The 144,179-nt window shown below is 43.8% G+C and overlaps 1 protein-coding gene and 2 long non-coding RNA genes across 3 annotated transcripts; 1 reads left to right on the top strand and 2 right to left on the bottom strand.

The window, feature by feature from the left end:
• Window positions 1-41,288: 41,288 nt before the first annotated feature.
• Window positions 41,289-46,398, top strand: LOC123635601. The gene is made up of 3 exons (XR_006734175.1): window positions 41,289-41,319; window positions 42,848-43,059; window positions 46,099-46,398. It is a non-coding gene; the product is annotated as an uncharacterized LOC123635601 (long non-coding RNA).
• PLPP3 (phospholipid phosphatase 3) lies at window positions 43,760-122,827 on the bottom strand. Its single transcript, XM_045547927.1, has 6 exons — window positions 122,000-122,827; window positions 84,213-84,370; window positions 70,624-70,904; window positions 70,171-70,228; window positions 59,640-59,816; window positions 43,760-45,695 (listed from the first exon to the last, which is right to left on the bottom strand). Exons 1-6 carry the CDS (start codon window positions 122,136-122,138, stop codon window positions 45,570-45,572), a joined length of 939 nt encoding a protein of 312 aa, XP_045403883.1. The 5' UTR covers window positions 122,139-122,827; the 3' UTR covers window positions 43,760-45,569.
• LOC123635602 lies at window positions 101,233-114,700 on the bottom strand. The gene is made up of 2 exons (XR_006734176.1): window positions 114,481-114,700; window positions 101,233-101,641 (listed from the first exon to the last, which is right to left on the bottom strand). It is a non-coding gene; the product is annotated as an uncharacterized LOC123635602 (long non-coding RNA).
• Window positions 122,828-144,179: the final 21,352 nt, after the last annotated feature.

The raw sequence follows: 144,179 nt of genomic DNA, 5'->3' as shown, positions 1-144,179 counted from the left end.
CCAAGGTCACCCCTTCCTCTGGTAGATGGGGTGAAACAGAGCCCTGGCTCCCTGCTGCTGCCCCAAATGTGCTGCCACTGTTAGATGATTTGGGAAGACCCTTCTCTAGCCTGCAGCTATAGGCCCTGGGATCAAAGGGCAAAGCATCCTCAGGAAACACCCTGCTGGAGGACCAGGCTCCACCTGGACTTTGCTACTAAGGGACTGCTGCCTACAAAGTAGAAATAACAAGAAGTGATGCCTTACGATGTTGTGTTCATTCAAAAACCATGCATGTTTTGCAATGCACTTTTTCATAAATGGTCCCATTTCTTCTAAGAATAATGTCAAGCTCCAGGTTTTGGAGTCCATGAGACTGTGTTTTAATCAAGTCTTATTAACTGTGACCTTGGATGAGTCATTTCACCACTCGGAGCCTGAGTTTCCTAATTTGTCACTTGGGGCCAATACTCCCTGCTGGCAGTGCTATGGTTAGAGTGGTGTATTAGTTCTCTAGCGCTGCCACAGCAAAGTACTACAGACTGGGTGGCTTAAACAATAGAAATTGATTTCCTCACAGTCCTGGAAGCTAGAAGTCCAAGATCAAGGTGCTGGCAGGGTTGGTTCCCTCTGAGTCCTCCCTCCGTGGCTCGTGGATGGCCGACTCCTCCCTGTGTCCCAATTCCCCCTTTTGTAAGGACACCAGTCATATTGGATTAGAGCCGACCCCAGTGGCCTCATTTGAATTTAATTTCCTTTTTTAAAGATGCTGTCTCCAAATACAGTCACGTTCTGAGATACTAGGAGTTATAATTTCAACAAATATATTTGGGGAGAACACAATTCAGCCCATAAAAGATGGAATAACGCTTCTAAATTTCTGCCCAGCACCTGGCACACAGCAGACACTGGATGGACAGCAGGTGTCATTGGCACTGGCATCTCGGGGAGGGGGTGTGGAATACATGACCGCTGCTTCTCCCTCTTGTGCCGCGATGGACACCCGGGGGCCAGTGAGAAGCCTCAGTTCTAATCTGCCTCGCCGCCTGGATAATCTTGACGAGATGTTGGTGCCTTGTCTTCAGTAACAACAAAGCGGATGCACCCCATAATATCTATGTCCCTTTCCTTCTCACATGGTTCCATTGTAAGGCCCCAGCACTTGCCACTCTAAGAGCAGGGCAGGAAGGAGGCAGAGATCCTGCCGTTTTCGGTACCCTTTGCTCACAGAGGACTCAGCTTCCTGCTGCTGCTTCAGAACATGCGAGTGGAAGCAACTCCAGAAAACCTTTGCCTTTCCCCTACTGCCCTCGCCAGAAAGTGGGAGACGGCAGTTTTCCTAGCGGCAATCAGATTTGATAGTATCAGGCACAGAAGAAATAACTTAGGGAACCCATTGTCTCCAGGTCACCTGCTGTTATCTTAGACCGGGTTCATTCAGCTAACCCTCCAGGAGCCGGGGACAAGGCCAGGATATCACCTTTGAGGTAACTTTCTCATGGTGCTGCTTGCTCAGTGAGATGTTAAAAAGGTGGCTGGTTTTATTATTTTTTTAAAGACCATATCAGCACATCCTATTTGCTGCATGGGCCCAGGCAGTTCCTAAAGACTGGCTTTAGTCTATTGTATTTGCTTCCTCTTTGAACCCAGTCAAATCAAGATAGCGAAGCCAAAAGAGATGAGTGAGCAGAGGAGAGACGCTGAAATGGCACTTTGGCACTACAGAAAAACAACTGAGTTTTGAAAAGGCACTCATTGATCTTTAGACCAGCGAGGCCTTATTTGGGGGGAGCTCTTTGTGCTCCACTCTGAGCCTCATATTTGACATTGATTTTCAAAATGACCCCATGCTCATTGCAGAAAATTTGGAAAACAGAAAATTGGAAAGAAACATAATATATGCATGTATAACGACATATATATGCACACACACAATCCTTAAGTCTGTCATCTTAAGATAATTGTTGAGATAATTGCTATTAGTGTTAGGACATGTTTTACTTGTCTCACTTCTTGTGAAGTTGAGATCATACTAGAGATGAAGTTTTATATCTTTGTTGTTTTAATGAGCATTATATCACAGGCATTTTTTTTTCAAGAAAAACTTCAATGCCTGCATAATATTCCATTAAATTGATGTATCCCTGTGACTTAACCATTCTCCTGTCCTGGACATTTAGGTTGGTTCTGCTTCTTTTTTATTGGAGATGACTTTTATTTGACTTGTTGGCCCGTTATAATTAATGCTACCTTGGACATCCATCTACTTTATCTACCTTTGTCTAAGAAAGTATCACATCTGTAATTTCAGATGCTGTGTTCTTAAAACAACCCCGAGAATCAGGTAATGCTCACATGCAAATAGGTGAAGATCACAGAAGCCAAGTGGTGAAACCCAGCTTGCAAATCCGAAACTGAAACAGAGCCCCCTGCTTTCAGCCTCAAGCCCCGGGCTCTTTCTACCACCCTATGCTGCATGTTAAAAGGTTAACTATGGGAGAATGAACCACCTGAAGGGACGGGGTGACTGGAAATTCTATACCTGGAGGAAAAGAAACTTGTTAGGCAAAGATATTTTCCAGTATCTGCCAGGTGGACAAACTGGTTAAAAAAAAAAAAAAAAACAGGCTTGGGCTGTGCAGCCACAGAGGGCAGAACTATGACACATATATGGAAATTAGAGATGAGTTCCATTCACTATAAGGAGAAAGTGTGACGCCATGGGTGAATACAGGGAGTTTGACATAAGACAGACTTGCATTTGAATCCCTGCTCCATTCATTGCTGGTTGTGTGACCTTGGGCAAGTTACTTGCACTCTATACAACTCACTTTCTATACATTTAAACCATGTAAGTTTTAAATGTATGGCATGGATTAGCGGCAATGTGCATTTAGTATATAGGTTGCTGCATAATAGGGACTGAAAAAATAGTGACCATCATTTTTCGCACTAAATTATGGCGGTCCAACCCTGGAATGGGCCACGTTGAGTGTCCAAGCAGAGTTGGGAGACCCATCTGTCCCATATGTGGTGGAGACCGACAGAGGTTAAACTGGGTGATCTCTAATTCACATTATAGGAAAAAGGTGAGACACAGAAGTCAGGGGCAAAAGGCCTTACCCCGTTGCTTGGTAGTTGAGGCATAAGGAAAAATGACTTACCGTTTTTGTTTGTTTGTTTTGTTTTTGAGACAAAGTCTCGCTCTGTTGCCCTGGCTAGAGTGCCGTGGCATCAGCCTAGCTCACAGCAACCTCAAACTCCCGGGCCCAAGCAATCCTCCTGCCTCAGCCTCCCGAGTAGTTGGGACTACAGGCATGCACTACCACACCCGGCTAATTTTTTTCTATATATATTTTTAGCTGTCCAGATCCTCAGTGCTTAGTTTGTAAAATGGGGACAATAACAATGGACTCCTCATGGGGCTATTGGGAAGGAGAAAGGAGATTGTGGATACGTAAGCTCTCAATATAACTGCAAAACTTTCTCCTAGTGTCCATTAATTTCATGATTATCACTCCAACTCAGTGATGAGATCACTGTCCTGGGGTGATATGTAGAAGACACATTGAGTTCCTGGTAAAACTGCTGCCACCCAGCCTCCATGGCCCTTGATAGCAGCACTGTATTCTCCGGCATTGTTTAAAGGGAGAGCTGGCTGGGATGGCCAGTGCACGCCTGCAGTTTGGAAGGGCTTAGGATGCAGCCTGTGGAACTGCCTTTCATCTCCCAGGAATGTCTACAGTATTTATAGAGCAGACAGGGCCTCATCTCCAGGACTGGGTCAGGGGCTATGAGGACCCTTCCCCGGCCCCCTCACCTCTGGGTATGAGGCATACACAGGTATCAGACACAGCTGACCCTCTGGGCTGGAGTGCAGTGACCTGGGCCTGACACATCTTCCATCAATTTCCTTGGGAAAGAAAGATCCCAGAGAGGCAGCACGCCCTCATCCATCTGATCTCAGCCGTCCTGATGTCTTTAGGTTTTATCTCTTCATTGATCGCAGCGACTGACTGGTACCCTTCACTCAAATGCCCATTACGTGGGGCCGGACATTCCTGGTCCTCACTGCACAGGCTGCCATCAATCACTTAAGCATGGACAGGAATTGCATGCAGGGGAAGGGATGGCTTGTAGCAGCTTCACCCCATAAATTCTGATTAAGGCCTTCTTAGCCAACATTACCTTTCCTCCATGGGAGACTTGGGATTCAGTCTCCTTAAAAGCAGAACTGAGCAGTTGAAAGCTCTGAGGCCAGGTAGGCCTGATCATAGATATCAGTTCTGGCATTTGTTATGTGATGTAAAGCAAACTTCTGTGTGAATTAAATGAGATAGTATGTACTGGGGCCTTAGCCCACTGCCCAGTACATAACAAACACTCTGTTAAAGTTATCTGGTACTTAGCTGCATGATCTTAGGCAATTCACTTTGCTTTTCTCAGCCTCAGTCTCCTCATCTGGAAACCACCTCGTCTAGAAAAGGTAGCTAAGAAGGAAGCAAGAGGTTTCACACTCAGAGCAGGCTGGGTTCACTTTCTACTTTTTTTACTTAGTAAATTGTGTTTCCTTGATACATTGTTTAGTGGTTTAATGTCTTAGAGCTTCAAGATCTTTATCTGTAAAATGCAAATAGTAATACGCATTTCTCAGGGTTGCTGGAGGAATTACCTAGCATGAAGAGCAATGATGACATGATTTCTAATGGGCGACTGGGAGAGTGATCACCACCTTCATTTAGAATGGCAGCAATTTAAACTTGGTGTCTCGAGCCATTGCCTTCTTCAAGGGGTGGAATGGGACAGTCACCAGCCAATGCTGCAGCAAGTGAGCACCGAGGAAGATGCTGTGGACACAGCAGTGCACCACATAAATTATTAAATAAATCAGAACCAGGCTTAAATTACACAGACAGCCGCTAAGTGCTTTTGTGGGGGAGATGAACACTCTCCCATCTGTCCTTCCCAGCCACGGCCTGCCCTGGTTCAGGAGCGGAGTGTTCCTCTAGAACCGAATTCATGGAATCGCCAAAATAAAACAAACTCTCAGACTCTGGTTTCCAACCCCTTCTCCACCCCATTTACCCTGGCCATTCATCACCTAGCTGCAGCCACATCACATCACTCCTTGCTCAAAGAGCACAATGGATCTCTAATATCTCCCAAATAAAGTTCAAACCCAAAACATAAAGTTAAGGTCTTCTAGAATTTTCCACAACTCATCCTGAGGAGAGCTCATGGCATAGTGAGGGTAGGGCAGTCTGGACTAGGAGTCAGACACACCTAGCTCAAGCCTGGCCCGTGCCACGTAGTACCAAAGCTGTGTGGAGCAAATTCCCTGGAAGAAACAAGGGAATATTCTTCAGGCACTACAAGATAAGACATGGTGTGAGGCACTTCCCCATGTCATTTCAGTTAATTTTCACAACAGCCCCTCTGAGGCTGAGATTCTTGCTGTCTCTGCTTTGCAGCTGTAAAGATGGGACAAAGAGCAAGCAGCACAGAGTCTGTGAGCTCATTCCCTTGCGTGTCAAATGGGACCCTACAAACACCTCCCCACAGGAAGTATGAGGACCCCCAAACACTGAGAGGTCCAAGGCTTTGGCCAACATCAGCGTGGCTTGAGTTCTGGTACTGTTTCTGGCCTCATCCTCTTTTCTTCCAGATCTACAGCCCAGCTATAGAGACCAGCACGGTGCCTGAAATTAGTGTGGATTCAAGAAAAATTTGCAAATTTTTTTTCGAGCCTGGACTCATGACTGGGTACCCTTCCCAAAGTAAAAACCAGGCAAACCCTGCCCAGCCTCAACCTAGAGCCGCCCTCCCCATTATGCATTCTCCAGGTGCCACTGCATTTACCTTGGGGCCCTTACAATCACACACACTGGGAACTTGAAGGCTGTAGCATCCATGAGGGTAAGAATTATGTCTACTTTGCTCATCAGTATATCCTCAGTGTAGCTGATTTATCTCTATTGAACACACAGAAGAATTAGCAGGACTGTGTCACCTGGCAGCTGGGTGTGTGCGGCACGAACTGCGACAGGAAGGAGCAGTTGAGAGAAGTCAGCTGGGTACACATTGAGGGAAGCTGGAACCTGCTGGCCTGGGTTCGGCAAGTTGGCACAGCGATGAGAAGCAAAGGTAAGTAAGGCTAGTGACAAGCTCCCAGGAGAGCCAGGGACCCGGTTTAAGTTCCTCCTCTGCCCTGACTTGCATTGCATCACCTCGGAAGGTACCTTCTCCTTCCCGGATCACATCTTCCTCACCTGAGAGGTGCAGAGGCGGGATCAGCAGGGCTTGCAACACACTTCCAAATCCGACTCTGACATTTCTCCACTGCCTGATTCCTCTTGCTCCAACTTTTAAGGACATTTTGAAATAGCTGAAATATTGGAGGCAGCTACTGAGAGTATAACACATGTTGACCAACTGCTACCTTAGAATGGTGCAAGAGGGAGGAGAGGCCCCAGATATTAGAGTTAGGTGGTTTTTTAATGTGTTCAGAACGATTTTCAAGCGCTCTCTCTCTCACACACACACACTCGCACATGCTGAGCTAACTCTGCTACCCATCTGGACAAAAAAAAAAAAAAAACTAAAACAGACAACGGTTGAGAGAGGGATTTGCCATTTACTATTCTATCTCCTCCCTCCTCCCAGGTTTTTCTTTGTCCAAAGCCTTGATCCACTCAGCACTAAGCATCATCTCATCAAAATCACCTGGTGTGGTAATAACCAGTCTGCTAAAATGTAGATTTCAAGGCTCCCCAACAGATCTTCTAAATCAGATCGTTTTTACACACTCCTCACTGCCCCCACCCTTCTTAAGCCCACTAGGTTTTGAGACTCACTATTAAACGCTTAGCACAGTTCAGGGACTATTCAGATATGCCAGCACCTTATCTAGTAGCTGGAAGCATATGAAATTGCCAGTATTCTACCCTTTCTGGCCTTCAAAAATGGCAGTTTCATTTGGTCCAATAATCCATTGGCTTATTTGATTTAAACCTCACCCCTGCCTTCCAAGGAGGCATAGTCATTCCTACTTTACAGTAAAGAAGATGAGGCTCCAACACGGAGCCAGGAAAAGGCACAGGTGGGATTCGAATGCAGGTCTGTCGGATCCTCCTTCTGTTCCTGAACAATCCGCCGCTGCTCCTCAGACCACTGAAAACACTACACAGATGTGTGTCACTTCAGCCACGGTGTCCTGGATTGGGCACTACCTCTGGCTCGACAAGGAGCCATCAGTTTGTCCCTCGAGGCTTGGGCTGTGTGCGTAAGTTTTCAAAAAGCTGTGTTTATTGTCAAAAACTAAACTGATGTTTTCCCTGGAATGGCTTTTGGAAGGGAGCACGACTGCTGATTAAATATGAAGTGGTTTGAAACCTAAGTGTCTCTCTGAATAACGTAATGTTTACTCCCACCCAGGAAGGAGTGCCAAGGGGCTGTCTCATAGGGGTTATTTATGTGTCCAGGTCTCCAGCAGCCCCTTTGGAAACCGTTGCAGTGACCCTCTTTGGATTCGACACCCCCGAAGAGATCCATGTCCTGAAGTGGCCTGAGGGCTGGAAGGGAGTGTCCCTGTCCCCAGCACCGTCGTCTGTGCTGATGAGCCCTGAGCTGGCTGCCCTGCTGCTGCCCGGGGGAGGAGGCCAGAAACCTGCAGGCAAACATTCCGCCATCACCTTGGCTTGGGGTGGAAGGAGTCCCGGAGGACAGAGGAAGGGAGGAGGGCGGCCTTGTCTAAGAGAGCGTCCTGTCCTATGTGACGTCTGCTGTCTCTGATTCCTCAGAGACCCTCAACATGCTCGTTCTTGTTGCCATTCTATAAATGAGGAAACCAAGACCCAGAAAAGTGAAAACTTTTCCCAGTTTCACACAGGATCTGAATCCAGGCCTGTCCGATTCCAAAGCCCCTCCTCGTTTCGGGAAGGAAGGAGAGGCAGGAGGGAAAGGGGACTTATTTTAAGCCAAGCACTGTGCAGGTGACTTCCTCTTCATGACCTTTTTTATTCTTTCTACCATTCCCCTGAGGAAGGTATCATTAAGGCCCTTCCACAGGGGAGAAAGCTGAGGTCCAGGGTATTGGAGGGTCTGCCCAGGGTCACTCGGGCACTACGCAGCAGAACCAGGCCACAGCCCAGGCTGGCTCGCGTGTCCCACTCCCTTGTGCTGCCTCTCCGACGGTGAGTCCCAAAGTCTGGGCCTCTTCCTAATCCTGCCACATGACCTCAGTTTCCCCTTCTGTATCATGACAAGGCCTCAAGTGTCTCCCAAGTTTATAACCCTGATACAACAGAGGTCTATCCGGACAATCTCTCCACGTTGGAGAAACAACCTGGCTCTTGGTTGGATTATAAAATATTAAGTTGCTGGCCTGGGAGTTGTCTTTGCAGAAAGAACATAATCTCAAAAGACACCAAAAGAGTTAACATCATTCCCTAAAGAGAGGGTGGGAGAAGAAAAAGTTTCAAGAAAAGCAAGAAAAGTTTCAAGAAATCCTTGGAAAAGTCCCTGAAAGAGCTCACAGGGCCACCTCACTCAAGCAAAACAAGAGAAGTGTGGGCAATTTGGGGCTGGTGCCATATGACTCTGGGCTTGCTTAGAAGCAGAGTGATATTGTCTGCCTACCTGCCTGTAGCAAATGTCCTCCCAGGTCATCTCTCTCAATTTCTTCATCCTTTTCCACAACCCCTATATTTGCAAGAGTCAGGGCTTCATGAACCCCTTGCAGACCTTCAGCCCGGGAGCCACCAGCTCTAGTAGAGGCCATGTTAGACTAACTCCCAGAAAGAAAAGCAACTGATTGGTCACTGTCCTGCTATATGCCAGGCACATATTCCATGATAAAAGTAACTGATAGTGAAGTCTGGTTTTTACATAATAAGGAGAGAAAAATCACAATAAAAAGGAGAATAGGACAATAAGAATAGTGATAACAGTTACCAACATGTAAGGGGCTGTCTCTTTGTGCCAGTGTGCCAGTCTTTTTGCATGCATTATGGTGATCCTTGCAACAATCAGATAAAATAATTGCTATCGCTGTGCCCGTTTCAACATTACATCCCTGGAAGCTCAGAGAGGTTGAGTAACTCGTATCACACAGCAGGCAGCTGGCAGATTGGGAATGTGGACCCGGGTTTGTTTGGCCTGAAAACTTCGGCTCCTTTACAGTAAACCATGAGGCCTTCTGGAGGAACTGGATCCATGAGTGTCACCTTGGGCAAGGCATTTAACCTCTCTGAACCTCAGTTTCCTTATCTGTAAGATGGAGTTGTGTGGAGAACACTCAGCCAGTCGTTGCACAACCACTGAGCACCAAAGGGTCTGGGGGCTAAATGAGAATCTCCACTGACAAGGACATAGGCCCAGATGCACCTAACCCGAATGCAGCGTGCTGAGTGTTATCAGAGCACAGGTGCACACCCGGAAGCCCTGCATAGATGTTCGCAGGTACTGCAGCCCTTACGTAATTATTGTTACCATTCACTTGAAACACTAAAGGCAAATTCCCTTCTGAGTCTCACTTCCTGGGATTCTCCCTCTCGCTGCCACTTTTCTCAGACCATTGGTGGCCTGGGTCAACAGAACTCATGTGTGCAGCTGCTTTCAGAACTTGCGACACATTGGACATTTTTTCAACCCTCCAGGAACTCCAGGAGCTTACAGCCTGGAAAATCCCACAGGTGACTCACAGACATTCAGGGAAAGTGCCCAAAGCTGAGGCTGCTGAAGCCTCTGGATGCGACACCTGCAGCCTCCCCTATGGCAGAGCAGGAGAAAGGGCCACAGCTGAGTCACACTGGCCTCCCCATCCCGGGGCTGCCGAGGGGAGGCTGCCCAGCCACAGGGAGAGGGCACCCAGCTAGGGGTCCCATGGGCCCCTCACCTCTGTGCTAGTGTGGGTCTCTGGGCAAGTCCCCCCAAGCCTCAGTGTCCTCATCTGTAAAGTGGGGATAGAATTTCTACCCTCTCTCCTTCCTGAGGCTCCTGTAAAACTAACTGGGAAACAGTATTGTGCAATGCTATATCTATAAGGTAGAATTCATTCATTCCTTATTTATTGAGCACACACTATGTGTCACAAACCGACCATAATACCTAACATTTACTGCATACTAATTCCAGATGCAAAACTAAGTGTTTTACTTATGTTAACGAATTTAAACCTCACAGCAACACTCTAAGTAGGTATTACCTCTATCCGCATTATACAGATGGGGTAACTGTTAGTAAAGCGGCTAAGGAACTTGCTTCACAAGACGTTCATCAGACACAGCTGATGAACGACGACAGAGCAGAAAGGCGAGCTCCAGAGTCTGTGCTCGTAACCTCTCTGCTCTCCGAGGCCAAGATATGATTCCTGCCCTGCCCACAGGGGGTTACGGTCTGGTAGGGAGGCCAGAGGGTGAGCAGACAATAACAGTATGTAGGATGCATGTGGTAAGGAGAAGTCCAGGGGACCACAGGAGCCAGAAGAAGGGCTCTGACCCAGCCTGGGTGGAATCAAGGAAGCCTTCCTGGAGGAAGTGGGTGTGGAGAAACGAAGTCATCCTGGGCAAAGCACTAGCTGTGGGAAAGATCAGAGATGAGGAAGAGGCTGGTCCCTGTGAATTGCGGAGAGAAGCTGGAACATGGGGTGTGAGGGCAGAGAGACAGGGGCTGATCGTAAGCTCTATCAGTTAGGGTCCCAGCAGCAAAGAGATGCCATGCTTGCATGAGCAGTTTAAGAAAAATTTAGTCAAGGAACTGTACACAAAGTGTGGACAGGGAGGAGGAGAAGTGGCAGTGGATGCAGCTCTACTCCTGCACAAAGAGCCAGAACCACCCTGCAGCCTGAAGGGCCGAGAGGAGGGAGCCATATATGGAAGATGGTGGCCGCAGCTATGGCCTCCAGCAGAGGGAAGACCAAATGTGCAGGAAGCGGGAGGCAAACGCTCTGACCTCCTCCTCCTTCCCTCCATCTCCTGCTGGTCTTCGGTGCCTGAACCCAACTAAAAACTTGAGTGAGCCCAGGGACATGCCCATGTGTGGCAGGGACTTGGGGCACAGAGCAGCGTGAAGGAAGGATGGTGGGCCCACCCACGGGGACAATCAGAAGCTACCCTTGTTCAGGGGTTTGTTATTGATCTTGAGGACGCTGGGAGCCACTGCACAGAAGGGTGGCTCTGGGCGCAGTGAGAGAGAAGGCAGGGGACCAGGGAAGAGGCTGGTGCAGGTCTGGGTGGGAGGGGTGTGGGCTTTAACCACGACTTAGGTCATTAGATAAAGTCTTCCCAAACCTCAAGAAATTGCTAACATTTCCTCTTTCTACAGCCCCCACTGCCTCCACTGTAATACACCTTTGCGCACACACACACACACACACACACACACACACACACACACACACACATCTAGCACCAAGACCAACAACATCAATAACAGTCCTTAGGTTTGCCCTGGTGCTGTCACAGGCCACATCCTCCTGTCCTGTGATTGATACTCAACCCCGCTGTGGTTGCTGTGTGACCACCACTATGCCAGGTGGTCTCGCTCTGTTATTTCATTCATACTCTTCGCAGAGCTGTGGTCTTGTCTCACAGATGAGTGACACGGAGGTCAGATGAATCCAGAGCTCCCACAACAAATAAGTGACATAGCAGAGACTTGAACCCAAGTCTGACCCGAGTGCATCCTACTCTGGCTGTACGTAGAGACCCCCCCTCTCCTTCTCTCCTTTCCTTTACCTTCTCCTCTTCCCTGCCATGAGACTCTGACCCCAGAGAGGCTTCCCTGGCAAGAGGCAGCCTCCCTGTGGGGTCCTCAACAGACAGAGTTGGGCATAAAGTCCTCTTCCCTCTGCCACGGGGAGCCCAGTGTGCGGCTGGAGCCTCGCACGCCTGCCGTCGCCACGCAGCTCTGCTCCGCCCGTCCTCCTGCCATGGAGCGGGTGATCCTTTCCCGTGTGCTCTCACAAGAATGTTCTGTATTTGGCGGGCATTTATTTATGCCAGGCACTTATTTTAAGTGCTTTACATTTAATTGTCACAAAACCCCACATGGTGAGTGCTAGTAGTGTTCCCACTTCACAGATGAGAAAACTGAAGCCCGGAGGGTTTCAATAAATCACCTAAGGACACAAAGACAGCGAGCGGCAGGGCTGGGTCAGGGCTCAGGCAGAGTGGCTCCAGCATCTGGTGGCTTCACCTCCTCAAATGCTTTTTGTCCAAACTGGAAAGCACCAGAGCACGTTCAATACCACCTTCATTTTGAAAATAAAGAAAGCGAGCCCCAGGGAAAGGGAGGGACTTGCCCAGGTCAGTGACAGAGCCTGGACTACAGCCCCTGACCCCCAGGCCTGTGCACGTCCCACCTGCTGACACTGCACCTCCTCAAGCCCCGAACTCTACCTGCCCCTGCCTGGAAACAGGCTGAGTTTTTCGCTGACAGCTCAGTTATGCTGGGGTGAGCACTCCCCTCCAGGAAGCCAGTTTACGGGACATTAAAGTCTCTTACTAATGACCTATATTCCTCACATCCAAACTGGAGCTTGGCCACGTACTCCAAGCAACTCTTTGCAGGAGTCATGAGGCTTTTGGCTGGGGAACAGCCAAAGCCAAATACTTCCAGAGGCAGGAAAGCCCCTAGGGTCCCATCCCTCAGCTCCTCCTCAGCCCACGAGGAGGCCGTTCTGAAGCCAGTGGAAGATGTTTCTTTCTCAGGACCTCAGGGATGACAGCTGGTGAGCCCGGGGTTACTGTCACCTCCTAATCTCCATATTGATTCTACAGATGAAAAACTTGAGAGTGGAAATGTCTTTATCCAAACCCCTCATGGAGCCAATGGGGAAACTGAGGCCAGCACCGGGTCAGACTGGGCCACGCTCCAAGTCAAACAGTAGGGCCAGCCACAGCCAGAGGCAGGCTGGAACCCCGATCTGTCCACTCTCAGGATTGGTTCTTTCACCACACTTTGCAGGGGCCTCCCAGCACTTTGCCCAGAGTACACAGTTTTTTTTAAATGTTCGATATTATTTTTAAAATCCTGAAGAGTTGTAGATGTCCTTTGTGGGCACACAGAAAAATAGTCCCGGGAATAACTTTGTTTCCTTCTCCCCTTACTTAATCTGTTTACTTCGGGACGACCAGGCCAATGATCGAATCTATCCCCCTCCTTTCCCCCAGAGGCTTGAAGGAGGCAAATCTAGGACATATCAATGAGTTCAGTGAACTGATGTTTGTGACGTACGTCAGCGGATGCTGTTTTCATACCCTGTTACAACAGCCCTGTGCGGTAAGCACAGCCCATTGCTAGAGAGGCGGTGTGGTGCACCGTGTCGCCGCTGGACACCCGAGTGAGCTCAGCCTGGGGCCAGATCCCAGCCCCAAAACACGGGAGCTGCGTGAGCTCTAAGTCACGTATCTTCTCTAAGCCTCTATTTTCCTCATTTACAAAATGGGCATCCTACCCAGTGGGCTAGAGGTATTGGAAAGATTGAACAGGGTGAGGCGTCCAGCACATTACGGCCTCCAGTAAATGTTAGCAGACATTATCTCTGGACTGTCCTCTGCCAGAGGACACATTACAAAAAAGGTAATTAACCCCTGGGGTTTGTTATCCCAAGACAGGCAGAAACTATAAATTAGCATCAGAAGGGTTTTGATAGATTCCAGATGACAAATCCACGGTGGGAGCTAGATATGTTCAACCATCAGTCCCGCTACTCTAATCAGAGCCAATCCAGGTCTCGTGTGGGAGCTACAGGGAAGAGGCTCTGGACGTGAACCCGGGAACGTAGGCCGGAGCCGATGGAGTTTGCTGGGCGCTGCGTGGAAACTGAGAAGGAGGCCGATGTGGAGGGAAGGAGACCCGAGAGAGGAGGAGAGAGGGGTCCTCATGACATCATGTGAGCACCCGTCAGCAAACGCTGCCACAGGACATTGAAATTATATGAACAATTCATTCTTTTGGGGAGCAGGATGGGAGCTTGTCTATCACGTGCCAGTCAAAGAGTCCCTCTCGCCTCAAGGGTTCTCAAACTCCTGTGTTCAAGTGATCCTCCTGCCTCAGCCTCCCGAGTAGCTGGGACTACAGGCTTGCATTACCACACCTACTTTTAGTAGAGACGGAGTCTCACTTTTGCTCAGGCTGGTCTCAAACTCCTGACCTCAAGCAATCCTCCCACCTGGGCTTCCCAGAGCGCTAGGATTATAGGCGTGAGCCACCGCATCCGGCCTTATTTAATTCTTAACTCTATCAGGCAGATATTATTGTCTCGTTTTCTAGATCAGGACAGCAAGGCTCAGAGTGACGAAATTAGCCTCTTGACCAATTCAGCTCAGCCCTAGATGTATCTGACTTCAAAGTGCATCCTTTTTCTACTCTGCTGGGGGTTGCTTTCAAGCTGAATCAGCCCCAGTCCCTCCTCTGGAAGCCAGTGGGTGATAAATGACAAATAATCCTCACCCAAGTTTCCACGTCTGGTACCTTAGGAGCCTCAGAGTCTGAGGCTTTCTAAAATTAGGTCGATCGCTTCCTTCCTTACCTTGAGCCAGTTTTAAATATAGGCTCTCCTATCCATCTTCCTTGATCTCTGCTGTTTCCTCTGCGCTCCATGGACCATCCAACACAGCAGTATTTTTCCTACTGCCCTCTACACTTCCTTTGGGTGTCTGGTTTGTTACTCATTTTGAACCCAGTGTATTAGGAACTTGCTCATGGCTCTCTGTCCCTGTCAGCTCTGATGCAGTCAGGAAAGGCCTCCCAGGTTTTAGTCACCCCTTACGGCAAGGGCTCTGGGATGTCATGCAGCCCCTGCAGTGTGATCTCAGTGAATTTCCTGCAGGCAGCAGGTGTGATGAGAAAGGCTGGGCTTTGGACCCAAATAGATTTGGATTTGAACCTTGCCATGCCATGTTTCTGAGTATTGGTTTCCTTGTTTCTAAAATGCAGGTGATGATACATCTTTTCCAGGCCAAACATGAGGGTTAATTGAGATAATATAAATATTTTATCACTGGGCTTCTGAGAATTGCTTGATAACTTTTAACTTCCTTCCAGTTTTTTTTTTTTTTTGACTGAAAAAGCCCCAGATTCTCACCTGATAGCTAAAGAACGTTAACTTCAATTATAATCATGCCTACAATTATCTAGCATCACAGAAACACAAGCTCTAGGGCAGACTGCCTGTGTTTAACTCTCAGCTCTACCACTCAGTAGCTGTGTGACTTGGGCCATTTACTTAAACCTTTCAAACTTGTTTCTTCAACTGCAAAATGAGTTTCATGATCACACTGACCACATAGGTTAACAATGGTACTGACCTCATGGGTTAACAATCAGTTAGAATAATGCCTTGCCCACGGTAAGCACTCAATTTGTGTGAGCTATTATTATTATTATTGCTACCGGGAATTGAGCTCTTTTAGATGTCAGGCCCTGTGTTAAACTCTCATGCGTTCTCTCATTTTCACAATGATGTGGATCGTATTACTCCCTCACTTTGAGCTCAGGAAACTGAGATTCACAGTGGGAGGATGACTTGCCCCGGGTCCCACAGCTGATAGGAGGCAGAAGCTGGATCCCTGCCAGGCAGTCAACACCAGAGCCCCTTTGCACCCACTATTAGGTTATCTCCCCCAACTTCCAGCTCATTCTCCAAGGAGCCCCTTCGGCTCCTTTGCAACTTCCTATCCTGATATCTCAGGGACATTTCCACATTAATCTTGGTTTCCTTTGCTATTTATGTTCTGTTACCTTGCCCATGCTGTATCACAAGGGTTGATTAGTCAGAAATTGTGTCTCGGTGGTTGTGACCCTAAGGAAATGTTCCGGAACCCCCACCAACCGGTCCCTGATCTCAGCTCATGAATGATAGACTATTTATCAGGGGGCAGAGTGCAGCCTATTGTTAGGGTAGAATGGGAACATGACCAGGTTAGGAGGCCTCGTACAAGACGTGGACCTCGAGGACCTGCTGAGTAAGCTGGTGTACATGTGACCCTCAGTAAACAGGATGCTGCCAGACCAAACTGCTGACAGGTCAGCCCTGCTTGCTGTAAACTGAGTCTTCTAGGAGCAGGGGTGCATTGCCGCAGAGATAGTCCTGTATCCACTTGACGAGTAAAAATTAAAATCACAGCAGCAACCATCTACTGAGTGTTTCCTCTGTGCTACAGAGGCGCGCCACATACCTCTGGGGTGTCAGCTTTCACCACGCCCTGCCCTGCTCTTCAAGCTCCTAAAATCCCAAACAACCCAGAGCTCCCAACAGGCACCAGGCCAGTTCTTATCTCTGTGCCTTTGTCCATTCATTCCTCCATCCAACAAATACATTTCGGCTGCAGGCTGTGTGTCTCTTGTGGGTTGAATGGTGTCCCTCCAAAATTCACATGTCGAAGTCTTAATGCCCAGTACCCAGAATGTGATCTTATTTGGAAACAGGGTCATTGCAGATGTAGTAAGTTAAGATGAGGTCATACGGGAATACGATGGGCCCCTAATTCTATATGAATTGTGTCTTTTAAAAAGAGAAAATGTGGACACAGGCCCACACTCACAGGTAGAATGTCAAGGTGAAGATAAAGGTAGAGAGTGCAACCATCTGTCCATAAACCAAGGAACACCAAAGATCACCAGCAAACCACAAGAAGCTCAGAGAAAGGCATGAAATAGCCTCCCTCAAAGCCCTCAGAAAAAAGCAACCACTGCCAACACCTTGATCGGGGACTTCTAGCCTCCAGAACTGTGAGATGATACATTTCTGCTGTTTGAGCTGCCCGGTCTATAGCACCTTGTTATGGCAGCACCAATAAATTAGCACAGGGTCAGGCCCTAAGTGACGGGGATCTGCAACGAACGAGACAGATGAGGTTTCTGCCCACATAGAGCTTACATCCCATCAGGGAAGACGGATGATAAGTACACAAAACACACATGATTTCAGGTCATGACAAGTGATATAAAGGGAACTAAAGCAAAGTGAAGTCACAGGGAGTGACCAGAGTGCATAGAGACAATGCCTGTGAGGAGGCATCATTTTGAGCAGAGGCCGGAAAGAAGTGAGAGGCAAGTCACATGAAGTCATAGAGAAAGAACATTCCACGCCAGCCCCTTTGCCAGCCGGTGGGCCACCTCTCGTGTCCCCTGCAAACCCCACACCTGGCCGACTCACCCTTGAAGTCTCAGCTCAGCTGCTGTCTCCTCCAAGGAGCCTTTGTGTGCCCACCTCCACCCCAGGGCAACCCAAACGCTGCTCTCCTCTGGGCTCCGGAATACTTCAAGCACAGGTGTTTCCCTGAATTCTCACATCATCTTATAACTTTTTGGTTAGTTTTGTGTCTCTGTGCCTAGATTGTGCTTTCATAGAGGACAAGATCACATCTTATTTATTTCTGTGTCCCCAGAACTCAGCACGACAGTGGTGAAGAACAGGTGTTCAGTACAAGTTTGGAGGTGGATGGATGGATGGATGGATGGAAGAAGAGATGGGTGGAATTATGCCATTTATTACTAACTATAGCCTCATAAGGTAGTTACTATTAGACTCATGGTACAGAGGAGGAAACCTCGGTTCCACTGAAGGTGGATCTTGGTTGTTAACACTGACCAACTTCGAGGTCTCTGGGCACTTTCCAATGGACTGAATTGGTGAAGCAGCTATCTGGACAAAGTCATCAATTAGGCTCAAGTTCATTGAAAGTACATAGCCATTTTATTTTATTTTTTTTACAAGCTACACTTTGACATTTCCATTTGATCCTCACAACAGCCAGAAATGTATACAAACAGGATAATTGTCCTCATCTGACAGATCAGAAAATGTAGGTTCAGAGAGGTAAGTTGAATTGCCCAGGTCTCACAGCTCACACGTAGAGCAAGAACTCCCACCCACACTGTCTGTTCGTGGTGCTGCCTCCGCAGCTCACTGGTCCTTATAACTACAACTTAGATGCTCAGGACTGAGAGGACCTTCAGCTTCACCTGGTCCAACCTCCTGGAGACAAGGAAGAGGTGGCTCAGGGCTGGTGACTCCCTGGTCACTATCCTCAGCCCCAGGCCAGCCCCATTTCCCATGCCCCAAAGAAAAGTCAGAGATGCTGCTCTGCCTGAAGGCAACAGAAAACACCTGTACTTTAAAACAAAAGGAAGAACCAAAAAGAAGAAAGGAAAGAAAACCACTATCTAGACATAGCCCTGAAATCTGTTTTTCCCTGACAACTGCACTTTCTTCTTCAAAGCCCCTTTCCTTTTAAGACCATGAGCTTTCCTGGAGGATTGCGCCAGAGCAGGACAGAGTGATGATAAATCTACCAACCACAGCAGCCCTTAATGGGAAACACGTGGAGGTGAAGGGAAGGAAGGTGGGGATGGGCAGAGTTCAGGAGGTTCCTCCCCTTTCTGGTGTGGATGGGGATTTGCTGTGTGTCTCCAACCTCCCAGCATTCCTCGCGGGACGTGGAGAGGGCAGAAGGCCCACAGCGCAGCCAGCGGACAGCGGGTCAGCAAAGGTAACAGAGGCCTCCTCTCAGTCTCATGGCCACTGCGACTTTGATCCTGGGTGTCCACGTTGCCTAACAGTCCACTGTTCTGTCCTGGGCCTCCACACCCACTTCAAGGTTTTGGATCCCCACCTAGAGAGGTCAAGGTCAGATCCAGGAGTTGCAGTTAGCCCTGTCCTTTGGGTGAAAAAACTCATTCAAGCTTACAAAACATTTTGGGTTGTAATATCTCAAAACTGGTCTAAAATCGAAGGCATTTATTCATCCTCCTATGCCTGCTTCCACTCTTGTGTTCCTAATGAACGACACCGATATTCACCCACCATTCAGCTAGAAAAAAACTCAGTGTCTCATTCTATCTCTGTGTCCATCCCACATTCAAATGATGAGCAGAGCCAGCTGATTCTACTTGACAAATGTCTCTCCAATATCACTTCCTGTGATATTCCTGGAGCGTCTGCCCTAGCTCAGGCCTCATCACCACTCTTGACCTTCTTATTGCAGCCGCCCCCCACTCCCTCTGCCAACCGACCCACCTGTGGGGCATGACCTCCCTGCACCATTCACCTGGGCAGGTCAGTCCCCTGCTCCAACTGCTGTCCCCCCCTTTTTCCCTTGGGATACGTCCAAACTCTTTATCGGGGAAACTCCTCTCCTCATCTCCAGCCACTCCTGCCTTTCTTTCATCTTTCTCTTCTGCAGCTCTGACTTGCTTGTAGTTAAAACCACGTGGTACCATTTATCACCCCCATTCACTGCCTCATGTTATTCCCTTTCCCTGGAATGCCTCCCCTCCCTCACCCTCTCCCACCCCCTGTCACCCCACCTAACTCCTCCTCATACTCTGGGGCTCAGCACAGGCATCACCTCCTTGAAGAAGCTTTGCCAGACCTCTCTCACCCCACCCCACCCGCTGGCATCAGTGCCTTCTCCATGCTCCTGTGGCCCTCTACAGCTGCACTGTGCACCCAGAGTGACAGTCACTTGTCCACGTGTCTTTCTTCTCATTTGACTATGAGCTCCTCCAGGGCCAGGACTCTGTCTTACTCATCTCTGTATCACTGGCCACTAGCCAAAGCCCTGGCAAGAAGGAAGAACAGAGTAAGTGTCTAAAGAATAAGTGAATGAATGAATAGTTGATAGACTTGTTGTGATTTATGAGGGAAAGTGAGGAGTCTAGCATAACTCCAGGTTTGAGGATACAATGAGTCCATAGATCTGGATGCTTTTCATGAGCACAGGACATACAGAATGAATGAAAGTTTAGGAAGCAGATGGCTACCCCTACCAGGTAGAGGCATCCACTAGGCAGTTGGATCTATGTACACTTCTGGAGTTCAGGAAAGAACTCCGCTGGATGAGAGAGATCATTTGGAGAATCTCTGCAGTGGGAAAATTACCCAGAGGGGGGTCTAGAGTGAGAAAAACAGTTGAGGGAACCCTGAAGAACACTGGCACTAAAGGGTAGACAGAGAAAGACCATCCCATCCAAAATCCCACCACAGGGGGTGCCCAGAGAGGCAGAGTGTGGTGTTACCCAAACCCAGGGAGGAGGGCATTCCAAGAAGGATGACCAGTGTTTTTAAGTGCAGCAGGCATGGCCACCCTTCTTAAAGGATAGGCAAGGCCCTTTGTGAGCTTGGCCCTGACAGTATATCCTGCCTCATCCCCTCATGCTGTGGGTTCTAGCCTGTCTGCATGGCTTACAGCTCCCTGCATGGGCCACGCCGTTTCACTCTCCCATAGCTTTGCTCAGCCATTCCCTCTGCCTGCAAGGTCCACTCCCACACACCCCAAAATATTAGATGCAACAAATGCCATATTGAGCTTTTCCTCTCGCAAAGACTTCCTCACCTGCCCCTATCCAGTGGAGTGAGCTGACCACTCCCTCATCTGGGCCTCCATACTTCTGTGAACTTGGCTCTTACACACCACCTGCAATACTGTATTTTTGTTCCCATGCCTATCTTCTCCACAGATTTGAGTTCTCTGGGGGCACAGGTTGTCTTATATAACTCTATCATGCCAAGACCAGACACAGGGTCCACCATAAAGTCGGAAGTCTATATATTTCACCGAGTAAAAAGAATGAATGAAGGACTTTGCACATCAACATCACTAGGAGAACAAATAAACAGAAGTGCAAAACTCAAAATCTGGTTAATCGAAGGTTTCCCTTTGTTGGGTTTTGGTTAACTGAGGTTCCCTTGGAAATGCCTGAATTAATATTACACAGGACACATTCCATGGCTTTTGCCCTGGCCTGTGTGAGCTCCTGAATGTAGCTGCAAATGAATGAAGCTGAGTGGGAGGGAGCACCTTCGGGCTTCTATAGAAACATCCGTTTGCCTCGAGGCTGCCAAACTGCCTTTCCCTTGCCCCCACTGCACCCGGGGTGTCTCATAAACATTAAATAATCATAATGGCCATGCTCAAGGGGGTGTCAGTGGTCATAAAAGCTAGTTTTTATGGATGCTTCCCTACTCTCTTGGTGGGTGGTTAGAAATGGAGCAGACCCAATAGCCAGAGGTCTCCATACAGGCTGCATCTGAGAGCCCTATAAGCTTGGGTGGCAAGACGGAGCTCCAATCACAAGCTGGGACGCCCAACCATTGATTGATAGAGGGCCACCCACATGGTGCCTTCTGGAATCCATTGGTGAGTCATGGGCCAAAGGATTATGTCTTCAACATGGGCCATCGGGCCTGATACCGAGGCATTTCCTGCTAACGGCTTAGGGGAGCTGTCCTTAATGAGGGTGATGACCTGTAGGTCCAAGAAACAAAAAGATGAGAGGAAAACCATAGTCTCATTTACACCTCACGGGACATGGCTTCCTAGGCCTTTTATGCTTGATTCTATATTCTCCAAGGCCTCAGTTTATATTCAATCCATCATTTAGCCATTGTATTTATTAATCCTGTGGTCACTAACTGACCACCTGGGCTAGATGTTAGACATACGACATAAATAAGACATGGTTCCCACCCTTACTGGGGGTCAACCGTGGAGAGACAGAGACAAGAGACCAATTCCTTTGTGATGTGTTAAGTATATAAAGCCATAGAGCTATGTACCAAGGGAAGAAAGGGTTATCAGGGAGGTGACATTTGTACTGTTTTGAGGGATCAACAGGATTCCACCAGGCAGGTACAAGGGAGGAAGGAGGGTGCCAGGTATTCAGGAGGTGGAGGAGATATTTTACACAGTTAAATACACAGGGTGAGAGGAGTGCTAAAAGGAGGTCCAACTCCAGGGGGCACCACTCACACGGGAGTCTGGGTAGTCATGCAGTGAATAACCTGGTGGCCATGTATCCCTAGTGGCCCTAGGCAGGAGACCTGGGTTCAATTCCTGGCTCTGCTATTAACTAGCTGGTTAATGCTCTGCATATTTCTCAGTCTAAGTATAGAATAAAGAAGCTGGACTGGACAGTTTACAAATATCCTCTCCTCTCTAGAGTTGTCTGTGAGTATATAAGTCCAGCTTGAGAAAAAATGACTTGGAGTTGGCCGAGCACAGTGGCTCACTCCTATAGTCCTAGCATTCTGGAAGGCTGAGGTGGGAGGATTGCTTGAGGCCAGAAGCAAGAGCGAGACCCAGTCTCAACCAAAAATAGAAAAATTGGCCGGGTATGGTGGTGCACACCTGTAGTTCCAGCTTCTAGGGAGGTTGAGGCAGGAGGATTGCTTGAGCCCAGAAGTGTGAGGTTGCAGTGAGCTATGATCACACCACTGCACGCCAGCCTGGGCAACAGAGCAAGACCCTGTCTCAAAGAAAAAAAAAAAAACAGAGTTAAAGCTTGTCATTTCAGGAATGAATTAGGCATTGTCCTTGGAAATGAGACCTTAATCTTTTTCCCAACTCTTGATTTCTGTACTACTTTTTTACACAAGTTGGTTAAACATTGAGGCATAGAATATTAGAGCTAAAAGGGAAACTAAAGATCATGTAACCCAAGTGGTTCATTGTTGACCGTAAATGATTGGAGTAATGCTTGGAGACAGTAAATAGTTCACACAAAGGCAGACAGCAAGTTGGGTCAGGACCAAGACTCGGGTCAGGATGGAAGTGTTCTTTGTCCCAAGCCAAATAGTTATCAAGTTTGATCTCGACACCCTCCAGGAGATTGTAACCTCCCTGGCCCAAGTTTCAGATTTTTATATATATATAAAGAAGTAGGAGGCAAAACCAGCATCCCATTATGCAGCATAATGTTGCTAAAGCAGCCTGCTAGCAGATCTTCCCCCAAGCCTCCTGGCCAGTCCGATTCCACTTCGCTGGCTCCCAACAGCAGGGCATACAGTTGACCAAACCTATAGACTAGGACCATAGCATGCCTTCACCTGAGAGTTCTTCGAAATGGCAGAAGGCCCAGCTCTTCTCTTCATAAGTAAATCAAATCCATGGACATATTCAAGTTACTTTAGACATATGGTCAAAATATTCCAAGCACCACCCATCTATACAGGCACCAAACTAGCAACCATGTGTGCTTCTAGCTCCTCCCCCTCTCTGTCCCAGGCTCTCGTTCAAATTCCAAAACATGTCCCTCTCTCCATCCCCACTAGCCTACTGCAGGGCCACATCCCTTCCTACCTGGGCTATTGCATTAGTCTTCCACCTGGACTCCCTCCTCCCACCCGTCTTCCCCATGCTGCCCCCAAGAGGATTCTGACTCGCCTCTGCTCAAAGGCAAATCAGGGGTGCCCCACATCTATCAGATAAAGCCCAAACTCTGCAGCCTGGCTTGCCATGCCTTTGCGACTTTTTCCCACCCGCCTGTCATCACCCACCTCCCAGCCATTCCCCCTCTGCCTTCATACTCCACAAGAATGCACTGTTATGACTTATGGTTCCACAAACATATTGTGCTCTCTCAAGCCTCCCTACCTTTGCTGGGCCCATCTTCCCTGCCAGAAATGCCCCTCCCTCCCTCAAATCCATCTGCCTTGCATTAGTCTGCTTAGGGGCTGCCATGATACAATACCACAGACTGGGGGGGCTTAAGGAACAGAAATTTATTCTTTCACAGTTCTAGAGGCTAAAGTCCATAATCATGGTGCCAGGAAATTCAGCTCCTGGTGAGGGCTCTCTTCCTGGCTTGCAGACAGCTACCTTCTCCCTATATCCTCCCACGGTCTCTGCACAAGCATCTCTGGTGCCTTTGCCTTTTCCTTTAAGGACGCCAGTTCTATTGGATTAGGGCCCACCCTTATGACCTCATTTAACCTTAATTACCTTCCTAAAGGCCCTATCTCCAAATGCAGTCACATTGGATGCTAGGGCTTTAACATATGAATGAGGGCGGGGCATAATTGAGGCCATAGCATCTCCATTATGCTCTTACCTCTATATATTAAGATTCTATGTTTTCACATCTGTCTCTTCCACTGGTTTCGGAGGGAATTTGATTTGGAATGTCTCTGAATCTGTAGCTCAGTTAGGACCAGTCCAAGTTTTGTGAGACTCCAAGGCTTACAAAGTGTGGTGGGCCCTCATTATGAAAAGGATCAAAAATTAGTTGTAAGTTGAATTGAGACAGGTTCCATGCAAGTAAGGGGCCCTAGAGTTTAAGCTTCAAAGCTTCACAGTTTATTTGCCTCTGGGCTCAGTAAGGATGTGTCACAATACAAAGCCTCAATATATACTAAAAAGACCACAGACTGGATTTAAATCTAACTTCTCATCTTGCTTTGGACAGATAACTTCATTATTTGCACTTTGGTATTTCTGCGAACATAAAAATGGACTTATAATACCTGCATGTTAAGGTTGTTTTGAAGTGAAGATGTATTTAGATAACCTGAAACTATCTTAAATATTCGTCTACTTGTTTATTGTCTATGTTCCTCACCACAATCTAAGCCCCATGAAGAAAGAGGCTTTGCCTTGGTCATTGCTGAATCCCTGATGTCTACAATAGGGCCTGGAAATGGTTGGATGTTCAATAAACATTTATTGATTGAAAGAATGTAGTACCTTCTAGTACCTGAAAGAATGGTGACTGGTATTCATTGATAGGTAAGTTCTCCCACTGTTACTATTAATAAATCTTGATTAAATGAATAAAGAAGAGAAAGAAAATATAAATAGTGGAAGAGAGAAAAAAAAATTTTAGTTAAACTGGAGAGCAAACTAATTCAAAATTTCTCATTGTCCTGTTTTTTTTTTTAAGTTTTTTTATTTCAGGAAATTATGAGGGTACAAACATTTTGGTTACATGTTATGACTTTGCCACATCCCCGCTATGATTTGAGATGTGCCCTTCCCCCCACAACATTCACCGCGTCCATTAGTTGTGAGTTTACCCACTCCCACCCCCCTACCCCCCAAAGAATATTACTACTGTGTGAGCACCTTAGTGTTGATCAGACAGTGCCAGTTTGATGGCAAGTACATGTAGTGCCTATTCTTCCTTTTAAAACTACAAAACATAATCCTAAAAAAAGAGAGAGAATTAACAATGGGTTCCAGGCAATAGACAGAATAAACAAACTGGAAGTCGGGCCAGGTACGGTGGCTCACGCCTGTGATCCTAGCACTCTGGGAGGCCAAGGCAGGAGGATCGCTTGGGCTCAGGAGTTTGAGACCAGCCTGAGCAAGAGCAAGACCCCATCTCTACTAAAAATAGAAAAATTAGCTAGGTGTGGTAGCACATGCCTGTAGTCAGTCCCAGCTACTTGGGAGGCTGAGGCAGGAGGATCGCTTGAGCCCAGGAGTTTGAGCTTGCTGTGAGCTATGATGACACCACTGCACTCTAGCTGGAGTGAGACCCTGTCTCAAAAAAAAAAAAAAAGCTAGAAGTTATTTAAAAAAGAGAAAAGGAGAAAAACAAACAAACCACACACACACACACACACACACACACACACACACACACAAAACAAAAGAACACGGAAAACCCTCCAGGCAGTAGGCAGGGTAAAACATAGGAAAGCCCCAGTTTCACAGTGACCAAGACAGCACATTTATCCACCTCTCAGCAGCCCCCTTCTTACTCTCCAGGGAGCAGAGTGTTGCTGGGGTCTGAACCAAGGCCTGGCTGTCACCATACAACTGCAAATCCTGTCAGGCCCCAGTCTCTTCCAGCTCAGAGCTGAAAAGCCAGTCCTCCAACTTAGCTCTGAACTCTTCACCCCAATCAATTAAGAGAGATCTCATCAAAAACCCCAAATAAGTTTGTTTGGCCTGACCTTGGAGATTCTAGTTAAAGAGACATCGCTCCTCCTGGAAGAATCTATCATTTGCAAACGGCTCACAGGATGGCTGAGGAATTCAGGGAGAGTGAGCCCGACTCTCAGCACTCCACAGCCGAGAGGGACCTTGGCACTTAGAGTCCATCTTTCACTACAGAAGAGGAAACCGAGGCTCAGAGACAGTGAGTGACTTTCTCAGGGTCAAACAACTTTGTTATTACCATTGTTAAAAGGGACTTTTAGATTGGTCTAGCTTTCTACATGCTTCATTTAATCTTCACACTTGACCGTATTAGTGACTGACTCATGGCTCAAGAAGAGTTTCCCAGACCTTGTTCCAGTTCCAAATTCCACTTTGTATGCACTGTGTGAACTTGGGACAAGCCACTTCACCTTTCTGAGTCTCAACTGCATCCTTCACAAGACGGGAGAATAACATTTATCTCACATGAGTGTTATCAAGATGAAATGAGATAGCCTTTACTTAAAGCTGTTACTTCTAGCTTAACAAATGTCAGTTTCCCACTTTCTTCCTCTCTTCTTTCCATTTCTTCTTTTCTTTCTCCTTGCCTCCACGCCTTCTTTCTTCCCTTGTTCTTCATAGGCACTGTGACCAATGCAAAGAGGTTTAACACAGGCTCCTTGCTCAAAGGTAGTCAACCTCCAATTGGCCTTCAGTTTTCTCACCTATAAAATGTGAAGGTGGGAATGGGTGATTTCTCCAGACGCATCCTCCCCTGGCCGGTTTCCCTGCAGTAACGTGTGATCACACGTGTTCAGCACAGATCCTGAGCTAAGCTGCACGGATACACACGTGTGCATCCCTGTCCTCCAGGAGACCACAGAAACGCTGTAGCTGAAGATGAGGGGGGGAACCCCACAGTAAGCATGAAATTTATATAAGTATTTTAAAGAGTTCAGAAGTCATGTAGAGGAAAGAGGAAATAGCCACGTCAGGGTCTAGCGATAAGTCAGCCAAAGGGGGAAACCCAAGAAGTACTGTAGCTCTTGTCTGATTGAAAAACAAGCAAAAATGCTAAAAGGAAGTGCAAGTTCATCAGTCAGGGCAGACTATTTCTGAAGAAATAGGCAAACTTTCTGAAGAAAATCTAATGCATACCAACTCAATGTATTCAGTCCTGTGATTAAGCTTAGTGGGGAAAAAATCGCAAAATCATGAGACTGGGGATTAAAAAAGAAAGAAAAGGAAGAGAGAGAAGGAAAGAAGGAGGAAGAAAGGAAGGGAACTAACTTTGGTTTATACTTCTATGTTCTAAGTTCCATGCCAGGTCCCTTCCCTGACATTATTCCATGAATGAAAGAAAAGGACGAAAGAGGATGGAGAGGAGGGAAAGGAGGAAGAGGAAGGGAGGAAGGAAGAAGGGAAGGGAAGGGAAGAAAAGGCAGAAGAAAGAGTGGAAGGAGGGAAGAACCCTGTGAGATGGGTATTACCTTCTTTTTAAACATGAGAAAACTAAGGCCAAGAGGTGAAATGCTTTGCACAGGCCACCCGGTTAATAAGCAGCAGAAATGAGATTTGAAGCCAGCTATGTCCGATGCCAAAGCTCATGCTCCTTTCAGCATATCCTAATCACCAGGGCAGAGTCTGGTTTATCCCCCAAATGATGGCATAATGGTAAGGTACAATCTGAAGAGTTGTGGCCAGAATGTCACAGGAATGGGAACGTAAGGGCACACAGGGACAAGAGCCCTGCCAGGCACCCACTGAATCGTACCACCCCCATGATTATCCACACAAAATTAACTTCTCCCTTTGCTATTTACTGACTGAGTTAGCCCTGGGGAAGTCACTGGATTTCTCTGGGCTCCCAGTTGTCCTATCTGTAAAATGGGTCTATAATATCTTCATCATTTGAGGAAGGAGACTGGATTAGCTAAACTCTTGAGATTCCTTCCAGCTTTAAGCTTTAGATTCTACTCACATCACAGAATTTCAGACCTGGAAAGGACTATAGAAATAAGTGTTTCTCAAGCTTGAGAAATGGCTAGACCATTGTGGCAGAGATTTCTATTTGCCTCCCTTATCTTTCCTCTTCTTTTGCATAGTGATAGAATTTTTAATTGGTTACAAGACTGTCTAGCTATAGAGATTTTGTGGCCTCCTTTGCAGTTAGGTGTGGCCATATGACCAAATTATGGGTAGCTGGATGTGGAAAGAAGTGATGTGTGCAACTTCTGTCCCTAAAAGGAAATGGTGGGCTCTCCTCTTTCCTCCTTCCTGCTGGATGGAATGCAGACTTGATGGCAGGAGCTGCAACTGCAATCTTAGACACAAGACAGAAGCCATGTGTTGAGGACTACAGAGCAATGTGATAGCAAGAGCAGGAGTCTCAGTGATTATGGAGCTTCATTCTAGCTGTGCCACCTACCTGGACTTCACATTTGAGAGAGAAATAAATTCCTAGTTGCTCATGTCATTGTTTCCTAACAAAATACATCCCTTTAAAAAAAAAAATCACAGATTCCCCAGTATGAGAAACGCACCACATGGAAAGTTAAATGCTAACACTCCAGATGTTTTCATGGTGCTGCCACAGTCATAAGTACAAATTCAAATGGAGCCACTGAAACCTCTCTATAGATGGAAATCGAGCATGGAGGTGCATCATCTAGATAATCCAGACTGTTTATAATGAATGGGAAGAGGGTTGGATAATCATTTCAATGTAAATACAAAATTGTATAAATTATTACAGAACTTTTAAATCGCCCTCATCCCTACCCTGAGGCTGGGGGCCCTTGGAGCCCAGTCAGAAGTAAAATGATCCAATCCAATAGTTTCAAATACATTCCTCAATGACTCCAGGGCAATATCTGGTAGTGGTAGAAGTTCAGAGAGGAGGAGGCAGGACAAGGTGGAGGTGGAAGCAGCAGAAGCCCCAGTCCCCACCCTTGTCACACTGCACTGCTGCTTTCATCTCGTTTAGATGCTGGGGTTGCACAGAAGCATTCAAGGGTCTCTGTTGTTCAAGTTGAATAGTCTAACCTCTGGTTAAAAGAGGAAGGAGCTAGCATCCAGAAAAGGGAAGTGGCTTGCCCAAAGTCATGCAGTGAGGGGAAGGGCAAGCTCCCCATGCCTGGGAACCAGCCTCTTTCACCTGAATCAGACCTAGTCACCAGGCCATACCTGGCTTCTAACCTGGGAATAACCTGCAAGTCCTCCTGGAGTCCCTCAGCCCATTTTTACCCCATAAACAGAGCTGCTCTTCTGTTTGTGATTTTTAGATGACTCTTGTCTCCATTTGTATTTCATCCAGAAGAAGAAGTGCCTTTACCACAGCAGGTACCACCCCCTGAGGCTGAGCTGGTAAATTCCTAAACAGGCCCCAGGAAGTCAGATGCCACCCAGCCTTCTCAGCTGACTCCAACAGTTCCTGTGGCATCATGACCAAAGGTCTCTTCTTCCCAGGAGGGGTCAGGTAGGTGCCTGGTGTCAAGAATGGGCCCCCAATTTCTGGGCACTAGTGTTGGTCACTGAGATTAAGGTTACAAGGGATTACTCATGGGAATGGCCCAGATGTTCCCAGTTCTCAAAGGGCTTTTACACACATTATATCATGTGGGGGCTTGTGCAGTGTCAGAGGGAAGATGGGACATAAATTAATATGTCCTCTGACAGGTTAACATGATTCTCACTGGAATCAGGGGATTTCATCTATTTCATTCACTACTATTTCCCTAGTGTTTACAACACTCAACTCAGAATGATGTTCAATAAATGCTTATTTAATGAATGAGTAATAAACGGCTCCTACCAATCTTCCTAACTCCTGTGTCTTCAATTCTCCCATATACCACGCACTCTAGCTGCTGGTCACATTGCACCACATTTGTGGCCAAGTGTGGGAAGCTCCTTTCCGAGCCAGCCAAGCCTACAGTTGTTGCGCTTGCTCTTTCCTCAGCCTGAAATGGACTCCTCCACCTTTGCCTTCTATTGGACTTTTATGTCTCCATCTTAACATTCCAGTCTGCAGACTGTTCACCAGTCAAGAGTGACCAGCCGAGGGGACAACTTGAGGTTGAAAAAAATCTCTACTTGTGCTCTGCTTGCCAAGCGGGGTGTCCTGGCAGGGAGCTGCAGTCACCCAGAAAAACGGGTACCTTTTTCAAATTTTCACAATGGCTCCGTAAGAGCTAACTGGTCCTGTTGACATAAGTTCCTCCAGGCAGCCTTTGTTCATAGCCAGAGGAGTGGAGGGTCAACTCACAATCTCTGGGCTTGTGTACCCCCCCTTCCCCCCGCCCGGGGAAGCTGTGAGTTCTTGCACAGCAGGGGCAGTCTTGTTTGAAATTGTCTGAACATCAGTACCATGCCAGGCCCACAGCAGGGGTTCAAGAAATGTTTACTGAATGCCAAAGTGAATGAATGAATGATGACTGAGGCCTAGAGAGGTGAATGGACTTTCCCCTAGTCACATAGCCGGCAAGTGGCAGAGCCGGCTTGAGCCCCTACACCTCCTGAAAGCTAGTCCAGAGCTTCCTTCCACAGGGGAAGCCATCCTTCCAAATATTCCTTCTGGAAGTCAAGTCCTCAGAGACACCTTCGTTAGTGGTGAGGACAAGCCAGATGAACTTAATTAATTTTGAGCACGCTTATGCATCTTATCCACCGGGTCACTGAGAGTTACTGGCATATAGCAATATTTAAGGAGACTCATTTTTCCACCCCCAATTCATATTTCTGCCTGCTCGTCACTCTTCACCCAGATTTAAGACGTGCTAACTAAGTTCCAGCAGGCCCCGTGCCTCCAATAGCAGGCTATCCTGACCTGGCTTTGTCCCTTAAGTTCTTAGCCCGCAAATCTAAACAAAATCTGCTTTACCAAGTAGCTTCTCTAAAGAGCCCGGGAGCCAAAAGCAACACACATTTTGGTCTTTTGGGATAATGTGATCCGGATCCCCCAGTGACATGCTGCACAGGAGAAGCGAGGAGTGTAGAAAATCACCCCGCTGGCAGCAGGGAGACCCCAGTTCCGATCCCTGCCCTGCCACACACACAGGGAGGCATTTAGGCAGGTGATTCTCACTGGAGAAGCAAGGAAGACTTGGCCATACAACCGGACCAGGACTAGAGCTACTTCACCGGCAGAGGTCAATGCTCCCAAGGCAGAGCTACCTGTGGAAGATTTGAAAGCCTGTCAAGAGAAGGAGAATTTTGATTGGCTGCACTAGATAGAAGTAGGAGAGCCCTGCACGGTCTCCAGTGCCAGCTCCACCATTTTCTCTGTGACCTTGGGCAGTCATTGGACATCTCTGAGACTCAGTTTCCTCATCTAAATAAAGAAATAAAAATTTCTATGGTGCAAGGGTTTTCGGTCACTCCCTTGCTTCGTGGTCTTAAACCGCCAACTGCCCTCTCTGGGCCTCCCTTCTTGCCTTCTCGACTTACCAGCACTGTAGCAGCACAGGAAGGAACACGGGCTCTGGGGTCTGCTTTGCAGCATGACCTTGGGTAAGTTACTTTGCTTTGTCTATTTTCTCCTTTATTTTCTCCTTTATAAAATAGTGTCTACCTCATGGAGTTGTTACAAGGACTAAAAGAGACAAAAGTATATAAACTACTTGGCCCATTGTTAAGTGCTAAACAAATGTGAACTGTCTTACATTATGACTACAAAGTTATTAATACCACATTAAAGGGTAGAGCACCTGGGTTCTAGTCCCAGTGTTGTCACTCTCTTGTGATCTTAAATAATTACTTCCTCTTTGGGTCTCCATTTATGTCTTCAGTAAAATTAAGGGTGGGAATTCCCTAATGGCCTTCCAGTTCTGACATTCTGTGGGCACCAGAATCTCTGCCCCTTTGAACCTGTCACTCCCTGGGCCTGAAGTGCCCATCGATGTTTGTGGAACAGTGTAACTTCCTCTGGGAATATTTCCCTGAATCACACAAAAACAAACAAAAAACACTATTGTCTTCTACTGTTTTGAGCATTTACCTGGATATAGCACTTAGCATTAGTTTCTCTAGTTCTCTCCCGGCCCACCAAGCTGGGTACCTCTGGAGGGCATGGCCTGGGTGGAGTAGCAGAAAGTGCCTGGGCTTTGAAGGCACATCTGGGCCCCAAAGGAACACTGTCCTCTAGTCTCTGCATGATGTTGGCTAAGTCACTTCAACTTTCTAAGTCTCCATTGCCTTCTTTAAAAAATGGAGACAATAATATCTACATCTTGGGGTAGGTGAGGATGAAGTGCCGAACATCCAGGTGCTGGGAGAGGACACTTAGATGCAGCGACACGAAAGAGCTGGAAGTTGCCTTTCCCTTCAGAAATGTTCCCAGGGTGTGGCAGAAAGGTAACTCGAAATAAAGTGTTAGTGGACTGCGTGCTGTTGGGTGTGCAGCTTGGAAACTCCAAAGCTCCACCCGCCAGGCCTCCCCCAGAGATAAACCACCATCGCCACAAAGAGTTAATGTCCAACACCCTCCTGCCCCGATTCCTTTCAAAACCCGTCTGAGCCAGGGGCCACGGCCAATCCCCGGGGCCCTCCGGCCCCGCTGTCCCACGGGGAGGTCTGCGCCCCGCGCTCCCCCAGGCTGCTCGCGCTCTCCCTAGAAAGAATTTAAAAAGCCAAACAAAACCCTTTGCCGTGATCTCACCCCAGACAAACGCACGGCTCCCAGACAAATGTGCTGCTACAAAAGCGGCCAGCATTTGCATTCTAAAACGTCCCGGCCTGGAATAAAAACCAGAGAATCCAGTCAAAGCGCCCGCGGAACAATGAGCCCCTCCCCGCAGCCGCCCCCCACCTCCCACCTCCCGGCCCGCCGGAGGCCCCGCCCGAGGCGAAGGGGGCGACAGCAGGAGCCCCTGCCGCGAGCAAAAGCCGGCGCGCCCACCCCGGGGGTCTCGTCCCTCCCCGGCTCCCGCGGACAGGCCCCGCCCGTGCGCACGAGCTTCCAATCAGCTCTGCCTCCTCCTCCAGCGGCGGGGACAGCTGGCGGGCGACGGGGACAGAGCCCCGCTGAAAAGCCAGTGCCGAGGGAACGCACCAACGGGCCTCAACCACAGCCGCTGATTTCCTCCAAAAACCGCCCGTGAAAACCACGGTGGAGGCTGCTAAAGAGGGAAGAGGAAACTTGGAGTCAGAAAGGGATCTTGGGTATATATATATATATATATGTATATGTGTGTAATGTGTATGTGTGCCTATATGCATATATGTAATGTATATACATTACATACACACACATATGCGTGTGTCTCTGTGTGTGTGTGTATACACGTATATCTCGGCTGATATTTACAAAAGAAAAATCATTACTCCAACCGCAACATTTGTCAGCCGGCAGGGACTCAGTAATTCATCCATCTCCCGCCTTTTCACTACCCCTCATCCATCTCCGCGCCGTCCCTTCTCTGTTTCCCCAGCGTAAAGTCCATGCTCCACCATTGTTTGAATTATTCGGACTCCACTCCCTTGCCACTCGCACACCACAGTGGACGCACCTGCCAGACCCTAAGCTGGTTAAATCCACCTCTGCGGTCCTCCTTCACCTGCACCTGCCCAGCAGAATGTGGCGGAGAAGCACGCAGCCTTGCTGACTGGTCCCAGAAAATTCTTGACACCAACCCCAAGTGGGTACTTAATGTTGCCTGACGGTGCTACTACATTTCCCGAGTGGATTCTCTCCCACTCTTCTAGGCAAATATTGTACACCTTCTCTCTCCTCAGCTCCCAACACCTCTCCATCACTCTTACTCACAACTGCTAATCTTGCCCCTATTTTATCGAGGGAATAGGCCAGAACTTCCCCAAGCCTTCCCCATCCACCCACCCAATCTAATCCTGGTTTGCCCTGTGCTAGCCCTGTCTTCCTTCAGGCTTATCACTATGCATGGGGTGGCTGTCTTGCCCTGTCGGAGGCAGAAACTCTACTTGGGCATCATGCCCACACCCTTCACAGCAACCCTCCCAGAACCTCTTCTCTCCTGCACCATCACTTTTCCCCTCTCTGGGTCGTTCTCCTAGGCACACAAACATTGTATCATTTATACAATCTTTAAAAACAAAAGCAAACAAAATCCCTTCTGGCTCCATATCTTCCTCCCATTTCTCTACTCACGTTTACAGAAATCAAGAAAAATGTCTGTGCCAATGGTCTTCAAACTCCTTTGGTTCACCTACCTGTAGAGGAAGAGAATTTTGCAAATATTATGTACTCTAACACACATTTTTAAGTGGCATCTAAAACTGTTCATTATAAATTTACTTACAAGATCTAGGTGCAGCTAAATCACCAACCACACACTCTGAATTTTATCATCATTATTATTTTTAAATGTGGGAAAATACATGTAACATAAAACCATCTTAACCATTTTGAAGTGTACAGTGAGTAGCATTAAATATATTCACATTGTTGTGCAGCCAATCTCCAGAATTTTTTCATCCTGCAAAACTGAAACTCTAATCCCATTAAACAATAACTTTCCATTTTCTCTTCTTCCCTGTCCTTGAAACCACCACTCTACTTTCTGTTTCTATGAATTTAGCAACTCTAGGTACCTCGTATAAGTGAAATCATAGAGTATGTGTCTTTTTGTGACTGGCTTATGTCACTTAACCTAATGTCTTTAAGTTCATCCATGGAGCAGTATGTGTCAGGATTTCTATCCTTTTTAAGGCTGAATAATATCCCATTTTATGTATATGCCAATTCCAAATTTTATTTCATACTGAGATGAAGTTTTTGTTTATTCAACAAATATTTATTGAGCACCTGCCATCTTTGTGGATATACATCTCTGGATGTACCATGTGAACCAGAAAGATACCAAGCTCACAGTCCAACATAGATTTAAAAGGATATCCACTCTCTTGTCTCATCTTTTCATCCATCAATCAAGGGTCTGGGTCAGAATATCATGTTGGCACCTCAATCCCAGTATTCCAGTTTGGAGCCCTGAGACTCCCAGCTCCACCCTCTGTGCATACAACACATCTTCAGATCTTTCCCTGTACCGACTCAAACCTCTGCCTCACCTTTATTTACTCCCTCTTAATAGCTGCATATATATCTGTCTTTCATGAGATTGTAAACCTGTTTGCAAATAAGGAACAACTGTAGTTGAGTTCTGTATTGCCAGTGCTTTAACAAGGTGCTTGGCACATAGAAATGCTCAATAGTTGATTTTTAATGTTTATTCCTAAAGCTGGCCTTATTCATTTGTTTCAAATTATTCAAATAGTTCAAAATTCAAATTCAAAATAATTCAAAAAATTACCGTTTGCCTACTATGTGCCAGGCCCAGTTCTAAGAGATGGGGCCATACAAAAACCAAGACTAGCTTGATATATACTCTCGTGGCACGTTCTGGTTGGGTTTTAGGGAAACGACAATAAGTAAAAACAATAAGAGAAATATCAGACAATGACTAGAATAAGGTGCTACAGTCTCAAGGGCTAGCTTTATACCACTTTATATTTGAAGATCAGGGAAATCCTCTTTGCAGAAGTATTGGTTAAGCAGCTATCTGAATTTCAAAAAGGATCCAAGGAGGGTCACAGTGAAGAGCATTTTAGGAAGAAGGAACAGAGAGTACCGAGGACCTGAAGCAGGAAAGTTATATATTGAAGCAGGTTAAAGTCATATTATTTATTTTTTAAAGATGTACAACCAAGTCTAGAAAGCATACAGTGATTTGCCCACCTTTCACAGAAGGGGTAGCTAGTCTGGGAGCTGTATATAATCAGAAAGTAGTTATTGGATTTAAGGGATTTACAGGCATTTATCAAAGTAGTTCAATCCTCTGAGCTATAGAAAAGAAATAGACTGGGACAGGCCCGGTGGCTCATGCCTGTAAACCTAGCACTCTGGAGGCCGAGGTGGGAGGATCACTTGAGGTCAACAGTTCAAGACCAGCCTGAGCAAGAGCAAGACCCGGTCTCCACTAAAAAATAGTAAATATTAGCTGGGTGTGGTGGTGCCCGCTTGTAGTCCCAGCTACTTGGGAGGCTGAAGCAGGAGGATGGAGCTCAGGAGTTTGAGGTTGCTGTGAGCTAGGCTGATGCCATGGTACTCTAGCCCAGGCGACAGAGCAAGACTCTGTCTGTCTCAAAAAAAAAAAGAGAAGAAGAGGAAGAAGAGGAAGAAAGAAGAAGAAAGAAGAAGAAAGAAGAAGAAAGAAGAAGAAGAAGAAGAAGAGAAAAGAAAAGAAAAAAAGAGGAAGAAGAAGAAGAAGAAAAGAGAAATAGCCTGACTGAACTTGATCCAAACTAAGCCCACTCCTCTCATTCTATACTCCCCCACTGGGCCATCTGTCTCATCCCCTTCTTGTGGCTTTTTCTACCTACCATCTCCAGGTTGACTCCTAAAAGCCAATCTCTAGCCCAGATGGCTACTGCAAACTAGAAGTTCTAACTCCCAACTAGAATGCAAGTCTATTCTATTTTATACATTGCTATGTGTTTAAAACCAAAGCGTTGTCTGGTGGTCTGGCACATTAGCTGCTCAGTAAATATTTTTGAATGAATGAATCAATGAACTGCGGACCTATTTATTCAACTATTTACTGGACTTGTCCACCTTACTGTCCCATAAACCCTTCAAATTTAACACATGCAAAATAGAACTCCAGATCTCTACCACTCCCTCCTCCAAACCGCCTTTCTCCTGTTTTCCTTTCCTCTGAAATCAGTCCACACTCCACTCAATTGCCCAAGTCAGAAACGTGGACATTGTGTTTGATTTCTTCTCTTTGTTTTCACCTGTACCCAACAGGTGATGAAGTCTTCTCAGTTCTAATTCTTTATATTTCTAGAATCTATAACTGCTTCTCTATACCTTTTGGGTGTGCTTCGGCTAAAAATCTCATCACTTCTCCCCTGGACTATCACACCAGTCATCTAACTGTCTCATTTCTTTCTGTCTCTCCTATGTAAACCTCTTTTTTTTTTTTTTTTTGACATTTTCTTCTTCTTCTTTTTTTTTTTTTTTTTTTGAGACAGGATCTCACTTTGTTGCTGGGACTAGAGTGCAGTGTTGGCATCATAGCTCGCTGCAAACTGCAACTTCAAACCCCTGGACTCAAGCAGTTCTCCTGCCTCAGCCTCACAAGTAGCTGGGACTACAGGAGTGGGCCACGACACCTGGCTAATTTTTCTATTTTTAATAGAGACAGGGTCTCGCTCTCACTCAGGCTGGTCTCGAACTCCTGAGCTCAAGCAATCCTCCTGCCTTGGCCTCCCAGGGTGCTAGGATTCCAGGTGTGAGCCACTGCTCGGGGCCTGCAAACATCTTTTTGATGTATTCTGTACAATGCCTACCAAAATGATCATTTTAAAAATATTTTTTAAATTGTAAAAGCTGCATATTCATTGTAAACATATGAAAAATACAGAAAAACTTGAAAAAGAAAACAGAAATTACCAATAATTCTACCATGCAGAAGTAACTACAGTTTTGTTTTGGGTTTTTTTTTTTGTTTTTTTTTTACAGTTTCTCCCAATAGTTTGGCTGTGCAAATACAGATTTCTTTTGCTTTCCTTCTCTCTTTTAAACCAAAACAAAATTCTTTTCTGGCTGAAATTACTATGAATGCTTTCCTATACCCTTAAATATTGTTGAAAACATTCAAACACTTTAAAATATTATATCAATTGAATGTATTATAATTTGTTTAATCATTTCTAATTATTTAACATTTAGATTGTTTCTAATTTCATTATTATAAAACAGGCTTAAATTCTTGCATATAATTTTTGTCTTCATCTCTGATTATTCTCTTACAAAATTCCTAGAAGTAAAATTATTAGATCAAATTATAGAAGGTTCTTGATAGTTTTGCCAAGTTGCCTCGAAGTAACTTTTTAAAAATGCAAATCTAATCATGTTAGTCTCTTTTTTAAAATGTCTAAAGATAGATTTCAGAAGCTAGTTCAAACTCCTTGGGTATGTGTACTGCATGAGTTGGCATCTACTTACTTTCACTTCAGCTTCTACCACTTCTGCACATGAGCCTCAAACTACCTAACGTCTTATGAAATGTGTCAGACCTTTGGACATGATTGAGTGCTTTGCCCGGAACACTATGTTTCCTTTTCTTTATCTAGCCAACTTCTTGTTGCTTCAAATTTCGCATTAAGCATTATCTATGTAAAATATATAATAAAATATCTTCCATTTAAATGCTTGCAGTGAGTCAATCTCTATGCTAAAAAATCATTTCATTTAATCATCACAGCCATTCTGCATAGGTATGTTGTGTCCAATGCCCAACTGAAGACATGGATGCTCCATTAGTGAGTGGCTTATGTATGTAGTTAAGTGGTAGAACGGAGATTTAAAGCCAAATTTATCTAACTCTATGCCCACGTTGTTTATCAGTGCGATATACTTCCTCTGATCTTCCTGTCATTTTGATTTTTCTTCTCTGGATTTTGCATATCATCCCAGGCTTACCTTTGTCTTTCTGTTTGTCCATATGTTAATCTCCCACATTAGACTGTAAATTTCTTGAGGGCAGGAACTACGTCTAATTCGCAATGTAGGACTCATTGAATATTCATTGAGTGAATGATGAATGAATAAACAAACACTCGTTGCACTCATAACTCTGACCTCGGTTTTCCTTAATTTCCTTTGCTGTCACTGATGACGACTTCATGAGCTTGTCTCCTTGGGGGATCACTACTCATTTCCTCTATGTCTCGATTCATGCTGGGGTCTTCCAGCCGAGCAGGGGTGACATCATGGTCATGGAACTCCTCTGCCAGTAAAGGTGGGCCCCAGATGGCATCCCATGAATCAAGCAGAGAGAACGCCAGTAGAAAGTTTCTGTTTGCCCACATGTGCCAGAGAATAAGAGGAAAGGAAATACAGAAATAGAAGGCAGAGGCTTAATGGGATAGAAAGAGGCCCATGTGTGCAGCAGGAATTGGCCTTAAAGGATTAAAGAGAAAATGAAAAGTGAAAACTTGGCACATAAGCTTCAGTTGGATTTGAAGAGATCAAGTCTATAGGAGCCATTGTTCACGAGGCTGTTTCATTGGTGTCAAAACTCATTCCACCCCTCCTCCCAACACCTTGAACCCAAAAGCAGTGTGGTGTTTATTAGGTACAATGAATTCCAGCCTCCATTACAGGCACCTTCCATAGCAAGAGTTTCTCACCAAGAGCTGCTTGGACCACATATTCCATGGTTTGGCCACTAAAGTGGCAATTATCCTTTATTTCTCTTCTCCACTCTCACCACAAACATTGCAGCATCTCCACAAATGCCACCTAATGTTTTGCATCACTCACTCAGGAGAAGCAGAGTGAACATACACATACACACATATACTTAGATATACACACACAAAAACTTGCATGCATATCCAATCGTATACTTGCAGATCCGTATATATTTGCACATGTAATTATACACACACACATACACACACACACACTTTCACATATACAATAAAGGAGGGACTCTTCAGTCATCTATTCAGTCAAAAGATGTTTCTTGAGTACCTACCCTGTGCTGGCCTTTGGGCTCCTTCCTAAGGAATCGACAGAGGATAAGACATTGTCAATGTCTTCACTCATTCAATATTCTTTTTGTGCAGTTCATTCACATCATATGTAGAGGAGTTTGTTCATTTTCATTGCTAAATAGCATTCCTTGTGTGAATATTTAACTCTACTATTTAGTTGGCCACTCAGTTGTTGATGGGGTTTGGGTTTGTTCCAGTTTTGGATAGCACTGCCATGAGCATTCCTATACAAGTTTTCTGCTGAGCATACATACTTTCTTCTGTTGGGTAGGTATTTTAGAGTGGAATTTCTGGAGGATAAGGTATGTATGTTATTGACTTTAGTAGATACTGGCAAAGTTCTCTAACGTGCATCTAGCAATTTATATCCCCACCAGCAGTGAATTAGAGTTCCAGTTGTTTCACATCTGTACCAACATTTGGTGCTGTTGGGAGTTTCTTTTTTTTTTTTTTAATTTAGACAAGAATGTCATAGGTATGCAGTGATATTTCATTGTGATTTTAATTTTCATTTCCCCATGACTAAAAAGTCAAGCATGCTTTTATTAATATATGTTTATCTCCCACTTGTATATTCTTTGTTATAAGGTTGTAAAAATAGATTATATCCATTTTCTTACTATTTATACACCATTGTGGAATCAAAAGAAAACTACCAAGGCCCACCTGATACTAACATTTATCTCTGATCATTCATTCATTCATTCACTGTCTTCTTCTAGGAGGCCGTCTGGAGAATCCAAATGTGATTGTGTGCACTTAAGTGATTTAAAAACTGTAAAGGGTTCTTAAAGGTATATTTATCACCACTGGAAGGGTTCCTGCAAAAAAACTGGCATTTGTTTTCAGGGTTGGATGTTCTATAAGGGATGCTTACACAAGGCATAAAGAAGGTCCACCATGGAGAATAGCATAGTCTTTCTGACTCCATTCCATTTATACTATCACAGAACTTCATAAAGATGCCTCCTCCCATATCACACCAGCACTAAGTATTTATTTACTCATCTGTCTCTTCTCCTAGACCTACATTTGGCAGAGCTCTTTCCATGCATTTTGTTGAGGCAGAGGAGTGATGTAAACAGTCTTCGGCCCTAGGTGGATCTCAGGGAAGCTTCTCATGGGTTCTGCTGAAAACTTTCCCAGTTTCCTTTATTCTTCATTCAGAATGCTCATCTCAGTTCATAACTACACACTTGCAATTGGATTGTTCGTATTCCCCTCTAGACTATAAGCTCCTTGAAGCTGGGATCCCATTTTACCCACTATGCTGCCTCAACTGTTTACCAGTTTCTGGTACACAGGAAGTAATTAATAAATATTAATGAACAAGTAACTGAAATAGTTTGGGTCTGAATCCCAGATCTATCCCTTATTAAATGTGTGAATGAAAACAAGATTCTTAACTGAGCCTCAGTGTCCCACTCAGTAAAATGGGACTAATCATATCTACTTTGTTTCTTTTTGTATTGTTTTATTGATATATCACGGTTGTACATATTTTGGGGGTACATGTGATATTTTGATACATGTAAACAATGTGTGATGATCAAGTCAGGGTAATGGGAATAGCCATCACCTCAAACATTTTTTTGTGTTGGGAACATTACAATTTTTCTCTTCTAGCTATTTTGAAATATATAGTAAATTATTAATTATAATTTCCCTACTGTACTGTCGAATACTAGACCTTTTTCCTTCTATCTAACTGTACTTTTTGTACCCAATAACCAACTTCTCTTCATTTCCCCCCAAGTCATATCTACTTTAACAGTTGTTTTTGAGAATATAAATGAAGCAAACTTGTGAAAGTACCCAAGCCAGTGATTTGCACATAAATGGCCTTTAGGAAAGATTTTGGAATAAGATAATGAATATATGAATTCATTCTAACTGGCAGAAATCTTATGCAGATTTAGAGCTGGCAAAGCTTTCTTCTTCTTCTTTTATTCTACCTCAGAAAAAATAGAAGGCGTCACTAATTTCGAAAGAGAGGGACAAAGTTTTTTAAACTTCTCGTATCCCAGCGGCCTGTTTAATTGGGTGGTTACCAACAGTCATGTGACCTTTTGACCTGGATGCTGATTAATTGGTTCAATTACCAGGAACCATTCAGTGCGAGGCAGCAAGGTAGAACCTGGCATAGAAGGTAAGACTTGCTTTTGCCCTTGAAAATCTTACTGTCTTGATACAGACCTTTACACACGTAATTTTGGTACATGAAGCTAAGAGGTTACTGATGTCTGCACAGCATGCACTGAGCCAAGCCCTGCAGGGACGCGGCTGGCGGGGAGAGCACACCTGAACAGAATCTGCAAGTTCCTGGAGCAGAGCGGGAATATTTCTCAAACTTTATTGTGCCTATTAGTCACCTAGGGCTCTTGCTCAAAGGGATTCTGATTCTGTAGGTGTGGGTGTGGGTGGGGGGGCTTCCAGGTCTGTATTTCTCCCAAGCTCCCCAGGGATACAGATGTTGTTAGTCTGTGGACCACACTGTGAGAAGCAAGGGGCAAGGCAGACAGAATGCCATGAGCAAAGAGGTGCGGAAGCAGGTCTCATAGTCTCTGTTGAGTAACAACCCAGGGCTCAGGGAAGTTAAGGAACTTGTCGAAAGGCCATGATGTAGCCAGTAAGGGGCAGAGCCAAGACTGCGACCTGGGTCTGACTTCCAAAGTCCACGTCACGCTGCTCATCACAAGGGCACGGATATTGTGGGGTGCAGCTCCATCTTTCCCTTATGTCCCCTTGAAATGGGATTATTTCTTCCTGAGAATAGTTTAGTCTGTCAGGTGCTTTTGGAAAAGTTTAATGGGAAGACCAGGGAGGAGCATCAGGAGACTTGGGTTCTGGTCCCTCCTGTTCCTCCACTCCGTGTGCCTTTCCTCCCTCACCCCCACCAGCAAGCCTTATTCTGTCCCTCTGGACCTCTGTTCCTTAGACTTGATGTGAAAACTTGCACTCTGGCTTCACGGGTCTCCCTGGCTAGCCCGGGGCCCAAAGGTGCATCACCACTTAACAGAAAAATGCTGAGAAACTGCAGAATTAGTCCAGGGGCCTGAGGGAGCTGCTTTGACTAGCAGCAAAGGACAGGTTGGCCTTAATGGCAAGAAAAGAAGGCATGAGCCACTTGGGTTTATTTCCAGGCCTTGAAACCAAATGGAGCTTACCCAGCTGGGTTTTAAAATTGCTTGGGAGTGATGATTCCTTTTTTCCTTTCACTTTCTCCCTTTTTGAATAGAAATGTCTTTAACTGTTATTCTATGCCTGTCCCATCACTGAATTTTGGGAGCAGATAATTTATTTCTTGAGTTTTACAGGTTCACAGGTGAAGAACAGTACCTCAGGGTGGATTAAACCCAGAGCCTCATCCTTACCTAATTTGGATGGTTTAGTTTAGATGATGAAATTTCAGATGTTTGAGTTGTTAGGGTTTAGATAAAATTTTGGATTTTGAGTTGATGCTGTCATGTGTTGGGACTTTAGAATAGGATGAATTTATTTTGTATGAGGTACAGATGTGAATCTTTGGGGGCCAGAGGGTAAACTATGGTAGTCAGAATAGTGCCCAAAAATGTCCAGGTCCTCATCCCTTAATTCTGTGAATGGACGATACACGGCAAAGGGAGATTAAGATAGCAGATGGAGCTAAGTTTGCTAATCATCTGACCTTCATATAGGTGGATTATCCAGATTACCTGAGTGGGCCTGTGTACATCACCAGGGCCTTAAATGTGGAAGGCGCACAGAAGAGGAGAACCAAAGACATGGCAGGGAGGACTTGGCCCAAGGTCGCTGGCGGCTTTGAAGATGGAGGAAGAGGGCCTCGAGCCTGGAATGTGGTTGGCCTCTAGACACTGGAAAAGGCAAGGAGACAGTCTCTCCCCTAGAGGTGCCAAAATTGCCTAATAATACATATGTTGTTTTATGCCATTAAGTTTGTGGCCATTTGTTACTGCAGCCATGGCAAACTAATGTAACACCTGTCCTACAATTTACTGTTATAGGATCTTAGACAAGTCATTTAATCTTTGAATTCCTTAGTACTCCTTATTTCTCCAAACATGAACTGTTGTGAAGCTCCAAAGGAACAAACAGACAGAAATTCCTGCACCCAGGTGCTCGATAATTGTGAATTTACAGCTTCCAGGTTGGAGCAACACAAGGAAGGCAAACAGCAGCCAAACGTTCTCAACTGTTCTCAGCGGTCCTCCCTTTGATGTGGGCTGTGCACAGGCCTCCCTCAGTAAGCTCCCAGCACACCTTATCTAGACCACTGGCTCCTTATCTGCCTTTGGGTGACCCATAGCTCCCTCCTCCCAGATAGGAAACCCCCTTTAGAATACAAAAGCTCTTTAGAAGAGCCTGATGAGAGTAGAGCCAGAGCCTCAACCTGCAAACAGGCTTCCAGAGATGAAACAGCAGCATAGACATCGGTATCTACACTATGACCCCCACATTTCCCACTGCAAGACCCAGGAGACGGTGCCCTGAGACCAGGCCAGCCCACTTAAAGAGACCAGCCCCGTGGTTCCCCCCCCACACACCTGAGACAAACATCTCCCAAACACACCACACTTCCAATGCCTTAATTAGTTGTGTTACAAGCTTTTATTTAAAAAGCACATTTAATACAAGTATAGTTTTGCAGATACAAGTTTTTCACTTTGTATGCTACAAAAGTCTTTGAATATTATTCTCTTTACAAAATGGAACCTTACAAAAATACTGACAATTTAATGTTTTTATACAGTTTTCTCTAGTTGCAGTTATTTCTTTCATTACAAAATAATGTCTACCACAGAACTACATTTTAGTTGATATTTAAAAAAAAATGAACTCAATGCTTTTTTAAGCAGCTAATGTAAATAACACAGGTCGAAACACAGTTTATAATCATAGTGGATATAGCTAAAATTGTTTCAGAAATAATATTTTACATAGTTAACTTTTAATGTTTTATACATTATTTATATAATATTTATATATAAAAATCATAGCTTGCTATAAGTTGAAATGAGAGGACGGATTCTGTAGTAAGGATGTGCATGTGGTTGATCCATATGGTTACATGTAGCCCTTTGAAAGGTTGGCATCCAAGAGCTAAAAGCATTTCTTCCTTCCTCCCTTCCTCAAAGGTTCAGTAGAAGGGATTCCTATTTACCACCTACAGGGGGACCTTGCTTGAAAGACACTTACGGTTAGAGGATGAGAAAAACTCTCTACAGAGATTGAACCCATGTGTTCTGCCCAGCAGAACCTACCAAGAACTGCCCTAGGGGTCAACCCCAAGACAATAGTGCTTTACACAGCTTAGCAAGAGCAACTCCCACAAACACCCTCAGCTCTGTTATCTTGAAGGGCAGCCTCTCAAGCCTGAGACCGCTACTACTCTTGGCCCCTTCTGACTTGGGAGCAGCCAAAAGGTTGGTTCCTTTTTCATTCTGCCCCCTTCGCTCCCCCATCTGTTGCACAGAAGGCTGCTTTCCATCAGCCAGTGGCAGACCGTGCGCCTCTGCTCATCCTCGGACCCTCACAGGAAATCCCGGTAGGCACCCAGCAAGGATGTCAAGGGAGAAAGCAGTAACCGAAGTCTAACCATCTCTACGAGCGTGCAAGTGCCTGGTGATTGATGTACACATGGCAGCATCCCGCGATCGGCGTTTCAACATCACAGGATGATGCGTCCAGAGAAGACAAATGAGGGCGTGGGCCCTCGATTGCTCCTGAAATTGTGCTATTTGTGAAGTTCACTCATCCACAAAGAGTCTCCTAATCACTAAAGTGAGGGACTGTGGCTGTTGGCCTGTGGGCTGGGGAAGTGAGGAGGCCTTAGCACCGGGCATCTGGATTTGGGATCTGATCACGTGACTAAGCAACCTTCCTCTTTCCTTATATTTAAAAAAACAAAACAAAACTTCCTGAACCGAAGTCACAGTAGAGGATAGAATGAGATGGACAGAGGGACGCAGGACGGGCGCTCCTCCACGGCTGTTTTCTCAACTCAGTGCTATTTCTGGCATCGTGTGCTACAATGTGAATTTGCACTTTTCTCACAGGCCTGGGATTCCTCAGGTCACAAGAGGTGACCAGCAGCCTCTACTCAGATCATTTTAGTGTTTGTTCCTGAACAAGCCTGTGTTCACTAGAACATGAACACTTAAACTAATTGCACATCCAGGACTCCGGCACTTGGTGTTAGTTTGCTGTTGTTTCCGTATAGGTGAACACTACCTATTTTGGAAGGCCACAAAGTAAAACTTATTTTTTTTCCTTTAAAAAAAAAAAAATCAGTCGGGCAAAAGTTTTTCCCTACATTCTACTGTCTGATGAGATTGGAAAGCAGCAAGAACTTGCTGTCAGCAGTCATTGTACTAAAACAGCTCAGGTGCTGGGCGGCACCTACACCATGTTGTGGTGATTGTTCCTGTCAATAATGTCCACAGGCGAAAGGATCTCCTTTCTGATAGTAGGAGGAGGCAGGGAGAGTGTCGTCTTAGTCTTGAAGAGGTCGGACACGAAGAAAACCTAGAAGCACAAAATCAGAGATCCATGTCAGTAAGTGCCATCGGGGTCTAAGTACAGGCAGGGGCAAAGGGAAGGTCCCAGGAGCACAGACGTAGGAAAAGGGGCCCCGCATCATAGATCTTTGAATAGGGAAGGACTGTCGTGATCACATAGTCTGACTCCTAGTGTACAGATAGGGACACCGAGGCCTAGAAAGGGCAGTGACGGGCCCCAGGCTGCACAACCATGGTAGGCGTAGAACCCAGTTCTAGGGACTCTCAGTCCAGTGCCCTGTATCTGCCACCGTACTTCCTTACTTCTCAGGGCGAATAAACAGCAGTGAAAGATAAGTTCCTAAGCAGAGGAAGTAAGTCATAATTAGTCACAGTCATTAATTCACTCTACTTTCCCTTTCTTCACAAAGGAATCCTGGGTGTAACCAGAAAACATCAGCCAATGTGAATTCTTCTCAGCAGGGGCTGGAGTAAGGAAACAGCGCTGATCACTTTTTCCTGAAAACCCAGTGGTATCAACCATTTGATGGGGGTCAAGGAGCCAGAGTCTCGTTACTGAGGCGGTCAGCAACTGACCCAGAGAAAAGGTCGATGGAAAACCTCCTATCGCTCATTCCCAGCGTCCTTCCTCCTGCCAGGCATGTGACCTCACTGAGTCTTTCTTAGAATCATGGAGAAACATTTATTGAACACCCACTTGCAAGGGTGTGAGGGTGGCTCAGGCATAGTTCCTGTCTCAACGAGCTTGTGATGAAAGATTCAAGAACTTGATGAGCTACTGGAGTAAAAAAAATTTATGCTTTATATTCGATGGCAAAATAAACACGCAGACATCCACCGGAGCTATTTAGCAACAGGAGCTTGTATTAAAGAACCATAAGCGGCACCTATCAGTCATGTAATTTAATAGGAACCACATGGCTGGGTTTTGAAACAGGGACTACAACACTTTCAAAGTTCTTACATCCAAAGCTTTCCAAATTGAAAAGTCTTTGTCCTGCAGAGGGTAATGTGCTCGCTAATAAAGATGGAGCTATGACTTCATTCTGGCTACATTATAGGCAAGAAAAGACTTCACCAAACTAAGGCTTTAGAATCCAGGGCCTGGCCACAGTAGGGACTTGAATTATTTGTTAAACCAGTTTCCGCGATGTCCCTTCTATAGTAACACAGGAATCAACAACGTGCCACAAAATCACAGCAAGAAACTAACTGGTGATGCTGGTTACCCAGGGAGGGGAACCGGATGGCTGGAAAACAAAGGTGAAACAGAGACTTACTGGTCACTGTCAAACCTGTTGTACCTTTGGAATTTTGTACCCATTACTTATATTGAAACATTTAATTATTATTATTTTTTTGTTTAAAAAAAGGTAAAGAAAAGAAAGCTAGGCTGTTTCTATGCTACCACATGAAAATGAAAGATTAGTCAAGCAATGTAACATTTTAATACATTTGCAGCCTCAGTGCTATTGAATGTACATTTTGCAAAGGAAAAAATTAAGGCTTCTCCTTTTCTTTTCTAAGAAGGTTTGAACAGTGATAACTGTGGTATAGAAAGGTTTGTCTCCTAGTCAGAATCAAACTTGAAAATCAGGAAAGAAAAGACCTGTATACAACCTCCAGGATGCTGTAGGCGCCCCTGCTAGAAAATCCTTTACAAGTGGTCTGGAAAAAGATTTTCAGCCGCCCCCAGTGTAAGGCAATGCTAACAGACATGATTAAAGTTCAATGGGAAGATAATTAGACTTTGCAACTCCTCTCTACTCCAACCTGACCCTTCTTCTACCCTATCTCCCCCACCCCCGAGTGGCTGTACTTCCTACTGCACAAAAATGATACCATCATCTGATGGGTACTTCGACATCCCCATCTCTACCTCAAAGTTATCCTCCCTTCTTTTCTCCCTCACTTTGTCTCGGAAGAAGAGGTTTTGATCCATCCCTCCATCACTGGCTTGCAACTCTACTTACTCCAGCTTAGTAGCAAGATTCATGAAATAAGAGCTCGTACAGCCCTAATTTCTTAGAGATCTTTCTCCCAGACTCCATCCCATCTGCCAAGGGCAAATATACTAAGGTACAGCGCCCCCCTCCCCAGTCAACCACCTTCAAGAGCTTGAATAACCTACCACCTCAATCTACTTGCTTATTTCCCAACTTAATTTTCTGGGCTCCTGACCACTGCATGTTAACTGTAAGATGGGAATAATGAACTTGAGAAGACCTAAACCTTTCTTTGTCTGGCACAAAGCCCAGTAAAAGGTGTTCCTTTCTCTAATGCTATGGACACCAAAGTAATCACTGGGGCTGGAGTAGGTCATGCTCTCTCATGTCTCCAAAACTTTGCTTATTGGCCTTTTCTCCTAGAGAGGAGGCTTCCTGAGGATGGAGCCCTGGCCCTAATCAACCTGTATCACCCATAGCACCTAGTGTTGGGCCCTGCACAAACTAGGAGCTAAATACATTTTTGTTGTTAAATTTCTAAAATTCTCTCTACTTGCTGGGAAGCAAGCACTCTGGCCTTGGATCTCGTTGACATACAACTCCTATCGACTTCAGGAGGAACCACATACTCACACATCATGCACACAGCCAAGTGGCAAGATGAAAAGTTGATTCGGGTCCCGCAGAATCCCACTTTAAGCTGCATTTCGCTTTCAGCATGGCTTAAGGTTACACAAACACTTTTGGGGGATCATGAAACATAATCCTGTCAAGACTCAAACAGGGCTCAGTCTTTTTAATGTTTGAATAGCAGAACACAGAAAGAACTAGTAAAAGTAAAAACTTCTAGGCTTGGAGCAGTTCCATTTCCTATAGAAGATGATCTCCACCCAGAAAGAAAACCCAGAGGCCCAGGCTGGGAAGGATCTATATAAATTAAGTTGCTGTGTTAGGTCTATGGAATAAACCCACTCCCAGCCCACAGCTCTATGCCACAGATCTTCTCTGCTATGTGAAAAAACACATTATACAATAAATACAGTTTCAGCAATCAAGAAAACTATATCATAAGCACCAAGAAGAGTTCTAAATTATACTGCCCAGGACATTTGCTCAATTCTATTTCTCTAGTCAAAGAAATTCCATTTATTTGAATTTTATAAATCACTTTTTTTTTTTCAGCTACTCAGGATGCTGAGGCAGGAGGATTGCTTGAACCTGGGAATTCAAGACCAGCCTGGGCTGGCCGGGCATGGATGGTGGCTCACACCTGTAATCCTAGTACTCTGGGAGGCCGAGGTGGGAGGATTGCTTGAGCTCAGGACTTCGAGGCCAGCCTGAGCAAGATCGAGACCCCATCTCTACTAAAAATAGAAAAAATTAGTCCAAGCATGGTGTTAACATGCCTGTTGTCCCAGCTATTCAGGAGGCTGAGGGAGGAGGATCGCTTGACCCCAGGAATTTGAGGTTGCTTTGAGCGAGGCTGATGCCACGGCACTCTAGCCCGGGCAACAGAGTGAGACTCTGTCTCAAAAAAAAAAAAAAAAAAAAAAAAATCACTTTTTTTTAAAATAAAGGAATGTAATCAATAAACACTTATTAGACTCCTGCTATGTGTTAAGCTCCAAGAATATGAAGGTGAATATACATAAGACAGAGTCCTTTACCCCTCGGGAGCTTACAGGCCAGTGAGGGAGAGAGCCAGGTAAACAGACAGACAATCACAACTCAGTGTATTAAGGATTATGATGGGACCCACGGTGTTAAAGCAGCACAGAGAATGTGTTATCCAACCCAGATGGAAAGGGTGGGGAGCGAGCCTTAGAACACTTCTCTCAAAGGATGCATATTTGAGCTCAGCTTTGTAGGATAAGGAGGAGTTAGCCAGGTGGTGCATGCCAGGAATGTTGTTACAGGCAAAGAGAACAGCGTGTGCAAAGGCACAGGAGTGAGGGAGTATGGCACGTTCAGGAGCTGTAGGAAGCTCAGTGGAGTGAGGCCGGAGCAGTCAATGAGGCCAGATCTTGAAAAGCCTCCTAGGACACGTTAAGCAGTTCAAACCTCATCTTTTTGGCCCTAGGAAATCATTGTCAAGGCTTAAGCAGGGAAGCATCATGTTGGAAAGACTTACATTAAGATCACGTTGGTATCTAAAATGGAGATGGAGTCAGAAAAGGTGCCATGAGCCTGGAGGCGGGGACTGCAGAGTTTAGGAGAGAGAATCCTGAACCACCACCACGCAGTAAAGACAAGAAGGGACGGAGTCTGAAATGTTAAGGATAGGACTGGCTGACAGAGGTGGTGTGTATGTGTAGGTGTCTTTTTTAAGAGATGGGGGTTTTGCTATGTTGCCCAGGCTGGTCCTTTTTTTTTTTTCTTTTGAGACAGAGTCTTACTCTGTTGCCTGGGCTAGAGTGAGTGCCGTGGCGTCAGCCCAGCTCACAGCAACCTCAAATTCCTGGGCTCAAGCGATCCTCCTGCCTCAGCCTCCTAAGTAGCTGGGACTACAGGTGTGCACCACCACACCCGGCTAATTTTTTTCTATTGTAGGTGGGTGTGTGTGTAGGGGGAGGCAATACTTTTCTTTCTAGCTGTTTTCAACTCTAGACATTTTTGCACCTGTTCCCATAAAAACTCTTAAAATTACAGTAATTATGCTAGGGAAAAATGTATACCTCCATTTTCCTCTGCTTTCTCATATTTTGTCTTGGGGTGGTGATTCTGACCCTCTCCTGGGTCAAGATGGTGGGCTATTCTGTGGTCCCAGGGTGGAGGGGGATCTAATTTACCCAAGCACTCCAGACAATGCCAAGAGTACACACAAATAAGGCACCTCTAAGCTGCAAGAACCCCATTTACTGTGATGAAGAGATAAGAAAAAACTAGGAAAAGGAAAAACAGAGAAGGGGGGAAAACTAGGAATAGTGAGAATATGAATGAACACGTGAAAGCTTGCACAGATTCAAGCTGGATATAAACACGTGTGGATAAAAGTTTTCCACAGGGCATATAGGATCTGCTCTCAAAGCCCTACAAAGAGCCAGCACACTCACAAAGGAAGACGTTTCTGATGTCTTATTGCAGCATCTACCCCCTCTGGAAATGTCAGCACCCTTGGAGCACACACAGTCCAGCCCCGGTGGGGTTCTGCCTCACTCGAGGTCACCCTTAGCACCAAGCCGGCCAGAGACAAGAAGGCTGGGCGGTAGCCAGGTCTCCACTTCCACTGCTGGGAATAGCCGAGTCAGCAAATTTTGAGGGTCATTTTGTTAAGGACAGATTATGATGACAAAATTGCCCTGAGAGTGTGTAAAAGTGAACTCCTTGAAGATAGAAATCACACCCTTATACGCTAAGATTTTTATAAGCTCCCACTGAGCTTAGATGCCAACAAAGGGTAGCGAACTATAAAGCTAAAGAATTTTAGAATCTTAAAACTACAAGAAAACCGAGAGTCCTCTATTCCAGTATTTCTCAAAGTGTTGTCCCTCAAACCATCTGTTCCAGAATCACCTGGGTGCTTCTTGAAAAAGCAGATTCCTGAGCCCACCCCAGACTTACCCGGAGTGTGGCCTGGAATTTTCATTTTAACAAACACTACTGGTATTTGTTATGCAGACTAAAGTTAAGAGAGCCATCAGTGGACAGTCCGTGAATGAACAGATGGGCTCAAACCCTAGATCTGCCACTGCATGGCCATGCGTCTTAGACAGTATAATCTTTTGGAGAACATCTCCTTCACCTGTACACGGGGCATCCTGATACCTTCCTTGAGCCACCCTCATCTCTGTCTTTGATATCCGGGTAGAACTTTTAATGACCTTCCATGGCAGCATTAGGCCAAAGGCTTTGCTGCGTGATGCATTAAATGCTATGTCATATTTCCCTTTCTAGACTGTGATCTACTCAAGGGAGCGGACTGTACTGAGCCATTTCTGTGCTCAGAGCCCAGAAACTGTAGCTCTCAATAAAGCTGGTCCACCCCCACTGTGTGAGTACAGAGCCATTGCTGCTGCTCCTTGGGCGTACACTACCATATGCCTTGGCCTTGCATTTTCTCTCAGCTTCCTGGTCTACCAAACTGAACAATCTCATGGATTAAGGAATAACTTTCTTTGGAGGAGAAAGCCTTGGGGCCTGGCTTACCTTCATGCTCTAAGTATAGCAAGTGCCATGTAAAGAAAAGCCATGTTTCACAGCCTTGACTTTTGGCTAGATGGGGTTACCCACTTGCAGTCATCACTTTCTGACCTCAATAAAAGGCTTTCAGTGGGTTTTGGCACTGGGACTTTGCCAGCATTTGTGTTGAGTGACTTCCTGGTATATCTGAGAAGGAACATGATGAGGCGGAAAGAGTGTCACATTCGGAGTCAGGCAGCACAGTCTAGTCCCCAAAATGCTACTGCTGTGACCCAGGCTGCCACATTCTTCTATAGTATTGAATTTATACAAAATAAGGAAGTTTTATGACTTCAGATGATGGATCTGCCCCGTATTTGGGTGCAAATGTTATTAAAAACAAAAAAGTCTACCTTCTCATAGTTACCGTAAGGCTTAAATAGAATAATCTATGTGAAAACACCTTTTAGCTATGAAGGGCTATTCAAATCCTACCTCAGTTACCAGTGTTAAGGATCATCACTGGTATTGAGGAATGTGAAGGACATTAGTCTTGCAAAAAGAAGAAGGAATGTTTGGAGGAGCAGAGGAAAGAAATCTGTGGGCAGTTTTGAACAGGGATCTGTGCCCAGCCCAGGGACCTTCCAGAAAGGTACTCCTAGGCTATCACAAAGGAGTGCATCTGGTAAGGAGGACTCAGGGGCCTGACAGGTCTGTCAATGAGGTGCTAGATCTAGGAGGAGCTGGAGCTCAGGAATGCGGTGCCCAGGGGTGACAGAGGCTGAACAAAGGAAGGGAGCCCACTCCCAGAAATCCTCCAATTTTGAAGCTGAAAGGGAGAAGGAGGCTACTAATCATTGAGCTCCCCTCCCCCCATTATCCCCCAGGTTCTGTTGTTCTGTGCTCCTAGGGTCACAAAACATACCATATTCTTTCCATCTTCATGTCTTTGTGTTATCCTTTCTGCATAGAATTCCTTTTTTTAATCTTTTGTGTCTTATAGCAAATTTCCACTCCAGTCTTTTGAGAATCGCCTCTTCTAGGAATCCTTTCCAGTCCTCCAACACCCTCAGGAAGAATTCATTGCCCCCTCTCTTGTAACCCTACTGTCCTCAGTAGTATGTTCTATTGCACGTGTTTGTTTACATGTCTGTCCCCACTAGATTGGTCTCAAGCTACTAGTAAGTTCCAACATTAATTTATTGGATGGTTTCCACCAGCATTTTTAAAGGTTAAACAGAAAATATTAGAATATCTCACACATAGTAAGGGTAGGTCTCATTTTGTGAAATATTTGCTTTAGTTATCTGTGGTTTAGTTTAGTTAGCCTCTATTGGGTTTTGATGTGAAATATATTTCTTATTATGGATCATGGTTAAGTCTTAGAAAGCTATTGCACAGCTCTTTAAGAACCAACTCCTTTTAGCTCAGAATCCATAAAACAAAGCACAGTACTGATCACACCATATACATTCAATCAACATGTTGTATGTGCCAAGCACGATGCATCTTCTATTTGCTGAACCATCAATCCAAAAATCAGTAAAGTATCATCATCCCCACCTCACAGAATAGGAAGAGGTGGCTGTGGGGTGAAGTGACTTGCCCAATAGGCCTAACTAGCAAGAGGCAGGAATACAACACCCTTGTCTGAGCCTCTGGCCCATCAGCCCATCCATCTCAGCAGGGGAATAAGAAAGGAGGTTTCTGAAGTACAACTGACTCTTGAACAACACAGGTTTGAAATGCACGGGTCCACTTATATGCAGATTGTCTTCTGCCTCTGCCACCCCTGAGACAGCAAGACCAGTCCCTCCTCCTCCTCTTCCTCCTCAGCCTACTCAACATGAAGACATCAGGATGAAGACATTTATGATGACCCATTCCATTTAATGAATAGTAAGTATGTTTTCTTTCCTTATGATGATTTTCTGTATAACATTTTCTTTTCTCTAGCTTACTTTATTGCAAGAATACAGTATATAATATGTATAACATTCAAAAGATGTATTAATTGACTTTATTTTATCAGTAAGGCTTCTAGTCAACAATAGGCTATTAATAGTTAAGCTTTTAGGGAGTCAGAAGTCATATGCAAATTTCCCACTGTTGTTCAAGGTCAAATGTACTTTGCAAACTGTAGGGTACTGCAAAGATACTGTCATCACCTATTTGGGGCCAAAACTTATTTCTACCTTTGCTTCCTTTCTACATCCACATTCCTGCCCACCTATGCATGGGGCCTGGAGTGGCAAGGTCAGCCTCAGGGCCTCCTGGGCAAAGAGCTAGGCTTTTGCAGGGCCAGAAGAGACTTGGAAGGTCATTTCACCATTCCCCTGTGCCCAGGTAGCAATGGAATAAATTTAAGTAGATGGGAATCTCCCCTGTTAGAGAAGGAAGAGCTCTTCCAAACTCACGACTTAGACCAAGCATGCTTGGAATTTACTGTTTTAGGCCTTTGAGATGAAATCAAGAAGAAACCAGGATCTGGTTCCTACCCTGTCACTGTGTGCCCTTGGGCATGTCCCACCCTGTCTCTGCACCACAGCTTCCTCTTGCAGGGGTGGTCATCACTGTACTCTTCCTCACACTGGTATTCTTGCTGGTCTCTTTTCCCAAGGTCACCTCACTGGGGCAGAGACAAAGAATGCCCTCGCCCTTCCCTGCATCTGGAGGAAGATAGCAGCACACAAAAGAGCCACCGCTGGCGGAGCCACACCCCCGGGAAGAGGAAAACCAGGAAAGACTCTGCTGTGTGTTTATGAAATTCACGAGCAGCTGCTTCCTCTGCTGAACCACAGTGATGGCGGCCTGGCCCTCCCTTGACCCCTCCCAGGGACCCCTAATTTGCCATCTGTTAGAGGGTCAGGGAGGAGATGACCAGATATGCAAGTTGTCACCAGACAGGAAATGAACTGATGTCTGTTCCTTCGTCCTAGCCCCTGGGTGAGTCCAACTGTAGAGTTCACATCTTTGGCTGGAGTGACTTTGTGTAGGTGGGAGGGGGCTGGCGGGGTCAGTATGTGCCTGTGTCTGCATCCGTCTGTCGGTGTGCGTCTGTGGATCTGAGTTCTGGCGAGAGAGAGAGAATGGATGTGTATGTGTCTGGGTGTGACTGGGTCTGCCCCTGTGCCTCTCAGTCTATCCGGGCTGTGGCTCTCTGCCTTTGTCCCGCGTGCCTCCATCCCCGTCTCTGAAGGTGTACCCTACTGTGCAGGCCCGTCTGACCCTAAGTGCCTGTGTCTTCGTGTTGAGACCACAACACTGTGTACGTTTTCCGTCTGTGCTGTGTTTCATTGTCTTCTCTTTCTGGAAAGCGTTCAATTAGTGAGCAATGGGGGAAGAAACCATACCCACTCCCACTTGGCATGTGATTTTTGTCTAGACAAGTCTGCCTGCTGTGACGGGATCTACCCTCAACAGACCCGGGTAAAAGTGCTTGGCTGTCACAGCCTGTCGCCCGAGGCTCTGCAATGACTGGCCCAACATTCTAGGGTAACACATGCACCACAGTCAGTCACTACAAAGTCAGCTGAGCTGTAGAAATTCTGTGCAAAAAGGTCACGGAGCCACAGGGCCTCCAAGTTCAATCACAGATGAGGAAACTGGGCTCGGAGGGGGAGTGTCTGACTTGAAGCACAAGCTAAGTCATCATTCACCACTTACCCAAAGCTTTTCCAGTGCCTGCTGTGAACCAGCCTCTGAACTAGGCACTGAGAATGAGCACCCAGGAGGTTAAGCCACGGATTCTGCTCTAAGGCACCCCACAGTCTAGTTGGGCAGACAGACACAAGCCAGCATTGGACAGGACAGACCTGAAAAGCCATGGCAGGAAGAAAGTGCAAAGGGCTGTGGAAGGAAGCAAGACAAAGCTGTCTTCAGGGACTGGAGAAAGTGTGGAAAGCTAAACAATGTCCCCCAAAACATGCCCACGTCCTAATCCCCAGAACTGATTAATGATGTTACCATACATGACAAAATGGACTTCGAAGACAAGATTAAGTTTAGAATCTTGAGATGGATTGTCCTGAGTTATCAAGGTGGACCCAAGGTAACCAAAGGATCCTTATGAGAGGGAGACAGGAGTTCAGACGCGACCATGGAAGTGAGGCCAGAGCGAATGAGAGAGAGAGAGATCTGAAGTTCTATGTGCTGGTTTTGAAGGCAGAGGAAGGGGCCACAGGCCAAGCAATGCAGGCAGCTTCAGAAAGCCAGAAAAAGCAAGGAAGTGGATTTTCCCTAGAGCCTGTAGATGGAACATAGCCCTGTTAACACCTTGATTTTAGCCCAGTGACACCATTTTCCACTTTGGACTTCCATAACTGTTAAGAAAACTTTGTGTTGTTTTAAGCCACTAGGTTTGTGGTGATTTATTACAGCAGAGGCAACTAATACTAGGTTTCATCAGAGACGAGGTGAAACTGGAGCTGCGCCCCATGGAAGGGAGACAGGTATCTGAGATAAGCACGCAGGCTGTTGGAAAATATGGAGAGGTCCAGCACACCTGGTGGCAGGTAAGGAGCTGTCCAGAGATGAGGCCCTCAGAAGCCTGGGTCTTGGAGCACAGGCTCCGTGTCAGGCTGCCGGGGCTCAACTCCAGCTGCTCTGCCTTCTCTTCGAGTGACGGAGCTCGCAATAAATGTCAGCAAATGCTACACCTCAGTTAACAGGAAGTCCACAGAGGCGAGGCTCAGGAGATTATCTGGCAGAGTGGGAAATGGATTCTGGGCATCTTGGCACCCCATGCAGTGGCTTTTGTACCACGTCGTGCCTCTTTCCCAGGCCTCCTAACCTCAGCTGCTGTCTCTGTGCCATACGTTCATGAGTAAGGGGAGAACCTGGCTTTTGCCAGGATTCCCTGGGGCAGCCAGCCTTGATTCTTGCGAGAACGTTCTGCTACACAGCACAGGCAAAGCAGAGGCCATGGACTCCTGCCCGGAGTGTGAGAGCTACGCGCCCGGAGTGTGAGAGCTACGCGCACAACTTGGGGAAAAACCCACGAGGCAGACACCCTTCATTCTCCTCACAATTCCCTCTCCTGGGCACCCAGTGTCCTCATCACATGGCCTCTTGGTTCCCCACACCTCCTCAGGGACCAGCCCATCTCTGGCTCAGTCCAGGATCCTGCACTTTATTTCTGTCTTCCTCACAATCAAACCCAAGACAACAGAATCCTGAGATTGTACAATCAAAAAAAAAAAAGAAAAGAAAAGAAAAGAAAAAGATACACTGCTTTCTTTTCTCCCAGCTGGGCATTCACAAACTTTTATGCTGAGTAGCCACAGCTTCCAGGCCCTTCCTTGCCCTGGCCTCCCTGACGGATTCAGTGAAATGAACCTGCCAGTGCTGGGATTCTAAGCCAATGGGCCTCCTGTGCACCAGGCTGAGTGTTAGGTATTTGAAGAAAAGTGATACGATCGAGTCCCTGCCCTTGCATGCTCACAGCTGAGTGGGCAAAGACAGGGAAAAATATTTATCACTCCTTTCCAAACCATCTTTACATTGCAAAACAGGCTTTCAAAATCAAAGCAATAACTGGATCAGCCCAAAGCATTGGGAAGGACCCTGTGTACACTTAAATGATACTCTCTGAGCAGCTGTCTGTGCAGCTTCTGCCTCCAGTCAACTCCAGCCGGCCTTCAACTTCAGGGGCCTCCCCTCCTTGCAGAGTGCAGAGGGCATAGCTTTAGGTTGGTTAGAATCTTGGGGGCAGCTGTCTACTAGCTTGTTGACCTTGACTTAAGTTATCTCTCTGAGCCCGAGTTACTCCATCTGTAAAATGGCTAGAGGAAAATGGCATTAAGTGGCTAAGAGGAGACAATGGGTAAAGCATCTAGCACGGTGCCTGGACCAAATTCCTGTCCCTTGCTACAGTCAGTGACAGCCAAGCAGGATAAAAGTCAGACCCCCTCATTTCACTTCTTGAAAACAGGCCTTGGTCCTCCCAAACACTCTGCCTAATTGCTCATGGCCAGTGCTCTAGGATATAGGAGAGAGGAAGGCTGGGAGGGATCCCCCCACCTTTTAATTTTTTTAATTGGGGGTGCAGGAGACTCCAATTAGGGCAGTGGCGCCAAGGAGGAGACACAACAGCAGGCCCCCTGGAGCTGCCCTCCTGCTGAGAGCAAAGCTCAGAAGGGCACAGTCAGCAAAGGGTTACCCCTCAGTGCAAACACCCATCCCCCACTGTCACTTCACATTAAAGGGCCAGGCACCAGAGAACAAGCTGGCCAGTGACAGCTGCTCTCATTAACGGTTTGCTCCCCCAATTTCTCTCCCTCCTGGCTTTTACTTAATAAAAGCAAAAAGAAAAGAAAAAGCAAGCCATGAAGAAAGCCATCAAAACAGCCAGTCCCTTAGGCCAGGATTCCCGTGTCACAGGCTGGCAGGCAGTTCAGATGCTACTTTCTTCGTGGTGCCCACTCTGATGGCTGCAACTCCATCTCCCTCTTCTCGGTTGCTGCACACTGAGTCAGGCCCTCGCCTGCCAGCTGAAGCCCCCCGCACGTCTCTATTGCAGTCCCCCATTGTACTGTCACTCCTGTGCTGGGCCCGGCTGTGCAAACCGCTAGAAGCGGATTTCCTTAGGAGCGAGGGCTTGGCCTCATTCATCCCTATGCCTTCCAGACAATGATCCCTATAGTGCTCTCAAGAAAGGTCAGGTCAATTCATTGATTCTAGCTTTTTGCTTATTAAACACACATTTACTTATTCTGAGCTAGGATCCCGGAGAGGCCTTGGTAAGACAGGAAGAATAACATCTATCTACCTTACGTATGGTCCCTGCCCCCGAGGAACTTGCAGCCTAAAGCGAGCCACATCAATAACTTCAATCCAGAGTGGTAACTGCTATCACAGAGCAGAGGGGAAGAGGTTGTGGTAGGGAGACACAGGCCTGCAGCCAGGCTTAGAAACCAGGAAAGGATAAGAAGCCGGTTTAGATCTCTCTATTGTTCATAATTCTTACTGTGAATGAGCAAGGATAATACTAACAACAGTACGATCCCCATGTGTGGCGCTTAAACATCCAGCCATTATTGTGTGCTGGGATTCCTGCGGGACCAGCGTGAGCTGCTCTGAGTAGGGCCCAGGAAGGCACAATGGATCAAAGTAGGTGCTCGGTCATCTTTGCTGATTAAGCTCCTCAAAACTTTCAGCAGGCAAGAGCTTACTGATGGAGATACAGAGAGGGAGAATGGCTTATCCCACCTTTACGGGGAGTCAGGGATGAAATGTGTAAAAGGGTAACCCATCCATCTGGGACCAGCCAGCATGTGGCCCATCTCATGTTCAGTCTCAAGGGAACCCTGTGATTCGCTGTGCGAGGCCTTCAGATGGAGAGAGGCCTTAGGGTTCAGCCAACCTCCCCTTCTCTAGCCGACACTCAGTTTAGGGTCTGACCAAGTCACCCCAAAGGTCACAGAGGGAAGGGCAGACGTTTCCCAAGAAGCTGAGAAGTTCTGCTGCACACTAAGTGCCCACCAAAGCAGCATGTGAGCACGATGAGTCAGGAGACTTAGATCTGCTACTCCATTGACACGTGACCTTGGGCAAGTTTCTTCCCCACATTTCCTCATCTACAACATGAGCAAGTTGGATAATATCTAAGATCTCTTCCAACTGCAATATTCTGTGAGCCCAAACCTTCAGTGTTTACAGAGAAGAGGATTTACAGAACCTATGGGACCAAAACTCACAGACTGCAAAGAAGCAGGAATTATTCTCACTTTACTGTAGGGATCCTAGGGCAGGGTGGCTCTTCAGATACCAAGCAGAGAACAGGAACAAGGGTTCCCTGGCTTTGGTCACTGAGCTAGAAACATTTAACGAGCAACAAGCAAGAGCCCAGGGCTCTGCTTACAAATTGAAGACAAGATGCTACTTACTATGCAGCAGGCCACCAGGGCTCCTTGGGCAAATCCTGCCAGGACATCACTGGGATGGTGCTTGTGGTCTGACACGCGGGACAGTCCCGTGTAGAAGGCCATCATGATCAAGGTGAACTGCAGGAGGGGCCGGAGCAGGCGGGCACCTCGCCAGGTAAAGCGGGCCTGCAGGTATAGCTGGAGGGAAGAGACAAGAGGAATAAACACTAAGTGACTTCCCATTAACCTACACGAAGACCCCAGGCAGACACATGCTATATTTCTGCTAAATGGAACTATGCAGACCATGGGCGGCATTCAATTTCACATGACCTTTAAGCCAGTTATTTAAATGCAGCTTTGGTTCTCAGACTAAAAAAATAAGAAAATAGTTCATCTAAGGAGATAAACTAGGGAGAGCCAACCAACATAGTACATGCAAATGGCCTCAGCACACTGCTTAGCACATAGTAGGCACTTAATAAATGTTAGTTTCCTTTTATCATCTTCTTGATTGAAACTAATGACAGAATAATAACCAGGATTAGTAAAGGTTTCTTTTTTTTACAATTGATGACAATTTACTTAACAACATTGGGGTGTTTTGCTGGGGATTATGGTTGTACAATCCCTAGACTACTGGCGTCTCAGCATTGCCACGGTAATAAAATACCCAACCACAAGGAGAAGTTATTGTGAGATTCACAAAGAGATACTTCTCTTTCAAAAGAAGGACAAGCTAATGAGTTACTGCTTGGAACTGTGGATTTTGAACTCAAATATAAGGAAACACATAAACCAACCAGACAATGCCAGAGAACTTTCAAGCAGAGGTTGACGGACAGTGGCCTGGGTGGTGTCAAAGAGTAACCTGAAGAAAAATGGAAAAAAAAAACACCTCTGGCTGAAGCAAAGAAGTTGAAATGACGTCAGCCGGGCATTGTCCCCTCGGAGTTATCTTGCTGCCGTTTCCGCTCTAACCTCTGGGCACCAGCTACTTCCCAGGTTCCTGTGGGAACCTGGGAAGTGAGGAGGAAGAGGCGAGGGGACAGGAGGAACTTCCCACTACAAATCAAAGCGCTCACAGCCGGCAGGAGAAAGGGGAGGACAGCGGAGGGGAGGGGGCCGATGGCCTAAAGATAGACCCTGTGCAGAGGCAAAGGCGTGACTCTGCCCTTCCTGAGACAAAGGGACACCTTCTTTTGGGGGTGAGGAAAAGAGCAAGCCAGCGGCCAGTCTTGAGGAGACGGAAGAGTCGACGATCCTGGAGTCACTCTTAGCCATCGTAAAGCGTCCAGGACTGACTCCTCAACTACTCGGAAAACTATTTCAAAAAAGCTAGGCATGGAAAACAGCAGCAACTTCATAATCATTTTAAAATTATATAAATGTATTATTGGAAAATCTAAGAACAACGAAAAACTAGTAAGAGATCACACTGATGTTAGTGGTGGCTAAACAAGTGATAAAAACTTAATGGTTTTCTCATCTATAAATAATAGTTAAAAATCTAAAACAAGAGACAAAGTCATCATAATAGCAAATATGATTAAATAAATAATAATTGACTTGCCAAGAAGTACATGGGACCTTTACAAAGTGACAGACACAAAGGACAATTTGGATAGCAAGAAAGCTAGAATTTTTATTTATAAGAACACGCAACTTTTAAATTCAGAAATTGATATGTAAATTCAGTTGGATTCCCATGGACATCCTAAAAAGGGTCAGTTTCTAAGGGGAAGGGATGCTTGACTTGAATCCTAAAGATGAATGGGTGTTTGCTGGAGTTAAGGGGACAGTAGTGAGGGGTGTATATTCCAGGCAGAGCTATGACTTTGGGGCTTGCCACCAAAGTTCCCAAGAACTTCCAATAGTCCAGGATAAAAGGAGAAGAGGGTGTATGGGGAAGTGATGAGAAATGGGGCTACAGAGTCCAGCAAGGGCCAGTTCACGAAGGGCCTTGGGTGTCAAAGGAACTTGGCCTTTGTTCAGTAGGCCAGTCTTTGCCAAACCAGATTCCATGGAATATTACATGGGATATTAAATGTCATTAAAAAGAAGATTTGTGAATGCTCTATACTAAATCCTTATTTTTGTCACTCATAATGCTTATAAGATTACTAAAGGCTCTGAGAAGTCCTGCAGGAAAAAAGACTTATTTGACTTTTAATCACTATTTTCACAGAACACCTACCAATTGAATCACAGTTGAAAAATGTTACTGTAAGCAATGGTGAAAAATTATATGCTTTTAAGCAAGGGACTGAGTACCATAAAAAACTAACCTGGGTGTTTTTTAAGGGATCTAGGCAGGCAAGGTTGGGTCAGAATAGGCGACACCAAAGTCACTGAATCCAAAGCTATAGGCCAAAGGCTACTCCCTCATTTCTGCTGAAATTACCCACCAGTGGACTCTGCAATCCTGGATCAAAAGGTCCCTTGCTTTTGGGAGTGGGGACAGAGATGATGTTGGTCTAGCTCCAACTCAACACAAGTCTTTAGGACAATGGCAAATTTAAGGATGGGGACTCATCCATTTGCAGTGTGCCCACTATGGTCTGGCCTTCCTCCACCTATTCTTGGCAGTGGACAGGGTGACGTGGGTAAGAGAAAGAGCACAGGTTTTAATAAGAAAAACCTCACTGTGCCTCAGTTTCTCGCATACAAAATAAATGTAACAACTACTATCTTCCAGGCTGGGTGTGGGATGGCTTGGTTGATAAACCCAGATGAAGGGGATGGCACAACATGCTACTCAATAAATAGGTGATTTTATTTTTTTAACCACTTTTCATAATTTGGACCTCGTAGTCTCAAGATTTTCTTATTTGCCCCACTGAAAAATCTGCAGCTTCTTAGAAAATGCTTGTTACAAATCCTCCAACCCTTGCCCTGGCCCCTCTGCATGCAGATTTTAGGTTGCAGGCCTTGGAAACCAGGGTGGGGCAGAGGAAGGGTGGGTTTCCCAACCGGACAAGGTTCACATCTCCCCTTCACTGACTCAGATACTTAAGGCTGGAGCTTAATGAAAGAAAAAAATAAATACAGGAGAGGAACTTGAGGAGAGAGGAAGAGACCAGTCATCAGAATAGCTCCAGGAAGGGAGGAAGGGAGTGCTTATGAATGAGAAAGGAGCAGGCGGCCCTGGGAAAAGAATTCCTTTGGGAAGCGGTCAGACGTGGAATTGCAGTGAGCAGATGAGAGCTTGCTCCCAGACACCCACCAGTAACTAACACGTTTGAGGAGGAACACCTCCAGGTCGGATTGGTGTCTACAGCTGGGGATTCAGGGGAAAGCAGTACAATAGGAAAGTGCATTTTGCGGCGAGACAGCCCTGATTCCAGTCCTGGCTCTGCCACTCAGTAGTTATGTGGTCACTTAACATCTCCAAGTCTCCTTATCTGTAAAATAGGCAGAATAGTATCTCCTTCTCAGGGATGCCAGGACCAAAGGAGGCAACACGGAAGACCCTGTCTGCCATAGGATGAGCACTCAAGACACTCTCGAGAAATCTAGGTTACCCTTTTGCCTTGGTAAATGAGATTTACTCAATGACCATGGCGATATCACCAAACCAAGTTGCTAAAGACTGAGATTGCACAATGACCTTCTGCCCAGTGGCTACATCTGATTTGGGTGTAAGCTGGTGGCAACAGGCTTTGAGGCTGATCAAAGGATCTAATAACCCCCTCCAACCCACACCAATCTCACTGCTAAATGGAGTGGATTTTGCCAGTTCAGAGCCCAGTTCACATGAGCTGCTCCAGGCCAGAGGTTTGGGCCTCACTTGGATCACTAAGTACGTTCTGGGTCCTAGGGACAAGGAGTAACTCTGGAGGTTCCACTCATTCCCACTCAAAGGGCCAAGGAGACTTTTCCAGCATTAGAACACCTGCAGGAGTTTCAGCAAAGTCCTAAACACCCTGAAAAAGGTGCTTAGGAATAGGGTGAGCAGAGCTGGACCAAACCAGAAAGCCAAAATCACCTTGACCTTACATATAGGATGCTGTTGGCATCCTGCCTAATCTGTGTTCACTTCCCCATCTGAGAATCCGCCCTTGGAACCCACTTCCCAAGCATCACTGTGACAATGCAGAAAGTGTCTGATTTGCAGTCAGAGCAACTAGATTGGAATCTTTTCTCTGCTACATACCAGGTATATGGCCCTGGACAAGTTACTCTGCTTTTCTGAATTTCTGTTTTCTCGTATATAACGTAAAGAGATTTGTTTTTTTTTAAACACATCTATTATCTTCAAGACTCTATGAAAGACACAGATATGAATAAGCTCCTTCACTAACAAAGAGTATAATCTTAAAGTCCTTTTCTTGTACTAGGATTTGGTTTCCAATTGCTAAAATAAAACTGTTGATTGTGGATATGATAAAGATTACAATAGGACAGTGTATGTCTGCCTCCCCTCCCCCAAACGAAGTACCTGAAAGTCCCTGGCATGTGGCACTCACACCCTAAGTGGAATTCTCTTCTCCTTCCTGGTCCTAGCTTCAAAACTAGGGTCCTATGGAATTCCAACAAAACCTCCTTAGAAAGGTCCGACTGAACGTGAGCCCGCTCCTATGGTCTGAGCTAGCAGAGTCAGATGTATGTGTGAGTCACATGCGTGTTCTTGCTGAGTCATTTGTGTCTCATTACATGATTTGCATACTGGTGGAACAGGTCTGCACTGTCCTCTCACTTCATTTCCATTGCTCTTGGGACAGCCCTGCTAAGAGTGAAAAGGAGGCTTTTGTCCTTCCTTATGTCCCTGCCTACCCTCTTCCTGGAAGCCAGTCCAGATTCCTGACACCCACAGCGAGAAACTTTCTCCCTCCTCTAATCTCCTCCAGGGCTCCCATTTGGCTCTGGTTCATGTGCCTGGTGGCTCCCAGACATGGAGTAGACCCAGAACCTCTCTCTGGAAAGTCGTTGAACAACTTTCAGAAGAAAAAGAATTTTTGATTGACTTTTCTCCTCCTTTTTTTAGAAGAAAAACGCATCGAATCTTGTCTTCTGTCACTATGAGGGAGGAAAAAAAATTGCCACTGTTCTGGATACTATGCTAGGTGCTTTAGATGACATTACCTGCCATTGTCACAATAATCCTGTGAGGTGGACACCATCGTGCCCATTCTACAGATGAAGAAAAGGGTGAGCAGAGCTGGACAAAACCATGGCTAAAAAAAGCCGTGTCACTTGCTCAAGGTAACAGAGAGCCAGGGTTTACAGATAGTAAGTTTGCCTCTGAGTCCACACTCAAACCACAGAACCACCCGGTTTCCTTGGGGGATTATTGCATTGCACTCAGTCTTGGTCTTTGGTACTGGACCTCTGTCTTTGGAGAAGAGAAGCGAGTTGAGGGCTCTACACTAAAGGACAACCTCTAGGGGACAACTGGAACTTCAGGCTCCTCTAATTCACCTGTCACACACTTTTATAAACGCCCACGTCTGCAACGCAGGCGTACAGCTTTTGTAAGGGAGTAGCAGAATCTCCGACCCGATCTTAAGCGGAGGGGGCTCTGTGAACTGACCCAGTACCTCTCATAATAAAGGTGACAGCCACTTTCTCTGTGCTCCGTCCCCTCGGCCCATCTCTAAGCAGAGAATGTATCCAACTGTTTTTGCAACTGTTTATTTTTCTGGCTTTCCACACAAAATTTTGAGCTCTTTTGTGGTCCCCAGGTGTTCACACGGGGTCTGGCACAAAATGGGTTCTCAGAAATGGGTGGACATGTGCATGGGGGAGTGAATGAGCTAGGGAGGAAAGGGGACAAACATCTGGTCCAGTGGTTTATTCCCCTTGGAAACAACAGCCTTGTTCCTGCAAGGGGTTTCCACAGACGATCTGTGGGTATGCCTTGCGGGTGTACCAGACCCCAGGCTCTGGGATGCCAAACATGTGGAACAAAACCTCAATGACTAACAAGCACAGCCCGGAGAACATGGCTGTCAGAGTACAGCCACTTCCCTGTTTCCTTGGCACCCAGCAAACCCTCTGACATATAAACAGTTCTCATGGGACAGCACAGTAAAGAGTCAATAGGTAAAGAGGTCAGTAAAAAGGCCGCAAAGATCTTCCCTCCACCACACAGACCCTTAATGATCTATAGTCAGTGATGACAAGACAAAAATAATTCCAATTGGAATGGAAAGGAGCATGGCCTGGGAACGTCAGAGTTTCATTCATTCATCAAATATTCATTGCATACTTACTAAGTATCAGGCATTGTTTTGGGAAGTGGGATCCGGTAAGTAGTGAATCAAAAGACAAAAAAAATCCCTCCCCGCCCCAAGGAATTTACCATTTAGTTGAGGGAAATAAACAAACGAGCAAATGAATGTATAGTATGTCAGAGGGTGAGAAATTGGCGGGAAAAGTAAGGCTGCAAAGGGGGCCAGGGGGCATAGTATCAGAGGAGGAGGCTGTCATTTTAAACAGGGTGGTCAGGGAAGACTGCTTGGAAGAGTGACCTAAAGAAGGTGAGGGGGCAAGGTGCAGATTCCTGGGGGCACAGCAGCCAAGGAGAGGCCTTGACACAAACTGGCTGCTGCCTAATCTGAGTTGCAAAATGAGGAGCTGGGCTCATGATCCCAAAGGTCTTTTCCACTCTCAGGGGTGCCCTCTGCTCCTGCTTCCCACCAGCCACGCAAGCTGTGCTGAACTGAATGCCTGCACTTCTCCAGGTCACCATCCTCCCTTTCCCCTGAGCACATCTCCTCCATCCTCCTGTGACTGACTCTACTGGGAGCCTTCCCTGGCTTCTGCCACCTTCCACTCCAGGTTAGCTTGGGGGCCACAATTTTGAGTATCTTTGATAACCTATACATCCCCTTCTCCCTGTTGTACCATGTACCAGACTCTTATCATCATTTGCTGCTGCTCTGGACGGAATCCCCCAAGGGCTGCGACCATGCCTTACTAATCACCACATGCCCCGCCCTCCGCCCCTTATCTTGATGCGTAAGACTCACTCACTAAACATTTGCTGAATACAGGCTGAATGCACACGTGAGTTCCTTGAGCAGACGTGCACAGGCCCACATCTGATTCGTCTCAGTATCCCCAGAAGATAGCAGAGCACCTGGCACAACAGAGGAGACACCAGGTGCGCTACATGAATTGGTACCTGTCCTGGTGTCGGCATTTTATCCAGACAACCACGTCATCCTCAATCCCTGACCAGGGAGGTAGAGGGCCAATCCAGATGTGGGCCTCTGGGGTTGAGGCCAGGACTCAGAGGTAGAAAGCACAGTTTATGCTTATATATGCTGTGGGGTTTTTGTTGCTGTTGTTTAGAATTTGCATTAATCTCTAACAAGCCTAAACCTTATCCTTAAGCTTCTGTGCCCAGAGATATTGGCATTTGGGGCATGGTTTTTCCAAGCTAAGCATTTTGCGAATGAATCCCAATATGGGGTGCCCTTCAAAGCCGTGTAGGCTCTAGACGTGGCTGTCACCGAAAGTCCTGGAGCGTAGATGGCTGGTGCTTCGGGTCTGCCGCTCTCTTTGAACTCGATGGTAATGTGGCGTAAGTTTGTCCCTGATGGTTTCTTATCTTTCTTTCCAGCACTTTGGCAAGTTCAAACTTCTTTCAAATAGAGATATAGAGATTGAGAGATAAACAGACACCGTGTAATCCCACTCTTTCATTTGAGAGATGAGTAAAATGGGGTCCAGAGAGGAAAAGCGGCAACAACTCTGCCAAATAGACATGCTCATCGCCACTTTACAGATGAGTAAACTGAGGCTCTAAAGCTAAGTGACCCACTCATGGTTCCATAGCCAGTAATGGACATGGCCAGGTTTGATTCCACATCAGTCTGATTCTAAAGGCAAGAGGGGGCAATGCTATGGCCAGCTGGCTCCAGTGTGGTTCTCCCCAGCACTCTGGGGAAGCTGTGAATCACAGGCTGCGTGAACAAAAGCACAGGGTGCGGGGTTGGGGGGTGGGTGGGCAGAAACCATTCGCCAACTCCAGCACTTCCTGAAGCCCAACATAAAAGCACTGGGGGAGGGTCTAAGGGCTTCTTGGACAGGCTGCAGGATTTCCCACCTCCTCTGGCGGGAGCAGGGGTGTTCTTCAAATTTCCTTTAGAAAGTTTGCAAATTGGACATTACAAGGGCTGGGATTTCACTGTAATATCACATAGAAACAAGCCCTGGCAAAGAGCACTGTTTGCATTTTTTTAGCTCTTATTTTCAGAGTTGTTTTAGGGCAAGATAACCTTAGAGCTAAAAATAGAGCTGTGTGTGTGTGTGTGTGTATATATATATATATATATATATATATATATATATATATATGTTGTGTGTATATACACGTGGGTGTCTACGAGCTGTGAATGTTGAATGTCCGTTTGTGTCAGAGTTCCAAAGGTGTGGGTATGTGCATGACAGGGTGGTGGCGTGGGGTGTAATAATATGCTTAGGAGATGAAGGATTAAGAAGGTTCTTCTTTTTCTCCTTCTCCCTTCCTTTCCTCTCTCTCTTTTTTTCCTCCCTTCCTTTCTTCCCTTCCTTCCTTTTAGCAACAGGAAGGCACTATAATTTTTCCTCCCTCAGAGAGATGCAAACAAACCTTCAATCAAAATCTACTATTCACCCGTCACCCCGCAGAGGTTTCTGGCTGTAACCACAGCTGGTAGAGAGGTGATGGTGTGGTTGGAGGGGGCAGGGGACCTCTCAACCATTAAAGCAGAAAGAGAAAGGCAGGCCCCCTCCAAGTGACATTGAAATTAGGGCCAAGAGGTTATATTCTTTAAGTTTATCCTGAAGAGGTTTGTTTTTGTTTTCATTTTTTTGTGGTGCAGTACAATGAAGAAAACATGTTCAAATCACAAACACTAGTGCGTTCAAATACCTTTTCCACCTCTTACTGACTGTAGCACTTTTGTGTCTTCATTTTTAGATATGGGTTTGTTTGTTTGTTTGTTTGCATTTGCAAATCAGATAATCAAAACACATCTCATCAGGTACCGAGAGGGAAATGTCCTCGCATAATCCGGACACAGTGCCCGGCACACAAAAGGCACCCACGACTCGCTAACACCCTCACCTCTCGGGCAGCTGTGAAGGACACAGTGCACGGTGCTGGAGTCAAAATAATCCAGTATTTTTCTCTCGGAATAAAACGAAGGGACATGAAAGAAATGAACACATACCCAACTTCTCCAAGCACCTTTACAGAATACTGAAATTACATTTTTAAAATTGCTTCCAGCCCTGGGTAAAATATACACATGGAGCAGGAACCTAAATATCTTTGCTAAATTATTCTTTCTAAGAACAAAACAAAAATAACCACACACACACACAAAAAAAAATGAAGAATGAAGGGAGGTGCTATTTATGAATAAATAAAATCCATGTTTAGTGTTGTCATAGGCTGGGGCCCACCTTTCAGCTCTGCATCCTAGGCAACGGGAAGCCCAGAGGCCTCCAAACTTGGAAAAGGTTAGGAAAAAACCAAAACAAAACAACCTCTCTGTTGTTTTTTTCCAATTCCTAATTATGTTTTTTAAAATACGTTGAAATCAAAATGTTCTTTTTCCAAACAGCTTATGCTCCTCTGAGCTATGTCTGACCTCTGGGCACCTTCTCACTCTGAACTCCCATCAAAGCAGCCGAAAGCAGGAAGTGCCCTGGCACAGGGACCTCATGCAAGGGGAGAGGAAAGGCAGGGAAGCCCGTATTTAACTGACAAAGAAAAACAGACCAGCCCACTGTCTGCCTGGCAGCTGGAGGGGAGCGGGCCCTTCACCCACACTATCCAAGCATCTCCAGGGAATCAGAGCAGACGCGGCCATGGGAAGGGCGACATGGCAATCACACCATGGTTCCACCACTAGTTGAAGGACAATAAACATGCTGCTGAAGCTCACCGGGCCTTGGTCTCTGGATCCGAGAAACGGGGACATGGATTTCATACTTCACAGTGTTGTTATGAGGTCACATGTCCTCGTGAATGCACAAGTATTTCACAAAACTCAAGATCACTCTAAGTAGTCAGGTAGTGATAATCCCTAACATCCTTTCATCAGGAGAATATGAAGGAAGACTGACATGGTGAACACTGCGAAACATTCGATCAGAAGGCTTGGATTTGAGCAACAGTTCTGGTGCACATGTAAATTTTGGCAGTTCACTTGAATTCTCTGAACCATGCTTAGTAATCTTTTCCCATAATAGAGATAATATTACTTATAAGGTTACTCTAAGAATCGAGTGAGTTCATCGGTTTTCAGAAAACAGTGCTTGTACCATCAAATATTATACAAGTGTCTTTCTCACTTTATAATTTCATAAAAGGGGGCACAATCCTTATCAAGCAGCCATGGCAAATGCCATTTTTATTTGAAAAATGGGAAAATTCCTGGAAAGTAAAGCAACCTGTGCTAAGGCAGTGGCAGAGCTCAGAATGAAACCTAACTTTCCTAGCTAACTTTTTCAAGGATTCCACAGTGAAGTCTGTCCTTAACTAGTCTCAGGGCTGAGATCAGAAGTTTAAGCTGGGGCTGGACCCCACCAGAATCGGAGGGAAGGTACTTACCACCAAATACAGCATAGTGTACATGGAGAAGGAGGCATGGCCAGAGAAGAAGGACTTCCTGCAAGAGCAAGAGAGGGCCATGAAAGGGCCATATTCACATCCCTGATACACACTTGTCCGTCTGTCTCCCCTCCCTAGACTGTAACCTTGAGAGCAGGCACTGTGTCTTGTTCATTTTTGCATCCGTGGTAGTGCTTTGGACACATGCCTGGAACATAGCAGGCATCCATGAATTCATGAATAAACAAAAGAATGAATGAATGAATGGTCTTACCAATGCTATATCATACTTATTTATTTACATAACTGTCTCAATCATTTTACTGTGAGTTCCTCAAGAATGGGGACTATGCCTTACTCACCCACCTACACCAGAGCCCCACTCGTGAGTGCTCCCTGAACCGTACTGCACCAAAGGGCTGCCTGCTTTGGCCTCGGGGAGGTGTGTCTCACCTGGCTTCCTGGACTTTGCTATCATCGCCTCTGCACCTGTAGTTCTGAATGTAGCCCTCGGAGCAGTTGATCTGGCTGAAATCAGGGTTGCAGACGCTCAAGAAGTGGGGACGCAGGCGCCCTATGGACACTTTGGCAATGTCTGTGAAAGACTGGCTGATGGCGCAGCCGAAGAGGAAGCAGCCCACCTGCTTATAGAGGGCGGCCACGTAGGGATTCTGGATGGTTGACCGGGACTTCTCCTTCAGGTAATAGATCCGGTAGAATTCCCCTGTGATGATCTGCAAGGAATCCGAGAGGGAAATCAGGCAGTATCGAGACTCATCATCAAAATGGATGCTGGGAAGGATATCTAATGACATAGCGGAATATTCAGTATTTAACTTCAGGTTATAATCCATAAAATGGCAAATTCTATTCAGAAAGTGCACAGACACAAATAGGCACAAGGGGAAAGATCAACAGTTCTAAAATGATTGCTTTATTTCTTACAGTCCGGTATGGCCACATAAAACCTTTGTAACAGAAAAACTATACAATGAAATATATTTATATGTAGTTTTTTTTTTTTTTTTTTTTAAGAGAGCAACAAATAAAGACTTAGCTGTAGAAAAAAATGTTAGATGAAGAATCATGAACGTGGTTAAGGGTGGCCAGGATGTCAGGGGGTCGGACGGGTCTGAGCAAATCTTGGATTCTGGGGTTCGGGGTAAAGAATCCCCAACAATGATCTGACTCTACTAAGTGCCTCAGCCGTCATGTCAACATCGTGTCATGGTGGGGGCTTCCGTGTGAAGGGGTGAACACACCATGGCCGCGTCCTGGAGAGCCCAGGCTCTGCCACCTCGCCGGCGTCCTTCAGCAATAACCTAACCTCTCCAAGCTTCAACCTCCCTCTTTATGAAAGGAGGCCACTTGCCTTGGCAGAGCTGTTGGTTTAAATGTGATAACATGAACGGGAAATGACCTGGGTCATAGAAGTGATGCTTTTATTTTAGTTTTTAGAAGTATGGTATGATGAGTAGAACACCAGTCTAAAAACTAAGAAACTTTTCATGTGACACCCTTCAGTGTCTTTGAGTTCCCTCAAGTCAGCCTGTGTTGTCTTGTTAAATCCTAAAGGACAGTGAGTGAGTCTTGACTTTCATACCCTATGTCTACGACTTGATGCTTAGGGGAGATTTATCACTACAAAAAATTTTAAAAAGCTACCAATTATTGATTACCTATTGTATACCAGGCATTGCTTTCATATTCTTCATCTCATGAAATCCTCTCGACAACCAAGAGATGGATACACTGAGCCTCAGAGAGGAAGTCCCTCGCCTGCAACTGCCTGGCTTTAGGTTAAGAATGGGGGCCTGCTGGTGCTCTGCAAGGTCAACGCCTGTGATGTGTCTCTGCAGCAGAGGATGGATTCCACCTTCGCGATGTCCAGCCACAGCCTGCTGCCCTTGTCTAAGGCCACAGCCCTGGCCCCTTCCTGGTTGCAACCGCAGCCTGAGGACAGTGATGGTCAACTCATCACTCACCACAAAAGTTCCTTTCACACTTCCTCTTGGGGCAGGATGCAGAGCCACCCTTGCCCTTGCAGAGAGCAGAGGGCATGTTCATGACCACAAGGGAAGCAATAGACAGACATATCCGGACACTCCTTTGCAAAGGCTCCCGTTACTCTTTACCAGTGGGGGAAGGCATCAAGGCACGGGGCCTGATCAAGGTCTTCAAGGGCTCCAAAGTTGGGGGAGGGACAGTCATGTAGGACGGAAACACCGGGATGAGTAGGTGTAAGAGTGAGAACACTACTACCACTGCCAGCGTTTACACTGGGACTCTGTTTACAAATGCTTGACATCTGTAAGTGCTACACTTTGTTTTCCCAGACCATATTGAGTATGAGTCTATATCACAGGGACGTGGTCAAAGGCCAGTCTAGCCAGCATCCTGGCTTAGCCAGTCCCTGAGAGAACAGAACTAATATCTGACCGACCTTGCATAGGTGCTCAGAGACTATTGGTTGGAGGAACAAATGAATGAAAGGGAGCAGGACAGTAGTCCTCGGACTATTGTAAAATTGGAAATATCCCCTAAACATTACCAAGAGCTCTTTGATAACACGTTGTAGAGATTAAAACCCGAGAAGCATGGCAAGTCATTAATGAAAGGGGCCATTATACATGGAAGCAACTTAGGTCCAAATTAACTCACATCTGAAGATTAGACCCAGGTGTACTGACTCTCTGCCCAGCATTCTTTCCTGCATTCATGATCTAATTCCCCTCTTGAACCTGTTTATACTTTTACCCTATGTAACCTTTCAGGCAAACAAGTTCCAGATGTTTATTACCACAACCATGTTCTTTTACGCTTTCTTATTCTTCTTTATTTATAAATCATACTCATGTGACTTTATATGCAGGGGGAAGAACACTGAACCAGGAGTCAAGCGGCCAGGGTTCGAGTCCCTGCTCACTGAGTGAATTGGGAATAAGTTGGTTCTCTGTTTGCAGAATGAATGTATTAGACTCCATGATTTATTACTGCATAATTGCAATGACATTTATTCTTGATTCTCCTGTGCTACTTCCACCACCAGCCTGCCAACCAGCCAAACGTAATAAGCAAGAACAGAGGAAAGTTACTCCCTGGAAGATGATACCACCTGCAAAGAGCAGAACCAAGGCCCAGGCAAAATCCTCGCCCTTGGGTTGCTCCTGAGTTCCCTGAACCACAGATTAAGAAACAGGCTCAGCTTGAGCATCAATCAGCACAATTTCCTGTTTGATGCTAAGATAAAGAATGCCTGGGTTTCCACTGGAAATCTGCATCTTTCCCACGAATTTACTGATTAATCTCAGATGAGTCACCTCTCTGCTTCTGTCACTTTAGAGAGAGAGAAGGGGGTTTATTACAATTCATGGACTCTTCAACTATAACATCCCATCCTTCTAAAATTTCCATTTTCAGTGCCATGGTCTTAAGAGAATAAATTGCAAATTAAAATACTTCTTCCTCTCAGGGGAAGACAAAGAGGTAAGGAGAACATTTTATGGTACCTCAAATTCCTAATAATGCACATAATGGCAACCATCACTTACATTTCTTTTGCACTTTAGTTTCATTTCATCTTCTTTATGAAGAAGACATGTCCATTCTACAGCTGGAAATACTAAGGCTCTGGGAAGTGGTGACTTATCTGAAGAATCTGACGCTGGTCAGTGACAGAGTTAATTAAGAATAAAGCCCAGGTATTCTGAGTCTCGCGTTCAAAGACCCACAGCAGACTCCACTGAGATAATTTTATTATTTCTGTATTTCCACTGTAAAATAGCAATTGCAGATTTTTAAGGAGAGGGCCAGGCTGAAGCCATTTAGCAGACACATGACTCCAGGACCACATGGCTTCTGGGGCAGCCCTGACAGATTTTGGAGTTAATGAGCAACAAATTATGTATTTTCTCTATCCCTTTGTACAGAAGGGTTGGAGAGTCGACAACACAGCCATAAATCATCATTATGAACCAGCCGGACTTGGCTTCTTGTAATCCTAACCCTTAAAAGGCCATTTAATGAAATTCGGGCTGTGAAAGGCAGCCGGAATACCTCACATCCACAGAAGAGACGAAGGCTTAAATTGTTCTCCGACACGTTACACACCTAACTCTGGAGTCCCAGATTTACTGCTTTCGGACTTTATTCATTACTCACAATGTTTTTATTCCTGGGTAATAAAATAAGCTCTTCCCTCCCCCTCCCCCTACAAAGGCTCTGTCCCCAGCCCCAGACTCCTGCCCCTGGAGCCCTCATTTCTGCCTCAGTCAGCAAGGTTCTGATATGTAAATTTCACTGCTGAGAAAAATGCCTTCAGTGTTGATCCCTTTCTGCAGCAGCAAGCAATAGATTCTGGGGGCCATGGCAAGCTGCCAGGCAAGCAGAGGAGAATTCTCCCCTACCTGCCTTTTAAAGCACTTGGCACAGAATCTGGAAACTAATAAAATGGGAAAGCATTGCAATTAAGCTACAAGGGGACAGAAAGGGATCAGTCCTTGCCCACGAATGGCTGCAGTTTGGAGGGAGGTTGTCTCCAACTGCAAGAAAGCTCCTCTTCTTGTCTTTCTGGTGAAAAAGAGCTCAGCTGTCCACACATTTCCATAAATATTAAACTGTTCTGGAGAGAAAAGATGAAAACACATTAGGATGGACTTTTGGGAAAGGACAGAGCAGGGGGTGGTGAAAGAAGCACAAAAAGCATAATCCTGTCTATTACTTTAGGCAAGTGACTACCTTTCTGGGCTTAGATGTACTCACCTATAAAATAAGATCAAGAATACCTACCTAGCAGGATTGCCAGGGAATTCAATAAGGGGATATGCCAAATGCCTCGCACCCACCAGGAGAGCGCTGCAAAAGTTAAATTCTTTTCTCTTTCCATAGGAGAAAGGGAAAAACAAAAACAAAAACTAAAGCATACTTTGTAGAGAGTATCTCTTCCAAAATATTTTCCAAAAAGAGGGCCTTAGAAGAGAACATTCCAAATGGAAGAGTCTGGAAAGTGCCACCCCCACCAAGGGAGAACCAGAAAATGTGTGGATGGATGATGTTGGTTTTGACCACTTTATCTAGGATGTCTTTTTCAGGGGAATAAAACGGAAGGGAAGTCTAAACCCAATGCAGAAAGGACAACCCTGTTGTACTGTTCTGTGTTATTTTTAACATTCCACTCTATTATTTACAAATTATCCCAAGAAAAGTAATATTTTTGCACTTAGTGTCTCAATAATCCTTCTTTTAGAGACTGAGAACTCATCTTCTTCCCCTGCTAAGTCTGAAGGACAAACTTCCCTATATTCTGATCTGCTTTAATAGTAATATTAGCACAGCATTTGACAGCTTACAAAGCACTTTCATACCCACCATGCTGTGTGCTTCTCACAACATACTATGAATTCCTAAATTGTTAGCAACACTTATAAATGAATATGGTGAAGGCCAGAGAGGCCAGTGAATCAAGCTAGATCAAAAATTAGGCAGTGACAAGATCATCACTGAAGCCTGGACCTCCTCATCCTAATTCCCGTGCTTTTCCCGATGGCATCAAGCTGGCTTTTTCTTAGAAGTCCCAGCAGGCAGCAGTATCTATGTCTCCAGCAAGACAGGTGTATAGAGAATACCCAGTAAGGTCCTGTGATCTTGTAAGTCCCTGGACATCTAAGTCCTTGCTAGTCAGAGGGCCAAGTTGTTCTTTCACATCTCAGTTATGTGGGTTGGTGAACTTCTTTCTGCCCAGAAGAGATTCATTCAATAAACATTTGATGATGGAGAATCATGAAGGGAGAATCATTTTTCTCAGTTTATGTCTCAGTCCCAAGGGAAAGGAAAAATGTAACGTACCTGGGTCCTATTTCTAAGGATGGAGACAGAAGTATGGCTGTATTTTCTCTGGAGCTGAATGCTCCAACTACTACAAAAGAGTACGGTATCTTTAGTGACTAGATATAATTGATTAGAAAGTTAACCTTTGATTCTTCTCTCACCTGGGTATCTTCAGCCTCTTATGCAGGAGATCAGGGCTTCATAGAAAAGGTAACAAGGACATAGATCTGTCCAAGGCCACCAGTGGAGTGTCTGGGCTTTATGGATAAGTCAAAACTCCACTATCTATTAAACAGAACATGGACAGCAAAGAAGCCAGAGAGAGCCCACAGGAGCTATTTATGGTTGAAATCAGCAGTGGGCACCCTGTGCCCACAAGGCTTATAAAGAAGACAGTCTGAAGCATGAAGCATCATTTTCCCAAAAGTCAGGGACTCAGAACCATGGGCCTCCTAGATGGTCAGCCCTGCCAGTCCATGCAGGAATCTCCTGGCTCTTCTTGCTACAGCAAGGCCTACTGCCAAGCTCTTACTCTTTTTTGACACTGAATTTCCTGGGCACCACCATGTTTTTCTTTCTTTTTCTAAACACTTTTCTCCTTCTTGTAGTGGTTGCTTATCTGGCTTCTACCCAATAAATGTGAGTTTTCCTTAGGGTTATGTCCCTGGCATTCTGCTGTGATCTCAGCTGCTTTGATAGCTTCAGTGATTACCTCTCTGAAGATGACCCCCAAAAGGGCATCTCTCTCTCTCTCCACCCTACCTCTTACCCCATCAGCCCTATTCCAATCTTCCATTAAATCTCCCAACTCAAAATCAAACTGATGTTATCCGCATGCCAAACTAACCAAGTCTAAGATCACACTCATTCCAACTCCTGCCCAAACTTCACTTCTCTTCCCTCTATTTCTACTCAAGATGCCACTAGGTATATAACTGCAGAGATGTGGAATCTTAGACCCCTTCCTGCACCTGATCCCATTGTTCATCCTACTTTTGCAAGGTCTCTCACATCCATCTTTTTCTCTCTATTCCCCTTGCATGGTCACCACTGTGGTTCAGGCCTCATCCTTATCTTGGTTAGGAAATTGACCAAGCCACCTTAAAATACTCTCATATATCTCTCGTCAATTAATTGAAGTAAAAATTCTTTAGCATTGAAGGACCTTCACAATCTTGCCACAATCTTCTTTTCCTACTGTAACTTTGTCTACTCCTTTTTACTCTGTTTATTCAGCCAAATAGGTCTGCTCTGCATTCCCTGAAGACCCTTTGTTGTTTCAGAGGCTCTGCCATTGTTGAAGCAATCACCTCTGCCTGGAAGGTGGGGATGTCTGATGAAAATCCCACCCATCCTTCAAAGCAGAGCTCAAGTGCCAACTAGTGTACTGGGTTAGAGTTTTAGCTCTTTCACTTAGGAGTCTTGGACAACTGAGCTCTCTAAGCCTCAGTTTCCTCATCCATAAAAATGGGGATGACGACAGTACCAAAAGCAGGGTTGTTGTAATAATTAAAGGAGATGCTCAGTGAATGATGATGATGATGATGATAAAGACTTTGCCTATGATAATAGCCTTAAGGGACCTTCCTCTGAACTCCCAAGCAGTTTATTTATATCTCAGACGATCTAAAGCTTTTGACACATTTTGTCCTTGAAGCTCTCACCTCCCTAGGACCTACCACCATGCACTACCCTGCCTCTCTTCTTATTCTTAGACTAATTCTTTCCTCTCCTTGAGGGTCTAATAGTGTAGTCAGCCTTATTCTTGCCTTGCATCCCCTCTAGACCACAAGCTCCAAGGGCAAGATCTGTGGTTTACACATCAGCTGATAGGCCGAGGTGCCTACCACAATGCCTGCTTCACCAAACATCTGCCTAAATACAGCAGGTGATCACCTTCTATGCAAACCACTGATGCACACTGTTGACCTCAGGCAGTTATCTGCCCAGTGGTTTAGCTGTTTTATCTTCCTCCATTCATTTAGCTCTCCCAGCCCAATAAGTAAAAGCTTCCATAGCTAACTAAATAGAGAGCACTCTGCATAGCACCCAGCACAGAGTGGGCTTTCCATAAATGTCTGTTAAAGCACTTGGGCTTGAAAGCCAGACAGACCTGGGTTTTCATTCCTGCTCCCCATTTACCAAGCAGAGTAACTGGGGACTAGTCACTTCACCCTTGAAAGCCTCTGCATGCCCCACCTTTGTAAAATGCGGTAGAGAAGAGGATTAAGATAAGGCATATTCGTTTCCAGTCCATTAAATAGCTCATAAATGTCACTCGATTCTCCACCCCATCCCCAACACACACTGACTGACACAGAACGCATCTCTCAGTCCCCTAAGCATTACCGCTTGGAACATAGAATATTGTCACCTTCATATTTTATATTTGTTTCAAATAGTCACGAATCCCCAAGAGCTGTGCATAACTAAGGAAGAACTGCTGCTGTTCCGGGTGGTGGGGAAAGGGAACAAAGGAAGTCCTGCCTACACGGTGCAATCTCAAAGCCTGTGTCTGTCAAGTCACAAATAGATGCCCCTCCCGCCGTCCCTCCAGGGATAAGAAGGTCTCAGAAGAACTCTGTAGCCATCTGATCAGGGGACAGGACAACACAGTTGCAGGATTAATGTGGCCTCTCTCTGTTGGTGGTCTCAGTAATTGCACCGACGTAGTGGATTGTAAACTAGGGGACTGGGTCTCCCACTAATGCACCACTGGGCCAGCACAGCTTCACTTTTTTCAGAGTTGAAATCTCAACTAACCTTTAATGAGGAGGCAACGTTGGGGAACCTTGTTTTCTTGGCAGACCTCTCGCAGATAAAGGGAGGTGGGGGATGGGGAGGAACTAATGAAGTCCAGATGTGGGCAAACTGAAGCTTGATACTGAATAAACAAGTCTTGGAGGTATAAGCGCTTCTTCTTGTCTCTCCAGCAAGAAATCTGCATGTGGTACAGAGTGTTCCCATGTGCCTCATGGAGCATATTTAAGATTTTAGGGAAGAAAATAGGACGCTTTTCCCTGCTCCACAGATCCTTTGACATCTTCTGACCTAATGCCCCCAATTTACAGCCTCTTCATGATTTTTACAGACATACAGTGAGCACCGAGGTCTGTGCCTTGCACTAGCAATATCAGATCGAATCAGATCAGTCCCTCCCCTGTGCTGCTAACAAGGTAGCTGGGAAACAGACAATTAAATAGACACGACAATTCAGCACAGTAACTGCAAGGACAGAGGTGGGCCCAGGGTTCTCTAGGACCTTTGGAAGGTGGGGGAGGAGGCAGCCGAGGAATTCTTCCTGGAGAAGATGTCTGCGTGGTGTTTACTTAGTACCTACCGTGTGCCGGAGGAAAAGACCTGGCCTCCGCCTTCCAGGAAACTATCATCTATCAGGGGAGACAAGCCCTGTACACGCATCACACCACAAGGCGGTATGCATTAAAGGTGCATCTGCCTGCTTGAGATGGGGCAGCCACTGACAGTTTAGTGACACAAGACAACATGCAGCTCATTGAGCTGGAGTTTACCACCACGTCCCCGGTACCTGACACACCACAGGTGCTTGATAAGTCAGTGTGGAAGGCAGGCGGGCTGCAGAAGGCAGCAGTAGGGTCATGACTTAAAAGGCCCCTGGAATCAGAGGACGCCTAGTCTTGCCCTGCCACTAATTGGTTATGGGAGAGTCACTTAATATCCTTGAGTCCCAGTTGACTTAGTTCTAACATTCAGCCTCCTAGGATTACTACCAGGTGCAAATAAGAATGTGCACATAAAGGCCATTTTGTAAACTGTACATTACAGAGATAAAAAGGATAATTCTGACTGATCACACACATAGTATCACTTGATTTGACAACCAAAACAAGCTTATAGAGTTGGTGAACTATTGTCACCCATGTACAGAAAAGGAAAGTACAGTTCCCAGGGGTTCAGTGGCTTGCCTGAGGTTGAGGGACGAGTAACAGAATGAGTAAGCACAGAAGCTGGGACATGAACCTAAGTCAGATAACAGCAAAATCTGAGCTTTTTCTGTAGTTAGGAATATCATTACAGAAGTCAGATTCCAGCTGGGGCTGGGAGAAAATGGAGCATTTTTATGGCTAGAGGGAGAGGGGAACTCACCCGTGATTCACCCGTGTGTCAATTCCTAGATATTAAGAATCTACATAAACCGCTTTCGGGGTCCAACCACGACAAGCACTGAGCCCATGTTTATTTAAAAAGAATACTGAACATTTTTTCCCTATTAAAATCTTTGCCCATAATACTCTTCTCAGCAGAGTGCAAGGCAAAACTGAAAGGAGGCGAGATAGGAGATGATATTTTACTGTTTGCTCCTAATCTCACTGCTGCTAGAGTCATTAAGCCTTTGCAAGGCAGGGATAGGAACCATTGCTTTGTGGATTTGGAAGGAATTCCTATTATGCTATAATTCCAGAATCTGAGATACATCTGAGAAAGAGGTCAAAATGACTAGGTTTTTCCATATCTCCTGCCATGGAAAGGTGTCTGCTTTCTCCATAACTTCTGAGGATTTGCATCTCTAAACCACACTGGTCTCCTGCACTGCCATCCCATTCCTTTGTTGTGGGGGCCGTGCGAACGGCAGCCAGGGCATCGTATCAGCCAAGGCTGCTCTTGCTTTTTTAAACAAATCTGACATTCGGCAGGAGAAGGCCCAGGACAGCAAGTAGCAGGATGATTCGATTTCCAGTTCTGTGCCCCTCCAACCTCCACAACTGTCACTCATGCACTCTGATCAGAAGCAGATCCTGGATGGAGCCAGCCAGGCCCTTACAGCCAGTCAGGATGGGAGAGTGTGAAATGTTTTGTTGTTGTCATCGTTGTCTTTTCATTGAAGCTATATAGCATTTCCAGAACTGAGTATAACAAAGCGAATGATTCCCTTTGCCACCAAGGTTTCTGCTGTTCCTTTTTTCTGTGAGTACTCATGGTAGCTGTGGCAGGTAAGCAGGCTGGTGGACTTCCTTAGGAGCCCACATTTCACATGTGCCTCTAGCTGCAGTTCAAGGACAGTTGGATCAGGAGGTAAAAGTACTATTGCAAACAGGATTGAGAGTCAGGAGATTTGGGTTCTACTACGTAACTATTAATATAAGGGCAGAGTGGGAGATGTGTAACTGAAGGCTGGAGTTCCTTTCCCGACTCTACTTTTACCAGATACAACCTCTGGCTAAGTCACTTCACCACTTTCTGTTTACTCATTTATAACAAAAAAAGTTCACATCTATTGAGTATACTATTAATATAGGTGCCAAGCACTGAGTTACTTTATATACATTAGCTCATTTAATTCTTAAAACCTTAGTAAGTAGATGTACTATCTTCATTTAACAGATGAATTTACTGAGGCTCAATGAGGTTAATTAACTTGTCACACGTTCCATAGCAGAGAAGTTCAGATGGGAACCAAAGTATTTGCCATTAACCCCATGTTCAGCTGAAAACCACAATACCTAGCTCTTGGGGTTTCTTCAAGGGTGTAATGCATGAACATAGTTCACGTGTTTCTCTGGCACACAGTAACACTTGACAAAAGATAACAATTATTGCAGTAATTTCTTGGCTGATGTGTCTCTGCACTATAAGAAAGCACTATCTAAAAACCTATTTTGCTGACGTTGGAAGGAATGGGGAAGCAACACTGTTAGACATCCTATAAACAAGGCCCAGCACATGACTGTTTCAAGGAAACCTGGGAGGTCAGGAAGCATTGTAATTAAAACATCAACATGACACGAGGAAAGGCGCAAGACACAACTAAGCTCTCCAAAGCAGATTTTTCTTTAAAATGCTGGCATCCCTCGAGGAGAAGGAGATTAGCCTTGGCAAGCAGCAGGGGAAGAGCTGCTGACCTGGAGGTTTGCTTGGAGAAGGAAAGACGGGAAGAAACACATGGATCCCAGAGAAGCTACTTTAGCATTTTTCTTTGCCCATCCTGGAGTCAGGTTAGAAACCAGAACCACTCCCATCTAAAAGAATCTGCACATTCCAGCTAGCCCACTGCTACAGGGCGCACTGCCAGCAATTATCGCACATATTTGATTCTTCCAGCAATCCCCTTGAGGGAATCCAAACACCATTCCCATTTTACAGATGAGGAAAATGAGGGTTAGAGAAACCAGTGATTTTCCTGGTTCACATAGCTAGGAGACTCTGAAGAGTGTCTCTTTCCACAGCACTGTGACTGGGAGCCACCCGCTAGGCAAGCCAGGAATAAGGCCACGGAGAGAGCGAGAAAAGCACGTGACATTCACATCCTGTGCTGCTCTTATCTCACCACACTCCTGGGTTTACAGGCCTCCCTCAAAGCATTCAATTAACTGATCCTCCAACCGTCAAAAACACCTGTTCAAACCTTAGTATAAGATACCGTGCAATTATTTGCCTTCCATGACAAACGCCTTTTTCAGGGAAAGCCATTCTTCCTTGAGAACTCAATCCCACAACTGTCAATTTGGAGCAAATAGTAAAATTAGACCTTTCATTTTTCAGTTTTTGAACACAAAGATCCTTAGTCCACCTTGAAGAAACTACTACGGTTGCCAAATGGACTGTTTTTCTTTTAAAGGTTGGAAAGAATTCTACCAGCCTCCCTTCCCCCTCCCCAAATTCAAGCTGTTGATTGTGTGCCTGGTTTACGATGTTATTAAAAAACAAAGAGGGGTCTCAAAGTTTACAACCAACCCCTAGCGTGGGCAAGTCAAAAGGAAAACTTCATGAAATGTGGTTCATGTAACATCAGCAGCTTACATTTGATCCAGAGTAGGCAAGACAAGCTAACTGCCTATCCCCCTGAGCAGTTCTTTTGGATAGGTTAGCCATCCTGAAAGGTAAATCTGAAAGATGGAAAGAGGTCTTTGAAATAAGCCAGGCACAGGCTTGAACCCCAATTTTTACTAGCTGTGGACTTGGAGCATGTCATTTAACTCCTTTGGGATTCCAATTCTGTCTCTGTACAATGGGGATAATAGCACTTATTTCATATTTAAGTATCCTTAATATTAACTATTAATACTTTCCTTCTTGGCTTTTAACACAGGCCAAAGATAAGTTTCCAGGCTATGCTCAACAGAAGGGTGACTCAAGAACCTAAGATGAGAATTTATGACCCTGGTGGGCATGATATCTATCCCTTTCACCCACATGGTGGGGATTCGAGAGCAAAGAACAAACTTAGAAAATACTGGAGGTGTGGAAAAGATAGCTGTGAGAATGTCTAACTCACAAATTATAAGAATGGATTTCAATTATCCTCTCCTTCCCCTGCCTCACGTGGAGACATCTAAAACAGGGTGTTGAGCTTCCACGGAGGGCCCAGGTAGGCCATACTCCAATTCCCACGAGGCTACCATTGCTCACAATAACTCTGGTCCTTGTCAAAGTCCATGGCACACTTTTGCATTAACCTCAGTGAGGATCTTACCCTTTGAGGAAAGACCTGGACATGTAAATCTGGACTTTACACCTGTACATGAGTAATCTGCTCAGTGATTCAGAGGCTGCAAATTATTTTAATATTTGTGATCTAATCTTTTGTGCCTTATTGCAATGCTGTAAAGCACGATGGTAATCCTTGGTCGTATACAATGTGTTAGTGAGGGCCATGGTCTAGAACCTATTTCTCTGGATTCCACGTCCTGTTTACCTTGGCACCACAGCCAAGGGAACTAAACAATATGCCAGAGAATACCAGTGGCGTTATCACTATTACAGCAGCACAGCAATGGTGTGGAGAAAACAGAAAACGCCTGCAGTAGCTGACAAAGTATTTCCCCCCTCTCCGGGGCTCAGCTTTACAGCACCGTGGCTCAGAGCTCCAACTCTGGGGTAAGAGACCACCAGGTCCAAATCTCAACTCTACAACTTATTAACCACATGGTCTTGGGCGAGTTATTTTTACTCCATGGATCTCCATTTCTTAATTTATAGAATGAAGATAAGAATATCTTGACTTCACCGGACTGTTGTGACGATAATGCATGTGAAATATTTGAGAAGAGGGCTTAGCATGTATACACATTTCACAGGAAATGTTGGCGTTTAGTAATACAATTAGCTGCATGAAATAAATGGTATTGATCAAATGAAATTCTACTTGGTACCAGTCTCTGTTGGCTCAGACGTTCTACAATCTTATACCACAGGAGGAAGTCGGACAGGATCGGCCGTGGCAGCGTCTGGACACTTACCGCGAGGATGGCGATGACGATCCCCACAGCGCAGAGCACAGCGTCATTTATTGTCTCGCCAGTTTTCAGCGGGTACTTGATGCTCTCGTCGTTGCAGTAAAACCCTCGGTGGTAAGGCTTGATGGTGCTCGTCTCGATGATGAGGAAGGGTAGGCTCGCTGGTCAAGGTGGAACCAGGGCGTATATCAGAAAAAAAGACAAGGGAAGAGAAACTGTCAGTGCAAGGAAGCCAAAGAGTGGCAAGCTACAGCAAAGACTACCCCAAATAACCCTGATGGTGGCATTAATTCCTTTCATCTGTAGCGATCTACAGCCTACAGAGAGCTCTCAGTACGCGCATCGCATCCCCTTTCGCCCTTTCGTCACCCCTAAGGAGACAGTGGCATTGTTCTCTTCTGCCCAAGGGCTCAGAGGGAGGCAGTGCAAGAGCCAGAGCAGAGGTTTTCCCTCTGTTCTACAACACTCTGCTGAAAATTAAAGCCTTATTCAAATAATTACTAACATAGCCCCAAATCTAATGATATCCCATTATGCCTCCAAAGGCATGCATTTTAAGGTCTTAATCATCTCCCCTTTGAGAAGTGCATCCTAAGGCTATGCTGCACAGCCTCAGAGTCAGATAACCTGGATTTGAATCTAGATCCGCCACTTCTTAGTGGTGTGGCCTCTGGTCCCCACATTCCACCTCCCTGAGCCTCACTTTCCCCACAGTAAAATGAGTGTGGTGATGACTAAATGAGAGCAAAGCACATAAAACCTCTAGCATGGTAGCTGGCACATAGTAGCTGCTCAATGAATGCCATTTCAAGCCTTTTCTTTCACTGTTCAAAGAGTTAACAAGACTGAGCAGAGCCGAGCTCAGCCCTGCTGCCTGCAGACCTGGACAGGAGCCCAGGGGCAGCCAGGAGCACCAGGCAGCTCTTGCAGCTGCTGCCGGTTATCAGTGGCCAGCTCAGATGCCATGTCTCAAAGGTCACGGCAAATGGAGCCCATCACCTGCCAGGAAAAGTCCATAGAACCCTGAGGCAAAAGTGAAGGCCCACAATAACTCTTGCTTGGACACCCCAACAGCCTCCTAATCAGTGTCACAGCCTCCAGCCTCCCACCTATATGCACCAGTTTGCTTCCTGCCCATGATGCATACCACTGCCTTGCTAAAGCCTCTTCAAAGACTCCCCATTGCACAGGGTAAGATAAAGTCTCTAAGTTCAGCCTTAGGAGTTCCCACGACCTGGACATTTCTCCAGAGTCATGCTCTGCTGTTCCCTGCACTTACCCTCCAAGAAGACAGCACACAGAGACTCAGTGCTGGTTCGTGCTAGTCACTTAGACAGAATCACCCCTTGCTCCTCTGCTACCCAAGAGAAACACCAAGCTCTAATGCCACTTCACAAAGTAAAAGGACTAGGACTTTGACTAAATCTCAGGACTAGAAAAGACCCCAAAAAACACCTTGGTAATAACAGCCACCACTGACTGTGCACTCACAACGTGTTAGGTACTTTACATCCATTTTTTGCACTGAAGCATCATTTAAGCACCACCATCACCCATCTTCAAGTGAGAGAACAAAGAGAGAGTATTTAGCTCATTCAGGGCCTCTTTATTCCACCCTCCAAATGCCTAAATCCCCAATTTAACTTTGCAAATTGGTTTCATCCAAATGTGAATTTCATTAGCTGAAAAATCCCGAGATAAGCGGTTGCTTAAAAGATAAAATTCCATTTTCATGTTTTTTCAAAAGAACTACATTCACATCATGTTGCTCAAAGCCCCAGACCGCCTCTAAAAAGAATGTACCATGAACTCCACAATTTTTCAATTACTTCGGTCCAGACTGGCAGCGATAAAAATGCTCACTTTCTAAAAAGTGTATTTATGTATCACTGTGCATACATACATGGATTTATTTGGTTTTATTCTTCAGATTTATTTGAATTCTACGGCTATTTATTTTGTGACCCCTAACTGCTTCCTGCTAGAACAACAATTTACTTTATCAAATGCATACTGGTGCTTTGAAAAGAAAGAACAGCAACACACCACGGTATTGTGCCTGACCTTCTCAAAGTAAACACAGAGGGGCCCTGGAAAGGCACTAGCCATTAGGTTTTGAAACCTCGCCTCTGCAATGGAGGAGGGGGGCTGGGGTAGGCAGTGGATGAATGTTCTGGCTTGGAAATGACAAGGGCAGTCAGCTGATCTTTTGGGGCTGGGGCCCTGGGAGAGATATCACATGGGCCCGAACCATCTTCATGCCACTGCCTAAACCTTTTGAAATGCGACCAAGTTGGCTATCAGAAGTAGCTGAGAAGCCAGCAGTATGATATTAATAGTCTGCTTTTAAAGCTCCACGTATCACGGTAAAAAAGTTCAGCTGCAGCCTCTGTGGTGCCTAGGAGCCAAAGCGTTGCTAATAAACTCAGGAAGGGAACAGATCCCAAGTTCCGCACATTTGTGCTACACTCTCAGGCCCTTAGCGTCTCCTTTTAATAGTACTCACATGATAGGCCTGTAAAACATATGTTTCTATGGACAATAAAGCACATATAAAAGAGCTTTGGTGTTAGACAGAACTGGGTTAATGATCTTAACACTGCTCCTTACTACCGGAGTAAGTTATTTCACATCTCCAAAGCGCTTTTTCTCATCCATTCAATGGGAAGAATGAAATCTAACTTTGAGATTTGGGGATGATATTATAAGTTCATGTATTCACTCATTCACTTATGCAACAAATATTTATCAAGTCTTAACTATATATATCAAGCACAAGGAATACAGAGGTGACCCAGATCCTGCCCTCAGGGAGCTTACGATCCATTAGGGGAGGACACAGAGACTCAGAATCAGTCCAGGAAGTTTCAGTTGGAAGGAAGTTGAGGCCATAGCACTGGGTAATGTCAGCACAGAGTCTGGGGCCCACTGTGGGCACTCAATAAATGTGAAAAGGGAGAAGGTAAAAAAAAAAAAAAAAAAAAAAGTTCCCCCAGAGATGGCTAGGGAAGAAAATCTGTCTGGCCAGTTCTTTGCCCTCCCTCAAACTGGGAACAGTCCCAATCTTTTTTCTTCCTTCTTTGCCTATGGCATGGGGAGGGTTTCCAGTTCTGATTATGTGGATGATGACCACAAACAGACAAGAACTTGGAGCTGAATATGTCCTGTTTATTTTCTTGAAAAGGCATGGAGATGGCATTTAGAAAACCCAGTGCCTTTTTCTTTCTCCTCTACAAACTTGCAGTATTATTGTGGGTGATGCCAATCAAATCTTGCCTTTGATCCAGGAAGAGAGTAACCACAGATGCCCTGCAGTTGACGGAAAAAGCACAAACATTCTACCAACTGGGCAGCTGGTCCTTGAGGGACACAATACCATGCCTTGCCTCTCCGGGACACAGAAAACAGGATGTTCTTCTCCAAAGTAGAGTCTCCATTTCCAAGACTGGCATCATCTTTAATAGCACTCCACTATAGTCCCTTATCATTTTCATTTCAAGAAAATGCCCAGTGCCAGGCAATGGGATTCTAGAGGTGAATACATCATAGTAATTGCCCTCAAGAAGTTCATAGTGTCGTAAGAAAGTCACAAAAACAAGTGCACTAAAATAGTTCTAGTGTGATGACTGATGTATGTGTATGTACAATGAGAGCACAAAAGGCTGCTCTACTAATGACACTAAAGGTACCCCACAGGGAGTGGGAGGCTTGAGTTGACCTTTATAGATGAAGAGAGGTTTCTGAAGCCCCGGGGCTAAGTACACTTACGAAAAATCTGCAGTTTAGGGATTCCAGTACTGGCAGTCACAAAACTGACAGCTGTTATAAGAATACAGTTTTAAACTTTGCTACAGAGCTGGAAGAGATATACAAGTAGATAATGAAGGGAAGAAAGGGAAAAATAGCACACAGAATAATATTAATAATAACAGGTAACATTCACAAAACAACTATTTTCTACCTAAACTGTGTTGAGGATCCCCACATAAACTATGCCGGCTGACAGCCCTGGCTCCTACTCTCATCTAGGCGCTAACTAGGCTACTGAGACAAGGAGGCTGTTCCAACCTTCAGTGGCCCAAAGGCTAATAGGAGAAACAGCCATTGAAAACTAACATGTTAAGCCACCCTAAGGTTCATAGAGATTAAAGTGACTTACTAGAGTCACTCTGCAAGGAGGTGATGGAGCTGGACAGATTTCAAATGATCTTGGGTGCTTTCAAAAGTGAGTCACTTAAAACAGAGAATGAAGCACCTTTGAGTGTTAATAAATTAGCTGATGCTCAGCAAATCTCATGGCTTCTGAAGACAAAAAGGCACTGTTTGAAACAGTCAAGGCAACGCATTGACTAACGTACACTGAACCTTCACTATGTACCACACATGTGCTAGGTATCTAATTTAATCAAAACTCTGAAGCCAATATCCTGAAATTTAGGTTTATCCACAATAAAAGGTACCTTACGAGATTTTTGCAAAGCAGGACAAAAAATAAAAAAAAAAAAAGTCTGGTGAGAGACCCAGCCCCAGACTCAAGCATTTCTCCTTCTTTTAATCAAGGATCAATTAACTTTCTATACCTTCAGGGACTTCCTGGGATATGTAGGCTGCAGAGGAGGTGAAACACGAACTCACTGACAAACACTCAATGGGCAGAAAATCAAAGCGTGAAGAAAGGCCCCTGTGTTGGGTTCAGGCCTTTGAAACTTCTCCGGCTTTGAAAAACTAACACTTGGGCAGGTTGGGTGGTTTGGGGGTGGGGTGTACAAAAACACAGGCTAGGTTTTCACGGCCCACCCATTGATAAAGTCATGTGGGAAGTGTTACTGGAGTGACCCAGCCCCAAAGCCTTGCTCCCTGCAGCCACAGCTTCACCTCTGCACAAAATTAAAGACAGCCTCCCCCTCTCAAAGTGCTTTCTAGAAAGCCCTGGGTGAGGGTGGGAAGACAGTGGGGGGTTTGGGGGGTGAAGGAGAAATCGTTGCACTTTTGCCTGACCAAAATCAGAGCACCAGGGAGGGGCTTCCCATCCCCCCCATATACAAAGTCCTTCAAGTGCTGTTCCAGGGTTGCCCAATTTCCCACTTACACCGATCTGTAGTTACCTTAAAATGATCAAAGTCCAGGATCTGCAAGAGTAATAATTAAGCTAACATCTGCAAAAAGCCTGCACACCTACCCACAACATAATACTGGATGCACAATATGTGTGTAGGCATGGGTATAGCATAATTGCTCAAATCAGGCAGCTGTTAGGACTCTGTGACAGAGACTTTACACATCTTACCTACAGTACAGAGTTATGAGTAGGTGCTGTTCTACTCATTTCACAAATGAAAAAACTGAGGATTAGAAAGGTTAAGCAGTTAACCTAAAAGGCAGAGCTGGAAAATGGTCCCACTTTGAACCAGATGTTAGAAAATACAGATTGAAGACCCCGGACTTCTACTTTCAAGAAGTTCAGGCCTGGTGAGGAGGCTCATGCCTGTAATCCTAGCACTCTGGGAGGCTGAGGCAGGAGGATCCCTTGAGGTCAGGAGTTCGAGACCAGCCTGAGTAAGAGCAAGACTCCATTTCTACTAAAAATAGAAAAATTGGCCGGGCATCTTGGCAAGAGCCTGTAGTCCCAGCTACTCAGGAGGCTGAGGTAGGAGGATTGCCTGAGCCCAGGACTTTGAGGTTGCTGTGAGCTACAATGACGCCACTGCACTCTACGTGGCGTTACAGAGCAAGACTCTGTCTCAAAAAAAAAAAAAAAAAAAAAGTTGAGCATTTAGGAATTAATTTATCTAATCTCCATAATAGCTATGAAAAGCTATGGGTTATTATTTTCATTAGTGCCCAACAGAAAATGGAGGCCAAAAGTTTTATAACTTGTCCAAGATCCCCAAGCGAGTAAATTGGTCCCTGGGTTTTGAACCCAGGTCTGTCTGTCTTTTGGCCCATGTTTTCTTACTCTGTGGCCTGACCCTCCCCTTCTTTATAAATGTATTCCCTGTTAAAATATGACCAACTGATTTTTTTTTTTAATCACTTAAGGCCAGAATGGTCAACCCAACTACTACTTAGAGGTTCAAAATACAAATATTTATGTTGCTTATAAGTGACAGGGCTTCTATTTAAAGTAATTAATTGCTACTGGTCTTAGAAGTGTGCAAACTTTCTTTGGTTTACGATATTTGTCCAGATTTTTAGACTGGACACAATCCAGATGAGACAAAACTAAGTTTACTATGAAGGCGTTTTTCCACCTTTGAAACAGGCTGCCATGAAAAACACTTGCTGTTGGCTGCTGTGAGCATGCAATATTCTGGGTCTAGAGGTCTTCCTTGACAAATGCTCCTTCTTCAGTACTGGAAAGTTCAGGCCCTTTCGTCACAAAAAGAAGACTGTCAGAACCCAAAGCAACTACTGGTAGTAATGAAGAAATTGATGGCAGATTTAGTCCTGGTGCTTGGGTTTCCTGACCCCAAGTCCAAGGTCTTTAGTTCAATTTGACAAACAAGTGTGGACAGTTTCTGACTATTGGGCACTGTGTAAGGTGCTGAGGACACAAACATGAGCAAGATACTACACTGGGTATTAAAAAGAACTTTGGATGGCCTTTCTTATTTGAAAGTTCTCAAACTGAAAACATTTTATTTTTAAAAATAATTAATATCAGCCTTCTTAAAACCCCCAACTCTGGCTGTTTTGGCCTTTTCAGTTAGATTTTTAAAAGGTTGCCACATTCACCTGCAAATAAAACAAACTGACTAGCAACCCAGGGTTCTTTCATTGAGAGCTCCAAACCTCTTTTGTCACCATTATGTATTTTACAAATGAGGTATTTTATTTCTAGTAAAATACAACTAACAGAGCCAACAGGCCCTATAACCCCTCCACCCTAGGTAAAGCTGAGTCACTTCCCAAGACTTCTTTCAATGCCTCTTTTAAATAAGGATGAGAGTAAATTTACATACATTGAGCACCTACTGTACGCCAGGAGCTTTGGCTGTATCAATTGATTTAACTCTCAAAGCAATCATATAAATTAATTATTAGGATACAGCCAAATTACTGAGAGTCAGAGAGGTTGTAATCTGTCTCAGTGTTCACTCTGGTGATAAGAGGCGTAAACATGATATGTAATAGAACAGTCTGCCTCTAGAGTTCAATCGGAGATGGGACCAGTTAGCTTTTATTGCTAAGTATACATGAACTATGTCTATGCAGGTATAAGCAATCTGGAAAGTCAACTACAGAGCTCTTGACCTTGAACAAGGACAGAAACCAAGGCTCTACCTTATCTGTTGAGATAGAATTATACAGATCCAGCCACTCTCACTCTGCCTCAGTCTCCCTTGTGACCCAAATGTGTTCATTTGTAATATGGCTGCCCAGAGCTAGGACACAGCAAGAATCATATGTGTACACAGCATGTCAGAGCTCTCACATAAATAATCACATTTGATCTTCCTAACAACTCTATGAGGTAATGCTTTTAACATCTGGATTAAAGTACCACTAGAAGACTCCTATTTATCCTTCAAGATTCTTCTGTATCTCTTCTACAAAGGATTTACTGAGCCATGTAACCCAGCAGGGCTAGTTGCTCCTTTCTTTTTTCCAATTTATTCATGAACTTCAGAGTCAGGCACATGGGATTTCATACCCCATTTCTACCACCTGCCATGCTTGCTATATGACCTTGGGCAAGTCACTTTACCTCTCTGAACTTCGTTTTCATCTCTGTACAGTAAGATTTTGTATAAGAGTTCCCAATGTACAGAATTGATTGTGAGAACTCATACACAGTTTATAAAATACCCAGTAATTACCTGGTTCAATAAATGTCAGTTCTTGCTTCTATATGTGACAGAGAGTCACCAAAAACTTTTTTATGCAGTGGTAAGATGTGATCAGAGTTCTTCCCAAAGCTCACTCAAGTAGCCGTGGGGCCACCAGCTACTTTCCAAATGCAATCTGATCTCAAGGGAAAAGTATGCTCATAAAATCTTATAATTCCAGGGAGGTATTGGGATCAAGTGAATAGATAGGGTTTTGACTGTGATTAGCAAGACCTGGAACCCTAATGAAGGGAAGAAATATCAGCAGGAACCCTGCCATACTTTCTCAAAAGATTACATAAGGCTGTACAGGAGGCAGGTCTATAATAACGGTGAAGAAAAACATTTATTTTTATTTTTCTAGCAGTTAAACATTCATTTGTCAGCATGTGCTCTCCCATCCAAGCCATGCTACCCAGGTGTCCACAAAACACCACGTTCCCATGGCAGTAGAATAAACAACGTAAGGACTGGGAGGACATCAGACACATAGGAGGGCCAAAGTTTGAGACCATCAAAAGGCAAGACTGGAGCCAGATGCAGTGCCAAAAAACAAAGAGTTGGAGCATTACTGGACACCCTGTGAGAACAAAATCATGCTGGTAGGCAATCTAAGGCATCAGGGAACTCCAAGGTACCCCATCAAGCTACATGGTTCCAGTTCTAGGTCAAAGGTCACAAAGTGGCAGCCCATAGTCAAATTAGGCACATAGAGATGTTCTGCTTGGCCCACCTATGGTTTAACAATTTTTAAATTAGTTGTTAACATTTAATAATGGGCAGTCTCACACAATGTCCAGATTCCCAGCCTCTGAAGCCAGCTCTGATACAGGCAGCAGTGACAGTGGCTCCTTTCTGCAGGCAGAGCACACATTGTCCAGGGGCCACCATTCCCTACTGCCTCCCTGACACTGAGGCTGCCTGTGGGCTGCCACTGTCATTGAGCTTGTGTGGTCAATTTCCTTATACCTAGTCCATTTTAGTCATTTATGTTAACTGCCTGGCCATGTAGACATTTGACTTTTCTATCCCTGCTCCAGAGAATAAGGGAGACCTTAGATAAACCTATGAAAATAGAAATACCTCTTTATTTAATAATATCTCCCATAGTAAGCAATGGCCACATTAGATATGTATATGTGTATATGGGGTATGTGTGTGTATGTGTTTATGTATATGTCTTAATCTTAACCCAAGACCAAGCCTCCTATCTATGTTCTCAATTATAAATCCAAGGATTTTTGTCAAGTCACCAGTGCAAGGCAGTGCATTTTTATATTTTGGATATGGGGAAACTGAGGCTCAGAAGCTTGCCAAAGGTCACACAGTTAGTAAAAAGAACAAGGATATGAAATGAAGCCTTGTTAAACTACAAAGCCCTTAGCACACCGACTCGATGAGGTTGGTGGTGAAGCCAGAATGAATAACTACCTTACTGCCAGATAAAACAATGTCTGTCTTAATACATCGCATGGTTATGCTTCAGAGGACAAGAGTGGACCCTACTTATACTCTCTATGTGATACTAAGTGGGGTTATCAGAAAGTTCTGTTTTTAAAGGCAATAGTTATCTAAAATCAAAACAAAAACAACTTCTTTCTGATAGAAGCTCATTAATTCTAAAGAGTAAATGCAAGGTGAGAAGGGGCTTAAAAATTAGAGCCCATCAGATGTTTGTGTTATCACAAATCTTACTTGAATTGGAGTTAGGCACATGTCAGTAATATCCTGATAAAATCTTAGAACTATAAGAGATCTTAGATGTCATTTATTCCATTTAATAGATGGGAAGACCGAGACCCACCGCAATCTAACAGTCTCATTATTCCTTTCCCTTTAGTCTCCTGTACTAGCTGAGATCCTTTTCAGGAAAAGGTTCATATGTCATGCATCTCTGTATCCTTGCCACAAAGAGTAACTCCTGGCACATAGTGGGAGCTCAGCAAATGTGTATTGAATAAATATACAAGAAACAAACTAAAATCCAGAAGACCTGGCTCCCCATCAAATATACTGTATGACCTACAGATCCTTTTCCCCCCTTCTGAATTTTAATATCATCTCTCTCACATCCCAAATCCTGTTTTTCTTACGCAATCCACCAAAACAACACAACACCACATTTCCTAATAATGAGGAGACAATTCCATCAGGAATTATTTGAGGGGAACCTAACCAGCTTCAAGTCTCAAGTGGATGACCTTTAAGACCCTTAATCTTGGGGGTGGGGGGGAAAACCCTTAATCTTCACAGTTTCCCATGTGGAGACACTATTGGAAAATACTATGCAGGACCCTCTGAGGCAGGCCGAGGAGGCTGCTGCCCTGCCTCACCGGGCCCAAGGGCTAAGAGATCATTCCAGCATATCCCTAATCCATTTGTGATGAGCCTCTTGGAAATTTCTGCCCTACAGTAAGCTCCAAGTAAGGGGAAGAGCACATATCACAAGAAAGTAACTCAGATCTGGGTTTGAAAACCAGTTTTGCCACTTCTAATCTATGCAGATCTTCAGCAAGTTGCTTAACTTCTCTGAGTCTCAGCTGTAAAAAGAGAATGCCAGTAATACCCACTTTGAAGAGCTGTGAGGATGAAATCTCCGATGGTAGGTATTTAACAAAAACTAGTTCGCTTCCCTCCCAGTCCTGAAAATCTACTACCCAGCTGTTTACAGGATGCCAATCGACTGGCTTGACTGGTTTCCCCACCAACGTGGCTGGACTAACCTGGACGGGACTCGTGTCAGCTCAGACAAGGACTGTCACTTGCGTTGAGCAAGACTGGAGCCATTCCATGGTGCTATGGATAAGACAACCCTCACCCCAGGAGCACACTCCCCGTTCCCAGCCCTGTCAATGTTCCTTTTGTAAAACACAGAAACCTTCTTCAAATCTGACAGCTGCCACCTGCACAAATAATTCGGGGATGTAATTTTGTAACTGAATACAAGCCCTGAAAGCTGAAAAGTTTGAAGTCCAAAATAATCCCTTTGACCTTCTGCCTAAACACTCACTAATCACTTTTTAATTTGTAGTTGATTTCCTCTCTATGTGCTGTCCTTACAGGCTACATTTTCATTTTAGAAGTATCCAGGGAGTGAATGGCATTAACAAAATACCTGATTAACTGCAGCTCAAACTTCTTTCCCAGACATCTAAGGCTTAGTCCATGCCCCAGTGAGTTTTCCAAATGGCACTGGGTGGCAAGAAAATGAGGAAGAAAAAGGCCGCTTTGAAGGAGGAAACTCCTCCCCAAGAGAATTATGGGCAACAGAAATTAATAAGATGTGGTCCCTGCCCTCAAAGAATGCACACTCTGGGGACAACTACCCATAAGCCGCATGACAGGAACTTCTAGAGATGCATTACTAAAAAGGGGCCACTTAGGACACCCTCAGCACACGACCTGGCAGCCACTTGGCATGCAATACCTGTTTACTGACTAGCCCGATAAATGTATTTCAAAGATTCCTTGCTGTCATTTGAATATCAATGATGTACTTCAGGCTATACAAAAAAAATGCAAAATCCAGAACTGAGGTTTTCTTCCCAAGAAGTTAACAAAACTGCTGCCTTGTTCCACCCTCATCTCCTCCCCAACCTTTAACCCTGCGGGGGGGGGGGGCGGGGGGGTAGGGGGGGACAACCAAAGATGAGAAAAGTAGTTTGAGGGAGCCCATCTAGTTCCTAAAACACAGATGCCAAAAAGATGCATGCTAAAGGGAAAATAAACTGGCAGTTACAAATGTTGTTAAATCCAGAAGAATTTTCTTACTTGGAAAATAGGTGTCTACTTTAATCCTCACTAGAATTACTGTAAAATGAAATGAGTTAAAGCCGAATAGGATCGACTGCAGTCATTCTACTTTGCGTGGCTACCCTAGCAAACTCATCCATCTTTCTGAGGACTGAGAGTCTCAAGTGATCTGAGCTGGGTTGACTCAGCCAATACCCTGCAGGGTAAAACAAGGCAACGTTAGTTTTTGGTTCACTGAAAAAATGTCTGGTATCAATACGATCACACAAGCAAGTAGTCATCAACAATAATTAGTAATAATAACTTGTGTTGATCAGTCTCAGGGCTGCTAGTTACTACCTGTGTGACCACAGGATCATACTGCCATGTCTGCTCTCTCCAGCTCTTTTTCTTTATGTGCAAAATGAAAGGGTGATTTTAACAGGTGTCTTGTGGACCTTTCTAATTTTAAGAGTTTTCTTCTTTATTCAAACAGTGTAGTATCCTTTGTAAACAAGAAGGCTTCGTTTCTGTGGCATCCTTATAGGACAGGCCACCTACCCTAAACTCGGCTGGGTAACAGAGCACACAGCTTCCTTTTAAGTTAGTGAAGGTAGACTGGCTGAACCCAGACCTTGAGATTTCAAAGATGCTTGTTTATAAAGAATAGCTCCAGAAAACACCCCTACATCTGCATACCTTCAGATAAAAACTAAATGAATGTTTGGCAGCTCTTGGCTCTGTCAGAGTAGTAGGCATCTGCAAAAATGGGGGGTGGGCTGAGAGAGGTGAGAACTGACATTAGCTACTGCTGCAAACTAGACACTATCCTAGGTGTTTCACAGCTGTGCTTTTGTCCCGTCCAATAATCCTTTCCAGGAAGGCAGTACGACCTGGGCTTTACCAAGGCTGGACCTGAAGATCAGACACAAAGACACAGGGCAGCAGGGCAGGGAGTGATGCTGGCTCAGGCCAACTTTCCATGGAGCTGTGTGACCATCACATTTTCTATCTTTAGGTGCTTTGGGTTGGAACTGAGAAGGGGAGCCACTCGCCAATGCCAGCCCTCCTCCTGCAGACAGAAAGCCAGGTACTCTGGGACCACCCTCAGTTGCATCCCCACCCTCAAGGGCATCCCCATCCCTTCCCCACCAGGATGAGGATAACAAAACGTACTGCTTTGGATGCCCTGGGAGAACTGGCTGCAGTACACAACTCCCAGGTGATTTGCTATAGGAACCCTATTGTTCCAGAGGGAGGCTCTTTTGCCAAAACTCCCCAGGAAGCCACTGCTCTGTGATGCATTTTTCAGCTGTTGATAGAAAAGGGGAGTTCCTGGGATGTTTCTTCAACAGTTCTGGAAGCCAGGCCCTTAATCCTCGCAAAGCAGCAAGGAGCCAGCTTCCCTCACAGGGACAGAACGTCTAGAGTCCCTCTTCCAAATCAAAACATAAAAACTCCCCAACTTCCCCTTTACAACCTCTCAAAATGTGTGAATCAGGCAGAGGGGGAGAAGAGGGCTGCAAAGCCCAAGGGGGCTCAGGCCTTCTCCACACCCCAGCCCCTCCCGACCCTGCCCACCTGACCCCGATTGCAGTCAATTACAAAGCCCCCACTGTTCTCCCTGCCCATCCTCCTCCTCCCACCCACCCCCCACACGCATACACTCTTTTAAAGGGCGAAATGCCAAATAACATTATTCCCCTTCACCATGGTATTGCCATGAGAGCTGCCTGGTATGTTTGCCTGAGAAATGGAAGGTTTTCATGGAAGTATCAGCTTCCACTACAGCTCCCCCTTTGTGGAAGTGGACTTGAAAAGAACTGGAAGGATCTCCAACTGGAATCTAATTGGAAGGAGAAGAGGGGAGAGCAAGGCCCTGGAACTGCTCAAAGGCCTGAGGAATAGGTATATCTGCCTGTGCCTTTGGGAGCCAGCAGCCCTTTGTGCCCTCTGGCAGAGCCACACGCTCCAGCCTCCCTCTCCACCCCTCTGCATGTTGCCCTCTGTCATGGACAGGCTCGCTGCAGAACGGGGACTCTTATATCATGCAAGGGGGAGGAGTACCTATATTATCCACAGATGCAAACAGGTATCCCTGTGCACAATGTACAATGTTTCACAGCTCATATTAATCAACTGAACACCAAGAAAAATCAAAAATGGTTTTTTGGGCTTGGCTTGGTTTTGTGGCAGTGTGGAAATAACAGACCTAGATACAAATCCCTCCCACGTCTGCCAAGTCGTGTCAGTGTGAAACTAGATCAGTGAATTCTCAGGACCTCAGTTTCCTCACCTGCAAAACAGGTCCTGCGGTCCTTCCATGAGGACTTCCTGAGATGTGTCAACCAGCCTGCCATGCAGCAGGTGCACACTAAAGTGTCTTCCTCCCCTTTCCCTGGAAAGGAAAGTGATGATTTCTGGGAATAGGACAGGATCCGTGAGAAATAATCTTTGCTATCACACTCAAAGCATTGCTGAGAGCAAACTGCATATGTGGGCTCCGGCCTGTCCATCAAGATGACAGAATGGGTCTTGGGGAATTAATTATTCAACAAACTTGCCATTCACAAATCCCATCCAAAGAAATGGTTTGATGCCTTTCAGTACACTGACTATACAAAATACTGAAAGACCAGTGCACTTCAAAAGCCTCACAAAAACCCAAGCCTGGGCTTGGCAGGAGTTTCTCAGCCACTGGGTTTTTCTGTGTGTGGTTTATAATAACATGCAAACCTGATGCCAAGTCCTAATCTATTAAGGGATTGCCAATTAGCAGGAGGCTTAGAGCTGCAGGTTTGAGAACCAGGGAGCAGGTCTAATTAGGCTTGCAAATCATTTCTCTCTATCGTCCCTCACAATCTGACACAAGGTATATTGGCCGACTGTTCCGGATATGTCCTTTCTATATTTCTGTGCACACTGTTTGTTTGTTTGTTTGTTTGAAGGTTCCAGACCCGAAGGCTCGTGCATATTTTCGTGCCTGCCTCTTAAAGGGTAAAACTGGAGATTGAACAAGGTTATCCTCTGGACCGTGATTCTCAGATTTGGTCATTCATCATCAGGGCACTTGTTTAAAAAAAAAAAAAAAATAGATAGATCCCAGGCCCTGCCCAGGCCAACTCACTCACTCACTCATGATCTCCCCGGGAGGGCCTGAGAATTCTGATTTTTAAAAAGACCTTCAAGTGATTCTATCTCAAGGTGATTTAGGAATCACTGCTCTAAAAAGTAAAAATTTCATTTTTGAATAAAAGGGCTTTTTAAAAAATTGATATATAATACATAACATGCATATTTACATATGCATGTACCAAATAAACATAATTTTAAACCATATTGAATATCCAGTGTTTACTGAGCACCTATTGTGCTGGGGGTGGGAAATACTGAAATGACTAAAACAGGATTCCTGCCCTCAAAGAGTTTCCTGTCCCAACAGGAAAACCAATCTTCCCTGGGCAGGGACCCTGCAGAGCTCAATCTGCAGTTCTCTCGCTTTCTCTTTTGCTTAGTTGGGAAGTTAGCTTTCCAATATTTTTGCCAGAACAGCTTCAAGAAAGAAAGGGGATGCTCTCAGATGCCAAATATCAGAGGCCTATTTTAGAACAGGAGAAAAAGCTTGAGAAACATATGGCTTCAAGATACAGAGAAAACACGTGCCTTAGGCCTGCCTGGTCTAAAGACAAAAACTGAGAGAGAGGAATAGAATTGGGAGGTCCTCTGTGCCTGGCTGGCCCTCAGGAGCCCAATGCTGGATTCTTCCGTGACTTAAGAAAGTCCTTTTTCTTCACCGGGCCTCCTTATCTACTAAAGAGAGGAGGCTGGACTAGTTGGCCCCATCCCAAAGCAAATTCAGCATGCACATCTCACCCTGGAGCCTTCATCAAAGTTTACTGTTGAGTTTTACCAGGGAAATGTACGACCCAGAAGAACCTCGATTCTCCAGAGCATTCTCTAAGAAATGCTGGCCTGAGTGATCTCTCCTCGGCCCTAAAATGATGATCCGTGTGTGTGGCTTCCAAACAGGACTGATTTTCTTGCCAGCAGGGCCGATGATTAATATTTATCATCCCTGCAGTGCTGGATGCACAGCAGAGACTCCACACACAACTGTTCCTGAGGAAGGGAGTGGCACGGCCAGGCTGCCACGTGGAGGATGAAGATGGACAGGGGCACGGGGCTTTAGCAAGCTGGCTCCTGCTAACCTAGCCGTGACCAACCACCTTCCCAAGGCAAAGCCTCCTGCACTTCCAGACACATCCCGCCCACCCCGAATGAGATGCTTTAAGGCCTCTCGCAGCCAGGACGCCACCAGGTCCTGGACAGCACAACTCAAATAAACACTGCCTGCTCTCCAGGAGCGTCAGGGCGGTTCCTTCTGCTTCCAACGCCTCCACGAAACTGATCGCTGCAGTCTCCCTGCACAGACTCCCTCAGGTCCCCCTCACAAACAGCTCGACTCGGGGGCAGACCTAGGTCTACATTAGAACCAAACGGCCACTAGCGGGCAATCTATTTGTTGGCAACTGAGGTACGACAGCAGCAAACAAGTAGCACGTGGACCTCTGTGGGTGTGGCTGCTGGAGCCAGACACACCTGCTCCCTAGTTTCTACCTTAAACAAGTCAGTTAACCTCTCACAGCCATGTGGGAGGAACAAGATCGAGTGTGTGAAGATGGTTCGTACAATGCCTGGCACACAGAAAACGCTTAGTAAACGTCACTGTCGTGAATTTGGGATGCTGTGCCTTCTGCGAGGAGGACAGAGACAAGTGTTGTCTTGGCCCATTTAGAGATCCACTGTTATTTCACATACGGAACAAGTATTATGAAAGTCACCAAGCCTTTGGCATTTTTTATGAGACTTGAGTGGCTGATTGAAAATATGGATGTCACAAAAAGCACAGGCTTTGGAGTCTAATAGGTTTGCATTTAAAGCTTAGAGCTGCCCTTTTTAAGTCCTACAACATCAAACAAGCTGCTACCTGCCACAGGACATCTGTAAAATGGGCTAGTACAACCCATCTTAAAGGGTTAGGTGAAGTTTAGAGACACATACCATACATGAAGTATACTCAATTCATGGCAGCTATTATGGTCTTCCCTACAAAATACATTAGAACAGAGAAAGAATGAAGCAAGATGACTAGGGTAGTTGTTTGTCTCCATGTAAGAGTTTTTCCTTTCCATAAAAGCAGGTAAAGGCAACAGCATATGTAGAGTTTTTAAAATACCAATGTCTTCTCAATGTTTATTTCCAGCTAAAAGGAAGTAACGGGATTTTCTTAGCCCTGCACGCTGGTTTGAACGTCCTTGGTGCACTTCACACTGGTGGTCAGTCCCCATCTTTGTCCCATGATAGTAACACTCTCCCTTCATTCATTTCTTCCCAATAAATATTTACTAAGTACCTACAATGAACAAAGCACAGACTTAAGAGCAATGAGGAACACACAGCAGTCATAATTCAAATGCTTCATTTTTTATTCATGTGAGGAAATTAAGGAGTGGTGATTTGCCCAAGGGCACTCAGTGGAAAGGGACAGAGGTCGCTATGCCCGTACAACTCTGAGGGACACCACTCACGGGCTTCAGTCTCAGTCGGGGCTGCAAGGATGGCTGTTTCAACTCCTCCATGTGGGGAAGGCTGAGCAGGCACCACCCAAGCCCGGCTGCTCAATGGCTCCAGCAGGGGCTTCTGCCGTTCTTGTGAACATGGACACCCTCAGGACCTCGGACTGGCTGGCTGCACTAGATGGTTACTGCTATACTCGTTCTAGCCTTCCCTGAGGCCTATCGGGGCGTGTGGTTGTAATTTCCACAGTCACTTATACAGAGGACAGAAAACTAAAAACTAAAAGAAGGGAATCTACCAAAAAAAAAAAAAAAGAGAGAGAGAGAGAAACAAGAGAGAAATCAATGACCAATACCTAATATCAACTGGTTTTGTTATGGTTATGGAATGTGGTTCAATTACAGGGAATTATTGGGATGTCATAGAGCCTATACGTCACTGTACTCCTGAGTAGAACAATCTGTACAACAGGCTTGACGGATGCTTTATAGAATACAAAGTTGTAGCTAAGCCTATTGTGCTGCACTTAACCTGGTTTTTAAATAATACCATGATGTAGGCTTCAAATGGCCAAACTCAGTTAAATTTAGCAGTTTATAACCATCAAACATTGTCTCACAGTAATCAAGTTCAGATCAAGGAAGAAATCTTTTCTCCTTGTTCATAGTATTTTCAATCCCTGAGTAGGAAACAGGATGTGATACAAATGCACCATTTCGGAGTCAGGCCGAAATTCAAACCTCTAGCTACTTGGCCTGGGCCCCAATTTCCTCACATATAAATGGGAGGAGGGGCGTGTTAATGTGTTGCCTTTTGTTCCCCCCCCCCCAAAAAAAATTCATATGTTGAAGTCTTAACCCCAGTACCTCAGAGTATGAACTTATTTGGAGATAGAGGTCTTTTTTTTTTTTTTGAGACAAGGTCTCACTCTGTTGACTGGGCTAGAGTGCTGTGGCGTCAGCCTAGCTCACAGCAACCTCAAACTCCTGGGCCCAAGCGATCCTACTGCCTCAGCCTCCCGAGTAGCTGGGACTACAGGTGCACACCACCCTGCCCAGCTAATTAAGCAGGTGAATGAATGAATAAACGAACACAGTTGCTTTGGGGCTTGTAAGGAAACCAGTGGCCTTCAGGTCAGATGTCGTTACCATCTTTACTAGAATGGTAATGTCTATATACCTTCACGGATCATTTCCCTTTCCTGCTCAAAAACATATAATGTTGTCAAGTCCACGTTTTATAGCCACGCTGATTAAGCTGACAGAGGAAAGATAACAGCTTCTGAATCCAATTTTCGAGGGTTTTGAAATATAAACCCTCACTGTATGGAGAAACCTTATACTTCCTCCATCGATCTCATAGTGCCTCTTCTCCTCTGCAAGTCCCAGGGCGCTTTTCCAATCCCACATTGCTCTGTGCTGAAGCCAAAGCCCAGTTTCCTCCTTCAAAAGGCCCTTTGTTTGGGCTCTCTTTCCAAATCAGCGTATCCTGAGCCTGAACCTCCTTACTTTTGAGAACTCTGATGCCTTGGCAGCAGCGCGCTTTGCCAGCAGGTTTGTGGTCCTTAACAGCTTTCAGAAACCTCAATGTGAGGGCATGTCTATAGCTAAGAAACTCTTTTCATGGAAGGGAGGAGAGGGAGTATTATTTTAAGAGCCGCAAAAACAACTTCGAATTGACTCTTTAGTCTTTAATTGCTACCAGAAGACTGAGAACTTCTTGTTCTCTTGTATTTTTAATTAAGATGATAATTTTAATCAACTTTAAATGATATTGGTTAATATGCTCTGCTTAATCTCTCAGGTAGGTTTTGCCTCTGAACACTGGAAGGCATTAAAGACAAATTTCCAACATGTTCCTTCCCAATTGGAAAATGCCTTCAGTGAGCACAAATGCAAAGGTAGCTAAATCTGTGCGGCTGCCATATGATTCTCTGGAAGGTCTCCAAAGTTACTTTCCCAAGATCAGATACACAGTGTCTAATCTGTACTTTGTACTTACACATGTTAAAAATCCAGGTAGTACTCTTCTCGTGTATTTATTTGTTCAAAAGTTTGTCAATTATTTATGACAGATAACAGTTTCCAAACACTTAGGGGTCAGGGCATATTAATGGCGAAGAGCCTACCGTCTGCCAGGCATTTTCTGATCTTCAGACGCCCTGTAAAGTAGAACTCATTATCCCCATTTAGAGGTGAGGAAACTGAAGTTCAGAGAGGTTACGACACTTGCCTCAGGTTATAACCTAGCAAATGGTGGGGCCAAGATTTGAACCCTGAACTGTCTGGCCCTAAGACGTATGCTCTTTCTCGTGTGCCACACTGCTTCTTAGAGTTTAAAAAATGACTCTGGGTTAAAATTGCAGCAGGCGATTGTGATGGTGAATCTCTTAGCCTTTCCTCCTGTTTGCACCCTGTGACAACACTCAGCAATTCAACACAGTCAAGACCTCCAACCATCAAGCACTGGCCTAGGCAGGGGGTCTTTTACACTTGATGACCTCTGCAGGTCTTAAAGACCATCTAATTCAACTGCCCCATTATTTAGGCAAGGAAATTTAGACCAACAGAGTGCAAGTGATTTGTTTAAGGTCACTAACTAGTGCCAAAACTAGAATGACTTGAGATCAGGAGGTAACAGTACCCCAGGCTGGAGTAGTAAGGAGGTACGGTGAGCAGAAACCAGCTTTAAGAACGGATGCTCTTCCTGTGGGCAGAGAAGGAGAGGGTGTTTTAGGCGAGGAAAGAGCACGAACAAGGCCAGAATGCAGACATCTGTGTGGTGTTTCCAGGAAGCAATGAGACCGATATGGATGAAGGTGAATGTCAATGAGACACCTGTGCATTCCCAGTAAGGCTGGCAGGAACCACAAACTGTTAACTGTAGATGCCGCTGGGGAGTGCAATTGAAAGGGATGGTGAGCAAAGGTTATTCCCTTTTAACATAGTCATATTTGGGGAAGTTTTTTTAAATAAGAACATATTACTGTGTTTTGAGGTGTTATGTTAAGGTTTAAAAGGCTTTGTAGATTACTGACACATGGAGCCAACATCTGATTTGCAGAATAACCAAATCCGTAGTGTAAACAGATGCTTAAAACTATGGTATTTACTGGATTTGAACTTGCACAAGGTAAGAGTTTAGTTTCCTCTGGATTTTGCCCATTTTCTAGGACAGTTAGTCTGAGCCTAGTTTTCCCATCTATAAAATGGGTGTGAGGAGGGGAGAACTCTGGATGCTTGGCCCCCACCACCTGCCGCATTCTAAGGTTATTCTAAAGGATGGTCGTCGGTACTGGGCAGAGGGGGAGGCAAAGGAACCACTCTGCTAAACAGACTTCCTCAGTGCAGTCCCTTCCTTGACAATGGTGCCTAAGAGCATTCTCCTAATTTGTCTGTCCAAACAGCTGGGACATTATTGCTTGCAGAAGTCTTCCCCCATCACCCACCCACCTTCAAAGACAGGGTTAATAACTCCCTCAATGCTGCTACCTCTGTACAGAGTACACATATTTCTACAACTTCACCTGTCCAATGTCAGCTCGAGAGGATCCAAGGGCTGGGACCACATCCCATTCATCATTAGATCCCAACATGTACCACAGTACCTGGTGTATTAAAGGTGCTCAGTGCATATTTGTTGAAATGACTCAGCACCACCATTTATTCAGGTGCTTTTAATTATAAAATTGATAGATATTATTCTTAATGCTAATAAATACTTACCAATGCTGTACCAAACAGCTGGTGCTGTGTTAAAATTATAGGAAGGTTGACTTTATATCAATATAGGCCTTTGAACAATTAGAACTGCCTCCAAGGAACACACTCACCGTCACTGGAAGTATCAAGCAGAGGCTTGATATTAACCAAGGAAAGGTTTAGAGGGGTTGTACCCTGGATGGGGGTGGATGTGGGAGTGGGAGGATCAATTAAATGGTAACGAAACCTGAGTTTGGACATAAGAAACATAGATCTGAGGTTAATTTCTAATACCTAACCTCTTTATGCCTCAGTTTTTATCATCTGTAAAACTGGACTAATATACCCATTCCATGAGCATATGGCAGGGATCAAATAAAACATGTGAAGCATCAGGAACACATTAGGTGCTCTATAATGTTAGTGCTTTTCTCTTCTGAATCAGGTATTTTGGTATTTTAGTCTCAGCCCTCTCAGAACTGTGAGAAGCAAGATTGACTCAGACATACTACAGGATTGTTTTTTTTTAAAGGGTTTTCCAACAGGTAAAAGCAACGAACTAAATACTTTTGAAGTGACAGAAAAAAGAACAAGTATGGCAATATGGTCAAACAGGAAAAGGTTAAAGAGAAAATCATTCCCTTCTTCCCTTTCAGTGTGAACTTGTTCGAAGGGACAGAGATTTCACAGGAAGTGCCCAACTGGGCAATAGAACTAGAGAATTCTTCATCCTAGAAGATTTGACTGTCAAATTTCACAGATGAGGCGACAGAGTCACAGAAAGAGAAAGTTCTTTGGTCAAGGTGATCAAGGAAGTTAGTGTCTTAGTCCATTCATGCGGCTATGACATAATATCTTAGACTGGGTAACTTATAGACAACAGAAATTTATTTCTCACAGTTCTGGAGACTGGTAAATCCAAGATCAAGGCACCAGCAGAACTGGTGTCTGGGGAGGGACTGCTTTCTGTTTCACAGATGGCATCTTCCAGCTGTGTTCTCACACGATAGAAAGGCAAAGGGACGAACCAGCTCCCTCAGGCCTCTTTTATAAGGGCACCAATGCCATACGTGAGAGCTCTGACCTCCTGAGCTAATCACCTCCCAAAGGCCCCCACCTTTTAATACCGTCACCTTGGTGATTAGGGTCCAGCATATGAATTTTGGAGAGATAGAAACAGCCCTAGCAGTTAGGAACACTTAGGACATAAACTCAGATTTCTTGTCTCCCAGCTTGGGTATCTTCGCTCTCTAGGAGGTTTTCCTCTCCCCTCAGAGCCCTCTTTAAGGCAAGGACTAGGATGAGAAAGATCACTCCTTCTAAACACAGTCCTAGCTTCTAGGGTAGGTTAAACTTTTTTTTAAAAAAATAGAAGCTATCATGGTTAGCACAAATTCAGTTTGTTGACCACGTTCAAAACGCCCTATGAGTGCAATATGGAATTAAAAATACCTAGCTGCTCTTTAGTTGCATATTCTCAATCCTCCCAGGTTAGTTAATACTTTATTATGGGCTGTTACAATCTCTTGAAAGTAAGGGGTTTTTTCCATTTCATCACACTGACTTACTGGAAATAGGTCATAAGCACCCAGTGTTTAGCTTCATAATTACACTTAATAATAATTCAGCTATTTATAGAAAGAAGAGAGATACTATGCCAGTGGCTACCTCAGGATTGTGGTATTACAGGCTACAAAAATTTTATTTTTCTTTTTGTTTCTTATCTATATTTTCTAAACTAAATTTTTAATGTGTGTATTTTCAATACAGATTTTTAGCACCTATTATATATAAGGAACTCAACATCTATTAAGACAGAACTATACAAAACTATAAAACAAACCGAAAGGTTTGACATTGGAAAGGTTAACACGAAGTGCTAGGGGAGCCCAAAGAAAGCCTAATTCTGCCCGGAGCAAATCAGGAAAGGCTTCAGAGAGGGTGCAGGTGGCACCAGAATGACCTGGCAGAAATTGCCTGGAATAGCCCCAGAATGGAGATGTCTGGGAGGAGGGCGTGGAGACGGGGAGTAGTCAGGGATGAGAAGCAAGAATCTGGAAGGGTTGATTGGTGCTAGATTCTGAAGGGTCTCCAACACACAGAGAAATGTATTCTGTAGTCAACGAGGGGTCATAAAAGTCCCGTTCTGAACAGAAGGGCCTGTGTGATCAGAATTGCAGTTTTCAGAAAATGACTCCTGTATATGCATTGCATAAAAGATATATGGGGGAGAGAATATCACCCTAGAAATAAAATCTGTAAAGAAAATTTTTCAGATCTGGGTGAATAATAATGTGTGCCCCAAACAGAGTAGAATGGAGAGGAGAGAGCAAATTCAGAAGACAAAAAACTTATATTCACTGTGCAAATGAGTTTACAGTTGCACAGTATTTTCCTATCCAGATGGGACACCGTGCAGTTGGTCTCAACAGCTCTGTGAGGTAGGCAGGGAGTCAGCATCCTCATTTTATCTTTCATAAAGTGGCAGCAATTTGCCCAAGGTCAGCCAGCTAATACAGCAAAGCGGGGACTGAAGCCCAGATTCAGCATCAAGCAGCCTCTTTAAAAATTTCATGTAATTATCAGCTCAAGACATCTGGCCGTGTTTTTTTCCATCTGATATTTGTATATCTATCTTCTCACCTGCATCTTGAGGGCAGGACCCACCTCCTGTACTTCTTTGACTCTCCCTCAGCACTTTGTGTTAATCTCGGTAAATACTGAAAGAGAGATGAGATAGGAGCTGACTCTCAGGCATGCTGTAGTTTTATGACAAAAGAGAATGGTCAACCATCAAGGACACACTTTATCATTGGTCTTGTGGGTATTTCCTATTCATCCTCGGTCCACAGCGGAGGAACGGCCCTCGCTGTGATACCTATGATCTGAGGCAGCCTGAATGGTGCTCTGCATTCTAAGTGCAAAGGATCTGTACAAAACGGGCTTGCTCTCAGTCCTATTGAACTTTTCCATGGGTCTGTGTTTGTCAAAGCTTCATGCCAACTCTGTCAGAAAAAGAAATGCCACAAAACTTCTTTTAGGAAAGGGAAAAAAGACCTATTTTATACACTTGCTCTCATGCTAATCACACCACCATTCAAAGCCTAACTGAATAGGAGCCCTACAATAGCCTGGGAAATACACAGAGCATTTTCCAAAGTGCAAGCTCCTTCACTTAAAATGTTTCATTTCCCTGGCTTTTTAACTCCTTTGGAGAAGACTGATAAGAAGAAGAATTAACAATCCAACCTGAAATTGCTATCCCTCTGCAGAAAATCATTCCATTTCTATATGAAACCAGCAAAGTATTCTCCTACCACAGTGTCTGATTTTTTTTCCAAGGTGCTACAGATTTGGAGCTGAGATTTTCTTTGATATATTTTCAGTAAAAGTGGATGCACAGCCCAAGTGACCAACTCAAAGCAAATTCTAGCAAAGCACTTTCCCTGGAGTCTTAGTAAATGATATCTGCTAATGATTAACTAGTTGAATTATTAATACAGCGTGTCACCACCCACCAATAAGAGTTGAGACAGGCACTGCTAACCAAGTTCTGAGAAAACCGAAATGAATACCAACCTCCTCCTTCATAGGACTGTTGTGAAATTCAAGTAAGTTAATAATGCATGAAAAGCCTCTAGCTCACTGCCTGCCATATAATAAGTATTCAGTAAAGTTCATGCCTTTCTCTTCCAGCCTAAAAGTTTTGAGTCTACCTCTATCCTCTAGGCATTTACAGAGAAACAGGAAATATCGAAATGGGCAAAAGCCTTTAAACCTCAAGTCAAACTTCAAAACTTTACAAGTCCTGATAATTTCATTTTAAAACTCTGGTTTACAGGCCATGCGTGGTGGCTCATGCCTGTAATCCCAGCACTTTGGAAGGCCAAGGTGGGAGGACTGCTTTGAGCCCAGGAGTTCGAGACCACCCTGGACGACATAGTGAGATCCCTGACTCTACAAAAAATAAATGAAATTGAAATTTTTTTAAAAATTAAAAAATAAAAACTTTCTGGTTTGCTTGCTTTCTTCACATGCTCATTATTGAAAATAGTAGTCAGTGAAAACTCAAATGCTAACCTTCGTTCTCAGAGGAAAGAACATGGGTGTTGGTTGGTTCATGTCCCAGGAGCTCCACCATTTTCTGGTCCCAAGATCCCGAGCAAGGCCCTCAACCTCTCTGGACAGCGACTGCCTCATCTGTAAAATCAGCTGGAGGAATATCTCCCCTTCAAGCTTGCATGATTTGATGAGATTCATGAGTGTGCCTGACTACAGTGTAAGTGTATGTTCATATCTCAGCCTTATTCCAGTTGACATGTGGAGAATGGTATTCTGGGTGTGGTGGTTTTAGTGTTTTATTTTTGGGGCTATGTAGCTGGAGGTCTACAACGAGAAAAATTGTAGAATATTTAAATTCAAACTTTCATATGCATATGTTATCATCTAGTAGAAATGTTCAGGGATTATTAATTAACAATAAATTCTTGGCTTTCACAGCTGAGGCAAGCACAACTGCAAACAACCAACCTAAGGCAAGATCATAATTAAAGGTTCCTCAACTCCATTGACAGCTTTAGGAAAATTAAACCTAAAATTAAGACAGATTATTTTCTTCTGGGATTGAAAGCCCTGTATCTTTAACACATTGACTCAAGAAGTATATTTTCATTGCTCAGCCAGTCCCTAAGAATTCTGCATTCATACTACATCTACAGTACTGATCTCTCAAAGCAATCATTCACAAAGGTGAGTGCAGCCCACCATGCCCCCTGCAGTGTCCCTGGGGCGACTCTCACCAAACAGATTTAAATGAGAAGCCCACTAAATAAAAGACTCTCTACCAAGTCGGTAAGAACTTTGGAAATATTTTAAAAATCTGAGCTTGCTGGAAGTTCCCTTCTATGATCACAGTATGTGCAGTTGCTTCAAAAGAAGACACTGTGCATCTAATAAAAATATCCACTAAGGCCAAGATGACATCAAGGCAAATGCAACGTTGAGAAATATTATATTGGGCCATTCTTCCCTAGAACCCTATAGAGGCCAAATTGACCAAAACAGCTACTTTCAGCTAGTGTCTAATGAAATCTGCTGTGTGGCTGGGAAGCATGTCTGCCACTTCCTGTCAGTGGTTGCTAACTTCACAACAATGTGGGTCATTTGTGGGGAAGAGGCTACTGGTGGAAGTTCCATTTACTACATTTAATGAAGGAGCTGCATCCGCAGCCACTAACCAGAGAAGCTCAAAATCTCTCAATGTGACCCAAAGGTTACACCAAACCACAATGACAGCTGACTTAGCCCATGGTACAAAAAGGGTCACGAACAGAGTGACCCATTATTGCTGCCTGATGCAAGTGACAAAAGGCCTAATTCAAGTCCCTCTTCCCTTTAAGAAGCCCTCTCATATAATCCAGGACCCAGTGGTCTTATTCTTTAAATTCACAGAGCTGCTGGTACATTCCAGACTGTCCAACCTTTTCACCCACAGAGATCCCTTGCAGTTCCTTCTTGTCCCCTTGTGACACATCTAGAAGATGTCTGTACTTACCAAGTAGAGTATACTTTACAGCATTTCTTCATTTTTATTGATCAAAGCATAGAAAGTGTCAATCTCATCTCTTGATTAGTGGAACTAACCAGCAAGACCAGAGTGAACGGACAGATGTCATCAGATCACAAATGTAGAACGCTGATGCTGTGACCAGTCTAGGCAGAAGCTGGTGCTCTGAGTTAGTCTTGGCAAGTTAATCATTGGTAAAAGTCCAGTATACAGAGATATTTTTGAAGTATTGAAAATAGCATAGGATGCTCCATGATTACCCTAAAAGACTTTACAGGTCCAGAGAACCCAGGGTGAGAAGCATGAGTCTAACTCATTTTGGACAATTCTTCAGGTGCTGCCGATGTGAAAGCCAGCACTGGGTAGCAGGGGAAAGCATGGGCTCCCGAAACACTTGGAGAACTTAAGCAGTCAGGCCTCATGGTTAAGAATGGCCTCACCAGGCCGACTTCTGACCCCAGCTCTCAGACTCACTTGCTATACAACCTCTTCCAAGTTATTTTTAACTTCTCTGAACCTCAGTTCTATAAAATGGAGATATCAGTAATAAGTACTTCCTAGGTTCAGTATTAAACAGGAGAACACATGCACACTGCTTAACCTGGTGAGAGGTACGTGGCCAGCACACAATAAATGTTAGCCACGCTCACTATTTAGGCATACTTGAGTCTAAATTCCAGCCCCAATACAAATCAGCTGTATGAACTTAGGCAAATCATTTACCCTGCCTGAGCTGCAAAGCCAGGTCAGTAACATTTACCTTATTCTGTCATTGGAAAGATTAAGTAAGATATCATGTGAAGCATTTAACAATAAACGTGATACCTCTTCCTCATCCTCTTAAAATATTTGTGGTTTAATTTTTCACACACTTACAGCTTGATTTTGAGTGCATTTATAGCTCGGTGCTCCAATGAATTCCTTAAGATTTGTGCTTGTGTCTTATATTCTTTACTATCTCCTGGCATCCAGCACATGAGTCTAAAAGATACATGGTGATTCTAATCTCTGAGATGATAATTCCACATACAGCCATCTATCCAGAGGTTTTAAAAAAGGGGTGAATAATTAGCCTTATTGGAAACTAAATAGATGGATTTCTGTTTCGTGGCCTTTAACGTATTGTAAAGCAGATCCTAGGAATATATAGGTGTTAATATTTACACTTTTAATTGTTTTCAAGGTACTCCGAAGATCGTTCTGTGGAGACAAGCGTCTGCGTGTCCCAGCCTGCTCTGCAGAAACGTTACTCGGCAGAATCTGCCTGACGACCCGGCATCCATTTCTGAGCCAGCTGATTGTTCTCTGCTCACTCATCTCAAACCCAGAGACACCACTAAACTGATTAAAAACTTTCTTTCTTTGTGGAAAATGTCCCTGAGAACAAAGTGACACCAGAGTGGTTTCATGAATATGTTAATTCCAAAAATCTTAAGTAAAACTTTTGCATTTTTTCCTTACATATCTGTATTCATCTTAAGACATTTCTAAAATGATGAGCTATTATGGAAAACAGCTTAGCAATTCCTCAAAAAGTTAAACGTGGAGTTACCATATGATCCAGCAATCCTACTCTTAAGTATATAGACCCGAGAAATTAAAAACATATACGTGAACCATCATAGCAGCACTATTCATAATAGCCAAAAAGTGGAAATGACCTAAATGTTCATCAAGTGATAAGGCCATAAACGAAATGTGGTACACCCATTCATACAATAGAATATTCGTTGGCAATAAAAAGAAATGATGCTACAAAATGGATGAACCTTAAAAACATTTTGCTAAGTGAAAGAAGCCGGTAACAAAAGACAACATATTATATGACTACACTTTTTTGAAATGTTCAGAATAGGCAAATTTACAGAGAAAGAAAGTTGATCAGTGGTTGCCATGGAGTAGGGGAAGGTGGAAGAAGAATGAGGAGTGATTGCCATGGGTATAGCTTCTGCAGTGATGAAATGTTCTAAAATCAGTGGTGCTGATGGTTACCTAACTCTGTGAGTATACTAAAAACCAGTGAATCGTGTGCTATAAATGGATGAATTGTATGGTATGTGAATTATATCTCAATAAAGCTGTTTTAAAAATACCATTACAACCCAAGTAAAACTCTTTCTCTAAACCAAGAGGATTTATAGTCCTTTCATTTTAAGGGGCATTTGAGAAATTTAAAAATTCCAGAGAGGGGGAAAAAAGATAACAGAGCCTCATCTTTATAATAAGGCTATGCACATAAAGAAGCATTAGCTAATCCTATCATATGGGTTTCATAAATCTTCTATAAATACTATATTTAAAGTGTTTATGGAGGGTGTGACCTCACTACAGTTCAGAGGCTCCCAATCAGGAGGTCCGGAAGTACCCGCAACGTCTTTCTCACCCAGCTCTCTCTTCTCCAGTCACAGGGCCCCACGCTCTGCTCCCACTTACCTTCCAGCTGGTCTGGCTCTTCTGCCTCCAGTTGGCCTACCCTCCAATCCAATCATCTCTCTCACACCCAAATCAGCTTAGATAAATTCCCTCCTCAAAACTTTTCACGAATATGTTAATTCCAAAGGCCCTCTGTAAAACTCTTGTATTTTTTTCCTTGCATATTTTAACTAGCCTTATGATATTTCTAAAACGGAGCAGCCGCTATGAAAAACAGTTTGGCAGTTCCTCAAAAAGTTAAACATAGAGTTACCGTAGGACCCAGCAATTCTACTCCTAGGTATATGCTGTGGTTGGCTTCTAGATGAAATTTTCCCTAATAAAAAGAAAAACGAAAACCAAAATAAAACTCTATTTGCGGTGCTGGTCCTCCAAAATAAAGTTCAAATTCCTTAGGTGCCTGCCATTTTACAGCCCCCTTTCACAATCTAGCTCTCACCTATCTCTCCAGCCACATCTTCCACATCCTCCCTTCTTTTCCTACACAATGCAAATATATGACACTTACATTCCAGCCTCCAGCTACCCACCCTTCCCAAATATGTCCCCTCTTCCAGGTCTCAGCACTCGTGTTTCCCTCTGCTGAAAAACCCTCTCCCCTTTCCTGGCTTAGAAGCTATTATTTATTTTCCAAGACCCAGCTCCGTGGCCTCAGGCAAACTTCATTCTTCACTGTGTCCCTCCCTCAAGGTTCTGAGGGCATCCTTTAATATAGTGTTTGTCATTATGCAAAAGTCTGTTTCCCTTTCATCATCAGCCTGGCAATTACTAGGGCAAGGAAATTCTGGGGACTAGTACATAGTAGGTGCTCAAGAAACATCTGCAGAAAATGAGACTTATAGTTGAAAGACAGATACAAACATAGACTTAATTAAATAGGCTCTCTAGAAATTATACTGATTGATACCACAAACTAATTTGAGGGCCAGATATAAAGAAACCATCAACGAGAACAGCTTCCTTCGTGTCAATGTAATCATGTGTATTATGTGCTTTAGGGGATACATAAACAGGAACCAACGCATACTGCTTATTATGACAAGGCGCTTACGCTGATTTGCATTTCTTTGCAAAACTCCCTAGGCATATAATTTTGTTAATTTGTGACAAACCTCAAAAACACACTTACCACCAATACCCTGATTGCAATATATACTTTCAACGCACACAGAAATCATGTTCCTTTCAAAGGTTTCCAAAAGAGTCTTATGTGTGTTGTTTGGTTTGGTTTGTTTTTAAATTTGGGAATTTTAATGCAGATCATAATTTATAATTTAACCCGGGCCTAAGGGAAGAAGAGTTTCACAACGATGTTCAAAGACCTGACCTAGCCTTCCTCTGAAGGTTGGCACTGCCAATTAATGTATGACCTTGAGAAAATTATTTAATCTGAGACTCAGTTTCATCCTCGGTCAAATGAGAATAATTCCTACCTCAAGAGGTTGTTGAAATGCTTCATAAAAGCAAAAACTTCGAAAACATGGATTCCCTTTCTTCTCTCCTGAGATGCGTCATTTGGAAAAGGTGGCGCCTGCTCAAGCTCAAATCATTCAGCACTGATCTTTGGTAATAAGCACTTTCTAGAACAAAGACAAGTTTGAAGAAAAGTAAGATAGCAAAAAACTGCTTAGTCCTTCAGATTTGCCCCATGTATCTCTGGCCTCACTCAACTAACATCCACTGATTTGGATTAAAAGTTAAACCTGTTTGTCTTGTTCCTCTTTCAATTGACATAGGCAAGAGAAGATAATAGAGCTCTCTGGAGACCTTTACCTTGTAAATGATATAAAATTTCAAACTGGCAAGTAAACGTCAGAAAAGTGAAATGGTATAAAGGCAAGACCTTGGTTCTAGGTCCTGCTCTTTCACTCTCATTGGACTAACCAATCTAGGCCTCAGGTCCCCATATGTGAATGGAGGGCACTGATCAGGACATGGTGACTATGATGACAACAGCAACCACCTGTTGTGTATCTATGTACCATGCACTATACCAGGCATGTCCTTGCTCTGTCACAACACACATAGCATCCCATTTTGCGCATAGTATCCCATTTTACAAATGAGGAAACTGAGGCCTCAGAGAGATTAAGTAACTTGCCTAAGCGTCTATAGATAATAATGGTCAGCAAACTCCAATCTGACTCCAAAGCCTGTGTGCTATTTCCCCCCTCAGACCTCCCACTCTTCCCCAACTCAGAAAGCCCTATTTTTCTGAGCTAAAAAATGACCTTGGTACTGTTGATAATTAAATCTCCAAAGTACTTCCAAATACTAAAGAGTCCATGAACCTAGGCAATGAAGAATTGCTGCAACGGTACTTTCTTTATTATGCCCAGAGAGGCTTATTCATCACACTTTAAGCTGTTTTGCAATTATTTATGTATAACTTAGTCTACTCTGCTGCCTAATAATATCTTTAAGACTCATATGTGTGTCTTATAATGGGCCCTCTAGAACATGCTGTACATATTTGTATTTAATAAAATTGAAATAAATGAAATGGAAAGAAATAGAAAAAAGTGAGTCTTCATGGCATGAACTGCACTGAACAGTGGGCAGCAAGGTACACTGACAAGAACTTTGGAAAACTTGGTGACTACTTTCTAATTGGGTAGGTACTTCATTGGAAACTCTGAACTGCAGTTTTCTCATCTCTTAAAGGGACCTCGTATCTATACCACATGACTGGCCTGAACAATAAATATGGTAACTGACACGGTACCTCCCTTCCTCAGGACGTATGGAGAGTGCCTGGGTGACAAGCATATTGAACATTTCCAATCATCGCTGTTCTTTTATTTAGGTTTTCTCCTGGGCTGTCCAATGACACAGATAAGAGTTGATCCTAAAGCAGACCATTTGTCCAAATTCTCTCCCGCCCTTTCTAAGGCATATTTGTCTTTCTCTCAAGATGATATGCCCTTCTCCCTTTCAAAGGGGAATAATGCCACCACCAAAGGCTTTTGAGGTCCTTGCACTCTGACTTCCCAGACAGGGTCAGAAAACCTGCCACTGCTTTTCTTCAGCTAATGGAAAACATTTGTTGTCCACTCTGCCTAGTTTTTTTCTTAGGATTCTCCTCAGAATGTTTTTCCTTAATAGATTTTCCTTAATACATATTGCTGCCAAAAAAGTGAAGGAGGATTTTATAGAACCATTGAGGAGTACAGAAACTGAAAAGGAAAGGAAAATACTCCTATTACCATACAGAAGAGCAACATAATACCCGCCTGGTAATAAGAAAGTGCTTTTTAACTTTTCAAAATGCTTTCAGATTCATTATCTCACCTGAGCATCACCACACAAGGGTGTTACTAGGTTTGTGTATTTTACAGATGAGGAAACTGAAGCCTGGAGAGGTTCCATTATTTTTGCCCAAGTCACACCTATGGTGTTCAAGCTTTATGTCAGGACTCAAACCCAGATCTGGGTAAATCCAAACCTAGTATTGTTTCTATAATACTTTGCCAAACTCACTTTGATCTTTTAAAAGATCTGTTTAGGAATCTAATTTATTCCTGTTTCACCTTTCACTCATGCACAAACTTCAATATCTCAAAAGAAAATATTTGGAGTTAACACTTCATTTATCCAAAGTGGTCACTTGGCTGGCAACTTCAGCTACATATAACTCAGCTTATATAAAATAAATAAAGATTCCAACCTCTCAGCAACTAGAGACAAGACCAAGTCCTTGCATTAAAAGGCACAGGACCCCGTCAGGCCTGCACCTCTCAGAGGTTATCTTGCCCGTTGAAAGAATTCTAACAACCTTGATTATCTTTGCCAAAAAAGACAGGTGCACTGACCACAAACAAACAAAAAAAAAGTACAGACAACCTAACAATGCAGAAAGTGCCAGAACATTCAGAGTAGGGACAAAAAGCCCCACTACACCATTCACTTGCCCTTAAGACATCCATGCTGTCCAACAACATAGTGATTCTAAAATTGACCTGATAAGAATCACCTGCAGCTTTTATGAAATACAGAATGCCAGGCCCTGGTCCAAAGCCTAATGAATCTGAATATCCTGAGAAGGAGTCTGAGAATCTGTATTTCCTACCAGATGGGTCCCTTACTGGGTTAGTTTATGAAATATTGACATAGTAGGCATCCCCTAAATAATATTACTTCTCACATAATGTGTACTGAATTGAACTGACACATAGGGTAGGGTTTCCCCATAAAAATAACCACCCACACAAGGAAGAAGCCCTTGACTCTGGTCTCACTGGCATCACGCTATGACCAACTGCGCTTGACAGCCCCAACAACTGCATAGGAAGGGGCAAAGAACGAATCTCAAATTGACAGGTAATCAAAAGGGCTAAAAGTAGAAAAGGCTTTAGCAGTCTCCCCCAAAGGCCACTACCCCTATGGAATATGTCTTAAGTATAAGAGAAAGTTAAGGAAGAAAGAAAAAAGAGCTAAGAGGGGAAAAAAAAACCTAGTCATTTTGTACAATAAGGAAATAGAGGTTTTCAACCACCGAGAAAGTCAACAGGGCTTACCTACTAAATGGAGTTTCCCTACTTTATGGCAATCCATGAAGGATGCTTGGCTGAGCAGTTCACCAGTTGTTTAATGAAAATATGTTTCTATACTCTATGGCTCACCTGGTAAATTATCAAAACCTACTGAGTTATTAAAATCACATACTTACAGAATACCATAAGTGTGCAAAAAAAGGAGAGGAAAAGTCACCCCTTGTGCTTGCTTACTTGTTTGTTTTTGATTATTACAAAGTTCAGGGAGCAGGTAAAAGGACACAACTGGCAAAGGAAAAATCTAGCCAGCTTCTCAGCATATTGGATTAACTCTAGTAGAAGCAGTGCTTACCTTCCCTCCAGAATTAACACCAGCTTAAGCTAATTTTCAGCATTAATTCTGTGGTCAAACATATAACAATTCAATTAATGGGTGCAAGAGAAGCAGTGACTAGGTTTCTACATCCCACGATTTACCAGCATAGCCTCATAGAATTGTTATAGCTAGGAGTCTGAGAGATGATCTGGATTCTCACCTCTTCCCTTCATTGCAATGACAAAGAAACTGAAGCCCAGAGAATGCAAGTGAATTTTTCCAAAGTTGCACAACATCATAGTGGCAGCACAAGACCAGAACTCATGTCTCTAGGCTGGTCATTTTTGTGATGATTCACAGAGCGAATGTATGATGAAGAGACCAACAGAGTGCATGCATGAGGTAGACATTCAATAAATGTGTCTTTTCTCTCTACTAGAAATCGGTCACAGCATGGTTGATGGTGACCTTGGACATTAGGCATAATCCCATCCAACTAGTCATTTTTCGGAGGGGAAAAAAACTGAGATCCACAGAAAACCCACTTGTCCACAACCACACCAATTAGCTAGTGGCATTGGCCAACCTGGAACTCAAAGCTTCTGACTCCAAGTCTCTCTTTCTATTCACTATACCACGTTGCCACATCTCACTATTAAAAGTAAAGAGTTTAGTAATAATACATGACAACTCTCTCTATCCCATATGTGGAACCTGTTCTAGAATTTTATCTCCACCATTTAATTGCAAATCAAAAATGTCCCAAAACATTCTGGAACAACCAAATTAAATAGCATTTCTGACCACTTAAATTCTACATTACTGACCAGAAGTCATGGACCACCTTTATTCATGTGCTCTGATGCAAATGTGTAACTGGGACATGTGGAGAGGCAGGACTTTCTGCAAACTGAGCTTCAGGATTTTCTGATGCAAATCTGAGTTTCAAGATTCTTCAGAGGGGGAAACGCATCCACTCAGGTTGAACTGAGAATTGCGAATCAACTCATATTGACTTACGTGTGAATCTGTCCTTCCCTTCTCTGAGATGTGGTCTTCAGGTCTATAAAATGGAGATAATCTGTTCATAGGGGTTACATTGAAGAGTACATAAAGTTAATTTATATAAAAAAGAGGCTAACAGAGCCCAGAAAGACAGTTGGTGCTCCTTCCCTCTTGCCTGGGAACTGTCTCTGTCTCTGCCACTCTCATGTAATCCCATACACCAGAACCAATGCACAAAAAACAGGAGGTGATAAATATTACTTAATTGAAACGATAACAAAATCAATTTCAGAAAAACTATCATGCAAAGATTCTTAACTATTTAAAAGCAATTATCCAGCAAAGATAGCTGTTCAATGGGAGACAAACTCCCATTGGTGTTATCTGACACCAGATTCTTTTGGCCTTCAAACAAGAGTGGACTTTTGTTTTTTTCACCAAGAATTTAACATTCCGAAAAGGTATGTGAAACAAGTTAAACTACTTGCATATTTCCACTTACATAACACATAGCACATCAGCTTTTATTTTTTCCAGATACTAGGAGATGAAGCTTGGTGTATATTCCTGTGGGAGAATAAACAGAAAACTGTCTCTCTTTTTAATATATTAGTGCCCTGTAATCCAGACCATATGATCAATAAACTATATAAAAATTAAATCATACTGACAGTCTTAGGCAAAAAGTGAACTAAGTAGAAATAATTTTTTTAGGACTGCGGTGTGTGGAATATTAAAATCACATGTTGTGCTATTAATTTTTCTTTTGGAAGCCAAATACTGTTCTCCAGCAGAAATATCTCAAGTAAATATTTATCTTACAAACAGATTTTCCTATTAAAAGCGTTAGAGAGGCATTTAATTAGTGATACGATCATTCGGCCTATGCTTTGGGGAGACAGTGATCAGTAAGTCACTTTGAAAATGACTTTGTTGCCATAATGTCTCTTTAAAATAGGGAGCTACGTGCCTCTTATGATAAAATACATGGTCCTGAGTTCTGATACTTTACTGCTTTTGTGAGGTAAACAAAATCATCTGCGCAAACATAAGACCAACAGAGAATAAACACAATAAACAGATAGGTTTAGAATATTAGCTTGAGGGGACATGGGGATAGTTGGGGCAAATGTGCACACACCACCCGGCCCCTGATCTGTACCTTCAGTGCACAATACAGAGTATCTTGGGGTTTCTATGTCCCTGACTAAACTACAGCTGGTGGGTGTGTCTTTTTACAAATTCCTTTACACTCCTTTTCTTTTTTCTTTAATAAGAATAAACCATCTCTTGGGACTGCCCTCCAAAATCACAAGAGTGGAAGGGAAATTGTACAAAGGCGGTCAAGCATGCTCAAGCTCTGCTTTCCTAATCACAAAGTAGGAGGTAGGAGGGTCCCCTGCCCAGGCAGTCTGGAAAGCGCTTACCCTACCACCAACAAAACTCACTGAGTAAACACTGGGAGGCCCCAGGCGAGTTTACAGCAAACAACTTCAATGTGTTTAGTGCTTCCTTGTACTCTCCCTGGGCCAGGGAGGGTCTTTTAAAACTTCAATAGCTTGGTTACAAGACTTTAGGTACTAATCTGTCCCACTGTGCATGATATTAAGCCAGCTGCCTTCAGGAAGGTAGGTCCCCCAGTGACAATTCTTTACACAGCATCTTAATGTTGAATTAATATTAAGAGAGGTGGAAATGGGATACGCCACCTAAACTGCAGTGACCTTTGTTCCCTGCACAGAGCACAATTTCACCTCAGCTGTCTCTCCTCATCTGAAGGGGGCCATTCTTATTTTTAAACGCTAAAACTCCCACCTTTCTTCCATTCTCAAATTTACTGTGGCTGGTCAAGTGGACACTGTACAATAAGGACACGGCTCCAGAGTGTCACGAACACCAGTGGAAGCATAACTCCAGCCTAAGAAGTCTCTGGTTTGCACAATCTGCATGGACAAATCCATTTCAAAGGGGACTTAAGTCTCCATGCAGTTCTATTTTAAGGGAACTGAATTGGGAACACAGATGTTTCTTCAGTTAGCAGAGTTGGCAGAACAGCTCCTGGACCAAATCCGAGTTCTTAATGCAGGAAGGGGCCTTGGAGAGCATCTACTTCAACCCACTCATTCAACTGCTGAGGAAACTGAGGCCAGTGAGGCAGTGAGGTGGCACACCCAGCAAGTGGTAGAGTGGCAGTGTTCTGATGACAAGTACTCTGCTCTTTCCATTACACCACGATTCGTTTTTTTTAAAAAAAAAATCCTACGCTGACTTCAACCTTGGAACTCCTGTACATGCGTGTCAATAGCTTTCTCCCTCCCCCTACTGAGTTCATAAATCCTCCTCACCCTCCCGCTCCAATCCCTTTCACTCCCACCGTTCTTCTAGCTGTGGCTTCTATCTTTGGAAAACAGACTAGCGCCTCAACTTTCTGCGAGTGCAATTAAATAGTGGTCCCCAAACAAGACCGTGACTCGATGCTGTCCTAGTAGTGCCTCAGTGTGCTCACCGGTGAAATGGAGGTCCTCGTCCCTACTGCACCCAATCAGGGAGAGGGCTAGTTACAACTGATGCCCGGGAAACCGCCTACCACCTGGCACACAGTAGGTACTCAGGAAGTGACTGCTGACCCATGCCCCGCACCAAGCCCGGGGAGATCACCTTCAGGAGAGAAGCAAGCGAAAAGATCAGCTTGCCAAGCCTGGCCGGGCCAGGCAGCAAAGGCGGAAGGGTTGGATGTTTACATACAGCCAGGGGAAGATAGCTCGGCTCCAGGCAGAAGCCCGGCTCTCCGGCTCTCCGGGCGATCCATTTGACTTGGATGGAGGGCGACCAGCTCTACGCTGGCTCTAGATCTCGGTTCAACCAACTTCCCCTGTGCTACAAGGGCGAACCCACACCCTCCGTGAGATCCCTGCCCGGGCTTCCAACTGGAGACGACTTTTAAGGAGCTGGTTTACAGCTGCCTTGCAAACGCACAAGCACGCCCAAACACACTAATTTGCAGGCCGGGAAGTCGGTGGGATCGGGGAGGGCGGGGGCCTCGGGGCCGGGGCGGCGCGCAGGGTCCCCAGGAAGGCAGCGGGGGCCCCCGGAGCTGACAGCGCGGCCGAGGGCGAGGGGCCGCGGGGCTGGGCTCACCCATGAAGAGGCAGAAGAGGTCGAGGCAGATGAGCAGCACCCGCTTGCTGCCGCTCTTCCTCGGGTTGTTGTTGAGCGCCGAGCTGCCGCCGTTCTTGCTCTCCGGTACGATCGCCTTGTCGTATTTGTAGTTTTGCATGGCGCTGGCTGCGGCGCGAGCCTCCCGCCCGGCGAAGACGCCCCGCGACAGCAGCCACACACTCAGACGCCCGGGTCGCCTCCCGGCCGAGGCTACTCCGGAGAGCGGCGGGTCGGGCCCCGGCTCGGGGCGCGGCGAGGAGAGGGCAGCCCGGGCTGCCCGCTTCCAGCTGCAGACGGCGTTTTCCCCCTGCGCGCCTCTGCTTTCCTCTCTCTCAACCCCAACTCGCTCGAAAGTCCACGGGGAAGAGAGCCAAATCCCGAGCAGAAACTTTTGCAGAGCTGCGCGGCTTGGGACGCGCTGGGCTGGCGCGCGGCTGTGTGCGGGAGCGAGGGAGCGGGCAGCGCGGGCGCCCGGCCACCTTCCTCCGCAGCTGGTTACTTAATGAATGGAGCTGCGCGGAGCCCAGCAACTGCGGAGCGCCTGCCCCAACTCCAACTTCGCCTCCTCCTACTCCTCCTCCTCCTCCTGCTGTTGCTGCTGCTGCTGCCGCGGCGGCTGCTGCTGTGATCGCCCGGGTTTGTTTTCTGCACTTTTATTTCACGCGATCCTTTAAAAAGAGAGAGAGAGCGAGAGGGAGGGAGGGAGAGGGACCTCCTTACTTGGCTCCGGATGGGATTCCGAAAGCACAGCCCCTTTCTTAAGCTGCCTAAGACGTAGGATAATTAAGGCCACATTTTCCCCCACCCCCTTCCAAAAAAAAAAAAATCCTAAAAGGAAAAGTTACTCTCAAACCAGAGAATCCGGGAGCCCCTAGCGTTCAGAAACACCAAATTGTCTCCAAAGGAAAAAAATATATAAATAAAAAGAAACATTTTCTTGATGGCCTGGGGTCCGGCACAAGTTGGGGTTGTACAGCTAAAATGCATTTCTTCTCCCTTACAAATTTGAGACTTTCAAGTCTTTATTGTGACTTTAATTTTATTATCCTGAAAGTACAATTTTCAAGGAAAACTTTTTTTTTAAAGATCTTAACACCCAGCACCGAGTACTGTGCCAGGTTCTGAGGGTACTAAAATGAAAAAGACTGCACAACTCTGGAGCCACATCCCCTGGATTTGAATTCTAGCTGTGTCCTCTGTGCCTCAGTTTCCCCATTTGTAAGCGAGAGATAACTTTTTCTCCCAAGTTGGTAATTGTGAAGATTTAATTAATTAATCCAGGTGAGCTCCTACAACAGTGTCCAGTACATAAGAAATGCTCTATAAGGGTTAGCTATTGCCCTTATTCCTGATTCTGGGGTGAAGGAGTCCCAAGTCTTCCAACCTGTCTGCTGATACCTGTACCCCTATGGGGAATTCCAGAGCAGCAGGAATGCTCTCCTGCTTGAGTTTCAGGCAATCTAAAGCTTTTCCTTTAGAGGCTGTCATATTATTTTTAATCATTTTATGAGTTAATCTTTCTTCTACATAGAGAATAAACAATTCCAGGGCAAGGGCCTTCCCTTATCTTTTACAGTACCTAGCATGGAGCCAGGCACACAGTGAACAATAAACGCACATTTCTTGCAGATGTCTCTTTTTGTGCATCTAGAAATGGAAATAGTTGTAGCTTTTTGATACATTGTATGGGTGGCGTTCTTTCTTACACTGACTTGTGGAGTCTGACAACCCTAAATGCAGCCACTGTCAACCACTGGCTCTTCCTTAAACAGTCCTTTCACACTCCACAGCCCTGCTCTCCTGCATCCTCTGCTACAGCGCACACCCTTCCCTTCTCTGGCTAGCTTTCCTGTCCTCTGAAACGTCACCTCCTCTGTGAGTCCTTTCTTGACCCCTGCACAGAATTAACTTCACGCTCAACACTTTGTTTATGACACTCTTGTAACACTTATCTCAGTCTGATTGGGTGTTATAGTTAGCAGTAACTAGTCAGCTGTATGGATTATCAGCTCCACAGCATCCCTCTGGTGCCTAGCACAAGGTTTGGTGTCGGCTGGATTAAGCTCAAGTTAGGACTGGTTGGCAAGTGGGACTGGCAAAATTGCTGTCTTCTGGAAGCAAGAGTAACTGACTCTCCAAAGCAGTTTTGGAGCTGAAGCGAGCAGCTGCCAATCAGACCCAGCACTCTCTATTCAAATAGCAGCAGGTAAAAACCAGAGTAACTAACAAGACAGATACTTCAGAGAGCTTTTCAGTGAGAAATACCTTCTCCCGGCCATAATTATTTGCATTCTTAAAGGAATTCAGGCTTCTAGTATTTTTTCCTTGTCCTGTCAACCCTTTTTGTAGTTATAATCGTCCTTGAAATTCTAAATCACCCAACCACGTCTTTCGAACTCCAATCTGAAAATAACTGCAAGCTTTCTCCAAACTGTAGCCCTCTCTGATCTTTCCCTCCTTTGAGCTCCGAAAGTCTTTGAGCATCTGTGCCACTCACGTAGCCACTTATTTTCCACTGTATGCTACCCTATCTTATTTCACTTTTCACAAGTGGTTGTCATTTATCTCTCAAAGACTGTTAGCTCCTGCATGAGGGGGGAGGCTTGACTTTGATGCCCTAAGTAATAGTGGTAAGATCCAAAGCCAAAGAAAGAAATAGGGACTCAGTAAATTTTATAGTTACCTCCTTTATATTTATGTTTCCTGTCTGCTTTTCCTTATCTGTGAAATGATTTTTATTAATTTAAGAATAAATGTATTTTTAAAACTCAGACTTTTACCATAGTTAAATGATATCATAACTCAGCAATCATTGTTGGTTTTTTTAAAGGTTACTGGGTAAGATTGTTAACTTTAGCTGGCACGAGATTGAACACTAGGAAACTATTTTTCTTTAAGATTCTCTGGATTAAACTCAACTACCTATTAAGAAGGATAAATATCTGTTATTCCAAAAGCAGATAAAAGGGAAAGCCAATGGATGTTTAAATAAGAGTTTTATATTTACATTTATAAGGCTCTGTGGGCTACTTTTTTCATAACTAAAAGATCATAGTGTTAATTGGTGCATATAGTTCTATGCAAACAAGTATTATATTTGGATAACTCTTCAAGGGAACAGAACACTACAAATACTTGTTAAAAAGGACTTGAACCAGTCATAAAATATAGTGTCAATATCATTCTTTAGATAATAGGAAATAAAAGTGCCTAACCAGATACATAAATTTTAAGGCCTCTTGGTTTTAATTACTAAAGTTGAACAATCTTACCAGCAAATAAAATGCAATGGAATAGACTCGAGAGCTTAGAATGGTGTCATTTCAAAGTAATTAAGTAATTAGAATTCTTGGTAAACATAGCTTACCAAAATTCACACATTAAAGTGACATTCAGTTGGTTAAACTAGTCTGCATGAAAACCATAACATCAGCAGGGATAAATGCCTTTTTAAGATTAACTTATTATGTGTGGCAACAACAGCACATCATTCCTGAATAACTGATAACTCCCAAGAGATTTAAATGGATTTCATATCTAAGATCTCTTGTTAGTTACCTCATAATTTTCTTTCTTTCTCTTTTTAACTCCTAGGATTTAATAATTAATCATTTTTATTTTAGAAAAGATATGAATTCACTGTGGAAATATTTAAGGGAAAAGTAGCTGAGTCCCTTTATATAAAATTGTGTAGTCAAAAGGTCAAAGCTCAAATTTCTTAAGCCATTGAAATTAACTTATGAAGATACAGAGATTTTGGCTAAGAAGTACCCATTTATCCAGGTTCTTCCAAACTTGCATTTACATTCCACCTCTGGTTTTTAACAAAATTGCTGGCTTGCTGCTGTCAATATTGGATTCGGTATTATGAGTGCTTCCACAGGACTGAATGGAGGTGTCCACAGAAACACTCCTGAGAAAAAGCAGAAAGGAGTAGGGGATTTGAGGTCAGAAAATCTTGAATCTGCTGTTTGACCTGAGGCAACCTGAGTAACCTCGCTGAACTTCAGTTTCCTTAAGTTTTAAATGCAGCTGGCATTTTTCTATAGTTCTGGGGAGAATTAAAAAATTATAAAATAAAATAATACATTTGAAAATTCCTGGTATACAATAGGCGGTCAACAAATATTAGTAGACTGTTAATATTTTAAAGGAACACTTTATTTCTACAATACACTTAAGTTAAATACAGGTATTCAAAAAGCATTTATCAAGTACCAACTCTGAATACGCCATTTAATTGTAGCCATCCTTCTATAAATGAAATAACACCTTCAGCTTCTCTGTTCCTAACTATCTTTTTTAAATATGCAATTTCTTCAGGTTTCTGAAAGTGGTAAATCAAAATGCTTATTTTCTTAGACAATTTAGTTATATATTGTTTTCATCAGGAATGTTGTGAAATCCAAGAAAAGCTATTTGCTTAAGCTAAATATCTTGTTTAAGTGAGAGTACTTTCATGGCAAGAGCACTTTCACATCTATTATCTTATTTTATACTCACAGCTCACTGAAGTAGGTGGGGTTGCTATCATTAGTCCCATTTTACAGATGAGAAAACTGAGGCAAGCCCATTTAACTGGATAGAACTGGTTTTCCCCATAGGTAAAATGGAAATGATTCTAACATTAGCTCATGCACAGTAAAGTGTATAATGTTTTATAGTTTTAATATTTATAATACAGTTATACTCTTTACAGTTTATAATGCTATTTACATTCACTGATCTCATTTCCAAGTAGGTTAGGCAAAGATTATTATCTTTGTTTTAGAAATAAGGAAAATGAATCTTGGAAAGATAAGAGATTTGCTTAAGGTTGGGGGTGAGGAGATTCCTGAATCACCACTATAACTGAGGTCTCTTCATTTCTAAATTAAGATATTTTTTTTCTTTACCTCACAAAGTTTCACTCTCAAAGGTGCTCAGAAATTTCTGCTTCTCAACAGTGATTTCACAGAGTGCCTTAGAGGCACTGCAGAATTAGTCTCATGTCTTTAGTAAGAGACAGAGAAGTTTTATTGTTTTGTTGTTTCTTACAGGCTTGGAAGGGAACATTGTTGCACCTTGTGTCTCTGAGGCAGATTTGGATTCATAATTTGTCAAACAGTTTTTCGTTACAAAAAGGGAGCTTTCAGAACACAAAACACACCTGTACCCGACTGTTTATAGCAGCACAATTCACAATCGCAAAGATGTGGAAACAACCCAAGTGCCCATCAATCCACAAATGGATTAGTAAACTGTGGTATATGTATACCATGGAGTACTACTCAGCTATGAGAAATAACGATGATACGACATCTCTTTGGTTCTCCTGGAGAGAGCTGGAACCCATTATACTAAGTGAAGTATCCAAAGAATGGAAAAACAAGCATCACATGTACTCACCAGAAAACTGGTTTCCCTGATCATCACCTAAATGTACATCAGGGAAGGATACCAATTGGATATCAGACTGGGATGGGGGGGTGGGGGGAGGGGATGGGTGTATGCCTACATGATGAGTGCGTTGCGCACCCTCTGGGGAATGGTCATGCTTGAAGGTGCAGACCCGGGGAGCTGGGGGGGGGGATGGAGGTATGACTACATGATGAGTGCCAGGCGCACTGTCTGGAGAATGAGAACGGACGCGCTTGGGACTCTGACTCGGGGGGATGGGCAGGACATGGACAATGTATATGCCCTGAACTTATGTACCCCCATGATGAGCTGAAATAAAAAAAAAAAAAAAAAGAACACAAAACAGTCGTGGTACTATAAAATAGTCTTGGATTCATCTTAACATTTTTACCTTTCTACAATCTTTTCTTTCACTAGAAATTAGAGAAGAGCTAAGCTTAAGATAATTCAAACAGTTAATATTTTTCATTAAAAAAAAAAAGAAGAAGAAGAAAACAGACTCTAGAATGGCTGGAGGAACTTGCAAATAGATGCTTCAAAGAATCTCTCTAGAGCTGATTAAACTGGAACTTTATTCGTATCTCAAAAGGAGACTGATGCTGCCACCTTGTGTCATTATAGGAAAATGCCATGACTCCCAAAGAGTGAAAATTGTAGTCATTGAGGGATGGGAAATGATTAAAACGGGAATTCAGAACTTTTATATTATACATAAAATAGTAGCCAACAATTATTAGATTTTGATTATCCAGATATTGGTAATTCATTCAATAGATATTTATTGAGCATCTACTATGTACCACTCACTCTTCTAGGAGGTAAGGATATGGCAGTGAATAAAACAGACAAAAATTCCTGTACTCATTGAGCCTTTGGGCTTCTAATTATTTGACATGTATTAACTCATTTAATCTTCTAAACAATGCTATGAGGAAAGTTCTCCCATTTTACAGAGACTACTGAGGCACAGGGAAGTTAAGTAACTGGTTAAAGGTTACAAGGCTGCTAAGTGATCGAGCCTGGATTTGAACCCAGACAGTCTGCTATAGGAGACACCAAGACTTAAAACATTAATTGACACTGGATAAACTTCATCCTCTGTCTAAGGTACACAGGAGAAAGATTAGTGGTTTTTGAAGTGGTACTTTAGCCGTGTATGTCTGAGAGGAAAGAGTGGAAGGGTGTATGTGTGATGTGTGTGTATATACATATAAATGTATGTGTATTTATTCACTGAATTCATATGTATATATAGTCTATATATATACTTACTGTATACATATATGTCTATTTATTCACCGTAAGTGTATGTGTATTTATTCACTCATTTAATCACTCATCAAATTTCATGAGCACTTTTTCTATGCTAGGATTTATGCTAGGTGCTAGAGAAAATCAAATTAGAGCTTATGACCTCTTTCTTTAAATAACTCATTTTTAGCAGGAGAAAAACATTTAAACATATACTTGCAATATTATCATAGCACTTATTTTATTATAAATTTTAAATTTTTTTTCAAAACTCTATAATCTTCTTCAGACATAAACAAAACCATGTGCCTAGCATGGTACATAATAAGAATTCAAAAAGTAGTTGTTGAATGAGTGAGTAGAAGAAAGTTATAAGCTCAACATAGGGGTATCAGGGAAAACTTCAATGAGCAAATAAGTCGTAGTTGCATAACTTGAGTACGTAGAAACAAGAGTATAAAACCTCTACTTCACACCATCCACAAAACTTAATCCCAGGTGGGTCATAGGCATAAATATGAATAATAAAATGAGCTTCTAGAATAAAATGAAGCAGAATATATTCATAATCTTGGGATAGGCAAAGACTTCTTATGTAGGAATAAAAAGCATTAATAACAGAAGAAAAGATTGTTAAATTGGAATTCTTTAAAATTGAGAACTTGTATTTATAAAATACACCAGAGCTTGCCAAACTAGGGACTGTGAACTAAACCCGGTCTGCCATGTCTTTGTGAAGTCTGTGAGCTAAGAATAGTTAGTACATTTTTATATGGTTAAAAAAATCAAAAAATAATATTTCATAATATGTGGAATGTATGTGAAATTCAAATTTTAGTGTCCATAAGTAATGTTTTAGCAGAACACAACCATGTTTATTCCTTAAATGTAGTGTGTCTGTAGCTATTTTTGCACTACAATGGCATAGTTGAGTAGTTGCAACAGAGATCACATGGCCCGCAAAAGCTAAAATATTTATTATTTAGTCTTTTAGAGTAAAGGTTTGCTAACATATAAAACATACAATTGAGAAAGTGAAAAGGCAAGTCACAGATTGGAACAATACATTATATCCACAAAGAGGACTTATATCGAGATTACATAAAGAACACCTACCAATCTATTAATATAAGAAAAAAATAGACAGCCAGGTCCAGTGGCTCATGCCTATAATAATCCCATCACTTTGGGAGCCTAAGCCAGGAGGAGAGCTTGAGGCTAGGAGTTCGAGACCAGCCTGGGCAACATAGTGAGAACCCCTCTCAACAAAAAAATTTTTAAAAATTAGCCAGGCATATTGGCATGCACCAATAGTCCTAGCTACTAGAGAGGTTGAGGCAGGAGGACCACTTGAGCTCAGGTGTTGGAGGAGGCTGCAGTGAACTATAATCACACCACTGCACTCCAGCCTGGATGAGAAAGCAAGACCCTCTTTCTAAAAAAAAAAAAAAAAAAATTTAAAAGGGAGAGACCAAAAGCCTTGAATAGATACTTCCCAAAAGAGGACATATGAATGGCCAGTAAGCATATGACAAAGTGCTCAACATCATTAGTCATTAGGGAAAAGCAAATTAAAACCACAATGAAATACCACTATATAGCTATATACCCATTATAATGGCTAAAATTACACAGCCTTACAATATCAAGTGGTGAGGGTATGGAACAACTGGAGAGAAAACTGATATAGATATTTTGAAAACCTCTTGGGTAGAATCTACTAACACTAAACATATGCCTATTCTGTGGCCCAACAATTCCACTCCTAGAGCTATGCTCATCAAAAATGAGGGCATATATCCACCAAAAGACTTGTACTAGAAGATTCATAGCAGCTTTATCCATGATATCTCACAAATGGAATTATGAACAAATTAACACAAATTAGAATTACTACATAAATTATGATATATTAAACAGTGGATACTATGCAGTAGTGAAAAAGAGTAAACTACAGCTACACAGAAGAGCTTGGATGGATCTCTCAGACATACTGTTGAAAAAAAGAAATGTATACAAGAATGCATACTATATGGCTTTATAAAAAGTTCAAAGCAGGTAACTAGTTCATGGTAATAGATCTCAGAATCGAGGTCACCTTTGTGGGGGGCATTATAAAGTGAGAAGAAACCTTCTGAATGCCTAATTTAGATGGTTGTGACATGGGTGTACACATATGTAAAAATTAATAGCATGACATTAATATGTGAACTCAAAGGTTTTGCACCTGTGTGTATGTTGTGTGTATGTTGCACTGCAACAAAGACTTAAACTATAAAAAAGTAGAAAAAGTATTAATGAAAGAATGAATAAGGAAGGCAACTTAGCTATGTATGGTATGAATGGGAAAAGGGATAAATGGAAGAATTTCTTCAATTTTCCAAATTGTTAATATCGATTATATTTATCCATTGGATGTTTGGCCAACAAAGAATTCATAATTATTTTGGAAATTTAACCCATTTACTCATCACAAATCCAAAACAGATGCTAACCCCACCTTTCCCTTGGACCACATTAATGGCTATGGCCATATGAACATTTCCACCTCAGATAATTCTCCGTCATCTACCTCACTTTGTTCTGTATAGGCACTCCCTCAAGAAAACACAAAAGAAAGAAAAGCACTTTGAAAAGATAACCTTTCCATTTGGAAGAAAAGAAAGGAGGAATGTGGGAAAGTTCATGACAAGGGCAAAAGAAAACTAAAACACCCGTGTTGAGTATAGTGGATTTAATGGCAGCCCCCAGAATGGTATGTTCATGTCCCAATGGCCAGAACCTGTGAATGTGACCTTGTTTGGAAAAAGGGTCTTTGGAGACATAATTGAAGGAAGGATGTTTAGACGAGATCACCTTGAATTACCCAGATGGGCCCTCAATCCAATGACAAGTGTACTTGCAAGAGACAAAAGAGAAGATAAGGATGCACAGAGACAGCTGTGTGAAGGTGGAGGCAGAGATCAGAATGACGAAGCCAGAAGTGCCGAAACGGCCATCAGAAGGCAAAAAAGACAAGGAATGGGCTCTCCCCACAAGCCCCTGAAGGGATGGGGCCCTGCCAAAGTTTGGACTTTCAGCCTTCAGAACTGAGAGAGAACACACTTCTGTTTTTTTAAGTCACCCAATTCATAATAATCAGTTACAGCAGCCCTAGAAACTAATACATCAAGTTACTAAGTATAGTATCTTCCTCAATCCAATGGAAACTTTTTAATTTCTTTAAATTTTGGAAGATGGGAAAATGGGATACAGAATGACAAGGACCTAACGAGCAGGGCCTTTGCACGGGATGTTCCCCGTGTTGGAATGCTCCCCTCCTTCAGGCCTTTACCTGAACCACCAAGTCTGCATCTCTGTGACGCCCTTGCTTTATTTTTCTCTGTAGAATTTATCTGACATGGTGTATTCTACTTGTTCCTTTCCTGTCTTCTCTTGCTACACTTCAAACTCCATTAGGATAAGAACATTTCCCCCTCCTTTGTCTCCCTGGTGCCTGATGCTCAATAAATATTTGTTGAGTAAATTAGAAAATAAGCGAATGAATGAGTGAGTGAATGAATGAAGGACTAGCAGGGATGGCAAACACTAAGGCCTCAGGAAGGGTTCATGACACTTAGACACTGTCAAATTCGAGTCCCCGCTTGAGGAGGCTTGCTTCGGGTTATTCATTAGATAAAAAACACAGCGGTGGGGTTTGTCTCATAGCAGCAGGGTTCCAACCCAGCCCCACTTTTCTCAGGAGTTAGACAATCCGCTTCCCTGCCCGCACCCAAGTCTGTATTTCCTGATCACATTCTGTCCCCTCAACTTGGATCGGGCCTCCCCACTTTGACATTTCTTTCTCCATTTTCCCCTCCTCAGGCAATGATCGCTGGTCTTTATCTCCCATCTTCAACTGTTAGGCAATTTAGTGGGCTTTCCCATACTGAGAAAGTGTCTAGGCTAATCTAATTCAAATAAAAGTTTAAAGTTCAATTAAGACAAAATTCAGGTGGAAAAATACGGAAGGAAACTTTAGTAGCATTCTTTGAACATCTAGTACACACTGGTCCCTTTCATATGCATTATCTCATCTCTTCATGTCAACCCTGTGAGATAATAGCATTAGCTACCACTTATATTTGCTTCCTATCTGCCAGCCTTAAGCTCCTTGCCTATGTTATCTAATGCAAACCTTATTTAACAACCCTGTGAGATAGGTGCTATTATTATCCCTATTTTGGGATTAAGAAAATGAGACTCAAAAAGATTAGGGAACTTGCCCAAGGTCATACAACTATAATCATATTGGAGCCGGGATCCAAATGCAGGCAGCTGGGGGTCAAAAGTCTGTGCTTTTAATCAACAGCTGTAATTACCAGGTCAATTATTATTTGGCTATTATAGGTTATGTTATTTCCATTTTACAGATGAAGGAATCAGGAAAAAAAATAACTTTTTTCAATGTCACATAGCTAGTAAATGGCGCCAATATTTGAACCCAATCTAAACCACATATCAAACTCTCTGTGTACCTATCTACTTGGTTGTTTTCAAACCCATCTCAAATTTAGCATATCCAGAACTACACCACCCAAAACCACTCTTCCCCTGGGATCTCCACCTAAGTAAATGGACTCTCTGTCTTACCCACATCCTTCGTGCCCTACATCCACTCAGTCACCAGCCTTCATTGATTCTCTCTCCAAAATAGATCCAAAGCCCATCTCTTATCTGTCTCCACCTCAACCTTCCTTTCTTCCCAATCCACTGCAATAACTTTTAATTGCTCTCCCAGTTCTACACTTGTCCATGTCAAATTCTCCACACACTAGCCAGACAGTATAATTTTTAAAATGGAAATCTGATTATGTCACTTACTTGCTTAAATCTTTCTTTGGGGCTTCTGATCACATTTTGAATCCTTCATATCAAGGTCCTTATCTAATTCTCCAGCTTATTTCCTGCCTTGTTTGTGCACTCTAGGGATGTTGGCCTTCTCTTCATTCCTCATAGATACTAAGTTTCTTCCCAATTTGGAGCCTTTACATACACTGCTTCTTTTATTATGTGCTTTCTCTCCCTTCTTTCACCTAACTCCCTTTTTTAAAAAATAGATTTATAGAAATGGAACTCACATACCATAATATACACCCATTTACAATGGTTTTAGCATATTCACAAGGGTGAGCTCCATCACCACAATCAATTTTAGAACATTTTTATCATCCCTAAAAGAAACCCTGTACCCATTAGCAGTCACTGCCTATTCTGTCCAGCCCCTCCTGCCCTCCATCCAACCCCTCCTTCCCTGGTAGCCACTAATCTACTTTCTGTCTCTATGGATTTGCCTATTCTGGACATTTCATATAAAAAGAGTCATATTAGTACAATGTGTGGTCTTCTGTGACTGACGTCTTTCACTTAAGATAATGTTTTCAAGGTTTATCCAAATTGTAGCACAAATCAGTTCTTCATTTTTTATTGCTAAATATTATTCCACTGTATGGGTACAACACATTTTTGTTTATACATTCATCTGGTGACATTTGGGTTGTTTCCACTTCTTGGCTATTATGAATAATGATACTATAATCATTTGTGCCACTGAAGGGACTTCAGCTTTTACTCTAAATTGAAAAAAAGTTCATTTTACACCATGGATCAGAAAAGTGATAATCTGACTTAAGTTTAAAAAAAAAATCATTCTGGTTATTTTGAAACTAGACTGGGTGTGGACAAAGATAGAAGCAAGGAGTCTGGTTTAGAGACTATTGCAATAACCCAGGAGAGAGGAGGCTGTGGATTGAATTAAGGTGGTAGTGCTAAACTAGGCGGGGTGGGTTGTCAGTTTCTGGATATATTTTGAAGGCAGAGCCAAGAGGATTTGTTGATAAAATCAGTATGTGGTAAGAGAAAAGAGAGCTGTCAAAGATGACTCTAAGGATTTTAGCCTGAGTATCTAGAAGGATGGAGGAGTTGCCATCAATGGAGATGAGAAGGACTAAGAGTGAAGCAGATCTGGAGAGGGAAGATCAGGAGTTCAGTTTTGGACACACTAAATTTGAAATATCTATTAGATATCCAAGTGTCAAGATGTCAAGTAGACAGATAGATACATATTAATATTATAGATATCATTTTATTTGTCCTGATAACATGAAATAACTAGGATTACTAATTTAATTTTTATTCAGACAGTAAACAATTAATGAGTTATCTATGCTACATAAGGCACAACTGTAGATATCCATTAAGGGTAATTTAACTCTGTTTATGCCTCAGATAGTATTGTACATGTTGCCAGCGATCAGTGAAGGTAGTGTGGGGGCTGAAGACCTGTATGTCAGTTCTATCTCTATTCTGACTGATTAAGGGATCTTGGGCAAGTACCTTCGCCTATCTAGGCCTCAGTGTCTTCAACTTTAAAATGGGCAGTTGTGCAAGAAGGTGATCAAGAATCTCCCCCCACCACACACATACACACACACACACACACACACTCCTAAAAATACTTCAATATTCTCATCTCAATTGAAAATTGTTTTTTCCTAGGTGACATCATTTCCTTGGAACTTTTCTGGGGAAGGCAACTCCTTTTCCTTCTGCTGTTACTTCACTGGACAAGGAAAAAAGAATTTGGTCTATGTATTCCTAACTCTCCATGGCCACTTTCATACTGTTGTTTCTCTACCACGAACTTAACAATCTCTCTTCTTTAAACAACAAATAAATCTTTTATTATTATTGTAAGAGTAATACAAATTCAATGTAGACAAAAACTCAAATTATGTTGCCTTTCCTTTTCCTTTGCTAATTTCTCATTACTCTGTGCTCATACATTTGATATGGCCTTTGTAACATTCTGTCTGCTGTCACAGTTATTTGTGGGCTCTGAGATTGTATATTTCATAATGCTAGTGATTGTCTCATACTCATTTTTCCCATTCTCAGTAACAAAATATTATTCTGAAATAATGAGTGAGTGAATAAACCATCTATAAAATAAATTTTCTAAAATATAAAATACAATAGAATAAAATTTTCCAGAAGGAAACTTCTGATATCTGTGGGTGTTTTTTTTCCTCTTTTGAGCTCTTCTATATCATCAATAAACCCCTTTGATTTTATACACATCAGTGAATTCTCTCTGGCACATGCAAGGTATTTCTAATTTTTTAAAAATTAGCATAGTGGAAAGGTAATTGCAATTAGAATCAGCAGTCTGAATTCCAGATTTGTCGCTAAATAGCTGTATACCTTTGGGTAAGTTCCCATCTCTCCCAGAGCCTCAGTTCCAATGTGATAAAGTGAGAATTACAGACCTTATATACTGGGTTGATGTGGCAATATAATGACATAACAAATGTGAAAATTCTTCACAGACTGAAATGACTATTAAAAAGCATCTTTTTAAAAAAATAATTTCTGAGAGGACCTACTATTATTACGTTATTTTTACTGTTAAAATGATCAAAATTCTTCAATAGAATAATTTAGCAGGCTCCTAGTCTAATCCTAAGATTTAATAGGAATTTAACCTGAGAGTCGTGCTCTGTAATTTTTCAATTAAGGGGACAGAAAAATATATCCATAACAATTTTGGAAATTTATGTAATCTTAGGCTGCCACATGTGCTGCACAGCTCCAAGATTCCAAGATCTCTATCCACAAAGATCTCAACGGAGCCCCCTGGGGCGGTACAGCACAGTGGTCTTGGTGATCATCCACGTAGTTAGTTACAAGCAGAATTGAGAGACCAACTATGGATCACCTAATAAATTCTGAGTGTTTTGAGTTATACTGTGTATTCATAATGAGTTCTTAAGCTGTATATGTTCCTCTTGATCATTACTAATACTAAAAATGTGATGAAAAAGCATTGAGTCAAATATCCAAAGGATTAAGCTGAGATAGGATAGCTAACTAGAGAGAGAGAGAGAGAGAGAGGTACAGATACAGATTCATCCGTCCTTGGCCTAGGTGCTTCACATCATTTTATTAACATAGGTCTGGATCTCATTCTCCATTAAGAAGCGTTTTGAAACAATGGTATGGTTATAATTTGTTTAAAATTAACATATTCCAATAAATCAATTATAATGCCTAAAAATATACGCAAATGTATTACTTAGGTATATTTAAATACCTAAATGCTACGCTACACAACTTTTCTTATGCTATATAGATATTGTGCATACTTAACAGCTATGTTTCAGGGATTTACCCATTTATTCAAATAAACATCAAAGGACATTTACTCTGTGTTAAGTACTAGAAAAAAGTTAAAGAAAAAAAGAGGGGAAAAGGCAATGATCATCCCTAATTTTTATGGGGCAAAATCATCCTCAGGTAGGAAAGAGTTAAGACACATGAGTCAGTGTGGTATTCAGGTTGATCATTTGACAAAAGGAATTGTTTTGAGTAGGACATTGAACCATTACCAAATGTGTTTCACTCCAGCCAGGGGGAAGAAGTTTTAAAGCTCTTTGTGAGCCAAATACAAAGCTATAAATGCTGGAAGAGGAAGATCCTTTTCCATTCCCTGGCAGGTCCAGTGATACTAGTAAGGGAAGAAGCAGCAGCTTTGGCAGGAGCCCAGCAAGTGCCAGAGCAGCAAGGACACCTGGAGCAGCAACAGCAGGAGGAAAACTTCATCCAGGATCCCAGGGAAGAAGGCTGGCACCAGGGCAGCTTGGGATCATGGTGACTTCACTACAAAAGGGTTATAATATCAAAGGTAATACCATAATAACAAAAAAAGGGAGTTACACAAAGGGACTTTGTTGTCCTTCAATCTCTTACAAGAATGACAAGCCTATTTATCCTTAAAAAAAAATAAAAGAAACCTTTCCTTTTTAACAGTATTACTTAAACTCAAACTTGTTCTATTTATTAACCCAGTTCATATTATCATAATAAAGAAGACATTATTTTACAGTTGAATCTGGGAGAAAAATTTGTCTAATGCCCTAACGTATGCATTGGAGTGAAGGTGAAGGTAAATGTCCCAAGGTAATCACACATAAAAGTGCATTTATGCCCTTGAGCATTCTTTCTCGGTCACTCTTTAGGGATAATGAGTAATTAATTATTCAGCTTCCAGCATTTGGTACAGACATTCTCACTCTAAAAAGGACGGGAAACCCAGGAAAAAAATGTTAGGGTTAATGTTTGAGGAAGTCTCTTAACTTAACAATAGACATGTTGCTGAATTCTTTTTTTGGAAGGGAGTGGCTGTCCTCCTTGAATTGCCTAACTGATTCATTTGATTCATCCTGATATTGTTATAGTTAAGAGTTTGGAGTCAGACAGACTACTGTTTACTGGCATGTGTAGCCATGGGCAAGTTACTTCAGCTCTTTGCTCCTGAGTGTCCTGATCTGTTAAACAAGGAGAACTATATCTGCTTTGCAGTGTTACTGCGCAGATTAAATGATGAATGTACGTGGACTGTTAAATAAAATGCCCAATTCATGGTATTCTATATTTCAGCAACATAACAGGACTACTCCTTAGAAATTACGTTCCGTAACAGAGGATTAACTCCACACTTGGTAGTTAATCAAAATGTTCAAATTTCGAAAAAATGTAGACAAATTACAAAAGAAGTGTAGTCGTTTATATCAGGCAAGCATATTCTTCCAAACAGAAAGGGCTAAAGATAAAAACATGAGACTGAGAACTCATATAGGCCAAAAAATTTTTATCTGAAAAAGCTCAGGACACTGTTTAAATTCCTCCTAGGCTTTGTCATGCTGACCTCTAGATTATTTGATTGCATCTAAATAGGAGGAAGGGTGATAGAATCTAAACTCCTCCCCTCTGCAATTTACAAGTTGCAAAACTGGTCTAAGTGTCCACCTTTGCCACAGAAAGAAAGCACCTCAGCAAAATTATTCCTTTAATGCATAAATATAACCAACTCTCAGAGCTGCAAAGACTCTTAATGGTGGCTTGGACCACTGCCTCCTTTCACAAGAACAGAGAAAAACAGGATCCCAGATCTTCTCATTCCTGTGCACTTTCCACTGTACCACATAGTTTCTATTTTGTTTCACATGTGAAAGATTCTGTTTTACCAAAGAATTAGAGGCAAAAAAAGAACCTTCATGTATCTATTCCTGTACTTCCTAATCCATAACCCATTTACCTGTGATTTTCAACCAAAAATATTTGGAAATGTGATAACATTTGGAGGTTACTATATGCACATAGAGATTGGGACCCAGGAATGCTGCAAAATGCAACATAATAAGTTATCATGCACAAATGCAACAGTGGTCCTGTTGGAAAAAAAATTATGTACTGATATATCCTAGGCAGTATGCTGCTAAATGCTTAAATACATTATATCCCATTTAATTTACATAATAAATAAGATATGTACTATCAAAATTTCCATTTTACAGAGTAGGAAATCAATGCACTGAGGGGAAGACCTACCTGTATGTATGCATGCATATATATATACATACATATATATATATGTATTGGCATTTTCCTCAAAACCAATTTTTAGGATCAAAATAAAGAGTACAGACATACTCCATTTTTTTGCACTTCACTATATCATGCTTCACAGATATTACCTTTTTTACAAATTGAAGGTTTGTGGTAACCCTAAGTTGAGCAAGGCTATTGCTATAATTTTTTCAACAGCATGTGCTCCCTTTGTGTCTCTATGTCACATTTTGGTAATTCTCACAATATTTCAAACTTTTTCACTATTATTATAGCTGTTATGATGATCTGTGATCAGTGATGTTACTATTGTAGTTGTTTGGGGGCACTGCAAACTGCACCCAAATAAGACAGCAAACTTAATTAACAAATGGTATATGTGTCCTAAATGCTCCACCGACCAGCTGTTCCCCCATCTCTCTCCCTCTCCTTGGGCCTCCTTATTCCCTGAAATACAACAATATTGAAATTAGGCCAATAAATAACCCTACAATGTCCTCTAAGTATTCAAGTAAAAGGAAAAGTCACACATCTCTCATTTTAAATCAAAAGCTAGAAATGAGTAAGCTTAGTGAGGAAGGTGTGTTGAAAGCCAAGATAGCCTGAAATCTAGGCCTCTTGCACCAAACACTTAGCCAAGTTGTAAAAGCAAAGGAAAGCTCTTGAAGGAAATTAAAAGTGCTACTCCAGTGCTACCCACAAATGATAAGAAAGTGAAACAGTCTTATTGTCGACATGGAGAAGGATTTAGTGGACTGGACAGAAGATCAAACCAGCCACAACATTCCCTTAAGCCAAAGCCTAATCCAGAGCAAGACCTTAGCTCTCTTCAATCTTATGAAGGCTGAGAGAGGTGAGGAAGCTGTAGAAGAAACGTTGAAGCTTTGCAGAGGTTGGTTCATGTGGTTAAGGAAAAAAGCTGTCTCTATAACATCAAGGGCAAGGTGAATCAACAAATGCTATGTAGAAGCTGAAGCAAGTTATCCAGAAGATCTAGCTAAGATCATTGATGAAGGTGGCTCCACTAAACAGCAGATTTTCAAGGTAGATGAAACAGCTTTCCATTGGAAGAAGATGCCAGCTAGGACTTTTCATAGCTAGAAGAGAAGTCAATTTTTGGCTTCAAAGATTCAAAGAGGGGAGGCATTATTCACTTGCTACCACATTAGTACAGTCCCTTTTTACTTTTTAGTATATTTCCTTCTGATACTATTTCCTATGCGTTTGATTTTTTACAATAATTACAGTATGTATACAAATAGGTTTATATTCTGATTTTCTCACTTAACATATTATGAAAAATCCTTACTATACGACATCATTTTAAAAGAAATTATAGTGTTCAAATCAGTGGCTATACCTTAATTTTATTAAACAGCCTTTCTTTAGTCCATTTTGCTTCATTAAGTGCAAAAAAAAATTCATGATCCATTAAATAATCCTAAATAATCTCTATCTATTCCTCTCCCCAACACTCTCCAAGTCTTACTCTAGGCTTTAGCTATGCTTTTGATCATTCTAGGATGCCCCTTTTCCTCTGTTTTTGCTGTTTCATTATCTGAAACATTCTAAAATATCTTTTGCCCCTTCTCCTTTTGACTTCTGTTTTAGAGGAAGTATTTCTCTAGAAAGCCTGTTTGAGAGATTACTATAAGACCTATGTGGTTGGATTAATTGTGTGCCCACATATATCAAAGCATTTATGAGGAAAAACCTCCACTTCCCCCATAATGGAATAACTGGTACTAGACTTGCCCTCCTGCCATAAAAGAAAAACTAGAAGAATGGACAAAATATATAAAACAATAGTTTTCGGAATTTGGACAATAAGCATAACAAGTCTCTCATTCCTGAGAAAAGAGAAAAAGATGAGAAAATCCCTGTGATTGCCCCATCTTTCTTTTACTTGGAGGCACTCTACAAATATGATACAGGGAGAAAAGCACAAACAGAGGAGAGCAGTCTCACTGAATTGAGGAGAGAAAGAGATCAGAAGTTAGAGAGGCCAAGGTGGCTGGAATTTTCAGAGCAGAGTACCAGAGCAGAGGGAGCTACACAGAAAAAACTGTCCAGTAAGCTGCATAGGAGCTCACTGAGACTGTTATGGAATACCACGTTTTGAATACATAGAGTGAAACTCCATGAGGCTGGACAAAGAATGATTGAAGAGCCGCAAGCTGAACAGCTGTCAGAACCCACAGAAGAGTGGAGAGATATTCAAGTTCCAACAAGCCAAAGAAACAGGCTCATTGAACACCTAAAGCTTACACTAAAAACCCAAGAAAGCTCATACCATCGTAGTAGAACTCAGCTAGTCCTTGAGTGAAGGCTACTCTGGATCAGCCCAAACAAAACTTAAAAACAAGCCTCAAAAACATCAAGCTAGTCTTAAAACAACTTAGTATTCTTTTTAAAAAGACATCAAAATTCAGACATCCAACATCATAATATCACAATGTCTAGCTTCCAATTAAAGTTTCTAGACATGCAAAGAAGCAGGAAAAGGTGACCCATAATCAGGAGAAAAATAAGCTAATATAAATGATACAGAAATGACAGATGCAGACAGGAACTTTAAAGCAGTTCAAGAGTTTAAAGGGAAATACAAATTAATTCAGAAAAAAATAAAAATAAAAATGGAAATTAAACTACAATGTCCTAAATAAAATAATTCACTGGGCCAGGCTCATGCCTATAATCCTAGCACTTTGGGAGGCCAAGGTGGGAGGATTGCTTGAGCTCAGGAGTTCAAAACTAGCCTGAGCAAGAGCATGACCCCATCTCTACAAAAAAACAAAAAAGAAAATGATGGTACATGCCTGTAGTTCCAGCTACTTGGGAGGCTGAGTGAGGAGAACCACTTGAGCCCAGGAGTTTGAGGTTGCTGTGAGCTATGATGACGCTACTGCACTCTAGCCAGGGTGACAGAGCAAGACTCTGTCTGGGAAAAAAAAAAAAAATCCAGTGAATGGGCTTAACAGATTGGATGTTACATTAAAAAAGATGAGTGAACTTGAAGACATAGTAAACTGAAATATATCCAAAATGAAGCACAGAGAAAAAAAAGACCAAAAAAAAGAAAAAAAGGAACAGTTACAATGACTTATGGGATAATATCAAGCAGTGTAACATACATGTAATTCAAATTCCATTGGAGAGCAAAAATAATGGAAAATTTCCAAATTTGTTATTTGTTGAAAACTATAAATCCACAGATTCAAGTTCAATAAATACCAAACAGAATAAAGACACACACACACACACACACACACATCATATTGGTATTGTTTCTCTGCAGAACCCTGACTAATACAGATACCTAGAAATCCAGTGTCATTATAACACTTTGTAGAGTGGACACAAAAGTAAGCCAGGTGATAAATGGATTCTTGGCCAAAACCTGGCTTAAAATTGATATACGAGGTCTGTGCACCCACTTTGTGATTATTTCCCCAATTCCTGAATGTATAATTAGGATTGATATAGGCTGGGAGTGGCAGCTCATGCCTGTAATCCTAGCAGTCTGGGAGGCTAAGGCAGAAGGATTGCTTGAGCTCAGGAGTTTAAGAACAGCCTGAGCAAGAGTGAGACCCTATCTCTACTAAAAATAGAAAAATTAGCAGCGCATCGTGGTGCACAACTCTAGTTCCAGCTATTCTGGAGGCTGAGGCAGGAAGATCGCTCGAGCCCAGGAGCTGGAGGTTGCAGTGAGCTATGATGATGCCACTGCACTCTACCCAGGGTGACAGAGTGAGACTGTCCCCCCTCCCCAATCCCCCGCTTCATATAAAAGTAATAATAATAAAACAAAGAAAAAAAAAGGTTGATATAGTTGGCACTTGGAGTAACCCTTGGCCTATGGGGTAAGAAATATGATAGTAGGAAAAGCCAAGTGGAAGTCTCTAACATTGCCCCACTTCCACCATCAAAATCAATAGTAACAACATTGTATCCTGTGGAGGATAGAATGGACTAGTACCATCCTTAAGGATTTCAAGGATATAGGTATGGTGGTCCCTATCATATCTCCATGTGTCCAGCCAGTCTGGCCTCTGCAAAAACCAGATGATGGATCCTGGGGAATGACGATAAACCACCGCAAGCTTAACCAAGTAATAGCCCCAACTGCAGTTAACATGCTGGACATGGCATCTTTATTAGAGCAGATTAATATGACCTCAGGTGCATGGTATGTGGCCATTAATTTGACAGATGTATTCTTTTCTACCCCAATCAAGGAAAAGGATCAGAATCCACTCACATCGAATGGGCGACTATATATATTCACAATTTTGCCCCCAGGATTATGGTAACTCTTCTGGTGTCTGGCATTAACAGTCCAAACAGATTTGGACATTTTGGATATTCTGTAAAACATCCCATCAATCCACTACAGTGATGACATCATACTGATTGGGCAGGATAAGCAAGAAGTGGCTGTCGCACTGAAAGCCTTGTGCCATGTGCTCTGCAATGGGTAGGAGATAAATCCCATGATAATTCAGTGACCTGCCATTTCAGTAAAGCCTTTAGAGCTCCAGTGGTCAGGCATATTCCAGAAAATCCCCTCCAAAGCAAAAGACAAATTGATGGATCTTGTATCTTTCCATAAAGATGGAAGCACAATGCCGGGTAGGTTTCTTTGGGTTGTAAAGGTAGCACATTCCACACCTAGAAATACTGCTCAAATACTGGGTGTCATGAAAATCTGTCAGATTTGAGTGGAGTCTAGAATAGGAAAAGGGATCTGTGGCAGATCCAGACTGTGGTGCAAGCAGTTCTGCCACTTGGGGCATACAGTTTGTCAGACCCTACAGTGTTGAAAGCACCAGTGGTGGAAAAAATCGTAGTGTAGAGTTTGTGATAAGCTCTAATAGAAGAATCACAATGCAGGCCCTGGGGCTTCTGGACCAAAGATACCACATCTGCAGCAAATAATTGCATGCCTTTTGACAAACAGTTCCTGGCATGTTACCAGGTCCTGGTAGATATGAAATGAGTGACTACAGGACACTAATTGACCAGGTGTTAAGAACTGCCCATCATAACCCGGGCTCTGTTA

Source organism: Lemur catta, chromosome 3 (assembly GCF_020740605.2).
Source record: "Lemur catta isolate mLemCat1 chromosome 3, mLemCat1.pri, whole genome shotgun sequence".
Lineage (NCBI taxonomy): Eukaryota > Metazoa > Chordata > Mammalia > Primates > Lemuridae > Lemur > Lemur catta.
Note: the sequence above shows the minus strand (reverse complement) of the source record. Positions and strands in the feature narration are given on the sequence as shown.

Coding starts and splice junctions, on each gene's coding strand:
- PLPP3 (XM_045547927.1), bottom strand. CDS start 122,138: ATGCAAAACTACAAATACGACAAGGCGATCGTACCGGAGAGCAAGAAC. Junction 70,229..70,623: donor AGCAAAGTCCAGGAAGCCAG/GTGAGACACACC, acceptor TTGCTCTTGCAG/GAAGTCCTTCTTCTCTGGCC. Junction 59,817..70,170: donor ACACTATGCTGTATTTGGTG/GTAAGTACCTTC, acceptor TCTTCCCTCCAG/CTATACCTGCAGGCCCGCTT.